Here is a 144,179-nt window from a genome sequence, read left to right as displayed (position 1 = left end):
CATCTTCACTAATGATAGGCCAGAATCTCCACACTGCTTCCCTTAGTATATTGGAAAAATGTGAGTATCTGGTCGCAAAAAACATTTTGTCACCAGACCTATCCTTACCAGTGTCATCATCATCAACAATACTAACCTTCCCAAAACTAATTAATTAATGAGGTTAGATACAGTGCTTTAGATTATTATGACTGTAACTCCACAGGGGTAGTGTATATTATAGGATGTGGATGTGAGAAACCAAATTGGTATATAGGTCAAACAACAAGGAAGGTTAAACTTAGGATTCTTGAGCATCTAGGAGACATAAGACACAAGAGGATAGAAAGTCCGGTAGGAAGACATTTTTGTGAAAAACATAGGGGGGTTCCGGAGGGATTTGTATTTAGCGTACTGGGCAGGCCCAATGTATTTGGAAATGAAGCTATGTTCCGTGAGAAATTGTTATTAATGGAATCTAGGTTCATTTTCAATTTGAAAACCTTGTTTCCTAATGGGATGAATATGGAAGCTTAAAGCCATTCCACATATCTCTCGGAAATAATAAATTTTGAAGACACTAAATTTTGAAGGTAGTCATGTTTATAAAGATTGTATGCAAAATGTAGTAGTGGTCAAATTGGGTTTTAGTGAAGTAGTAATAGAATGTATGAATTGTTTATATTAAGGTATTTATGTATTAATTTATATGATTACATTTGTACAATAAATTCATGAAGTGTTCATACATTTTATACAAGCAAAGGGAAAATGATACCAGATAGATGTTTGTATATAGCAATGAAGGAAGCCTAATTGAAAAATTAGGGGATGGTGCATCAATTATATAATTAAATGCTCTTTAAAAATGGGTGGTGTTTGTTATGCAAATTGTATTCCAGGAGAAGGCGAAGGCCGAGGTACCAGAATTAAAAAACTTTCCAAACGTACAGCAGTTGGTGTTCTCATTCTATATACTAAAACTTTTGGAGTTTCTGAAGGAGTGGAGGTGTTGTTTTTCTTTGTAAACTCGTCATTGGTAAGATCAGATCACAAACTAATCACACTGGACATCCACATCTCGACCTCCCCCCAGTCAAGGAAATCAAGGTAAAAAACGTCTCTAAAGCCAACTTCACACTCCTCAAGACCAAGGTGGGAAGTTTCAAAGCTCCCAATCAGATTGAAAATGATGACCCATCAGCAGAATCCTTTGCAAGTGCATTCTATGAACACCTTCAAGAATGCATGGACCGAGCCATCCCAAGTAAAACCAAGACCAACTCTTCAAAAAAGAGGAAGCCAGTCTGGTGGACCCCGGCCATAAATAAACTTTACAGCAGAAGGAGGAAACTCCTGCAAGATAGAACAAAATCCCAAAATAAGAAGGCATCTCTGATTAACATCAGTAAGAAACTGCACTCCCTCATTAAATCATCCAAGGCCAACTTCGAAAGAAAAATAGCCAATGACTCTAAGGATAACCACAAGGCCTTCTTTAACTATGTCAAGAGTCTAGGGGCAAACTCTCAGATATGCTCAAGCTAGTGTATAATGGCCATAAATACACTGAACCAACCAACATTGCCAACATCCTGGCTGACAAGTAGTTCAGTGCAAACTTCACCCCCCTCCACCAAAGGGGCTAGCACCCATCCAAAAAGAATGTGGCACTCCAGATATCTCAGACACACAAGTAAAGACAGCCCTTGCAAAGGCCTAAAACACAGCATCAATGGCACCAGATGCTATCCCAGGTTGTGTCTTACATGAGCTTCAAAATGAACTAACCCCCCCCCATCTCAAATCACTATTCAAACTCAGCCTCTATACAGGCTATGTACACAAAGAATGGCATACAGCAACAGTCGTACCACTCCACAAAGGTGGTGCCACAACTGACCCTGGGAACTATCGCCCTATAATCTTGACTAGCTTGGTCTGCAAAGCCATGGAATGCATTATCATGGAGCTCATTAACAGGGACATTGGGAACCTCCAGACACTGGACTCCACCCAGTTCGGCTTTGTTAAAGGCAGATCTTGCCTCCTGAACTTGGTTGACTTCTTTGAAACAGTCACCAAAGCCATAGATGAAGGGAAGGTGGTCCACACAGCATATCTGGGCCTCGCTAAGGTGTTCAACACCATCCCACACTCCGGAATCATAGACAAACTCACCAGCTTAAATATCAACCCCTATGTCACGAGATGGGTTGCCAATTGGCTCTCAGACAGATCCCACATGGTAAGAGTGGCAGGCACCATGTCTTACTCTAAACCAGTCACAAGCGGAGTCCCACAGGGCTCAGTCCTGGGACCCCTCCTGTTCGGTATATATTTCTCCGAAGTACAGGCAAAGGTGGAGGGACTGTGGCTAACCAAGTGCGCAGATGACTGTAAATTGGGTGAAATAATTGACTCTCCAGCTGACACACACATCCTGCACAAGGGTCTCACAGAGACAAACACCTGGTGTCAAAGTCACGGCCTCAAGCTAAATGCCAAAAAATGCATAGTAATCCCGTTTGGGAAAAACAAAGTACCTACAAACTACCACATAGATGGGAATCCACTAAGTACAGAAGAAATAATTAGGGACCTGGGTACCCAAGTAGATAGCATGCTCTCCTTTGATAACCACATAGCCAAAACGGTCAGGAAATCCTTCTATGTGGCACACCTGATCACTAAGGGTTTCTCATCCAGATCCAAGGAGGTGATTGTGCCCCTTTACTCCTCACCCATTAGGCCCATAATAAAGTACAATGCCCCATTTGGGATGTACCTCACTAGACACCTGCAACAACTAGAAAGACCACAGAAGTACCTCACTAAGAGGATTAAGGGCCTTAAACAATTACCCTATGAAGCACGACTAAAAAAGCTCCAGCTCTTCTCAGTCACTTACCGTCTGCTCAGAGGTGACCTATGCCTGACCTATAGGGCCATGTCAAACCCTGAACTAATGGACATGCTTCACCTCAAAAACATGAGATCCCTCAGAACCACTCATTCTTGCGACTTGAACCTATGTACAACAATAAACAGGACATGCTGGTGGGATAGATTCTTGTCCCAGCGACTCCCCTCACTCTGGAATAGAATCCCAATCCATATTCGACAGAGCTCCTCTCTGACCCTCTTCAAGAGAAATCTTGATGAGTGGATGGGTAATTGTAAGTTCTACCCTGGGATCACTTCAGGAGCCCTGTTGACAGAGACCCAGGTTACTAATCTAATGGGGAGGCGAAAGCCATCACTCTGTGGCTAGGCTTATAAATGCCCATGGGCAGATAGCCTAGTACTTACCTATGAACCTATGAACCTGTGTACAAGGAAATGTACTCACTTTGGTTTCATACATCATAGAATGAGATTTTTGTAATTTAACGTGTCAAATGCCAAAACAGGCTAGAAGACTTTTGTCTAGCTGTCTAAACCATCAATAACCTTGTTCAGACTATTGGCATTTTACTGACACTCATCTTCATTTAGCTTTCCAAGAAATGCCTGAATATTCTACTGTGGTATTTGCCTTGTAGACAAATGCAAGCATTACGTCATAGTGCACGGCATGTCATGCAGCAAAAATGCAACATAATACAGATGTACAGCATTGTAGATGTCCTCCATTGGCACAATTTACCATCTTATGTGACTGGAAAGCAATCTGTAGGGAGTAAGCATACAAATACTGCATATAAAACATTTTATTAAGGACATTTTCTTTAATGGTGTCATTCATACTTCAGAAGAGCCACTGTAAAGTTGAGCAGACATATCAATAATCAGCACTGAAATTGGTTATGGTGGCTCTTTTTCTATACTCTGATTAAACATAAATCATGTAAATATGAAAAAAAAAACAGAAACACCCCAAACAACTATGATCCCAAAGAAAAGCAGGCTGTAAATCTACTGTCATTTACTTAAAGCATAATCTGATGAGCGCTTTTGTCCACAAACTAAAACACTTAATCAGATAAAAAACAGCTAAGATCCACAGTTTAATAACCCTCCAACTCAGATCACATGACATATAACATTGTAACTTCACAAGTCTTAACGAAGCAAGCCCTAAAAACTCAAACATATGCTAGATTTACTTATAAAAATCTCAGGAGAACTGATCTAAAATAATATGAACACTCATAATAATTTAATTAAAATTTATACTAAATAAAAAAATTAATGAAAAAACAACAGCAAACACTTAACAATAAATTACTAGTAAAAAAAAATATTGTAAAATTAATCTCAGCAATGCTTTCAGTTTCAAAACACAGCTAATAGAGGAATAATCATTCAGTCCTGGCCAGTTGCAGGTGTTCAACAAAGTCTGCCAATATGATTCCCTCTTCTCAAGCATAAGAGTCCATGGACCCCCCCCCCCAGACACACACACACACACACACACACACACACACACACACACACACACACACACACACACACACACATGTCTGGTAATTTTTTCTTCTAAGGACAAAGATGAACATATTCCTTTATTCCTAGAATATATCAACAATACAACTGATTTTTGGACTTTTACCTAGAGAGTATTGCCTACTTGGATGTACTTTTGGAGAAAGATAACTTGAACAACATGTACACTTCCCGTATATTTAGAAACAAAATGAGTATTCTAATTTATTCCTGCACTACACTGGTGCACACCCCCACCCCCAAAAAAGAGCACTAGTAAAGGGACAACTAGTGAGAGCAGCATGTATGATTACTACTAACATCAACAGTATTGTCAAAGTTAAGGAATGGTTTAAAGTGCCCTGTTGTTTTAAAGAGGAATGCAATAAACGTAGGGACATGTTCACAAAAAGAGAGTAGCCAGAGAGCTTATTGCATGATCTGATACAGGAAGTGCAGAATAAAACAACAACAGGGCACTTTAAAGCATTCCTTAACATTAACAATACTGTTGATGTTAGTAGAACAGCACCTACAGTAAAGGCAAGAACATTAATACAACTGAATAAGTTCTGTATTTTCGTTACTATATTTAACAGCAATTGAAAGGTACTTAGATGGATTTTGAACAAAAAATGGTTACTTATGGGGGATGATATACAAGTAAATGAAAAGGCGGGGAAAAACCTATCATTGTTTACACTAAGGGATGTGATGCCCCACCATTAGCCCAGTAATCAAGGAGCCTCATTCCTCACCACTAGCACCAGTGAGGGACGTACACTGAAGGGATGGCAGGTACACACACAGTATTTCCAGATGCAGCTCTCTGCATCAAGTGCAATGTCACTTAAGAGCACACAGAGACTACAGTCAGTCCAGAGTTGGTTTTTCCCTCTTTCTCCAGATCCCAAGTAAGACTCCCCAGTGGAACAGCTATAGAAATGAGATCTCAACTGAGTGGCCAAGCCAAGACCTCCAGCACCCTCTTTGTCTAACCAGTGCTTCATGTCCTTGCCCAAGTAACTGACACACACACTCTTTGAGATTTGATTTACACACACATACACATACCTTGGAAAGGCTCGCACAGGTTTACTAGCTATGCCCCCTTAGCCCAGTCTATAAGGTAGTTATCACTGCCATCAGCTAACTCTTTATCAGCTACTTTAAGGCCCTTAACAAAGGTTGTGCAATCTTACTGTGTAATGTTACTATCAATACAAATGATAGTTTGACCAAGGACAAGGCTATTAGGAGTGGCCTGTACAGTGTCACCAAATAAATATGCAAGTACATCTCAGAGCTTAACTATGTCTAGACAGACCAGCCACAATGAAAGGATTAAATATATTTAATAATAAATAATAAAAGAACAATACTAAACATATATTTGCAATAACATCAGAGTTCGAAATCACAGGAAATATTCAAAACAACTTTGCAGGACAGTCTGAAATAAATATAGAAAAACATCTAACTATGCTTTGCTATTTTCCTGACTGTATCTAAGAGAATTATACTATACCCTACTACACTTAATTAGAGCAGCATGGCAGATGTGTGGTGAATGGATCTTGTCTAGTTGTTGTCAGGTCAAAGACAGAATACAGAATGCATCCTCTCTCTCAGACATTTCTTAAATTAATATCTCAAATATTACTGCTGTGATAGCTTGCAGAATGACATAATTTCTCATCATCTGACTCTATCCCAGGTAAAATCCCTACTGCTGAAAGCTAGCAGTATTCGGCATCTACCTGTGAAAATACATATACAAGGGCTTTTCCTCAGATCTTTGCAGATCCTGGAAGTCATAAAACAATAAAATACTTCCAAGACAATACAGAAAACTCCTCTAGTACAGGCATTATGTCTCCTGTTGCACTGAAACTGAAAGATAACATCTTTTTTATTGCATGGCCATAAAGTAATTTAATTTCAGCTATTTTTCTAAAGTTAACCTCCTGTATCCCAGTTGGCACTGTTAACATATATACATTTAAATAGTTACAGTAGTGGTTACATTTTAAGCAATTTGCAAAAACCTCTTCAACACACACTCCTGTACCAGCAGTTTGATATACACTGGACATACAGTTCTAATAAATTTGTAACACAAGTATCTTATATGATTCATGTTGATATTCACAAATGACATATAATTATTTACAAAATGTCAGATAACTGAGCTGGCAGTATCTCCCTTTGCTGCACTTCTATATAAATTGTGCTAATATTCACAAATTACATATAAATATAATTATTTACATAATTCCAACTAGCTGTGCTGCAGCACCTCCTTTGTCACAAGGGAATTAATTTTAAAAATATGTTTAAGAGCATAAATGGTAATGAAACTTGTAAAGTCATCCCTGATATGAAAAAATGTGACCATTGCAATTTGTGCAAATGCATCAAAATGGGGGATTATTTCAGTATACTTGGTAATAAATTACATTTGTAAGGGAAATATAACTGTGAGACTACAGGCGTAGTTTACATTGCTTTACATCAACTTTGTTCATGTTTCTATATAGGTAAGAGAACGAAGACTAAGAGAATATATATAAGAACACAAATATGACATTAAGAGAAATAAAATGACCAATGCACCTTTTAAACACATCCAGATGTACCCTGAGCATTATTTTAGATTTATGATAGCGGAAAAAGTTACCAGAAATGTGAGGGCCCCCCTCCATGGACCCTTATGGTTGAGAAGAGAGAATCATATTGGCAGACTTGGTTGAACACTTGCAACTGGCCAGGACTGAATAGTCATTCCTCTATTAGCTGTGTTTTGAAATGGAAAGCATTACTGAGATTAATTTTACAACAATATTTTTTATTAGCAATTTATTGTTAAGTGTTTGCTGTTCATTTTTCATCCATTTTTTTATATTTTTTTTATTATTTAGTATAAATTTAAATTAAATTATTATGAGTGCTCATTGTAGATGATTTAGATCAGTTCTACTGATATTTGTCTAAATGAATCTAGTATATGTTTGAGTTTCTAGGGCTTGTCACTTTAAATAACTTGTGAAGTCACAATGTTGTATGTCATGTGATCTGACTTGGAGGGTTAAAACTGTGGATCTTAGCTGTTTTCTTTTTTTATCTGATGAAGTCTTTTAATTTTGAAGAGGAAAGCACTCATCACATTAAACTTTAAGTAAATGACAGTGGATTTATAGCCTGCTTTCCTTGGGACCATAGCTGTTTGGTGTGTTTCTGCAGTTTGTTTTGTATTTTTTTGTGTTTACAAATCTATAAAAATACACAACATTAGCAAATTAGTCCAGGCTACCAGTGGTAGCATAAAGATAACAGTTTTCATCTCTTTCCTTTCAAGATTATGACATAACTTACTGGCTTCTTTCTTTTATCACACATATATTTTTCCAAGTCTTAAACTTCTCTTTTATCTATCTCTCTCTCTCTCTCTCCTTACCTCTTTTTCCCATTTGTTTGCCATCTCATTCATCCTACATCCTCATCTGCTTCGCACCCTCAGTTCTTTTCATCCTCTCTTTCTCATGCACATGCCCTTTTCCCTCTTTCTCCATCTATTTCTTAGACTAGCTGTCTGGGCTTCCCTCATAATTTATTCTAAAATAAAAATACATCATCTTTTATGAGTAGCCACTGGAAAGGGTTGCTTGTACTGTTGAAGTACTGTTGCTTTATTTGTTCAGACAGATCTGCCTAATAGTTTGTTTCTGTCAGTCCTATTGCTTGTGGTCAGACTGTCCACTAATGTAGTTCCAGCCACATGCCTTTAGCATACACAGTTATTTTTTTTATGTTTTATTATCCTCCAGTCAGTTTTGATTACAAAGATGAAAATATGTCTGTGAGTTTTATTTGGTGGTTATTTCATCTTATGCAGTAAGTATTTTCCATGTGTTTATTTGCATAAGCCTGTAATAATGGGTCACTATACAATCCCAGAACTGCTAACATAGACATGTAACAGTAGTAACATTGGGAAGACTACAGATACATCTGTTCATAGGTTCATAGGTGTAGACTAGGCTAATGAACACTAGGGCCCTTATAAGCTTAGACATACAACCCAAATGTGACCCACACATTTGATTTATATTGGGAGAGATTTATTGACTGCCCCTGTCCATCAGAGACATAAGCACCAGTCCAGGGGTGAATGTCTGATTGCTCATTCCATTGGTTCAACTTGCACTTAAATAGAGATGGGGAAGAACTCTGCTTCACATAAAAAGAGAGCCCAATCCAAAGTATGGGAAGTCTCTGAGAAAAGTATCTGTATCTCCAGCATATCCTGTTTGTATCTCATGCAAATTTAGACCTTTTAATCTAGTAGCTCTGATGCTGTTTGTTTTGTGGATGTGCAAAAGGTTCATCAAAATAGGGTCCATGAATGCCTTGTATGCCAGGCAAAAACTGTCTCTCAGAATTTTGTATGATACCGATTAAAGAAACAGAGCTTTGAGGAGATCAGTGTAGGGCATTGTGTTTACTCCATGTAGTCTTTTTGTAAGGAACCTTTAAGGATGTTCCAGTTGCTGCATGTGTCTAGCCAGGTAGATACCAAAGGGGGCATTATTCTCTATGATGCATCTGATGTGGGCCAAGAAAAGTGGTTTGATGACCTTTCTGGACCTAGATGCCATGCCCTTGCTTATAAGTTGAGCAACATAGAAGAATTTTCATACTACCTCGGACACATGTTGGTCGGAGGCTAAGTTACTACCTACATGACTTCCCAGATCCCTCTTTAGTGAATTAACTTTTAGGGGTGTTTTATTGATAACATAATTACCTGGGGTGGCTAACTTCCCAAAATCTATTTGTCTTTTTGGTGGAGGTGACCTCACCAATTCTAACCTCCTGGGTTCTATCAATGAGCCAACTAGATATCCAGAGTGTTATAAACAGGTTTATACCAAGTTCTGTAAGTTTGCTAACAATGCCCAAGTGGATTATTCCATCAAATGCTTTAGCCACATCTAGGTAGGCAGTATGCAGTGTTTTCCCATCATCCATTGACTTAGTGACCTTTTCAAAGAAGTAACCCAGATTCAGTAAATATGACCGTCCTTTGACAAAGGGTAACTGGGAAGGAGCCAGTGTCTGGAGGTCTCCCATGTCCTTGTTGATAACTTCCATGATAAGTCTTTCCATGGCTTTGCAAATAAGACTAGCCAGACTAATGCATCTATAGTTTCCAGGATCTGTTAAAGGTCTTCCATTATGAAAGGGGATGTTTGTCATAGTCCTCCATTCATGTGGCCCAAAGGCTACTTTAAGACTCTAATTAAATAATAACTCCAGGGGTCCTGTTAAGTCATATTTTACAATGCTTAGAAAGCATCCTGGGATGTTACCGGGGCCCACTGAGGACATGTTCTTGTATTTAGAGAATGCAGCCAGTACATGCTCCCTAGTTGAAGGAGTTATGTCTGAGGGTATTTTTTGTTGGATGATTGAGGGTGAGAGGGAGTAAAGATGGAAATGAATTTATCCACTAACAGGTTCAGTGAATGTAGTGCCATTACCCACAAGTTCAGCACATTGTTGTGTGCTGCCATTGAGGTTTTTGACATAGCTGAAGACATCCTTATGGTTATCTTTCACCAAGGAGGCTATCTTAACCTCAAAGTTGGATTTGCTTGACCTAATTAGCCATCTTAGTTGCCATTTAGTTAGATGAGAGAGGTTTTTATCTTTATGGGAATCACCTTTCCTGATTTTTGCCATACTTTTTTTCCTTTGGTTGTATAGCCTGTTTAATTTGGGATGCCTTGAGGGCAGTTTGTTTCTGGGGCTAATCCTTGGCTTACTTCTGGTAGGTACAGCAATCTCTATGCAGCCATTGACATGGTTGTCCAGAGCTTCTGAGAGCCAATCATCCTAGGCTGCTGTGTTCTCTGGGTATGGAGGGGCACTGAATTTTGACACACCCTCACTTAATAAAAGGTAATTTGCTTGGAATAGTTCCTAATTGTTCCTGGTTTTAATGGGATTAAGGACTTGGTTTTGATTTTGAAGGAGATAGCTTTATGATCAGACATTGCCAGGGAGGATGAGACATATGGAAGGATGCAGTGTTCTCCCATATTCGTAAGCACAAGGTCCAGTATGTTGGAGCCTCTAGTGGGCATAGTCAGGATTTGGTCAAGGATGTTTCTATTTACAAAGTCCAGGAATTTCCATGCTTGCAGATTTGAGGCCATGTAGGATTCATAGTCTATAGACAGTTATTAAAGGCTCCCATGAGTAGGGTGTTAAATTGGATAGTAAGTGTGTCCAATAGGTTCAAGTATGCATTTTGAGCTTCTTGTGACATGGAACGGGATTGTGTCTATGATGATCTGCACATGTAGGAATTCCAGCATATCATCTTGTTTGACCATCCTAAACGTATGCCTTGTTACTGATGTATATTGAGATACCTCCTCCTTTAGCCCTTGTCTGTCCAGCTATTGGTCTAAAAGTGTGGAAGGCACTGAAATATTGTACTGCCAGGGTGCTCCCTTCTGCTTTAAACCATATCTCAGTAACTCATAGATGTCTATAGTCTCAAGTGTGAGGAGGGCTTGCAGGGAGTGCAGTTTTTTATTTAGGTTCCTGGTATTCAACAGTAACATCATGAGGGTCATTTGAGTTAATTTTGCTCTATTGGTAGGTTTGTTAATTTGGCATTGCCTAAAAAAGGCAGTACTGGGGTGGATAAAGTTTTAGCCAGTACTCTAAAACCTAGAAGGGAAAGGTGCAGACCACCCTCAGCAAAGCAATGTGGTTTGTTAACTATGTCCTCTCAAGCTGACAAATATTGGATCCCCTTAGAATGACACCAGTTGATGAAATCAATCATTTTTTACTTACATTGTGGCATCATTCTTGATGATGGTAGTATACTGCTCAGTGCTAGGTTCATGCCAGCCTGATAGACATTATGGAGGTTTTAAACTATGTGTCTCTTCATATAGTCCAGGGAGGTACTTCTCAGGTCATTTACACCTACATGGACTATGATGGAATCATACTGGCACTTGTGGCCTAATGACTTGAATGTGTGCGTGATTTGGCAAATCCTGGCAAAAGAAACTAACCATTATCTTCTCCTTGTTCCTGGTTGGAGGGGCATCATTATATCTTATAATGGCATCCCCTATTACTACAATCCTTAGCAGTATGGAATCCCCTATTACTACAATCCTTAGAAGTATGGAATCCCCTATTACTACAATCCTTAGAAGTATGGAATCCCCTATTACTACAATCCTTAGAAGTATGGAATCCCTATTACTACAATCCTTAGAAGTATGGAATCCCCTATTACTGCAATCCTTAGAAGTATGTTTGCTTGCCTTAGGGGCTTAATGTTTGGGGCAGCACTGAGAGTGGCAGTATATGTGGTGTTAGGTGTTGTATTTTCTGAGTGCCTTTGGGCTTGCTGAGGCATAGTTTTAACAACAGATGGTCTAGGCAATCTTTTTTGTTTGGGAACATTGCTTTTAATTGCCTCAGCATATATTAGTCTATGTGTGTGTTGTGTGCTATGTTAGGTGGGTGTTGTGTGAGTGGTTTTGACAACCTAATGTGCACTTGCATGGAAGAGTTTAGCCTCCAGTGTCATTATGTAAGTACATCTCTCGCATACTGTGTCTGCTTCTTTAAGGATTAAGTGGTTGTCAGTAAACATAAGGCAATTGTTATATTATCTCAGGATGCCCATATCAACCAAGATGGCTGCACAGAAGTCAGGAAATTGCATATTCGTACTGCCCAGTGTTTGACTGGTGAGCTACGAGAGAGTGGTATATTGAGGTTAAAAAGCTATTAAGAGCACTTTGTTGGTGCAGACTAATAAGGGTGGTTTACTGGGGCAGATTATACAAAACAACATTAAACTCTACTAACTTTAATGGTTACATAATACTGAAGTCTACTAAATATGTAGGTATTGCCACTAGACACCCAACTAGCTGCTGTAAGGTTGTCGGCACAAGGTATTTGCTCTATATTGCTACTTTACAGGATACAGTTTTATAGACTGTTCTACAGAGAAAATTCACTTTCTAGGTGTTTGTCACTGCACAGGGCACTGCTAACCCACACAAATGTGCAAATCTTATAGCAGCACATAAAAAACAGAAAAATTAGCCATCTGGCCAATAAAATGACTAGTATGAGTTGTTTTGTGTATTTCCCAACTTAGACAGGACAGGTAAATACCGCCTGTCATAAGATGAATAAACTGAGTCCTTCTAATGTAAAAACACAGTAGAAGAGACCCACAAATGCAACAGTACCACAAATCAATACAACAGCTAGTAGAAAATGCATCGCTGAAGGTAATTTTGAGACGGTCTTACAGCAATATCAATGACAGGAAGAGTATTTTTTACAAAGGAAAAATAGAGTGAAACGCTCACATAAAAGCAGGAAACAGTAGCGATCAGTCAAAAAAACATAAGTACCTTTGATTGCTAAATCACACTTACTTAACTTTGCCTGGATGGTACTGGAATGCTGGCTAGGACTTCTACTCTAGGAAAATGAGCAGGAAACATATCTAGTAAAGGAGGTTTACTCTAGAGCAGTACTGGTTTGTTGGGTTGGCACTCAGTATCATGGATGTATGGAAAACAATTGGTGGGGAGAGTGCATAAATAGACTATATAGCATTAATCCAAAAACGAACTGGAAGCCAAGGAATCTGGAGAAGTAAACCAAAAATAAACTTAAAATGTACTAAAAGGTTAAGCGCTTTTATCTAAGCAAAATTTAGACATCTTCAGAACCATTTGAAAACTTTACAAGGAAAGTGATGTCATAAAAAAAGGAAATTAAACCACAACCTCATATATATATATATATATATATATATATATATATATATATATATATATATATATATAGATATACAAAATAACCAACCACTGTTACATTTTATCAAAGCCCACCAACACGTTTAAAGCTACAGTCACCCAAATGATATTAAAATACAGTTGTAGTTAAATAAAAATTAAATATAACTTTTGTAAAATTGATGCTTTGTATTTAAGAACACAAGCAATGGATATTGCCTCATTTAAACTAGGGCTAATGGCTGCATCTAATCTTAACTGCCAAAGCAGATCTTTGTACATGAAGTGATTTTATCAGTCCCCTCCCTGGTTGTCCGGGCTTAATCATTCTAAAATGCATGCTTAGCGGGGGTATTTTGTCATATTTTATTTAATGCTGAATGCAACATTAAGCAGGTGAATGATAAGCAGCATATAAAAGCACTGAAACACAAACTGAAACAAAGACATTTCTCTCAGTATTCAACTTCTGCTGCAGTTTAAGGCACAGGACTATGCAGTAATTTACCAGTAACACTGTTTATGGGAAAAATGCAATAATAAATGACTAAGGCTCACATCTGGCAATGGTACACAGTCCTGACACGTATGCGGCTTAGCAAGGTTTAAAATGCAGTGTTGGTTTTACAAGTAATTCTGCATGTGGGAATAGAAGTGCAGAATAATGCAGAAACAACTGCAAATTAAAATACAAGACTAAGGCCACAGCACAAACTAAAAAATGCAAACAGATCATGTTTTACCTAAAACATGGAAACAAACCAGAAAGGTGCAAAGAAGTATTACCACACAGGTCACTAAATATTTAAGCAGAATTAAAATAATTCTCTTTCCATTTTGATAAAAAAAATCTAGTTACGCACAGTTTCACATCTCTCCAAGTTTTGCATAAAAGTTCCTGGCTGGGGGGAGCTCTGTGCTTTCAACACAGAATGACCAAATTAATTCTGTGTGCAAAGAAGTTGCTGTTTTACACTTCAATAGAGGAAGAGAAGGACTATAGAAGTGGGTGAGAGTCAGAAAGAAAAAGAGAGATAAGTGGTTATTAAGAAAGAGTTAGAGCTATCGCTGGAGGATGATGCTCTAAATTCATGTAATCCAAGATGTAAAATGTGGGAGTCACTACATGATCCGCAATGTCTGTCTGAGTCATCATATTTTTGATAACAGTAGCTCAAATTACCAGTTTTCAAATGATAGCAAAAGTGCACATGTTCTCACAATAAGTGTAGTCAAGCTCAGCATGTTATGGGCTAATTGTAAAACTAATGAAAAGTATTTCCACATGTGGAAAGCTTCATGCCCTATACACCAATTACTATGTTTGTTTGTGTCTTTCGGCTTTTCCCAGTTAGGGGTCGCCACAGCAGAACTCCAGTCCGCTAATGATTGGCAGTAGAGTTTTACATGCTGGCTTGCTGGGCCTAACGCACAACCTTCCACGAAGGAACGCCCGTTCACGCATTTTGATTCCAAAGTTACTGTACCTTGAAGAAAGAGATCACCGACAATCAGTAAAATGCAAGTCCCTCTCTTTCTCCAAGGTTTACTACCCTTGAACCACCCACAATTCACTGTTAAAGCCAATTTTGTTCTATTTACAAGTCAGTAATGAAACACAAGTAAATTTCAACTCTAGCCACCATATTTGAGTAACTGTGACTCAGTCTTGGAACATCTGACCAAGCAATATACATCTGGTGATATATGTCAAGGACAAATTGCTTTATATAAACGAGGGAGTGCTGGAACAATAATAAATCTAGAACACCGTTAGTAAGAATAAAGAAAATCAGAAAAGATGTTTCATTGGATATAATGTATAGGCCACCGAGTACAGGGAGTGCTGGAACAATAATAAATCTAGAACACCGTTAGTAAGAATAAAGAAAATCAGAAAAGACGTTTCATTGGATATAATGTATAGGCCACCAAGTACAGTAATGAATGATAACATAAGATTAATGGGTAGGATTATAAAATGGGAAGAAAAAAGTTGGGTGTGCCTATCAGTGATCTGAATCTGTCAGGCATAGACTGAAAAATACCATCATCTAAACTGGATAAGGAGAATGAATTGCTGGAGGCCTTAGGTCACTGTAGGGTTACCACCTGTCCCTCTTTGCAAGGGACAGTCCCACTGTAGGCAGTTGTGTCCTGCGAAAAATAACCTAAAAAAATGGCAAATGTCCTGAGATTTTAAGACAAAATATATTTCTTAAGTTTTCTAAAATAGTTGTATAGAACAGTTATTTTGTATCTGAAACACATAAATATTATACGAAATAGCATAAGCAGCATAATTGCTATAAAATAAGCTTTTAGTTTGGCAAAAAAGCGAAGTTCTGTCCTTTGCACTGGCCATGGGTATGTTTTGTCCTGCAAAATCTCATGTTTCTACAAAAAATGTCCCACTTTGGGCATTTGAAAAGGTGGCAACCCTAGGTCAGTGAGAATTCATTAAGTATTTCAAGAACCTAAAAAGAGTACTTTTATTTGTAACATGGCCAGTCTTATGCACAGGCAAACTAGGTGGCTGCCTAAAGTACTGCTCATCCAGGATCACCTTTCTGACATGTATTTATTAATTTAGTTTGTCCTAAGAAAAGAAACATACAAGGAAAAAATAAATTAATAAATGGCAGAAAAGCAGCCCTAGCCAAACAGCATCGTGTGTGGGAGCTACTGACTTTCAAAGCTTTACAAAATTATTGAATACCTATACACAACTAGTCGATCGATTTACAAGGCACCCCCAACAGATGTTAAACACTTACTAGAAGGGGGTAGCAACAGCAGCAGGACTGGCCAGGGATATTATGAGGTAGTTTGTTTAAAACTTCTGTCAGGCAGCCAGATATATGGATAGATTGAAAATATTTACAGGACAAACTGAGTACCTGTAGACAGTCCTCACAACTCTCTCTAGTGTTGGACAATATCTCTGATAAGTACTTCATATTTTTGTCCTCTCGCTCATAAATGTTTTGATATTTTTTCTGGGAAATCACTGAGGATTACAGATGATCAGTATTAGCATACATTATCATTTTGTTGTTATTATTCATAAACTGGAAGTTTATGCAAAGTCAGCAGTTCAATAACTTTTAATTATATTTTTAACTGTTCTACATTAAATTGCTGCTTTTTCTGGTAAATAGCTGAGGATTACAATTAGTTAATAATAACAAACATGACTTTGTCAAACTTATTATTATTTGTAAAAGCCATGTTGATAGCAATTCTGTTCTTTTAGCTGCTCAAAACATGCATGCTGATGCAAAACCTGTTGTCATACCTCTGAAATGTCCCTGATTTTGATTCATATTTATGGTCCGTACTTCATAATTGTTTTAATTTTCTAGTAAATCACTGAGAATTACAGTAAGTCAATAATGCCAGACATCTGAGTATAATGCTTCTCGTTCTTCTGAAAATTCATGTTGATGCAAAACCTGTTGTTCTATTAACTTTTTAAATTAAAGAGCAATGTTTGATTTTAATGCATTTGTTAACTCCCTAAGCTCATTGGATACAAGGGTCCCTTTTCAGGAGTCCCCCATTAGCACTGTTTGGTTAACTGATTTGCTCAGAGTCGCACAGGAGGAGAATTAAGGTGGAAGAAATCAAACATTGTCTGAACTGCACACAGAAATGGCCATAACCACTGGCTGAGATTGAGACCTGTCTGTGGATGAAAGTAACTAACTCGCTTGTTGCTTGATCAGGTAATATTGTCACTGATCTGGCTTTGCAAGGGTAGTGTGCATTTGAGTGAAGTAAGATGAAATACTTTATTACTGTGTCCATCCATCGATTCATCTACAACCCCTATTTTCACATTTTTACACATGGAGTCAGGGTGTCACTTCAACAGTGACAATCATCTAGAGCCAAGGTTTACACCATCGGGTGGCTAGCCCTGCCACTGTAGTTCTTCCACACCACACACTCATCTGCACACTCACACCTATGGCCAATTTAGAGTGTCCAATCCACCTACTGCATGTCTTTCGAATGTGAGAGGAAACCAGAACACCCAGAGGAAACCCAAACAAACACAGTTTACAATGCTGGATGTGTGTGGGGTGGAGCTGGAGAGCACCATGGAGCTCTTTACCTATGGGTACCATTTCTCATTAGGTTGGCCCTGGTTTTTACTACAACGTTTAGTACTAAGAGTAGGACTTGGAATGAAGCATGGAACCAAAGAAGGATTGACTCTAATAAAGTGTAGAACTCAATAAAGGAATCCATGAGAGACTGGAAGAGCTTTATGGGTGTAGCAGAATGTTGAGGTTGTAGTAGGGATAGGGTGTGGAAGGGTATGTTGCAGATCATAAGAAAACGGAGGTAAAAGGGAAAGAGGGGGGCCAGGTGGGATAAAGTGAGAATTTGGGGGTATTAAAAGAAAAAGATAGTGTTTATGAGGGATGGAAGAAGAACAAGATGAAGGATTTTTTGGGGAATAATATAAAGAAGAAAGAAAGAGGGTAGGTAAGGAGTTAAGGAATGTGGGAGGGAAATGGAAATGCAACTAGCAAGTGACTTTAACTTTTATAAGAAAAAGCTTCTTCGGGTATGTCAGTCAAAAGAGGAAAACTAAGATGAGTGGGGAATCTGGTTATATGATATGTAAGAGGGAACAATAACTAAGAAGCAGGCAAAAGTACTGAACAATTTCCTCCTTTTAATCATCACACAGGGAATACTAAAGGGTGCCATCCAGCAGAGGTGGTGCCAGAAGGATAGAAGGCTTGTCATTGGGAGATGTCGATGACTAAGATGGGAATCATTCAGAAACTGACACCATTAAGTGAGGATAAACCTTGTGGTCTGAATGTCCTTTTACTGAGGGTCATCAAGAACTAGGTTGCTTGGCTGAGTCTATAGCTCAGCCACTGGTAATCCCACATAATTTGTCCCTAGTATCAGCAGTAACATCCATGGTGTGGAAGATGGCCACTGTAGTGCTTTCTGGGGAGTTGAAGAAGGTTAGCCCATTAGCTTTATTACACGTGAGTTTCATTTCTCTAGTATGTAAGGTGATATAAAAATTATTGAGCATTTGCTTAACAATTTCCTGTCTGGTAGGGCTATAATGTGTTCTAATCTAAGCGATCTTATCATACAAACCAACTTCAGTATGAGTGACTTACTACACAGGAGGACAAGGAAAGACAGGAAGAAGCAGAGGCTGTAATATGTGAACTTAAGTGAGGCGTTTGACAATTCTGCATAGGATATTAGTGGCTAAGTTAAGAAAGTTGGAGTGGAACCATTGATAATAAAATCAATGGGGACTAGGCTGGAGGGGAAGAGATGGAACATTATGTTTGGAGGAGATGCTTCAAAGTAAAAGGAATTGTTTAGAGAGGTGCAATAGGATTAGCATCTAGGGAAGTATCACATAGTATGTCGCACATGTTTGTGGGTACTGACTACAGGATTAATCTTTTTGCAGAGGACAGCAAAACTGGAACAATATGTAGGATGGAGAGGACCACAGGAAGAGGTACAAAAAAGGAATAATCTGGCAGAGGGGGGTTGAAAGTTGGCAAATGCACTTCAGGAAAAATACCTCTGGGTGTGACTATATGTTGGGGATAACGATTGCAGATATAAAGTTAAAGAAAGATCTAGGAGCTTAATTATGGCCAGTATGAAATAACAGGAACACTGTGAGAGTGCAGTAGTAAAATGCAATAGAATTTTGTGTTGAACTACAGAAATGTCTGATTAATGAGATGAGGAATGTGTCCAACCACTTGACAGATATCCTGTGCTTTAACAAGTGCAATTTCAGTGAATGGCTTTTTTGTCATGTCTGATTTTTCTCCCTTTTTTTCATTGCAGTTGGTTGAAACCACAAGCATTTGTATTGTACATGGGTAGGGTGTACTGCAGTGAGAGTTTTCATTTTCCCCACTCATGTCTGACTGCGAAATTGATATGCATAAATAAGGAGGTGTGAGGGACTAAGTTCCCACAAGAGGTAAGGGTACCCTAGCTTTGAATTATAACACTAATGGCAAAGTTTAAAGACCCCTCCCAGTTGTCACCAATGGTGGTATGACAAAAATGTAGGGCTTGTAGAAAATGTTGGTTTATCTAAGAAAAATCCAACATTATGGTGCATGATTATCTCAGGGTAATTTCAACTTTTGGACATTACAACTGAACCACAGCTGGTGTCATTTACTTGGCTATATATGCAGTTTGCAATGTTTCTACATTAACAAAACTAAAATAATGATTCAGCAGCATATTTATAAGTATGTATGCAATACTTTTAAGAAAAATACTAAAATGCTTTATACAAACATTATATTTGCTGTCCTATATTCAAAACGCTATTAAGTGAGAACCTGGCAAAATTTCAAGCCCCTATAAACCCTGAGAACACTTCTGCCTATGCAGAACTGTTCACAGAAACCATGTACAAGCATGTTAATAGCTGTATAGAGGCTACTGTACCCACCACAAAGAAGTACAGAACTAACTCAAAAAATAAGCCACCCTCGTGGAATCACAAAATCAATTGGATGTATAACAGTTGGAAGAAAATCATGGCAAAAATTAGGACGTGCAGCATCCAGCAGGAAAAAGCACTCTCATCAAATTATACAAACATCTCAGAGGACAATTAAAGTCTACCAAAGCCAAATTTTAGGTAAGTTTGGCCTCCCAGGCCAAGGACAGCCATAAAGCATCTTTAGCTCCACAACCTCAAAGGCAATACACAGTTGTGTGCAGAGCTCATTCATTCATCGAGCCACCTATACTGAGCCAGAAGATATAGCAAACCTCCTGGTTGATAAATTCAGCTCCAACATTTCTCCTCTCTCCCCCTCAACCTTCCCTTAGGAAATATCATCAAATATAACTCCTCTTACTATCAGTAGGGAACAGGTCCTTAATGCTCTCTCTAAGACCAAGAACACTACATCAATGGGTCCAGGCAGTATCCCAAGATGCCTTCTAAATAGCATGAAACATGACCTATCAGGGCCTCTGGAATTACTATTTAACTGTAGCCTCCAAACAGGCTTCATGCCTCATGAATGGAGAAAGGCAACAGTCATCCCTATGTAGGATGGAGAGGACCACAGGAAGAGGTACAAAAAATGAATAATCTGGCAGAGGGGGGTTGAAAGTTGGCAAATGCACTTCAGGAAAAATACCTCTGGGTGTGACTATATGTTGGGGATAACGATTGCAGATATAAAGTTAAAGAAAGATCTAGGAGCTTACTTATGGCCAGTATGAAATAACAGGAACACTGTGAGAGTGCAGTAGTAAAATGCAATAGAATTTTGTGTTGAACTACAGAAATGTCTGATTAATGAGATGAGGAATGCGTCCAACCACTTGACAGATATCCTGTGCTTTAACAAGTGCATGTTCAGTGAATGGCTTTTTTGTCATGTCTGATTTTTCTCCCTTTTTTCATTGCAGTTGGTTGAAACCACAAGCATTTGTATTGTACAGGGGTAGGGTGTACTGCAGTGAGAGTTTTCATTTTCCCCACTCATGTCTGACTGTGAAATTGATATGCATAAATAAGGAGGTGTGAGGGACTAAGTTCCCACAAGAGGTAAGGGTACCCTAGCTTTGAATTATAACACTAATGGCAAAGTTTAAAGACCCCTCCCCAATTGTCACCAATGGTGGTATGACAAAAATGTAGGGCTTGTAGAAAATGTTGGTTTATCTAAGAAAAATCCAACATTATGGTGCATGATTATCTCAGGGTAATTCCAACTTTTGGACATTACAACTGAACCACAGCTGGTGTCATTTACCTGGCTATATATGCAGTTTGCAATGTTTCTACATTAACAAAACTAAAAGGATGATTCAGTAGCATATTTATAAGTATGTATGCAATACTTTTAAGAAGAATACTAAAATGCTTTATACAAACATTATATTTGCTGTCCTATATTCAAAACACTATTAACTGAGCACCTGGCAAAATTTCAAGCCCCTATAAACCCTGAGAACACTTCTGCCTATGCAGAACTGTTCACAGAAACCCTGTACAAGCATGTTAATAGCTGTATAGAGGCTACTGTACCCACCAGGAAGAAGTGCAGAACTAACTCAAAAAACAAGCCACCCTCGTGGAATCACAAAATCAATTGGATGTATAACAGTTGGAAGAAAATCATGGCAAAAATTAGGACGTGCAGCATCCAGCAGGAAAAAGCACTCTCATCAAATTATACAAACATCTCAGAGGACAACTAAAGTCTACCAAAGCCAAATTTGAGATAAGTTTGGCCTCCCAGGCCAAGGACAGCCATAAAGCATCTTTAGCTCCACAACCTCAAAGGCAATACACAATTGTGTGCAGAGCTCATTGTAAATCGAGCCACCTATACTGAGCCAGAAGATATAGCAAACCTCCTGGTTGATAAATTCAGCTCCAACATTTCTCCTCTCTCCCCCTCAACCTTCCCTTAGGAAATATAATCAAATATAACTCCCCTTACTATCAGTAGGGAACAGGTCCTTAATGCTCTCTCTAAGACCAAGAACACTACATCAATGGGTCCAGACAGTATCCCAAGATGCCTTCTAAATATCATGAAACATGACCTATCAGGGCCTCAGGAATTACTATTTAACTGTAGCCTCCAAACAGGCTTCATGCCTCATGAATGGAGAAAGGCAACAGTCATCCCTATGCACGCAGGTGGTCCATCTACAGACTCTGGAAACTATAGACCCATAAGTCTCCCTAGTCTTATATGTAAAGCCATGAAAGAATTATGATGGAGATGATCACTAGAGATATAGTAAACCTCCAGGCACTGGACCCAACCCAGTTTGGTTTCATAAAGGGCAGATCATGCCTACTCAACTTGGTGGACTTCTTTGAGAAGGTCATCAAAGCAATGGATGAGAGCAAAATCGCTCACACTGCCTAGCTTGACCTGGCCAGGGTATTTGACACAATACCCCACTCGGGCATTGTTGACAAACTCAAGAGGTTATTTACAACCCTATATGTCACCTGGTGGATATCCAACTGGCTCACAGACAGGACCCAGGAAGTTAGAATTGGGGAGCCCACCTCTACAAAGATGCCAGTCACAAGTGGAGTCCTTCAGGGATCAGTCCTTGGAATGCTCCTTTTTGGCATTTAATTCTCAAAAGTAAAGGCCAATGTCATTGGTCTCTGGCTGACTAAATTTGCAGATGATTGCAAATTAGGAGCTGTCATTGAATCTGACACTGTCACAAATGTTCTCCAGGAGGGATTGACACAGACAAACAACTGATGTTAGAGTCATGGACTAACACTAAATGCCAAGAAATGCATGATAGTATCCTTTGGGAAGTCATCCATCCCTGGTAGCTATCATATTGACAACATACTTCTTAGAGTTGACCCAGTAGTCAGGGACCTTTGGACACACATAGATAGTAATCTAGCCTTTGATCATCATGTGTCTACAGTGATGAGGAAATCATTCTATATTGCGCAACTTATAAACAAAGGTATGGCACTTAAGTCCAAGGAAGTCATTGTTCCACTCTATTTGGTATTCATCAGACCTATCATTGAGTACAATGCCCCCTTTGGTATGTACCTAACCAGGTATATCCAACAACTGGAATGACAACAGAGGTTCCTTACTAAAAGAATGCAGGGCATAAGTAATAAGTCCTATGCAGACCACCTGAAGCCCCTATCCCTGTATTCTGTCTCCTACAGGCTTTTGAGGGGAGATCTATGCTTGGCATACAGGGCATTGTCAGACCCTACTCTGATGGACCTCCTGCATATCCACAAAACAAACAGTACCAGAATTACCCATTCTAAAGACTTAAACCTTGCCCGTGATATAAATAGGACCTGCTAGAAAGATAGGTATGTACCCCTTTGAGTTTTTTATCATTCAGGAAGTTCCCAGAGATACAAGACCGGCAATTGGGACAACACCCTGGAATACAGCATTACTCTGGCAAATTAAGTTAAACTCAGGGTGTATCCAGGCTTAAATGCCATTACCCCACTGTCAGATTAAAATCTGCCCAATTGTAAAGTTAACATATTTCTATACAGGTTTTTAAGTTTTTGAAATTGTTACCTGATGAATTTATTGATGTTTTTGTTTATAAGATTATTGATACCTGACAATCACTAGTTTTCACATGATTTTTCTTTTAGTATACAATTGCTTGTCAGTGATGGTTAGAATCATTCTAAAGACGTCCTATGTGGTTTATGGAGGAAAGCACTAAAATAAACTCATTCATTGTCTCCAGCAGTCAACTGTAGTTGGATTTCTAATTAAAAGTTTTGAGTTATGTTTCATCAAACACTACAAATGGCACGACAAACTGGAGTACTGAATGAAAACAAAACTAAACTGGGAACAGACGGCACTACAACTCTTTAATTAAACTGAAACAAGAGTACAAAAAGTAATCCAAAGAACACTGGCTAACAAGTCAGATAAAGTGCTTTTCATCTAGTTTAGTAACTAGACTTCTTCAGATAATCGTTGCAAACTCAGGTTCTTCTTAAATACTTGCTCTCCCTCCCTTGCTCTTTTAATGGGAACAGAGCTCATTAACTAGTTGTGTTCCTTGTTCTCTATTTTGCCTGGAAGTCTAATACCTGTTTTTGCATTTAAACTGGGACCACTGTGGCTAATGACTGCATTCCAAGATACCCTGCAATTCTGAAAAAGTAATGGAGAAAGGACCTTATAGTAAGGTATCAGCATAAGGGAGAAACTACCTACAAGCAGAATTGCATCACATTATTCATTCATTTTCAAGTAAACTGGAATCAAGTCAGTACTAGAAACCCCAGTGAATCATTGGGTCTGTATAAATCTATGCAATGTGCAGTATAGCATGTGTATGGTACAGGATAACATGGTTGTAATTTCTTTAGGAGACATTATCAGTAGTTGGTCTGTGTGCTACGTAACCTAAGCATTTTCTTAAATACTCTTGTTGAGTACACATAATTTCTAATACCTCTTCATTTATCTTGACAGTGTGTATACTTCACCATGTACACATTACATTATCAGATTAAAATTACTTTTAGCACCAAATGTGGTTTATTTTTTTGACACACTGAGTATGCAACAGGTTAGCAGCTTCATATACTGGGGAGGTAGGTTTGAGGAGAAAAGAAATCTGAAAGAGTAGGTCAACACTACAATCAGAGGTGCTCCAGCCAACTGACACAATGTGTCTTGGGCAGTGTGTGACAGGAGCATGCAAAAGAAGCTGAAAGGTAAGATGAGTAAAAGAGTGGTGTGACCAGTGAACCCTGGTGTGACCAGTGTTCCTATATACTATGGAAACCTGAGCAGTGAAGGCTCAGCAGCTGAAGAAGCCTGAGGTAATGGAAATGAAGTGTCTCAGATTGGTATTAGGAAGCATACTGTGGGACAGATAAAGACATGAGGGCATCAGAGAAAAAGCCAAAGTAGCCTAAATCACAGAGAAAGTCAACGAGAATAGATTACATGAATTCCGTCGATCCTTATTACGATGTTGAAAGATGAAGTAACCAAACACGTCTTTATGACACGTAAATATTGACCTCTGCAAATGCCAAATGGCCACTTCAGCAAATTACTTGGCCGAAGACAAACAAACCAAACTTTCAAACCCTACATAGTGGGGGGCTGTGCCTCCCATATCCCCCTAACTAAATATACCAACTCAAAGATCACACTACAGTGGGGAAAAAGGGCAAATCCCTGATGACGGCAAAGAAATTTTTTTCCCCCTGGGGAAAAAATTCGCTGAAGTGGCCATTCGGCAATTCCATAGGTCGATATTTACGTGTTGATAAAGACGTGTTCGGTTACTTCATCTTTCACCACCATAATATAGACCCAATTCAGTCACATTTTAGTAAAGCAGATTTGGAAGAGACAGTAAGAAGACAGGAGTAGGCAAGAATTTACAGCCAAAAGATGGCTAGACTGCATGAGAAAAGACCTGTGACAGTTGAGCATAAGTGATGAATAAGGTAGGAGAGTGGCTCTAAAATTGAGAGAAGGGCTAAACGTTAATGACCCTTTGTACAATGATGGTGATTTGAGTGTGGAATTTCTGAAGCAGCTTTTCATCAATCTATAAATTCTTCCTATGCTAAGAGACCTGTACTATGCCACAGCCATGTGCATGAGTAAGCCTTATTCATTTATTGATTTTCAGTATTAAAATTAATAAAAAAGATTGTTTTTTATGTTTTCTCATTACTAAAATTGGAACAAGCAATGTTACGGTCTTTATATAAAATAGGTTTTTAAGTCTTTAATCTCACTCTTTCATAAAGTCAAGTTATTTTTTCACACATTTTGATAACAATATGCCTAAACTATCCATCTCCAGACCTGCAAACCCTAATTTCAGCTTAAAAAATCTTCAATACAGCCAGCAGCTCTAAAGCTCCATGGTAACATTTCTAAAAAATGGAAACTCTGTGTTCAATAATTTGAGCTGTATTTCACTGCAAGTAGAACTGCAGAAAAAAAAATCCAGTAGTACAATATTTCTTTGTATTGTAGGCAGGGAAGCAATACAGGTATTTAACACCTTTAACTTTAAGGAAGAGGAAATAAAGAAGGTGTCAGTCCTGAAAGAAAATAAATAAATGAATGTAGGTGTTTGGTGAGTAAAATAGGCATCTCCCATACATAAGGAATTTATTTTTCATGAGAAATCAAGTGTCTCAAGTGTCAAAAGATGCTTAGATGATCAATCTGAAACATAAAGTGAAAGACTGAGGTTGACATAGAAAAGTTACCATGAGGTATACACCTTAACCATTTATTTTTCAGTGACCGCTCTACCATAGTGTTTTAGCACAGATATCTAGACCATCACTGTGGTCTGTTTCTGTCTACATCAACCCCCTCTTCACATTTTCTACATGGGTTTGGGGTGTCATGTCAACTGTTGCCATCTCTTTCTATTCAATTTCATTCTCCTACCTTATTATTTACATGTTTATTTATTGCTGCTTGTTTACAGTGAAGTTCCAACTGGAGGTTATCCCATTTTCATCAGAGGCCAGGAAAGAAAAAAATCCACATTGTAGGCAAGTATATTTAAAGACAAAAAATGACATTTTGTAAAATGCATTGTTTACATGAAAACACAATTATATAAATGCATCTAGAACACATTATACAACATACAGTAGCCTATGAATTTTTCGTGAGGTAGTAGGTTACACAGAAATTACACAGATAGACAGTGGATGTATTAGGTCATGTGCTTATCAGCTGGAAGTACAGAGAAGGGTAGCAAAAGCAGCAAAGGATTTAGCAGGAGGTAGCTCTTACGAGGCACAGTGGTGCAGCGGTTAAAACCACACCTCACAGCAGAGGTTCTCCAGTTGAATTCTCGCTCAGTGTGGAGTCTGCATGTCCTTCCTGCATTCCCGTGGGTTTCCTCCAGGTGGTCTGGTTTCCTCCCACATTCCAAAGATGCATTTCTCTCCAGGCCTCCACTGAAAAAGGGCTCTGCCCACTCATTCTTTTCCGGTAAACAAATGTTAAATAAATACATAAATAAATAAAAAGAGGACAAGTAGTTACACGAAACATTAGGTACATTGAGGTAGGGAAACTATATAGACCAGTAGCAAAGAAAACAGAGGTAATGGTAGCTACATGAGAAATGGACATTTTGTAGGAGAGAAAGAGGGTGGAGTGGCAGTCTGTAGAATAGTAGTGTAAATGACAGTTGTGGGAGGGTATACATTGAGATTTCCTAGTAACAGAGATATAAAGTTACACACCTAAGATGACAGTACAGAAAGGTTAAGTAAAGGGTGTGTAACTTTGAAGGTGAATTGGGTTGAGTATGGGGGGGGTAGTCTTCGGTAGTGCATGAGCACAACCAATCATTTAGCAGTTGTTTCTTTAGTGATGTTTTGAAGACATGCAGTCTGTGTTTGACACTTGCCTGACGGTCGCAGGTCTTCTTTCATACAATCCATCCACCTCTTTGCTGGATGCCCTTGCTTCCTCTTATCTTCTTCCTGCCTTTCCCAAATTGTCTTCACAAGATTTTCTTCTGCTTTTCTACACGTGCTCAAACCACTGTAACAACTGGAGTTAGTGTGACATCAGCTCTGATATCCTCATTTCTTCATCTGTGTCACATTGTGCATCCTACTACCCATCTCAGACACTTTATCTTCCTTATCTCTACCTTCCTCAACTGCTCTGCCTTTACTACCCAGGTTTCTGTACCATACAGCAGTACTGGTTGCACCACTGTCTGGTACACCTTACATTTCAGCTTCATTAGAATTCTTCTGACATACACTACCCCCTGACACTCTATGCCAGGTGGCTGTAGCCCCTCTGATTCTAGCCTTGACCTCCTTGCCTCCTTGTTCAGACTTCCCTTTTCCTCAACCAACCCTCACAGATACCTGAAGTTCTTAATGTGTTCCACTATCTTCCCTTCTTTCTCAATTCTCAGCTTCTTCTTATTTCCCCCTATTTCTTACCATTACAACTGTCTTATCTGTACTCAGTTTCATCCCATGTTCCTTCAGTTTTGCATTCCATTCCCCTATCCTTTGCTGATGTTTTTGCTCAGAATCTGCCTGTAATGCCATGTTGTCTGCATAGGGCAACTTTGTTGATCTGTCCCCTCCAACCTGTTCGCTAATGTAGTTAACACCAGTATGAACAGCAGTGGGCTCAGAGCTGAACTCTGGTGCACACCCACTCTCACTGGGAACCCCTCTGTGAGACCAAACACTGTTCATACTCAAGTCATTGCATCTTTGTACATAGCCTGCACTAATTCTACCACTGTTTCTGGGACTTTGAACCACTCTAGGACTGCCTACATCACCTTTTTTTCAGGGCATTGTCATATGCTTCTTTCAAGTCTAGGAATGCCCAGTTGGGCTCTTTCCTTGTCTCTAGCATCTTTCTAACTGTCTCACTGCAAATATTGGGTCAATTGTGCTACATCCTGAACTGAATCCACACTGCTCATCTTCCATCTTAATTTCTACTACTCTGAGTATTCATTTGCCAATTACCTTCTCCAGAACTTTCATGCAATGTGACACTTGTTTGATACGTCTGTACTGCCCACAGTTGTGAATGTCCTCTTTGCTCTTGAATACTGGCACTAGTATGCTTATTCATCAGTCATCTGGGATATGCCTTTCCCTGCATACTACTATGAGTACCCACAGGAGCCACTTCTGCCCTATCTCACCCAATATCCTTATCATATCTGCTATAATCTCATCTGAGCCTGCTGCTTTCCCTGACTTCATTTTCCTTAGAGCTGTTCATAGGTTCATAGATTAGTACTAGACTAACTTCCTTTGGGAGCCATTTTAATCCTAATCAGTTACCCCATATGAGAATCAAACCCTGCACCTTCTGTCTGTAAGGTAAACACCTTAACCATTATACCAACCTCTCACCCTGTTCTTACTTCTTCTATGGCTGGACCCTCCTCTTCTTTCATCATAGGCTGTGTCTGGGGCATTTCATCTTCTGTGGCATTGTCTTCATTCAGAAGCTGCTGGAAGCACTCCTTCCATCTGTCTTTGATGTCCTGTAGACTGTTAGCAGGTTGTCACTGGCATCCCTTATGAAGGGTGTCTCAGTATCTTCTTTATCTTTCTCTCTTTGCCTTGCAACCTGATAGTTTCTTTGTGCCATCTGCTAAGTCACTGTCCAGAAGTTGGTAGAGTACCTCTGATACCTTGTTCTTTCCTATTGCAGCTCTTCTCTTAGCCACTTTGTTAGCCAACCAGTATTCCTTCCTAGTCTGGTCTGTCTTTTCTATCTTCCACTTTTTCCTGCACCCCTTCTTTCTTTTGATGGACTTCTGCATTCCTTCACGAGCTTTCCTCATGTACCTTATTTTCATACTTGGCTCAGCCACACATCTGTTCTGTAGTCCTCACACATGTTGTTTTTAGGTGATGCCTTTCTTCAACTCCACCTATTTCCTTCTCAAGGTACTAAAGCCCTGAATAATGCCTTGAATTATTGTGCTTTCTCTCGAGTCAATTTCCAGGTCTTCTGTTGACTGTAGAACCTTCTCAGACCTCTGCTTGTAGATGATTGTGGCAACCAGTGGTCTATGCTCTGGGCTGACTGCTTCACTGTGGATGACTTTGCAATTGCTGATTCTACCCCAGTGCCCTTTCATTACTAAGATGAAGTTTACCCAGGGGCAGTTCATGCTATAGGACTGCAGCCCCCCCACCTGTAAAAAAAAAAGAAAAGAAAAATTAAAAAGAGCCCCCCCCCCACCTGTAGAAAGAAAACAGAAAAAAAATCATGAGTCCTGGAACTCCACGCATGCATGCTTGGAGTTCCTGGTACTCAGAACTCCAGACTGATGTGTTAGGCAATCTGGATAGGGAAGACAGGGATCTCCACCCTGCCAGCTCAGAAATCTGTATGGTGATGACCACACAGACCAGAAGGTAACCAGACTGCATTGCCCACAGGCTGGAAGCTCCAGCCTACTCTCGTGACATCTCATGGGGAAACAGGCTGCCACAGGAACTATGGAGGACAAACAGAGTTGCTGGTTCAATCTATTGCTGCTATGGGTAAAGAGAGTGTTATCCCATCTATGGAGGACAAACAGAGTTGCTGCTATGGAGGTAGGGTGTGTGTGTGTGTGTGTGTGTATATGTGTAATGTCCCAGTTGCTACATACTGGTGGCTAGAGAGAACACATGGTGGTGGGTAGAGAATACTCAGGCTTGAACCCTGTACCTTGGGTGCAGGTAGTAAGGGCCTGAATTCCCTAACCACCACCATCTGTAATAAAATTGCAGATTTTTGCATCATATTTGTTCTGTTCTTCATAAAATCTGTGGTTTCTGTGTGTTTGCTGTCGCTGGCAAAGTCAGTGGTGCACTGGTAGCATTGTTGCCTAACAGTTACAGGCTCTTTGGTTTGATTCTTGGTTGGGGTGCTTTCTGTGTGGCGTCTGCGTATCTTACAAAGACATGTGTCTGCAGTGTTTCTCCCTGCTCTGTTGAAAATTGGCTTTTGTTCCAAGTCAAACTTTCCTGGTTAACAAATGTTAAATAAAAATAACAGGCGTTTGAATTTCAGACTTCATATTCTTCAGAAAGTACATAACCTTTTATTCTAGCAATTTTCTGAGTTTATAACATGGATATTTTAAATGTGTCCTTATTTTTGGGACTGTATTCCCCCATTATTGGCTTCATCCAGGTTTTTTGTGCTGAGGTTGAGAGCTATGGTGAGAACTGAATTCAGTGAATATGTTTAGGGGCTGTATTTCCCCATTATTGGCTTTGTTCAGGTGTTTTGTGCTAAGAGGTTGACAGCTATGGTGAGAACTGTATTCACTAAATGGTAGTCATTTAAGTTTCAGACTTCCTCTCTTTTACAAAACAGCTGATTTGGTATAGTGGTATGTTGCTCTGACTGTTTTACACAGGGTTACCCTGAGCTCAAGACTTGGCAGTGAAATATTTGGTGGTAACACAGCATTTTATTGAGCAACTTTCCAACATTATACAAGCAATGTTTAAAATGTGTCCCTGGTTTTTGGGCTTTTGCCCCCCCCCCAATAAATGTTGGCTTTTTCCAGATTTCTTGTGCTTCAAAGTTCAGAGATTCAGCAGAGTGTCAAGTAGATTTTACAAGGAGCTGAGAGCTGCAGGGGAACAAAAGTTTAGCACTGCTTATGGTAAGTCTGCTTTCATTGTTAATAGCACAAGAAGTAGTGTACTTGCTTTTGATGGAGAAGGTTGTGGGTTCTACTCCCACAGTAGTTAAATGCATTACTGTGCTGTGTTGTAGATGCTGCAGATCTTTTTGGCAAAGATACCTAGTAACTATGAACCTGTTATCAGTTTGCCATCCATTCACTACTGCGATATTACTAGCTTATCATTTTTTTAATGCAACATGGGCAATTTATTCCTCAAAGGCAACAACCACTTTATTTGTACATGAACCAATGCCATATAAAGTTGTTTGCTAGCAGCAACTTCTTCATTAGTTCCAGATTTCTTTAATGTGGAATTTAGATGACTTTTACTTCAGCAGTTTTGCATATTTACTGATGCTGGTGGACTGTAGAAGTTTGAGTAGACTTTTATGATGGAAATGTACATTTGAGTAGACTTTTATGATGGAAATGTTCTGAATTGGGCAGTTTTGTTATTATTGGTGCATGCATTTTGTTTCATTGTTTACTGGAAAAATGTTCAAAATAATAAATTTAAAATGCCCTCTAACAACTGTACTGTATTGTACAAGGAATGTAATTTAATACAATCAGGAAGGTGTATCAAAGATCATGTGTATGTTTCGTGTTCAAGGGGCCTATGATTTGAAAACAGCTCAAAGTTAATCTTTATCTGCCACTGGCCAAATGTATTTTCTTTGAATGTGGGTTTTAATGCTGTTTCAATGAATGTGAGTTTCAAGGGCAGAGAAGTTTTAATGCTAAGTCTATTTTCATTGTGAGACTGCATTGCTTTGTTTAGCAGATATCTATTAGGGTCTGTGCTGTAAAATGCAAAATAAAACTTTCAAATGAAATCCAAATCACCACAGAAGTAAAGCAGTATGCACATTACAGTGTTTATGGTAAATGGGGTGAAATAACCAAGGAATGGGACATTGGAATGGCTGCAGGGGGGAGGCTCCATTCAACCATGATTTTCTGAAGGGGGAAGGGTAGCAAAATCAGACAGCCCTGGCTGAACTATACCTCTCAACTGCCCAGATTTTTGCAGAATGAATAGATTTTTGCTTCTTATTTTTGGTTTGTTCCTCATAATATTTGTGGTTTTCTGGCAAATCATTTAGGAATTAAGTCACTAAATAATGACAGACATTGAGTTTCAGACATTATAACCTTCAGAAAAGTGCATGCTAAATGAAGACCTGTTATTCTATCAACTGTCTTAAGTTTATACAAGAGCAATTTTAGTACTGTTTGTATGTTCCCCCAATATATTTATTTGGCCTTATCCAGATTTCCTGCATTAAGAGGTTGAGAGGTACGTGCAAATAAATTGCTTTATAGAATTAGAAATATCCAAACCTCTCAACTGTCCCCAATTTTGACTCAAAATGTTGCTCTCCCCCTAATAACCTCTTCACAAAATGGTAATTTTGGAAGAAAATGTGGAGGGTTTACAATTATCAATAACTGTAATGATCACAGTTATAGATTACTTTTATTTCAGAAATGCATGTAGATGCTCTTATTTTGTCAGCTGCTCAAGTTAACAGTGTTAATATTAAAAAGGTGTTCCTTCTTTGACAGGTTCCCAGCTGTATTGTGTGGCAATTTTATATTTTTGCATCACATTTTTGGTCTGTTTTTCATATTGTGGTTTTCTGCCAAATTAGTGGAAAATCATTAAAGACTGAAGTTAGAAAATAATGGCAGACATTTGAGTTTCAGATTTCATACCCTTCAGAAATTTCATACTAATGCAAGACCTACTACTATTCTATTATCTTTCTAAGTTTATAAGAGCAATATTTACAAATTGTCCTTATTTTTAGGCCTGTTTCCCACTTCTGTGTATGGCTTTGTCCAGATTTCTTGCTCTGAGGTTGGGAGGTATGAGTGTCAGAGCCATCACCATCAGCCAGAGACATTTCAAATTGTGACATACTTGTTGCACTACACTCCCCCATGTAGTGACTCTGGATGTGCCCAAACAAGGCCAGGAGCAATTATGCAGTCAGTGTAAGTGTGCAGAGTATTCCCCCATCCAAGGTAGACACAAGTACGAGAGTGGCTTTTCATCTGTCCTTGATTTTGCAGAATGTTCTGGTTGTCTGTCATATTTTTATACTGCTGATTTATGCTTCTTATTATTCAGAAAATGCATGCTGTCACAGTGCCCTGTTGCTTTGTGTTTAAGTAGCAATGCTTTAATGACCATCGGGTAAGCTTGTCTGAGATTGTAAGATGCAAGTAACCTTTAATAAGCATACTGTTAAATAATTACCAACACTGAAAGCCTTTTTGTTGTTGCCATGCAGAGAATATTTACATAACTAGATAATGTACAAGCCTTAGGTATTGAAATGCATATGACAGTATTTGTAATAAAGGACAGGATTACAGTATTTTCAGAAGCTCATTACATATGTTGGAGATTTGCAGTCATCTTTGCAGGCTCTACCCATAAAGTAAACAAAATGCCACTCTTTCATGTGTGGTCCATAACCTGTGTTGTAATCCTTTAAGCAATTTATCTTGAGCTTGTTTCTTGTTTGCTGTTCATTTTTTACTTTGATCATGTTTTCCCCATGAAACAAGTAGATAGTTGTTGTCAGGCAGCAGGTCTTTTTTGGATAAGAAACATTTTTACAAGTGGGGGTATCACAGAGATTTCTACTTTCAGCATGTTACTTGGTACTTTTATAAAGCTGAATATAAGTTATAATTAGAACTGCACTGCGAGGAGAAGCTTGCTTTTTTATACTTGATTTTAACTAGTATTCCAGTAATGTATTTAAAAAGTAATTTATTTTTTCATGCCTCACAACCTCTTTGTTTCCATCTAGATATTAAGTAAGCTGTCATGTAGCCAATGCATTGAAATATTTATTTCTTCTACACTTTACTTTGTCTTGATTGGACTCTCGTAATGACGGTTTGTCACCCAGGGCAGCGTATTTAATTAAAGTTCCAGTTGTTGTGTTTTTGAGCATAGCTCCACCCATTTCTAGTTAACCACACCTCTCCCCATTGGCCCCACCCATTAATATGTCTCCTGCAGTCCACCTTTAATTTGAAGTCACCTGCCGCCACTGAGTTTACCTGAGTTGCATGCTGGCCACTCTTTTATATGATCTTGTGATGGTCTCTCTTTTTGAACCATGTGTTGGCTACCATCAAGCCATTTACCAACCAGAAGTCTAGAATGATGTCTCTTTCTTTACTCCTGTTGCCCTACCCATGTGAGCCCAGGCAGTCCTCATATCCTCTTTTGTCTGCCCCTATATGTGCATTCAAGTCACCCATTATTAACACCAATTCATTTTTTTTTAACAAGAAACATCTCTATTAAATTATCATATGTAACATAGACAATCTTACATTTATATAAATGAAAATAAATTATAGCGGCATAATCTCAGTTGCAAACATTATACCTTAAAACCATGCCAACACAACTGCAGCTACAAACATTATACATCACTTTAAATATATTCAGTCATTTTCAGTTAATCATTTCATAATTCATGCAGATCCTGCCTTCTTTTAAACATCTTTCCTCGTCTGCATATAATGGTCCCACATTTCCCATTTTTTCCTGCGTAATTTACTACTACCCTTTTCTAAAGATCCCAGTTCTAGTTGCTTTATCTCTGCTACTTCTAGTAAAGTTGGTTTAGACTTTGATTTCTATTTTCTAGTTATTGCTTTTTTGGCAGCCATCATAATTAGACTCAGCGATGTCTAGGCAATTCCATCTCTATATTATAGCTCAAAATAACATTTCTTTAGTCACTCCAATTTGCTCACACAGCGTCTCTGACAGACAAGTCTGCGGTTAATCTTTAAAGTCAGTCAACTCATTACACTCCCAGAAAATATGTTCCCAGTTACCACTTGCTTTCCTATCACATCTCCAACATTTACTGTCTACCTGAGGAAAGCTTCTTTGGAGCCTGCTTGGGGTTTAAAAATATCTATGTAAACACTTGCAGGCAAAGATCCTAAATCTTCTAGAATTTGTTCCATATTTGGGAGACATACAAATATCACCCACCCTCACATTGTTTTTGTGAATTGCTTATCCAACCTATCTTCGTAATTCTTCCTAACCTCTTCTGACTGATTCCTATATCATGGAATATTTTATACGCTCTGCTAATTATTCCTTTCTTAATGACACATTCTGTTCTAGATCCTACTAAGGACTCTGCCAGTGCTTGTCTTTCATTTAGGATGCCCCTATTTCTTCCTCTGCTCCTGTACTCTGATATCAATCCTTGATATGGAAGGCAATCTCTAACCTGCAGTCCAAATAAGTTCTTGGCATCTTCAGATTCTATTACCGTTCCCTCTCTAGTTATTTGCTCCTAATACCTTGGTTCCTTGGCCAGTTTTCTTCAAAATACTCTCTCCCCAACTCGCCTATTTTCTGTATCCCTAATTGCAGTCAACCCTATTGGCAGAATCTCCTTTCTCCATTCCTGTATTGGCTTATTGCTTAGAATACCTTCTGCTACTTTATGGATATAATATTTTGTATGGTTACTGTTGTTCTCCTTGAAAGTCTGCATCCAAAATCCCAGCCTCTCCCTGTTACTTGAACTTCCCCCCTGTTTCTTCATCATCTGTTTCCATTCTGAGTTATAGTTTTCTGCTTGTGCTATGTATAGAAGCCTTAACTGTGTTGCTCTGAAATACCCCTTCAAATCGGGTAATCCTAATCTGCCCTGTTGTATTGGAAGAATAAACTTATCCCACTTGACTCTTGTCATCATCCCATCTCAGAAAAATTTCTTCAGCTCTTTCTTAATTTTAATCCACAACTTCTCCTCTGGTTGATAAAAATCTGCCTGACCTGTATACAAGACTAAAGGGACTAAAAATATTTTAACTGCTTGTATCTTACTATTAAAATCCGGGTCTATGTCAATTCCTCGAACGCTTAAAATGTCGAACGTTACATGGTCGAGACCAAATGTTCGACATTTCAAGTGTTCGAAGATTGACTTTTAATGGTGCCATACAGTGCAGAAAGGGAGAATTTTCCTTTTCTGCACTGAAGTGCGGTCTGGGAGTTGGTATATTTAAGTATGGGGGGTGTGGGGGCACAGCCCCCCATGTGGGGGGTGCAGGGGGGCTTGCCCCCCTGCTTGCACTGTTAATGTGTGTTTTTCTTTTTTTTTTTATTTTATATTCCAACATCAAAATGTCGAACATTTGGTCTTGACCATGTAACGTTCGACATTTTGGATGTTCGAATATTTAACATGGACCCTAATATCCATATAACAGAGCTTCCATTCTCTCAATTTTTGAATTATCTTTAGTTTGGTCTCTTCTCACATATCCTTAGCTACCACATCATTATTATTTTTAATCCATACTCCTAAATACTTCATTTTTTCATGTCCCGATAAGTATGGATATTGCTGAACCACTTCGTATGTGGGTATGTAATTTACTGCTATTGCTTTTGTTTTGACTTCATAATTTTGTATCCTGAAAAGGTTTGAAACTGTTTCCTTATGTTCCACAGCACTGCAATATCCCTTTCTGGTTTGGTCAGGTATAAAGTAATGCCATCTGCAAACAGAGCCAGCTTCCCTTGACTACCATGCCAATTATATCCTTGAATTTCTGAGTCTCTTATTTTCTTTGCCAATGGTTCTAAATATAATTCAAATAACAACTGGGAGAGAGGACACCCCTGCATAGTTCCTCTACTCAAGCAGAGGTTATCTGAGAGGACCCCACCCCCTTTAATTTTCACCTCCAGTCCCTCATATATCCTCCTAATCAACCTTATGATTTTGTTTAAGGGAATGCAAATGCTTCCATTGCTCTGCTCATAAAGTCACAGCTCACCCTGTCAAATGCTTTCTCTGCATCAATACCTACCAATAACAGTGGTGTTTTCTACCATTCTGCTTCCCCCTGGATCATCACTGATCTGTTAATGTTGTCAAATGTTTGCCTACCGTCCACAAAGCCACATTGATCCATATCTATCGATTTTGGCATCACTTTTGCCATTCTTTTAGCCATTATAGACATAAACACTTTATAATCATGGTTTCGTACTGAAATGGACCTGTATGAAGCTGGATGTGATTGATCTTTACCCTCTTTTAGTATTACAGTTACTACCTCTTTCTTCCAGGATGTTGGTACTTCTCCTCCCCTTAAAATACTGTTTCCCTCCTAGTTTCCAAATGTTCACAGGAAATACTATCTATTCCTGGGGACTTTCCTGTAGATCGGTTATGCATCATCATTTTTATCTCATTTCCTACTATCGTAACTGTTAGTAATTGAGCCTCCTCTTCCTCTAGCCTGGTCATATTTAATTCTCTGATAAACATTTCCATTTGTACCTTTTCTTGATTTCCATATTTCTCTGCTTTATACAGACTTTCATAGAATTTTCAAAATATTTCCAATATTTCAACAGGATCCCTTGCTATCTTCCTTGTTATAGGCTCCCTAAGCTTGGTGGCAGCCCATTCTATTTTCTGTTGCCTGAGTCATTGTGCTAAAAGTTTTTGTGCTCTAGGGTTATTATCAAAAAACAGTTGCTTAACAGCTATCTTTCTAAACTTATGCATATTATTGAGGTAATCCCTTATCTACTGTTTAGTATTCTGCAGTTGCTCCTTTTCTTGTTCTGACAGATTCCCTCTGTTTTGCAGTACTTTAACACTTGTCATTCCCTCTAAGCAATTCTTGTTACTTCTTGACCATATCTCCCTTTCTTTTATTTCCATCCTATTTTTAAATTCCACTTAAGTTTTATCCCGCTCCCTAGCTATTTAATTTTATTCCACTTGATAGCTATATTTTCAGAAGAATTTTTATCTTCTTTAATATCTCCTGAATAATTTCCACTGCCCATTCTTTAAATTCCTCTCTTTTCAACAGATTGGTTGGAAAGCACCAGTGTCTAATTTTTATTTCATTACCTTGTGTTTTTATTTTTGTTATTATTAGCGCATGATCTCAAATAGTTATTGGGTACTTACCAAGACCTTCAATTAAATGCACGTTCTTGTGAAATGTATATTCTGTCTAGCCTAGCCCAGTATTTGTATTTTGGAGAATAATATGTACAGTCATTCTGAACTCCTAATACTGAATTCACATCTTCCATGCCAAAAGTTTTCATAAATTTCTTAAAAATCTACCCTTGTTTGATATAGTTTCACGTCTGGGCCCCCCAGACACATATTCAGTGTTGCAAATAAAATTCCAGTCCCCACCTATAAGTAATATTCATTGCTGAAAGCTGATTATTTCTCAGCAGTTTTCGGTGGAATATACTGTAAATACATGCCAGTGTAATCCTTCTCCCTTGCCAGTAGCCCCTTAATACTATAATTCATCCATTATTATCTTTTGTATTTTCTTCTATTACTATTGGTGTACCTCTTGCAGTTAATATAAGTACTCCTGTCTTCCCTTACTCCAGATATTCTGCTGAATAGCCATCCAAACAACCCTTCTTTATCAAATTCACATGTTCATTTCTTTCCAAGTCTGTCTCCTGAAGCATAGCTACTTGCACTCTACATTTTTTAATATAATTCACTACTCTTTCTGTTTTTGCATCTATCTATGAGGCTATTAGCATCTAAATACATTATAGAAAGAATCATGTTCTTGAGGGATTATTCTTCCCACCATTTATATATAAAACATCTTTTTTGTTAAATGTATGGTTCAAGCTTTTGTATTCAATGCATGCACCATTTGGCAGGTTAATCTTTTATATAGTTGTTTTTTGTCATCTCCATTTGAGCCTTTGTCACGTCTTGCAGAATTTTTTTGTTTTATTGGAAACCCTCAAATAAAAATACACACATATACCCAATACCTCCTAAAACCTAATAATTTAATAATACACAAAACTAAGTACATAATAAGAACAAACATTCTTAAATAATAGCCACAACCACAGGCTAGAGACACCCAAAAAGAAAGGTCATTCATGCTAAGACACATGACAGAGTTTGTGCTTTTAATAAACGCTATCTGATTTTTGTCTTATCTTTATAAACACTCAATTGCTTTCAGTAAACATTGTCTCCAAACCATTTTTCTTTATAAGATTGTCTTCTGGTGACATGCAAACCAAACACAAACTCCTAAGGAAATCCTGTTTACCAGAAAAAAAGCCTTATAATATTCAGTATTCTTTTCCATGTATAGGCCTTGAAATAAATGTGTTGCTGGATAAAGCCCAGGGTTAATCCAATCATTCCCTATGCAAGCATGGGAAAAAGCACACTATTTTTTCTTTTGCCATGCTCTCTCAACCAGACCCTTCCTTTCTCCTCTTTTTTTTTCTCACATTGCAGTGCCTACATCTACTATAACCAAACAGGTAAAAAGAGAGAAGAAAGGAGAAAAAGAAAAAAACAAAAGTACCTGTTTATATTAATATCCCTTCTTCTTCTTTCGGCTTTTCCCGGTTAGGGGTTGCCACAGCAGATCATCTGTCCACTCATGGTTGGCAGTGGAGTTTTACTGTGTCGAGTTGCCAGCCCAGCACCCAACCTTCCACAGAAGGCACACACACATGCACACACTCACACCTAGGGCCAATTTAGAGTGTCCAATCCACCTACTGCATGTCTTTGGGATGTGGGAGGAAACCGGAGCACCCGGAGGAAACCCACGCAACCACAGGGAGGACATGCAGACTCCGCACAAAAGGCACCCCAGCCAAGAATTGAACCGGAGAACCTATTTCAGTGAGGCGACAATGCTAACCGCTGCACCACCATGGCTGCCCTATATTAATATCCCTATTACATTAAAAAAGAAGTGAAATGCTTTATTTTGTAGCTTCCTAAGAAAATCATGCAACATTTAAACATTACCATTATGTGAAAAAAAAAGAAATTTGTTTTACTTACAGTTAACTTTCTCCCTCCTCTTTCCCTCTCCAAAGTAGTTCTCCAAAGCTTAATGACATAATGTGGGGCATATGCTTTAGAGTCCCCTACAAATTTAGCAAAGTCCACTAAAATCCAACATTTCCAAATCCTGTTGTTCTGCTATGTTTCACAAATATAAGTACTGCTTTGTAATCCCACATTTGTCTATTTACAAGTTACTGATTTTATTCTCGGAACATTAATAACATGAAGCAGGATATATGCTTTAAAGTTCCCCACAAGTTTAACAAAGTCCAGGGAAGTCCAATATTTTCAGATTTTCCTGTTCTGTCATGCTTCACAAATATAATTATTGCTGGATCATTCCAGAGTTGGCAATTTCCAAGTTACTAGCTTTAATACTGTTCATCTTCATCTCCTAAATCCTGTCTTTGTTTCATTTCTAACATATTACATTTTCTTCTAGTCAATTCTTATTTGTTCTTCCTTCTCTCTGGCAATTAAAACAGTGGAAAATTTTTCACAGGCTCAATGTCCCTGTAGTCCTTATCACCAGGAGAACATGAAATGGAACCTCCTTCTGATTCACAGCTCACCCTTTGTTGTACAAACTTTTGTATTTCCTCCTTAGTACTTCATCAAAAAATGATTTTGCTCCTCCAGGGAAAAACCACTTTGAAGATGGCTGAGTACAGCAGTTTGAATCAAATGCCTGCTTTTCGACATGCCCTAAATAATGGAATATATTTACTACTCTTCTACCTGGTGTACACTGAGTAATCATTCTCCACAAACACTCTACCATCTCCCACTTTTAGCACTTTATCTTTCTGCCACAATTTTGTCAAAATCAGCTCCTTCTGTCAATAAGACTGCATTTTTATTATTAAAGGTCTAGGCTGTTTTTAGTAACCATATTTGGAGCACACACTTCATGTGCCCTTTCAATTAACAGCTCCTGTTGTGGAATACCAGTCCAGTTGCTTATTTGTGCTTTCTTAAAATTAATAGTAGATGCCTTTCTAAACATACTGGAAAATATTAAGATACAAAAAAACACCCTAATACTGGGTGATTTCAACTACCCTGCCATGAATTGGGAAAACTACTCAGGTACCAACTCCTTTTCCCAACGGTTCTTGGAATTCATAAATTCCAATGCCCTGGATCAACTAATCCATTATCCCACCAGAGGAGCCAATATCCTAGACCTGGTCATTACCAACATGGGAGATAGATGCTCCACACCAGTGGTCACCCCCTCATTGGTCAGGTCTGACCATAAGCAAATCACCTTTGACATCCACATCCCACCCCCACCCCCCAGTAAGGAAACCTCCTTAAAAAACTTCTCCAAAACCAACTTCATGCTACTGAAGTCAGAAGTGACAAACTTCACAACACCCATGCAGATGGGATCTGGAAGTTCGACTGCAGAATCCTACATTAAGGCACTGTATGAGCACATCCACTTGTGCATGAATTGTGCCAGCCCAAATAGAACCAAGATGCTCGTCTCCAAAAAAAGGAAGCCAATCTGGTGGTCCCCTGCTATAAACAAACTATACAACAGAAGGAAGAAAGTTTTGCAGAAAAGAGGGAAATCCCAGGATGCAAAAAACTCCCTCACCAGCCTCAGTAAGAAGCTGAGATCTCTCATAAAATCCTCAAAAGCTAGTTATGGAAATAAAATTGCCAAAGATTCCAAAGACATCCACAAGGCATTCTATAGTTATGTCAAGAATCTAAAAGGCAATGTGCAGATCTGCTCTGAGATACAACAGAATGGCATTAAATATACTGATCCCAAGGATATTGCCAATATCCTGGCAGAACGATTTAGTGCCAACTTCACCCCCCTCTCACCCCCTAAAGGGCCCATCTCAATACCAAAAGATTGCCAAATTCCAATAATCACGGCCACACAGGTAGAAACCGCACTCTCCAAAGCTAAGAATACAGCATCCATGGGACCAGATGACATCCCAGGCTGTGTACTACATGAACTACAAAATGAACTGGTACCTCACCTAAGTGTCATGTTTAATCATAGCCTCACCTCAGGCTTCATGCCCACTGAGTGGTGCACAGCTACAGTTATCCCACTCCACAAGGGAGGATCTGCCTTGGATCCCGGGAACTACCGTCCCATCTGTCTGACAAGCCTGATCTGCAAGGGCATGGAACGCATTATCATGGAACTTATAAACAAAGACATTGGCAACCTTCAAACACTGGACCCCACCCAGTTTGGGTTTGTGAAGGGATGATCTTGTCTCCTAAATCTGATTGACTTCTTCGAATCAGTCTCCAGAGCTGTGGACGAGGGTAAGGTGGTCCACACAGCCTATCTGGACCTCGCCAAGGCCTTCGACACCATCCCCCACTCTAGAATCATAGATAAACTTACTAAGCTGGGCATAAATCCCTACATCACTCAATGGCTTACTGACAGAACCCAGACAGTAAAATCAGCCGACCCCAAATCCAGCTTCAGACAAGTGACAAGTGGAGTACCTCAGGGTTCAGTCCTGAGACCACTCTTGTTTGGCATCTACTTCTCTGAAGCACAGACCAACACTAAGGGACTCTGACTAACAAAGTTTGCAGATGACTGCAAACTGGGAGCCATTATTGAATCCCCAAATGATGTGGATATTCTACAAAACGGCCTTACAGAAACAGATGCCTGGTGCCAGAGCCATGGGCTCAAGCATAATGCCAAGAAATGTATAGTTATCCCCTTTGGAAAAAAAACATGTACCCATGAATTACCACATAGGTGGCAAGACGCTAAACATCAAAAGTGTGATGAGAAACTTAGGGACACAGGTGGACAGTGGTCTCACTTTCGATAAACACATCGCCCCAACAGTCAGGAAATCCTTCTATGTGGCACACCTCATCACTAAGGGCTTTTCATCCAGAAAAAAGGAGGTCATTGCCCCACTGTACTCATCCCTCATTAGACCCATTATAGAGTATAATGCCCCATTTGGTATGTACCTCACAAGACATCTGCAACAGCTGGAAAGGCCACAGAAATACCTCACTAAAAGAATCATAGGCCTAAAGCTGACCATCTAAAAAAACTCCTGCTATACTCTGTGGCATATCGTCTACTCAGAGGTGATCTCTGCTTAACATACAAGGCCATGTCAAACCCTGAGCTGTTGGACATGCTCCACTTAAAGAAATCCCAATCCCTCACCTCAGGCTTCATGCCCACTGAGTGGTGCACAGCTACAGTTATCCCACTCCACAAGGGAGGATCTGCCTTGGATCCCGGGAACTACCGTCCCATCTGTCTGACAAGCCTGATCTGCAAGGGCATGGAACGCATTATCATGGAACTTATAAACAAAGACATTGGCAACCTTCAAACACTGGACCCCACCCAGTTTGGGTTTGTGAAGGATGATCTTGTCTCCTAAATCTGATTGACTTCTTCGAATCAGTCTCCAGAGCTGTGGACGAGGGTAAGGTGGTCCACACAGCCTATCTGGACCTCGCCAAGGCCTTCGACACCATCCCCCACTCTAGAATCATAGATAAACTTACTAAGCTGGGCATAAATCCCTACATCACTCAATGGGTTGCCAACTGGCTTACTGACAGAACCCAGACAGTAAAATCAGCCGACCCCAAATCCAGCTTCAGACAAGTGACAAGTGGAGTACCTCAGGGTTCAGTCCTGAGACCACTCTTGTTTGGCATCTACTTCTCTGAAGTACAGACCAACACTAAGGGACTCTTAACAAAGTTTGCAGATGACTGCAAACTGGGAGCCATTATTGAATCCCCAAATGATGTGGATATTCTACAAAACGGCCTTACAGAAACAGATGCCTGGTGCCAGAGCCATGGGCTCAAGCATAATGCCAAGAAATGTATAGTTATCCCCTTTGGAAAAAAAACATGTACCCATGAATTACCACATAGGTGGCAAGACGCTAAACATCGAAAGTGTGATGAGAAACTTAGGGACACAGGTGGACAGTGGTCTCACTTTCGATAAACACATCGCCCAACAGTCAGGAAATCCTTCTATGTGGCACACCTCATCACTAAGGGCTTTTCATCCAGAAAAAAGGAGGTCATTGCCCCACTGTACTCATCCCTCATTAGACCCATTATAGAGTATAATGCCCCATTTGGTATGTACCTCACAAGACATCTGCAACAGCTGGAAAGGCCACAGAAATACCTCACTAAAAGAATCACAGGCCTAAAGCTGACCATCTAAAAAAACTCCTGCTATACTCTGTGGCATATCGTCTACTCAGAGGTGATCTCTGCTTAACATACAAGGCCATGTCAAACCCTGAGCTGTTGGACATGCTCCACTTAAAGAAATCCCAATCCCTCACCTCAGGCTTCATGCCCACTGAGTGGTGCACAGCTACAGTTATCCCACTCCACAAGGGAGGATCTGCCTTGGATCCCGGGAACTACCGTCCCATCTGTCTGACAAGCCTGATCTGCAAGGGCATGGAACGCATTATCATGGAACTTATAAACAAAGACATTGGCAACCTTCAAACACTGGACCCCACCCAGTTTGGGTTTGTGAAGGGATGATCTTGTCTCCTAAATCTGATTGACTTCTTCGAATCAGTCTCCAGAGCTGTGGACGAGGGTAAGGTGGTCCACACAGCCTATCTGGACCTCGCCAAGGCCTTCGACACCATCCCCCACTCTAGAATCATAGATAAACTTACTAAGCTGGGCATAAATCCCTACATCACTCAATGGGTTGCCAACTGGCTTACTGACAGAACCCAGACAGTAAAATCAGCCGACCCCAAATCCAGCTTCAGACAAGTGACAAGTGGAGTACCTCAGGGTTCAGTCCTGAGACCACTCTTGTTTGGCATCTACTTCTCTGAAGTACAGACCAACACTAAGGGACTCTGACTAACAAAGTTTGCAGATGACTGCAAACTGGGAGCCATTATTGAATCCTCAAATGATGTGGATATTCTACAAAACGGCCTTACAGAAACAGATGCCTGGTGCCAGAGCCATGGGCTCAAGCATAATGCCAAGAAATGTATAGTTATCCCCTTTGGAAAAAAAACATGTACCCATGAATTACCACATAGGTGGCAAGACGCTAAACATCGAAAGTGTGATGAGAAACTTAGGGACACAGGTGGACAGTGGTCTCACTTTCGATAAACACATCGCCCCAACAGTCAGGAAATCCTTCTATGTGGCACACCTCATCACTAAGGGCTTTTCATCCAGAAAAAAGGAGGTCATTGCCCCACTGTACTCATCCCTCATTAGACCCATTATAGAGTATAATGCCCCATTTGGTATGTACCTCACAAGACATCTGCAACAGCTGGAAAGGCCACAGAAATACCTCACTAAAAGAATCACAGGCCTAAAGCTGACCATCTAAAAAAACTCCTGCTATACTCTGTGGCATATCGTCTACTCAGAGGTGATCTCTGCTTAACATACAAGGCCATGTCAAACCCTGAGCTGTTGGACATGCTCCACTTAAAGAAATCCCAATCCCTCAGAGCCACACGCTCCAGGGATCTAAACCTTGTCATCACAATGAACAAAACATGCTGGAGGGATAGGTTCCTGACCCAGAGACTCCCCATACTCTGGAATAGACTGCGCATACATATCAAGCAGAGCGCCTCAGTGGCCCTCTTCAAAAGGAACCTTGATGATTGGATGGGAGATAGGAAATTTACCACAGGGATTATGTCAGTCACCCTGCTAGACAGGGGCCCAGAGAAGTAAATATTGTGGGAAGAAATATCCAGGGAATTGTTATGGCTAGGCTTGCATAGGCCTTAGGGCCGATAGTCTAGTACCAACATATGAACCTATGAATACAGCCTGTTCCTTCCAGCTTCTGTGGTACAGCAGAAAAATCTCAGGTTTTCTCTACGTGCTCTGCCCTCTAATTCTTTTATTTTTTGAAACATCCCTTCTTGTATAGTCTCATATTGAGTCAGCCTTTTCTTCGTTTCAACCTCTGAGTTTTGCAGCTCTGTCACCTTATCTGAATATTTGTTTAAAGCTTCTTCCATTTTTTCCAGCTTTTTATTGTTTGTGTTCATATACTCCTTCATAACCAGGTCTGTGTGCAGCTGCTTTATACTCTTCTCTAGGTTACTGGAAGTCATGTCTGCAACTTGCAGTGCTTCTTGCTGAGCCACTGCAGTACGTCTCTCAGTCTGTGCTTCTTTCTCACCTTTTGCAGCTGATTTTCCTACATATACTTTATATTTCTTTTTTCCTGGCATCCAGGCAGTACACTTACTAGCCAGTTACTGAATCTAGGTCCACTGGCCTTCTTTGCTAAGTTTCTGTTTTCAGACTGGGAGAGCCAGAATTAAGCTGTTACACAATGTGCAGCCATCTTGGAATCAACACCAATTCATGCTGTCCTGCTTTATCTAGTACATCTTGCAACTGCTGTCTGAATGCACTCTTTTTCTCACTATAACCCTGCTGTGGAGATAGGCTGAGATTATGGATACTGCCCTAGCATTAGGCTGGAGTCTGATTGCCATGAGTCTGTCACTAATCCTAATGTCATCCCTCACTGTCTTCTAAAGCCTCTACTTCAGCCCAATTCCCACACCATTTCTAGCCTGTCCTCCATCTCATGAGTTGTAGTCTGTGGATCCCAAGCCAAGTAGCTTTCTTGCACTGCCCTTCCATCTTGTCTCTTGGATGCATAGTATGTCCAACCTCCTCCTTACCATCATGTCATCCACTTCTAAGGTTCATCCTATCAATGAACCTACATTGAGTTTAGCAATTCTTAGTTAATGTTTGGCAGGCTGATTGGTATTATACCCCACTTTCATTTAACAGAGCTATCCCAGGTATTCAAGCTAGGCAACTGGACATTGGCCAACCAGTAGCTTATTTACCCATGGCTGCTGGGCTTTATGGCAGCCATACACTGACCACACTAGCATAAACAACCCTTCTACCATTAGCATGGGTCCCTATCATAGGTAGACAGAATCCAAAACTCACTTCTCACCAGCAAATACCCATTCCCATTTTGGCAACATTAGTCGACATGACTGAATCACCTAGAGCCATATTCTACACCAAGTGACTAGCATGGCCACAGCAGCCAGTCTGTGATCCATGATCTCCTATCTTGAGGATACTGCACACCACAGTAGATGCCCAAAGTGGTTGGTCTATAGAACTCTTTCCCCTATAGAGCACCACAACTCCATTCTTTGGTGAGTATGAGATAAACACTCAACATGTTTTTGGGAGGTGGGAGGAGTTCTACAGAGACACAGATAGAACATTCAACTCCACACAGGTACTGGCCAGATGTCAGGATCCAACCTTGTAACTTCTGCATGAGAGGCAAGAACCTTAACCATTATGCCAACTGGATGTCTCTGTGGCCATGCTAAATACTAATGAGGCATTCCATGGGAGAAGCATATGCTAACTAGCCATATGCTGACCCGGGAAATGCTTGTGGTAATGTATTTATTCAGTCAACATAAAATAACATGGCTGCTCACAGCCATTCATTTAAATGAATACATCCAAACGCTCATACCCACTCATTGTGGTAGAGGTAAATGCGAAAAAGTTAAGTGCTCAGGTAGTGTTGGGGTGTGTGTGTGTGTGTGTGTGTGTGTGTGTGTGTGTGTGTGTGTGTGTGTGTGTGTGTGTGTGTGTGTGTGTGTGTGTGTGTGTGTGTGTGTGTGTGTGTTTGTGTGCGTGTGTCTGTGTCTGTCTGTGTGTCTGTGTGCCTGTGACAGCATGTGTGAGTGTGTGTCTGTCTGGGAGGCAAAGTAGAGAGGTTAGTGAGGGGTAGATTATGAAAGTCGGTGTTTGCCTCTGTGTGTGTGTGTGTGTGTGTGTGTGTGTGTGTGTGTGTGTGTGTGTGTGTGTGTGTGTGTGTGTGTGTGTGTATCTCTCTTTCTTTCTTGGTGATTACATGCATGAATGTGAGGAATGTGTTTAGGGGGACTGTCATACCTGTACACCCCACTAGACTAACGAGCAAATCCTGCAACACCACTGAGGGAACACGAGACCCAGGGATGCTCTGCATTTAATGTCCTAAACAGACTAAAAAGAATTCAAACCTTGCATCCTGCTACCCAAAATAGAAACTATTAGTTTTCCTTGCCACCAGGGATTGAAACACTACCTAACTGTTTGCTGAGCAAAATATGTACAGTAAAAGTGGAGAAAAAGGTTTTAAACCCTGGACGTTTGATACAGAAAGCAACAACAGTAATACAATGCACTAACTAATCAATTCATGTAGGTGTGCTTATCTTACATAATAAGAAGTACGAAACATGAATGTCTGGTATGATTCAATGAGTGCCAGAGTCTGTGAGTTAGGGCAATAGCAGGAGTGCATCCATGTGAGAATGCCAGGTGGAGCACTAGATGGCATCAGGGTAAATATTTAAACTATTAATGGGACGCAATTAAAAACTGAATAGAGCAACACCTCCACCATTATTATGCATTTTATGTACACTGAGGGGACTGTCAGTTATTATTTAATGGCAGTAAGGAGCTGTGATTTATGAGGGCAGGGACAAAATTATACAAAAACACATTGTAAATGTTCTGTCAACTGAGGGACAGGTAACAGGTATGTTGCATGTGTGCGTTTGTGTGTATGCATGTGGGAAAGTGAATGGGGATGCCTGTGCCAAAATGCTGTATGTGCCTCCATTGTTAACTGCCACAGCAAAGTGCTGATTAGCACTAATAGTAGCTGACAGTGATTCAGAGTCATGTAAATTAGCTGATAATGAGGTCTTTTCTAATTGCAGCTAACATGTCTTGAATCACAAATTGCTGAACCATGCAAACAGCTGCTTTTTACCACAGCTTACCACCAGTGCTAGAGTTCTTTCTGAATCCTTGTGTAAGTCTGGACACTTGCATGACTCCAAAAGAAATATATCTGAGATCAAAAATACTCAGGCTTTTAAGAGAAGCAGTATTAACATTTAGTAAAGCATTAGATATCTGTGCAACTTTCAAGTGTTCAGCTTAAAGGCATGACTGACGAACTGGAACTGTGCAAAATAAAAACGGAGAATAACAATGAGAACAAAATAAATTCCAAACTGAATAAAAGAAATAAAAATAAAATCGTTGGAGCCTGTATGTTATCCAAGATGGCACTAGGTAATAAATGAGCAGTCAGCAATGTGTCAACAGACATGAGAAAGTGCGTTGTTGAGCCTTTAATTCTATCTTCAGGCTGCCCTTGTGTTGTAACTATTTTGCAAAGATGTGTAAAAGTATAAATAAGTTTGTGCCGCAAGATTTGCATATAGTAAAGACAAATTAGAATAAAGCAAACATGTGCTCCCAGGTAAAATGCATCAATTGAATGCAAAACAGAAAGTAAATAAAAATTATGATTTTGTTCAGAAAAGCTTGTAATTACATCGTCTATTTACATTTATGGCATATATTTGTGCAGAATGCCATATATTGTCAGTAACTATTTTTAAGTCAATGATTTGTATAATACTGTGTTTTAATTCTCATGTAATCTTCTGGTATTTTCCAGACCATAGGATCAGATTGTTCCCGACTGTACATAAAACTGCAGAAAATACAAAATGATTTTAGGACAACAGGCATGTCTATCCTGGAAGGGAAGAGGTGGTCCAAGTCAAGAGGTGCCATGATATCTCTGGGAGGTGGGGTGACAGACAGAAGCAACCCTGTTGTGTGCATCTATCTCACTATAGCACATCACTATAGCCCTCATCCCCAGAGCACTGAAGCATGTGTTACACAGGGAAGTCATAGTCAGCTCCCTGCAGTGATGCTTGTCACACATCCTTTACCCTGGGGAGGATTTAGGCTATAAACAGAAAGCCTCTAATGGCTGCATTATTGCACTTGTGGCTGATTCTCACCCAAGTGGAATGAACTAGCCAGATGAAATATAGAAGAGCTGATAGTTGGCAGGCAAATGGGAAGAAAAAAACTACATAGCAAAAATAAATAGAAGCTGATGCTCCAGGTAGTGTCCTTGGAAAAGCATCCAAATATACGGTGTTATAATCCTTCTGAAAGACTTGGTATGAGCAAAAGAATTCATGCAGTGCATTTAAAGAATGATTTGCAGAGAGAAATAACTAAAAGCAAGAATGTTGTCTACAGAAAGAATCCCAAGTCTGCTGATACTAATGAAGTTCAGAATGAGAATAAGCAAAATAACGTGATCAGTAGTAGAAATACTTGTTTGAGCCACACTAAATATACAAATGTATATAATGTGTCACAACACATCATCAGGGCCTGTACAAAAGAAAGAGGCAGTGACAGCACCAGTAGAGTTAAAAAGAAAGTTCTAAGGCATGATGTAATATAGTTCTGATCACAAGAACAAGACAGAATCTTTAAGATACCGAAAAGTTAGTCACTGAACCTCCTACTGTGGAATTCTATAATGTTTCTCAACCAGTTATATTTCAGATAGATACTACCCAGCAAGAGTTTGAAGAGGCATTGTTACAAAAAGGAAGACTACTATAGAATGGGTGAAGGGTCAACAGCTTTGACGTAGCTATGCTCAAATGTATGGGCACGATTTTTCAGTATTGTTTCATGACTCCATTTACACTAAATCAGATACTGTAGAGACAGATCATAAACCAATACAAAGCATTTTCAAAACCTTTGTTTGCAAAAAAACAGGAAAACTTCAAAGGATGTTGCTGGCATTAAACTAGTATGTGCTCAAATAAAAGTCTATGCACTGAATATGCTTACTAGATCTGTCTTACACGAGAATTAAAAGACCTGTTGAAAAAAGATATGCAAGGGTTATAGATAGATTTACAATTTCCTGTGTGTGTGTGTGTGTGTGTGTGTGTGTGTGTGTGTGTGTGTGTGTGTGTGTGTGTGTGTGTGTGTGTGTGTGTGTGTGTGTGTGTGCACATATGTTTTTGTGTGTGTGTTTGTGTGTATCTGTATATGTATGTGTGTGTTTGTGTGTATATGTGCATGCATGTATGCACAGTGTGTGTGTGTGTGTGTGTGTGTGTGTGTGTGTGTGTGTGTGTGTGTGTGTGTGTGTGTGTGCATGTATGCATGTGCATGTATATGTTTGTTATGTATGTCTGTGTATGTATATGTGTGTATGTGAGTGACACTGCCAGCCCAGCTATCTGAAAATTTGTAAATAATTATCTGTCATTTGTGAATATTGATGTGATTTATACAGAGCTGTATGTTATGTACTGAGTTTCAAGAATGTAACCACAGCATACCCTGCTGTAACATAGAAAATTAACATACATAACTTCAAGAAAATAAGTTGAAATTAAGTGCTTTATGATTGTGCTATAAAAGTTAGTTTCAATGCAGAAGCAAGCACAATGTCTAGAGCTAAAAGTTTTTCTATTGTGTGGAAAGAAAAGTAATTACTAGGTTTAAAATGTAAAGTGTTTTATTGCTTTATGACTTCCTAGCAGCTACACAGTTCTGAGCAAACATCTGGGAGATATGTATTTTTTACACAGGGATGTTAAAATGCTATTAGTTTCTGGTTTTGCCTGGGAACTGAAATCAGGGCATTTTTTTATTTTGTCTTTGACCTAGAAACATCTATCATCATCACATCTGCACTTGCTTGTAAGTAAGACTTAGGGCATAGTATCTCTTTTAGATATAGAAAAGAGAAGGCAAAGATTAGTTTAGATGTTTTCTGTATTTATTTGAGACTGTCCTACAATGTTGTTTTAAAATATTTCCTGCGATTTTGAAATCTGGAGTAACTGTATTTGTTTTTTGGGTATTGTCTTGTTCTTTTATTATTTATTATTACATATATTTAAACCTATATTTGTGGCGGATATTTGTGAGGCATATTTAATGTATTTGGTGACACTGTACAAGCTGCTCCTAAATAGCCTTGCAAGTCTTGGTCAGACTACCATTTGGATTAATAGTAACATTACACTGTAGGATTGGAGACCCTTTGTAAAGGTCTTACAGTAGCTGATAAGTAAGAACTGGCTGGTGGCAGTGATTACTACCTTATAGTCTGGGCAAAGTGGGAGCATAGATATTAAACCTGTGCCAGCCTTCCCCAGGTGTGTGTGTGGTTGTATATAAATCAAATCTCAAAGTGTGTGTGTATGTCAGCTACTTGGGCAGGGACACGAAGCACCAGCTGGACAGAGAGGTGCTGAAAGTCTTAGCTTGGCCACTCGGCTGAGATCTCAACCATATTGCTGTGCCAATGTGGAGTCTTATTGGGTATCAGGAGAAAGAGATAGAAACCATCCCCAGACTGACTATGATCTCTGCATGCTCTTAAGGAAAATTGCACTTTACTGTGTGTGTACTTGTAATCCTCCCATTTTGTACATCCCTCACTGTTGCCAGTGGTGAGGATTGAGGCTCCTTGATTACTGGGCCAGTGCAGGGGCATCAAAATGTATATGTTTATGTGTCTAGGTATGTCTATCTGTGTATATGTATGTGTGTATGTGCATAGTTGGATGCATTTGTGTGCATGTATACGTGTAGATGTGTATGTGTGTGTGTCGGCATATGTCTGTCTATGTATATGGTATGTGTGCATGCATGTGCTTGTGTGTGCCTGTGCATGTGCGCATGTGTGTGTGTGTGTGTGTGTGTGTGTGTGTGTGTGTGTGTGTGTGTGTGTGTGTGTCGGTGGGTGTGTGACTCCAATGAAGCCTTGACATGCATTGTGGGCAATTAGAATATGAATGAAAGCTTGCCATATGTACCCAGCCCTGTTATGGAATGTTATACAAAACATGTGACTTTTACATGGGAATTAAGTACAAGAAAACACTGTAACATATTTTTAGTGGTCAACAATTTTAGAAAAAATAGAGCAAGCAGTTCAATCAGGTGATACCTGAAGTGATATCAGACACCTGAGTACAGTTTACAGTTTCATACCCTTTTGAGACAAGGGGAATTCAAATGTAGTACAGCCAGTCCAGATATCATCAAAGTAATAAGCAAGTAAAAGTTGTGGTCTTAACATTAAAGATCTTGACTAAGATGTGTCAAGTCTGGAAGCTTAGATTACCATCTTTCAGTACTGGAATACAGGAATATGCCTTTACGGTTGTTGATCAGTAGGAAACACTTGGTATCTAATCTGCCGCTAGCATATTCCTTGCTAGTTCTTTGCAAAACAGAAAAATTGTATCGAGTTGATGAATGAAGAGCAGCAGACACAGAAACAGTATTCTGAGAACGAGACAAGAAAACTTTCAGAACTTTAGGAAGGGGAAGGACTGCAGATTCATACACATTTGGTCAAACTGAATAGAACAGTAGCATGCAGGATACAGTCACTTGTAAAGTTGCAGAACAAGAAATAAATTGTATGCAGGGATCCTAGCACAATGCCGATGTGAGTATATAAATAGCTACTACTTCAAATAGCGTCTTTATGAGGGAGCAGCCTTTCACAAACAGATATCAAAGGTTTAGTCGACTGATTAAGAAACCAGTTCAATATAGTGACTGTACCAGATGCAGTTGTACTATGAAAAACTGAAATGTCTGTTTTGGAAATATTTTGAAGTTTCAAGAATCATTGTGCATTTATTGCATATCACATGAGACACAGTATAGGAACAATAGTTGTAATAATCTCAGTTAGATACATACATTTACTTGCATTTATTGCACCTTTCTTTTAAAGTAAGTTAGACGCAGCATGTGTAGGCATAGGCAATATAGTAATGAGGTAGCTGATTCTTTAAGGAAGATTACCAGTAGTCTAGTCTTGTGTCATGTGATCAAGCCATCTAAATAATTCAGTAAAGGTTTTTGCTGAGTGTGTAACATGTCTAATGCATCATAGTTTATTTTATTTATTTATTTATTTATTTATTTATTTATTTATTTGACATTTGATTACCAGGAAAGTCTGACTGGGCATGATGCCATTTTCAGTGGAGGCCCGGGAAGAAAAGTTCCACAATAATAAGACAAAATTACACAATCATCTGGCACAATTACACAGGTATGAAAGCTATGAGACAGAACAGACCCTTACTTTCATAGCTTCCATTAATAGAGAAGAAATCATATCTTAGATACGAATATTACAAGCCTTAATACTTGGATATGTAATTAAAAAGCTGAAATAAATGGGTAGATTCTCTTGTTGCTTGTCACAGAAAAATTTTAACACAGAAAAAGCAGTGACCCTAACATGTTTGATGTGAGAAGTTATGTTAAATCAGTCAGGTAAGCATACAGTAGTGGGATAATGATACAGGGTGACTTCGCTAGTACAGTAGTAATATAGCAGAGGAAGGAATTTCAGTGTTTTGGTTACTGAAGTATTAGAAAAGGTGTAGGAAAGGTTGCATGAGGGGATTGTTAAGCTGTAGGAGGGTACTGCAGTAAATTTAGCAGTATGAAGAAATATTGAGTAAGTATGAGAAAATGATCCATCTTGGCAATATGTATCCACTGTTGTGCACATACGCTACTTGTATGTGCATTGGGAGAGAGACTCTTTGAGTGGAATCAGAAAATAACTAAAAAGCATAATAATAAAGCGGGATTGCAAATGGCAGAAATCTTTGTAGGTCAGCAAGATGTGCTCAGAGGGAAATGCTTAAAATAGGAAACCTGATGAGTCCACACTTTTATTTATAAGAAAGGAAACAAATGAATCATCTCCCTCCTTTTCCACAGCTTCAACCATCTTATTCAATATACCCAATATGTGTCTTGTTACTTTAATATTAACTATTATTATCTATAAGTCAATCATTCTTGTTATTGTTTCCTATAGCAGCTATGTTTATTCTATTTGTATGGTTTTATCAGTACATCATTGTCTTTAATTTTATGTATCGGCTTTAGTAATTTGATTGTATTACTTATTCATCTTACATATTACTATGCCTGTGGCTGTCTTAATATTCCCTAGAATTTATTAACAACCGTGTAGGCTTTGCATGAAGCCCACATAATTTAAGAGCATTAGATCGATGAGCAGCAGCACTCATTGAAAACGTGTGCTGTTCATCGTGCTTACACATTTATAAGCACCTTTCCTTGATCAGCAGCAGTGTAAGCAAACCTATTATGGAAGCATGCATGGCAAGTTTATATGAAGTAATTGCAAGTTGATTACAAGAATTAAGATGTAAGGGACATTGAATAGAGAGAATGTACACATAATGCAATGGTAGTACTGAAGATATAAGATGGCAGGGTAAAAGCAGAAAACGTACGGAGAAAATGCAGTCAAACATGTTTACGTCACAAAGAAACATTTTAAACATAAATCCTTCCATATTGATGTAATAATAATTAATCCTGTTCAGAAATCTTTACCCATGCACATCACTAAAACGGACATGCTAACAAAGGATGTGAGGGGCATAAAGCAACACTGTAGCAAAGGAAGTACATGTGATATTAATATTAATAACATGCAGAGTTGAGATAACAGTTAGCAAGGGCAGTGGACACATTAGAGGCTATTCGCATAGACTTGGTTATTGAAACATGTATATAGTGTATGTGTGATAGCCAACAGTACTGCTGTAATCCCCAGTTCATCATGTATAAACAAGAAGAAATGAGCCCTACAGCTGTTGTGTCATGCACATCAGAAAGAGACATGTTTTGCCATTTGTTGTCATTTGGCAACGACAGAGAGGGAGTATATTACCTTCAAACACGTATTAGACAAGCATGTGTTGTACACCTATGTTCACCCTAAACAGCAATATTACAACACTCAAAATACACAAGTGACAAATGACAACATAGATTTGATAACACTTCAGTAGTTCAAATTCTCTGTCTGTAAATGGAGCACATCTTCTACATGATTATACTGGACACAAGAAATTACAGTGAGAACTGCCATAACTGCATATAAACAACACAAATACACAAGAAAGTGCCGTAGTACAGGCCCAATCACACTTTATGATGATCTTGCATTATGCCATACAATAAGAAATGTTGTGCAAGTTCTTCATGTCCTGTAAAGCTGTGTGTAGAGAGGAATTACAGTAATACATAAATGTTTTGACAAAGATGTGCAAGTCAGAGCATTATTATTTGAAAAATAACCAATTCCTGTGAGCAATCAATGACATATTCAACATTTGCATCTTGCCAGACTCAAACATGTCAGGAAAAATGTCAGAAATTTGTGTATCATACTCTGACTCCACAGCAATAGGCATACTGTGTGCATCGTGATGAACACACTTGAAGAGCTTGCAACACATTCTTATTGTAATAGGTATGGATCTCCTACCTTGGTGATACCTTAATAATGTGTTCCTCAGACTATGCCATAAATACTTTCTTTGCATAAACTACTCCTGTGTGACACACCTGACAGATAGATGTTACCTTATTCAAACCCCTGCCTATCATACTGCAGACTCTGCAGAACTGTGTATTCACCATGTCTGCCACATGACATAGCAAAGGAGCTTATCATAAATAATTTCAGTTAATGTGTGAAGTAAGTAAGAACATTTGATGATCATTTTTACAGTAATATTATGTCAGAACAATGATAAAGAGATAAATATGTTAATGTTCACACAACTGTGAGCAGAACAATATCAAGGTTTCTTGGCCAAGGAAGCTGTTTCTGTTGTGTTGTATACCCACTGTCCTAGAACTGAACCACAGTCTGTGTAGATATGCTATACAAGTCATTAATGCATGCATGTGCCTCAGGAACACTTACACACTGACAGTTGCAAAACAACTGTTTCACTGCCAGGAAATTACAAAATGAGTTTTGTTTATTTTTTTCTCCAAAATAAAAATTGAGAATAATAACTTCATGCAGGGTTGTTTGTGCAATACATTCATGTAATGATGCCCTGTGCTGGAAGTGAACAACTAGCTATGCGAGTCCACCAGCTCACAACATGTGTATGAATCACGTGACATGTACCGCAGTAGAAGTTAACACATCTGTGAGACTCTACCTGTGTGAAGTCATTACCATTACATCATATGATTGTGTTGCAATCAATTTGTATGAGATAAAAGTGATGGGGAGGCTTCTCCTGCTGTAATTGTACACATTATAACTGTGGTGGATGTCATTTATGAATAGCATGCTTGTTTGCTTGTATGCTCAAAGCTGCAGTAAGTTAGGCCTTCTGCCCTTACTCTACTGTTTTCCAAATACCTGCTGAGAGACTACAAAATATAACTGCTTATTTCAACTGTTTTCTGCACTTTCTGGTTAACTAAAACAATATTTGCTGCATATCTGTTTAGACTTTGCAACTGTATTTTACTGCATTTTTTTAGATTGTCTGCTAATTGAATAACTCTTACAACTGTAATTACTGTTCATTTGCTTGTTTTGCTTATTTTATTTGTTTGCTGCACATGAAATACACTAGCACAGACTAGGTTCTGGCTTTTGGTGAATCTAGTACTGTTTGTAGCCTTTTTGTAAAACAGTTAATCTTTTCTCTAAAGAGGTCACCCTGTGCCCTCCTGGGAGGAAGGTACAGTTTGGACTAATCTAGCAAGAGTTACTGTTGCAGGGCTCTGTTTATGGAGTTTTGATTGGATAATTTGAACTTTGGCTGTTTCCTGTTTTTCTGCTTTAGCAAGCCTCTGTTTGAACCAGTTTGTGCTTGTTTGACTGTGCAGGATTGTTGGTTACAGACGCCTGCTCTCTAGCCTCACAAATATTACCTAAACCAAAGCTCTTCATGCCTAAACCTACTAATACCTGCCCCTGCTGTATTTCCTCTTCAACTGTTATAGCCAGACCAAGATTATTCCTAGGACCATGAACGGTCAGTGTCCCTTCTTTTCTCCTACCAGCCTGGTTGACATTAATCTAATGAGGCAGTGTAGCAACTGTCTCATGTACTCTGACACCCCCTACTTCTAAATCATTCCTGTACCATTTGTGGGAGATGCACTTATATTATGAATCTGGAATCACAGCTCTCTCATGCAATAGATAGCAATACAGAGTGGGTTGTCAGCAGACCTACCACAAAGCCTACTCATGACACACAACATACACACAGACCAACATATGCAGAGGTACTCCCAAAAAATCTACCTAAACACCAGAGACCTCCAAAACACATACATACTAGACCAACCATAACACCCAAAACACATAATACACATAATGACAGAAACACAAGTGTCTCACCATCAAAGTCCATAAGGGAATGCACATCCACTCCAAATATCTTAGTCATACGACACTCTATAGTGAGATACACAGATGTCTCTCTCACCAGGCTGAACAAGGAGAAAGTCTTGATCAGCTGTCTTAATGGTGACAGGATTCATCAGATCACACAGGCACTTAAGTCTCTCAACAACAAGTGCCATTATGATTCGGTCATAGTACATGTTATGAATAACTTGAAATGTACCTCCCTGGAAAACATAAGGATATACATGATTGAGCTCTCTGAGTATGTGTCACAGGCAGGTATGTCCCTAGCCTTGAGCAGCATATTACCCTTACCTAGGATGATACCACAATATAAACAGAAAATCATTGACTTCAATAGTTGGCTTAGTTTCTGGTGTCATTCTAAGGGGATTCAGTTTCTGTCAGCCTGGGATGACACGATCGGTAGACCTTGATGCTTTGCCAGAGATGGTCTTCATCTGTCATCCCTGGGATTTCAACTACTGGCAAAGGCTCTTGACACCCCCATAGTGCCTTTTTTAGGCAATGTCACAAGGACAAAATTCCCAGTGTAAAAATTTCATCAAAAAACAGCCTCAGGGTTATGCTGCTAAAATCTAGGAGTGTTAGCATGAAACTACACTCACTGGAAGCAGTCCTCACTTTACAGGATGCTGACATCTGTGCAGTCATGGAGACTTGGTTCAAGGCAGTGGTGAGCATTCCAGCCATACCAGGTTACACCTCCTACCACACGTTCAGACCATGAAAGCAAGACATGAAAACTAAAGGAGACGGTGTATCAAAATTCATTAAAGATAAATATACCTCCAGATTGGTTAAATAGTATGATTCCCTGGAGACACTACAGGTGCAACTAACTGTTGGTAGGACACTATTCAAGTCATTGCCAGCTACAGGACCCCCTCCATGAATCAAGACACCCACTCTGTCTACATGGATCTACTGGAATCCATCAAGATACATCCAAACACCATGGTTCTGGGTGATTTTAATTACCCATCCATTGACTGGGTAAATTACTCATGCTCAAACTCACTTGTCCAAAGATTCCTTGAGTTCATTTATTCCCAACACCCTGAACAAGCTGGTGGACACCCCAACTAGGGACACTAACATCTGGGATCTGATGCTTACCAATATGGGGGACTGCTGTAGCACCCCTACTGTGACCACAAATCAGTCTCATTCGAAGTAACTCTCACAATGGACTCCCTCCTAGCAACAACTAAACTAAACACCTTCTCCAAAGCAGATTATATCCTTCTAAGGAATGGTATAAATAGCTTCACTGCACCCCCCTCAGATGGAACTGCAAACTATGCCGAGTCCTACACCATTGTCTTTTACAAACACCTGTATAACTGCATTGACATGGCCGTAGGACCAAAACATGTTCTTCAAGGAAGAGCAAACCTGACTGGGGGACAGCTGCCATTAACAGCTATATAATAATAATATTAAGAAATTGTTGTCCAAACGTAAGAGGGAGCAAGCCCTAAACTGGAAAACTCCCACCTCAGCTTAAACAAGCAAATAAGACTTTTTGTGAAGTCCTCCCAAAGCAAACTACAAATCCAAATTAGCGTCCTTAACTAAGGACAACCATAAGGTGTTCTTTAGTTACATCCATAGCCTAAAAGGTAAGACCCAGATTTGTGCCAAACTGGTAGTTAATGATACCACATAAACTGAGATCATGACATTCCTTCCACCTGTCCCCCACCTTGCATCTCTAGAGAGCAGGTCATAAATTCTCTCTCTAGTAACAAAAACACAGCATCCATGTGACCTGATAACATCCCAGGCTGTGTCCTATATGGGCTCCAACAAGAATTAGCAATACCATTGGGTACTATTTTCAGTCATAGTCTAAGCACCGGCTCCATCCCAGCTGAATGGAAAACTGCCACCGTTATCCCCTTGCACAAGGATGGTGCTTCCATTGACCCTGGGAACTACAGACCTATTAGCCTGACTAGCCTTATCTGCAAGGCCATGGAGCAAATCATCATGGACCTTATCAACAAAGATATAGGTAATCTCCAAACACTTGACCCTACTCAGTTTGGATTTGTCAAAGGGAGATCATGCGTGCTAAAACTGGTGGACTTCTTCGAGACAGTCACCAGAGCCCTGGACGAGGAGAAAAAGCCTACCTGGACTTGACCAAGGCTTTTGACACTACTACCCACTTAGGCATTATTGACAAACTCACCCATCTAGGTATTAACCCTTACATCATTAGGTGGGTTGCTAACTGGCTCACTGATAGAACCCATACAGTCAAAATAGGGGAATCCACCTCCAACAGCAGGCCCATAACCAGTGATGTTCCAAAGGGATCACTCTTGGGAGCACTACCGCTTGGAATCTATTTCTCCAAAGTACAAGCAAAAACTAAAGGTCTGTAACTGACAAAGTTTGCTGATGAATGCAAAATTGGAGTGCTCATAAAATCCCCAAACGATGTCAACATCCTACAAGAGGGTCTTATGCAAACAAATGATGGGTGCCAAAGTCACATCCTTAAACTCAATGCAAAAAAAAAGTATTATCATCCCTTTTAGTAAGAGCGATGTTCCTGCTAACTACCACATCAATAGCAACACCCTAAGTATGCACTCAGTGGTGAGAGACCTGGGTACTTGGTTATTTGAAGCCGTGATGTCATGTTATTGCTGCAATGAATATGTGTGCCTGTACTTTCTTTAAAATACCATTCCTATATGTCTACTTCTCACAAACATTGCCTACTGTTAGATATACCCAAGCACATGTGATGGGTAATGCAGTTGTCACTGCAATGTTAGAATGGCAATCATGCACAATGTGTGGATAATCACATGTTTGAACACATACCTTACTAGGGTAGCAGCATACAGAACATTGTCTCATTTCCTCATACCACAAAAAAGCCTTACTAGTTCTGTTACAAAAGCCAAATCTCATCCAGTGGCATCATCATTATCCATTAAAGCATTTCGGTGTAAAAAAATGAGCAGAAATTCTTGTAATAGGGATTCCCAGCCAAACATGTACACAGCAAATAGCTGGGTGACAACTTTTGTTACTTACATACACAGACAAACTGATACAACTGAATCTAAGTTGCAATGGGTTAGATTTGAGCCGACTACCTAAGATCACAAGGTACAGAACACTGCTGCATTGCACACACTCCATGACAAGTTGTTTTACAGTTGTGGCAGTGCACATTTGAGTGGATGTCACCACCATTGTTTAATATGGTGATGTTCTCCTAAAAAGGAAAGAAGGTGGTTGAAGAGCACAGTAAAAATACAGAGCTACACACGCTATATATATTACAATACTTCTCTACACAACACGACAAACACTCAGTCACAGTAGTCAATCATTACTGGATTCAAACCTCCTACACATTTAGTTATGCAGTCTAGAGAGTACAGGGTAAGTCATAATACAGCTGTGATTTAGTTCATTTTGAAAGCATGATGTAACCACTGTGTTTCCAAAACTGGGTATTGCCTGGTGGTAATAGAAATGTATAGGGAAGCCCTCTGCCAGTGAAAATACATCTCCTAAGTGGGACTTCACATAAGTGGTGTTGTCATGGAGCCAATTGTACATGACAGTATATAGTCACACTAGTTAACCAATGGTGGATTTGAAACCCTGACCTATCTAGTCACACAACTAAAAGACCACAGTATTAACCACAAGCACCACTGGAGAAGTCTCACTTTTGTAATGAGAGAATGCACTTATGAAAAGATGACCTCATCAACGTGTTTCAGAGAACATGTCTGTGGTAAAAGTGGTTTGGGGAGTCCTCTCCCAGGTTAAATTCTTTCCCTGAGTAGAGGTTGATATAGCACATCTGTTAAGGAATCTATATGCACCTGACACTGAAGCCACACACACAGGTTTACCAGTGTGAGAGATGAACCTCCTACCTACCTATTTACACAGTCTAGAGAACACAGTATTACAAGTGCCATAAAATAAGTCTGATTCATAAGGGGAAAGAGTGCAGTTGTGACAGGATTACATCATCAGTGTGTCGCAGAGATGTTTGTGTTGAAATTGGGATAAAGTGCAGAGGGAGATATGTCCAAAGCTAAATTATTCACCTAAGTGGAAGTGGAAATTGCACATCCCTTGTTGAGGCTTTGATTATCTGTTACTAGACCCACACATACAAGTTCACTACTGTCAGATTTGAACCACCTATTTAAATAGCTATACAATCTAGAGAACACAATATGAGTTGCAAGCACAGGATGAGAAGTCTGACTTTAATGTAAAAATGCAAATTTGTAAGTATTATAATTTCTCAGTTTGGAACATATGTTTTGGGACAAATCCAAGTGTCTAGACAGGCCAGTGTAACAGCACTGTACTTGTTTAATGTAATTACATACTTTTCTGTAACATCTGTCTACTGTCATTTCATGCACCTTGTGTTACTGTTAGTGACATATACCTGTTTCACAATAGCAAGGTGTCAATAACAATTATAATTGTAAAGCAGTGGATTGTCAAGCAAGTATTTATGACAGTTCATACCTGGATGCAAGTTGTCTTGACTCATGCTTGTACAATGTGCATTGACAATACAAGCCAACACTTCCTAAATATGGCAGTGCACTTCTAAATAACAGTTATGGGTTATGACTGAAAAGTTTAAACATCATTGTAACAAAGTTGCAAGTGTAACCATTGGAGTGCAAACATATATTAAGAGACTGAATTAATTGAGTCAAGATCACTGTGAAAACCAAATACTTTTGTTTTCAAAATTCCATTAACACATACAGAAGTTGTACAATCTTCTCACAGAATTGTTTTGTTTATTTTTTGTTTTAATTTTCTCCATGATGCTCAGAATTGGCAAGGTCATTGTTGTGGCTGATAGCAAAGTATTAGTGCATGCAAAATAATATCCTGAGGTGTTGAACTTAGAATGGGAATTAGCTGTTGTCTATTGTGCTCCATGCCAACCTCCACACAAATATTCAGCATACATATGCAATCATGTCTGAATCTGATAGGATACAGAATAGATATATATTATGGTCATGTTTCAGATGCCATGACGTACACATTTGTCATGACAGATGCAGTTCTTCAATCCTTATATGTATAATACAGGTGTATTATGAAACAAATAATGAACAAAGCATGTTATTGCCGGTGGAAACATGGCTATGCTTATTTGATGACAGAGAAATGGTGGGAAGAGGGAGACATTTGTTACAGGGTTACTCATGCAGACATACTGAGAGATTAGTTTATAGTTCATTTCCGCAAATCTTTATGTCATGTTACGCTTCAGTTTGTCATCATAATTATTCAGGCAAGATCTACAAGACAGTGTTCCCAATAGCGAGCACATTAATACAGAAACAGGATAACAGTGTGTTAACAAAATATGTAGCCAACACTTACACCCATAGGATTCATACAAAACATTCAAGAACACTTTGGCATATATCGGGATTCGAACCTTGACAGTATTCCAAGGAATTTTGGAGAGCAGAGTGTTATCTAACCACACCAGATATGAACTCCTACTTAACAGAGATTGATGCTAATAACAGACTGTAGCAAGAAGAACGTATGTATTAGTCTTTATTAAACTCAAGACAGTTGTAAAATCCCATAACATGTACATTGCGTCTAGTAGCATAATAAATATGAAACAATAAAAAAGTGATGATATACAAGTGGTAACAGACAGAGACAGACAAAGAATGTCATTTTTTCTGGGCCACTTTTAACATCTTTCTGGTGTGTGACTGTTATGTTTTTCATGATAAATAAACTATCATGCTATGTACAATCAAGTGTTTCCAATAGGGAACAAGCAGAGGTAGAAAATTAGACAAATGACTGAGACATAAGCAGGGTGATGGTGGGTTACTAAGATAGGTAGACACAGTTACACACATAGTAGTAATATAAATAAAAAAATTAAATATGACTTTCACGGTTACCTATTACAACAGCGAAACTGCAGTTGCGTGAATACGGAAACGTCGACACATATTGAGCGAACCGCGAAAACACCGAACGTCCTGAAGCGTGAAATTTGAAATGTCAAATCGTCATAGTTGGCCCTTCTCCGGTATAGCTCCTTAAGGTAAGTGTGGGTGCGGGTTAAGGTAAGTGCATACATAGTAATATATGCAAGCTTTAGTTTAGGATTAGAAGTAGGGTTTTGTTAAGTGTATGTATGTGGATTATTTATTTTGTTTGGATAGGCAGTATGTAGCGGGCGGTGGGGTTGGCCAACTATGCCGTCTCAACATTTTGAATTTTGCAGTTCAGGACATTCTGTGTTTTCGCGGTTCACTTAATATGCGTCATTTCCATATTCACGTATGTGAGGTTTCGCGGTCATAATATAGACCCGACTTTCACATATTTCTGGATTCAAACCCTTGACTCAATTCAAAACATGTTTTATAGACGTGTGAATTATGTCAACAAACCACACAGGAAATGTTACTTACCAACCTTACTTTTGCTAATTTGAAAGGACAGTCACAAAGCAATGAGGCAAGGCAAAATGTAGGCATCCTTTCATCACAGATATGACAATTTTAACATTACTTAAAGTGTACATTACAACCACCAGCATAATTAATGAATAAGGTGTACATTACAACTGGCAGCCTAATTAATGAGAATTTTAACATTACATAAGGTGTACATTACAACCGGCAGCCTAATTAATGACAATTTTAACATTACATATGGTTTACATTACTACCAGCAGCCTAATTAATGAGAATTTTAACATTACATAATGTGTACATTGCAACCAGCAGCATAATTAATGATGCTTTTAACATTACATAAGGTGTACATTACAATCAGCAGCATAATTAATGACAATTTTAAGATCACATAAGGTGTACATTACAACCAGCAGCATAATTAATGACAATTTTAACATTACATAAGGTGTACATTACAACCAGCAGCATAATTAATGAGAAGTTTAACATTATATAAGGTGTACATTATAACCAGCAGCTTAATTAATGACAATTTTAACATTATGTAAGGTGTACATTACAACCAGCAGCATAATTAATGATGATTTTTAACATTACATAAGGTGTGCATTACAACTAGCAGCATAATTAATGACAATTTTAACATTACATAAGGTGTACATTACAACCGACAGCATAATTAATGACGATTTTAATATTACATAAGGTGTACATTACAACCAGCAGCATAATTAATGACGATTTTAACATTACATAAGCTGTACATTACAACCAGCAGCATAATTAATGACACATTTAACATTATGTAAGGTGTACTTTACAACCGGCAGCAGAGTAAATAATCCAATGATGAACAGAGATGTGTTATGTTCGGTGCCATGTTTCATGATTTACACATTTGTCATGAAGCCAAGAATTTTTGGGCAGCAGACTTCCTCACAATATTTGCAACTGGAACATCAAACTGATGACACAGAAGGGAGAATAGACTTACACATGGTGAGAGGAAGGCAGGGAGGAAGTAAATTATGACAAATAGGGTAACAGTGACTCAAAGCAATATGTAGGAAACAGCTACACATAAAACAGTCTTATAAAAACAATAATAGTTTGACATATGTGTCTATTACAACCCTTGAAACTATGCCAAAATCAGTCTCTAGAACTGAGTATTATCTAAGCATGCAACAAAGGAACTCCTCTTTCACAAAGTTTAAATCACACAACTTACTGAAGTAGAAGGGATGAAGACTAAGAGTTTTGTTTATGTTCCTCTAAGTTTTGCCTCATTATTACTCTGTCATGCTCCATACAATAACGTGTTTGCTACAAGGAACAAGAAGGGGCAGGAGAGTAGCAAAATATAAGACATAAGCAGGATAAGGAGGGTTTATTATTATTTTATTTTATTTAGTTAATATTTTGTTTACCAGGAAAGTCCAACTTGGAGCAAGCCAGTTTTAGCAGAAACCTGGGAAAAAATGCACCAGATGCATGTCTTTATAACTAAGTCTCACTGTTGGTGATGCTTTCACAAATACATGTTGCTGTAATATTAAAATGCTATATTAATGAAATGTAACTGGAGATAAATACAGACATTTGCAGTTTAAACATATGACAGGAATATAACATGACATGAAATAATAATTTGACATACAGCTGTAATCAAACCCTTGACACTATGCAAAGACATCAGTCTACAGAGAGATGAACTATCTCAACAATCACATATGAGCTTCTAGTTCATTTCATTTGTCAGCCTAAAACTGTTACAGTAAGTGTTTTAAAGCAGTGCCTTTACTCTGACTTTTATCTGTATTGCTATAGTGCAGTTGATTTACACACGTTTACACAAAGTGAATGCTGTTAGTGAAACTGAAATTAAAATCTTCAGGTTTTGCTATAGGATGTTAAACTCTATTTACCAACACTCTGCATCGGTGCCCGATTTCAACCTATGTGCAAACGGTGCAGACAAAAATATAGGGGAGAGACAAAAAATGGCGTGTCACATTACTTTTTTATTTCAATACATAAACCAGTTTGAGAAATAAATATGTACTCCTTTGCCACATCCATATAAGATGGAAAGGCATTAATGTGTCATAATAATCATTAACAATAGTATGATATGACAAATAGAATCATATATGTGACTCTGCCATATCAGACATATGCCTTCAAAGTTAATAACTGCATATGCAAATACTGAATTGTTAATTTCATGCAGTACTGCTGTTAATATTGTATAAGTACTATCTTGCAAAACAATGTCTGTTTTTTTGTTGTTGAACAAATGCCTCCTGCAATAACCAAGAGTTATTGCAGGAGGCATTTGTTTTTATATATATATATATATATATATATATATATATATATATATATATATATATATATATATATATATATACATATGTATATATATATATATATATATATATATATATATATATATATATGTGTGTGTGTGTGTGTTTGTCATATATGTATATACATATATATATATAGAAAGCCAGTCAGTGGGGTGGGATAGAACATATACTGAAGGAGAGACAGAAGGAGGTGGGATGGAGGGTGTGAGAGAAGGCAGCTGGACAGTAAATGTTTATATGAGATGTATCTTATTCTGAAGCAGTAAAGGGAGTTGTTTTCTGTTTCTTGTGTCATTTGCTTTGTGATGCTTATCCTCCCTGTTATATCTCTTTCTTATATGTAGGCACATCTGGTTCTCTTTTTGCATGACCACCTGCATATGGTATGCATATCTTTTGTATTCTTATTAATGCGCATAAGCTAAATGTATAACTGAATAATCGTCATTTTCATTGCATTAGCATCTCTTAATTTTAATATACTTTTCATATAACATAAGTTTGATCATTTTTTTATTCTGTTTCTCTCTTTGCTGTGTTGATTACTTGTTATCATGGGTGATCCTGCTAGTGGCATTGTGGAACTCCTACTCCCTGATGTCAGAGTATCAGTGGCCTCTGATGATGATGGCAGTAATGAAGAGGCACAGTCTGAGGATGCAGAGGGTTAGTCTGACACTGAGCTTTTGCCTCCAATATCTCCTGCCCCTATTCCAGAGACAGTCAGTATGTCTACATGTACCCATGGCACGGAGATCTCAGACATGGGGCAGGGCAGGTTGAGGTTGACACATGTACCCATGGCACAGAGCTATCAGACATGGGGCAGGGCAGGTTGAGGTTGACACACTTGATCAGGATAGTGTGGTTACTACAGCTGCAGAACTGGTTGATTCTCCCCATAGCCATTGTGAGGGCAAGGTGCCACACAAATGGGTTGGTAGAAGTGTTCAGAGGAGGCCTGCTGTCCACCCTCCTACTCATGTTGCTGTGTCACTAGGTGCCACACAACATATGTGTAAGGCTGTCACAACGGCACAGGCATATTCTGACAATCAGACTACTAAATGTTATGCATTCTGATGTGTGTGACTGCCTCAGCTATGAGGGTGACTCCTTGGACAGGATGAATGACACACTGGATTGGGCAGTATCTGTAATGGAATGTCTGCTGAGGTGGGTCAGCATCCACATGACCAGATAGCCACTGCATCATCTGGTGTTATTCAATGTAGTCGTGCAAGATCCCACTCTCATAGTGGTACTGCTTCCACTGCACCATCAGTGATTGCAATGTCCACACCCAGTCATCTTTGGCCATGTGATCATGGTCCAGAATGTAGTTGTGATGACAGCTTATCCAGCAGACATCACTCATGGTCAGGTAGCACCCCAAATACTAACCAGGGCAATGGAACTAGCAGCATAACGCCTGACAGAGCTGTTTTTGTCATCGGGGCAATGACGTTGAACTGACCAGTTTACCCTGTATGGCTCACAACTATAAGAGATGCCAGGGCATAGTGCTAGCGCAGTGCTTGATTGTATTCATGCAGACACACACCCATTCAACAAATACCACCACAGACACACACACACACACACACACACACACACACACACACACACACACACACACACAGACAAACACACACAATCTACCTATCTAGGCAGTACTGTTCACTGCTATACATTTCTTGCTACTGACAGTGAAAATTAGATATTTAAGAAAAAAATTGTTTTATTTGTACAAACTCACTTCTTTGATATCAGGCTTGCCATCCTGTACCCTCCCCCACCCACCCACCCTGTGCAACTGATGATGGCTGCACCCTGCCTTTTGCACATTTCTTTGTGAATTTGGATTGCATATATGCCTATTGCACAGATTGGTAGTTAATGCTTACTTACTCATAAGGTTCTTTCATTGTAAATGTATTGCAGAAGAAATGTTTTTATCCATTGCTCATAATCAGTTGTGAATGATTGCTTGTGTACTTATTGATCTTCATTGTATTTCTGTTGGTATTCTTAGTAATGCAGTCAAAGTAGATAGTTAAGTATTGTTTACTGGTATACTTATCCAAATGATGTTACCATTGACCTGCTCACTGGTTTATATAGAGTGGTCACCTGAAATGCTTGATGCAAAGTACTGGGCAAAATCCATAGCTGTATATTACAAACATCAGTCATAAACTATTACTGACTTTACTGTACACCTTGCTTCACCTTAGGGTCATATAAGAATATGCATATGGCAATAATCAGTTATATAACTATTTCCCCACACAGGTTCAGATTTACCTTTTAATATTGCAGCTACAAGATGTATCCTTGAGGGTTGTGTCCGTGCAATGCTAATAGAACACAAACATTACATGGTATAGTAACGGTTGTGCAGTTTTTGCAGGCATCAGTTTTAATAGTTTATGTGGTAAGATTCCTAGGTTTTCATTAAGGTTGTCAGTGTGTGTGTGTGTGTGTGTGTGTGTGTGTGTGTGTGTGTGTGTGTGTGTGTGTGTGTGTGTGTGTGTGTGTGTGTGTGTGTGTGTGTGTGTGTGTGTGTTTGTGCGTGCATGCATCCGTGTGTGTGTGTGTGTGTGTGTGTGTGTGTGTGTGTGCGCGCGCGCGCATGCATGTGTGTGTGTGTGTGTGTGTGTGTGTGTGTGTGTGTGTGTGTGTGTGTGTGTGTGTGTGTGTGTGTGTGTGTGTGTGTGTGTGTGTGTGTGCGTGTGTGTGTGTGCTATCCTTTGCCTCTTAGCTAGAGCCATGGCATACTATGCACTCCTATATCCGCCAGCAGCATCTGCAGCTGGTGATTCTCCCTCAGACTCCTTATCTGTATCTGCTGGAGCTGCTGACCCTGCCTGTGGTCCAAGGAACTATGGTCCTGCTCCTAGTAGACCTTGATGAAGGTGTTTCCTGTGCATTATCTTGTGCAACATGGAATAGGCTATCATTATTTCAGAACATGTGACTGGGTCATACTGCAGGGCACCTCCTGTTGTGTCCAGATTCCAGAATCTCGATTTAAGAAAGAGAAGTATACATTCTATGATATTCCTAGCTTCAGAGTGGGCATCACTGTAAACTTGCTCACTAGATGGTGTGAGTTTCTCATGGATATCATGAGCCAAGGTTCCAGTGCATAATCTGCATCCACACTAGATGCCCTTATGGAAAGTCAACCCTAGCAAGCCTTGTGTACAGCTCATAGGTGTGCCACGTCAGTTGTTACCTGCATAGACATTGCAGATTATCACCAGGCATTACAGACAACCTGACACATTATACAGTAATATCCTTTCCTGTTAATGTACCTTGTTCCCTTTTTACCAGGTGGGGCATTTATTTCTATGTGTGTGCAATCTATGTCCCCAAAAGTTCATAGAAGTGTGCTATTACATAAAGTTCCTGCACTGTTCTTGTTATCTCCCCTGGGGTACATGGTAAACATGTTATAGCTTTGCATTTAGAAACTGATGCAATATTCTAGAAGATGAGGCCTGTAGCACCTCTACTATACCCCCTGTGGGTCTCTGGAAAGTACCTGTAGTTAGTATATGAAAAGCTACGCATACCTTTGTTTCCACTGGGGTGAGTTCCCTGGGGCCTCAGGTGAGGACGGCAGAGGCTGCATATTTTCTCCAGTGTTTCCCTGTCCACCCAATATCACTCTACTATTTTATGGTAAGTCAAACATGGTCTAAACACCCTTCTTCTTGGCTGATGTCTGGGAGCAGTACCTTGAATTAAAGCCTGTTGCACATACAGGTTAATGATGGCAGCAGCAACCCCTAACATTTTTCTCGTAAGTGTAATTGTGGCTGCAATCCAAACAGTTTTGGAATTCAGGGCAAATGGCCACAATAAGTAAACACCATTGCTTTATATGTTCCTGAATAGCTCCACCATGTTGGATTGGTTAGTTAACATGTAATACAGCTACTGATGATTTCATTAGCATATTCTGCCATTTTCCCTTGTTTTTAGGTCCTACACTAAGTGTAGAGCCATTTAATGAATACAAAATAGAGTGCAATCATGTGAGAGTTGTACCATGATGGGTAAATGACAGCTGCACTTAGTATAGGTGTTCATGAGTCCGTCCCATTGTCTTTTCTGCAGAGACCCTGGAGGAAACCCTTCAGCAAACAGGTATTATTGTCCAGTTGAATTTTCCTGGTAAACAAATGTCAAATAAATAAATAAATATATATACATCTTTAAAGACTGTATTTCATTAACATCTGTACTGCAGATGACAAACCTACAATTTATTCAATAAAATAACAAGTTTATACTTTTTTGATATTGTATCTTCTTTCTGATACTCAGTTTTCTACATGCCTACACCTTCAGAAAGGTGACTTCAGACAGAGTAATAAAACCCTGACTGTGAGATTTAGATTACTAAGGATCGACTAGTAACCTGAGAAATGGAAAGGCCAGCAGCAGAGGGTAGACCTGAACAACCATTGAGTAATCACCCATCCTGAAGGGAGGGATGCAGTCTGGACTGCTGCAGTGCTAACATCTGCTGGAAGGATGGTGTACAGCATCAGCATATGTACCAAGGAAGTACACTTGGCTCTACCAAGGCATGTTCACATAGCATTCCTAAAGCATGTGTGTGGAAGCATGACACTTGCACTTGAAGACACAGCAGGATCTTGCTTAGGTGAGTGTATGCAGCAGCTGCCAGAATGGAGTTTGGCACACCCCAAAAATACCAGCCAGTGTCTATTATAGCCCATCAGAACTTGTCACCCCCTGCAGCCACCACCACCACTACCAGATTGCCTGGATATAACTTGACTAAATGCATTCATCTGGAAAGAGGAAAACCTCCACGAGTTAATGCGGGGTATTCCCACCAGGCTTTATGGGGGCGATGAATAGTCATACTGTGAGGAAGGGCTTGATAGTCATAGCTGGGTGGGCCAAAAATGTTTTAAAAATTAAATGAGCTTATTTGCAACATTTATATTAAATCTTTACAAGTATAGGTTTTCTGTGGCTCCAGTCAGCACACACAGAAATATTGCAGTCCATGTACTGCTACAGATGTTGAGTTTTGAACGTGCTACAGATATATGCTTTTTGTTTCCATATTTCACCTCCAACAATGTCACAAGACCTAGGTTTCAACTTTAAGCAAATCAAAGGGAGACATCTTTAACAATAAAATAAAACACAAAAACAACTGCTTTCTAAACACACAAATTACAAAGTATATGGTAAGGGAGGGGGAGGATTACCAGCTCTATGAAGTTTTTACTTCAGTCTGGTTGAAAACAAATCTAAAATTCTTTAAATTTTTGTCATATCACCCCTATGTTGCAGTCATGAGGAATAAAATTGATCCCCCTGCAAAAGACTTACAAGATATGGTGTGGCATGAAAAAGAAATGTGAACTCCTGAAAGTCTGATGCATAAAATATCGGGTTGTCAGCCTAGTGACTTGGGGTTTTTGTACTTTGATATGTGAACGGTTAATGGAATCTGAATATTGACAGCAGCACATGAAGGCTGCCAGTGAAGGATGGGATGAAGTGGGCAAGCAGTCTGCTCAGTAGCATGGTTATAGAACTAACCAAAGCAACATTGCCCTCTGGTGGAGGCAAGGGCAAATTCCTGCTCCACTTCTTACACTTCGGCACTAACTCCATTAGCTTTGGTAGCAGTATTTTTATTTTTTGTTTGCTTGATTATTTTTCATGTCACTGGTCCAGCACATTTTAATATGTAAACTACACCAGAAAAATCAGTAAAGAACTATGATTCTTGTAGGTAATTGTAACATACAAAAAAATAACAACACCTGCAAAGGCAAAAAAAAAAAAAAAAACAGAAATCAGTGGCACATGAAATGACATTATTGTATTTCAAAAGTGCAGAGCTGTTTTATCTAGTGCAGTGTGAGCCATGCATTTCAAAAATTTCGATAAGTGGGTGCATGGATCACTGGGTACAAATACCTAGATTAACCTGGAGCTTTAGTCTTGACTAATATGAAAGATAGGAGAGTCAAAGCCATGCTTACAAGGTACAGCACACATCTACAGCAAAGCCAGGCAGCTTATTTAAATTACATTTCAGACTGGCATAAAGTGCTTTAAATGCCCTTCATGTCAGTCATCTTTTAATTGTGGTCATGTATATTTTTCTTCCATTAGGGGCTGCCACAGTGAAACAACAGTCCACAGAACAATTGGCAGTGGAGTTTTATGGTGTCAAGTTGCCAGCCCGGCACTCAACCTTCCACAGAAGGCACACACTCACACCTAGGGCCAATTTAGAGTGTCCAATCCACCTGTAGCATGTCTTTGGAATGTGGGAGGAAACCAGAGCACCAGGAGAAAACCCACACAGCCGCAGAGAGGACATACAGACTCTGCACAGAAGGTACCCCAGCCAAGAATTGAACCGGAGAACCTTTTGCTGTGAAGCAGCAACACTAAGCACTGCACTACAGTGGCCACCCACAATTATTGCCTAAAACATGTTCTAACAAACAGTATAAAGTATTAATTAGTTTGTTACAAAAATCAGTGGCATGGGAAAGGAAACTCCGAACCATCTCAGCCAAAACTACTTCTGGTACAACAGTGTACACCACAGTGAGATCAGCTGTAACATTCACTGTGTTAATCACATTCAACGTCTCTAAAATACTCCATGAATTCCTAACATAAGAATATGTTATTTGAACAACTTTATTTCACCATTTGTGTAAGTAAAAGAAACACATTTAGTTTTCTAGCCTTTGCAGACTATCTGTCTGAGAGGAGAACATCCCTACTTTAAGGCATTCTACTCATAAAAAGTTGTAGGTTTGCATATTTAATGCAGCAAATTTAAAAGTATTACATTATTTTGCTAGTAAGCAATATTATGTCCCTTTTTGTGACTAAAACATAAAATTGTGAATCCTTGAAACAAATCAAGCATTTTTTTACAATAAGCTTTGTTATTCATGGTTACTATGCTTTACTTTTGTCATCCTTAATGAACCACTGACAGGCACAAATCCATGGTCATGGATTAGCAGATATATTCTGAAATAAACATTTTATTTTTCCTTTGCTGACACTGCTTTTGGAATTGAATAAAGCAAATATATATTTTTTTTACTAGATAAAACAAAATTCAATGTCGGCTTGTCTGCATATGCAGTTTACTTAACAGGCAAGCAGGTAGGTAAGATGGGTTAAAATGTATGTATCTGCTGTCAAATTCTGTTTGTGTGAGACTGCATTGTAGTTAACCATCACATAAAACAAACGTTTAGCTTTGGGTTTGTGTATGTTCTAATGCCAGTTTATAAGAATATTACTGCAGAGCTTGAAGACAACATTATGCATAAGCAGCTCACTTTGACTGCAGCATGTTAGATGTCAAAATGAGCAGTAGTTTTATATTGGCACTTTCTATATATTTTTTAATTAATATGTAAGAAAAATAATAATTAGTCTAGAACAACAGGCATCAGTAGATAAACTGTTTCTAATTTTATTTTCTTGTCTCTGTCTGGTGTTAATAAAAAAACATATTTCCAGAAGCAGACATATCCGGCTGAACAAAAGCCATATAGTAAGTAACCAGAAGCTGATAGTTAATTGCTTTATGGTATGACACTAGGCAGCTTTATCTTTCTGCTAATTTGGAGCTATTGTAAACATTAAGAACAAAAAAACACAGAGCCTGAGAAATGGGAAGTGGGTCTTGGCTGTTAATAATATTATCGGTACACTACAGTATGCTGAAAGACATTTGTTTTCCTAAACCTGTTACTGTAGTATTCGGTTGGTGTGTGGGCAGTCATTCTATTAACTGCAAAATGTAGGACTGTGGCTGAAACTAAAGGGTAAACATTTGATTATATCACACAAGATATAAACATTTTTTGTGCCGAATTATAGCTCACTGTGTGAATCACTGATTGTACTGGCTTTTTAGAGCAGTTGAAGTCATGGCACGTGAATTTTTAAACTGTAGTATGCAATACAAGCTAAGGCAAATTAGGAAAGCATTGTGTCATATGACCCAGGCAGTGCAGTGCAAAGAGAGCAATGTGCATAACAAGGCATAAATGAAATGAGCATAAGGAAGCATAGAAGAAAACTTGGCACCAATACCCAGACATGGACTTTTGGTCAATGAAGGGTGCACAGAGTGATGTGTACATAACACAGATGTAGGCATGGTGTGTTGGAAGTATTACAGAAGCAAGTACAGCCCCAGGCATACTGAGACAACAGTAGCAAGGCACGACCTCCAACAGACACTGATAACAGGAATGTCTTCAAGTATACCTAAGAAAGGATCGATGTACTCCAAAATATGTCACTGTGGGATGCAAAAATAAAGAATCCATATAGTAACGGTACCCACAGATTTGAGCCACACACTGGAACATTCAAAGAAAATCCAGATCTTGTCTGGTGTCCCCCATTGTGAACACGTGTGACTTAAACCTTGCCTGTGATATAAATAGGACCTGCCGGATAGATAGGTATGTATCTCAGCGACTACCCCGTCTATGGAACAGGCTCCCCATCCATGTTAAGCATGCATCCATTCAAGTCCAACTTGGACAATTGAATGGGAATCCGTAAATTCAAGCCTGGTTTGGCACTAATGTCTCTAATGGACACAGATAACCTGTAAATGGTTCATCTCCCAGGCCCATGCTTACTGTTATCAAGAGTATCAGAACTTGTCAGATACTTGGGATGCATGGCTAGGCTTAAAAATGCCCTTGTAGTCATTAGCCTAGTAAACACCTATGAACCTATAAACACCTATGAACCTATGTGCAAATGGGATGCTTCCCTGATATGTCTGGGAAGAGTCTGATCAGTGTTACAAGGCACTAACAACTTATTAAAGCACAATGCAACACCAACAAGTCACAATGCTAAGCAAGCCTAGGAGAGGCATCAACATAGCTGACAACTCCCATATGCCCCATATGGCACATATAGTGGTGGGCAGGCACCAACACAAAATTTTGAATTATCATACAGACACAATAGCACCAAAAATTGCATGGATGTCACAAATATGAAAGCAGAAGAGCGTGCAAGGATGCCCACCAATGATCTAATGCATCTGTTCAGGGTAACACCAACAGAAATTAGAGCAGAAACCACCATAATACAAGAAAGACACTACCATCCATCTAGTGAGAAACTCAGCAAGCTAAAGAAAAAGCACATGCCTCTAGCACATGATATACATAAATGGGCTACATGCCAAGTGGCAGAATCGTAAAACATACATGGCACAACAAAAAGATAGATGCACAACACTGATTATTATTATTATTTTTTGTTTGTTTGTTTATACATTTCTTAACTAGGTAAGCCCACATAGTAGACAAATGGAGGTGAAAGGAATCAAATCATGTACCTGTGACTAAAGGAAGCAGGTCATTAGTAACTCAGAGCCTTAATCTTCTGTGTTAAGTGCCAGCTAGACTGCCAGTCGGTGGAAGTAAATTCACATTGCACTCTAAAATTAAGTAAAGTGAAAAACAATCAATGTACATTATAGACTGTCTAGCAGTTAGCACAGAGCGTTAAGGCTATGAGCTGTGGTTCTTGTGTTACTATGGGGTCTGATTCCCTCAGTCCTCATTTATCTATTGTGTGACCTTCGCTTTATCGCTAGGGGCTAACCTCACAAATTGGAGGAAGTGCTCATCTGCCAAAAAAGGTCGTCCATTTATTAAGATTACTGAGTACTGTGTCTCTATTTCAACAAATATAAGGGCTGAGATATAATTTTAGGACAGAGATAGGATGAAAACAGATATCCAGACCACAGCACCATTCAACTAACAGGACAAATTAAACCTAGGACCACCAAAAAATACCACAGAAGACTGTCTACCCTTCGAGAGACCCCACACCACATCAGGACTGACCACAATAGTGTGTGGCCTTCAGCAAGTCACTTAACCAGACATTGCTCCTGTTTCACCCCTGATAAGGAACTGTGTGTCCAGTGGGCTTATCTGGGTAATAAAATATTATTATTGTGATTATTATTATGATTAGTATTATTATTATGATTATTATTATGATTAGTATTATTATTATGATTATTATTATGATTAGTATTATTGTTAGACAACTTATGTACCTGGGAGAAAAACAGCACCTAAAGGGATGAGTTCCTAGGCACTGATAATCCCTTCTCTACACTCTAGGCATCAATAATACAACTAGCCATCTTCTAGGACTACATCTCCCCTCACACACACACACACACACACACACACACACACACACACACACACACACACACACACACACACACACACACACACACACACACACCCTGTAGGATCCAGTGCACCTCTTCTAGTACAGACCACTGTGGAACAGGCAGTGGTGGCAGTGGCAGAGGCACAGCAGGTGGGCAGACAACTGCAATAGTGGGACACATTTCTTCCCCCTCTCCACCAGGAATCTGCATAAGTGGCCATGCTCGTGGTACAGGTTACTGAAAAGACCTGTCTATGAGGTCCTGGAAGGTCCTGGAAGGAGATTTCATTGCCAGAAAGGTAGATAAGTTTAAACCAATAAAATGACTGGACCCACCTAGCAATATAGTTCCCTACATGAAAAGGGGACCCTGTGGCTGAACCCTTACACTGTAGATAAGATACACTGTAAACTATAATTTTCTGACATACTGAAGAGATATCCTCTATATCAGCTGGAATAGTCTACATTAGTTGCCCCTTTGCACCTGGGAGAGTATCTATCTAGCCCAAAGTATGACAGACAGCTTCCCCCTACAGTGTCCAGCTGACAAAGTCCTCAGTCTTATAAGGCTACTGCTACACTTGCATATCATTCCCCTGAAGAGGACTTATGGCTTCTCCTCTGCCTTGACACCTTCCTGCTGCTGGACCCCACCCTTTTAAAGTATAAGTAATGATAAACAGCATCCCATCAGGACCTAGAAATATCTGTACCTAATGTATATTGGAATAGCAGTAACAAGTAATGCAGCAAAACCCTTCCGTATCACAGGTCAGCATAAAACAGGCATAAATGCAATGCACTGGGCAATACAAGCTGAGAATTCATAACAGATATACGCTACATGGTATTATGCAGCATGGTTAGCACTATGTGATCTGGATCTGTCACATATAGATCCATAGATGTACCTCAACGCATCCTGCACGCCACACGTAAACAAGGTAATCCCAACCCATGGTGGAAAGACATACAGTGGGATACAGATGTATAACACGGTGCCATACATGCTGCCAGAGACACACCTGATACAGTGATGTGAAATATGGCATCAAGCAACGACTAAGTATAAGATGCAGGGCATAGAGTACTGAGTGTCCCCAAAACATAAGTGTAGCTAGTAGTATGCAAGGAAACAGGGAAGAATTACTGCATAAGCACAGTTGTATGACATCTGTAATATGCTGGAATTGTAGGAAGATATCTGTCCTAGATTTCATTCCAGACATTCGTGTTAGAAATTCACTGCAGTGCTACAGAATGTTACTTCCAGGTATAGTCCATACCCTTTACCACAAAAACATCTTAGGGGTGCTACCAGCAGACCTGTCACAACATAACACAACAGAGGAGTGTTATAAAGTGGGCACAACATAAGTACTGGAGGCACCGCAGCTGTTGCCTGGTGTTACTTGCAGTGTGCCATGTATATATACAGGTAAGTCAGTGCCCCACAACAGCATGTGGACCAGTGGCAGCATAGCCATCATTAAAATGAACTAACAGGAGTTAACACCTGCTGTTTAGAAAATAGATGAAACTAAATGCTAAGGAATGTAATATTATCCCCTTCAGGAAACAGCTAATCAAAACAGCCTACAGTACTGATGACATCACATTATCAAGGAGACAGTGATTAGACATCTGGGTACCTGGACAGATGGTTTCCAATCTTTTGATCACCACATGGCTGCTACAGTCAGGAAATCCTTCCATATTTCACAACTAATTGCCTAAAGTATCTCTTTCAAATCAAAGAAAGTTATCCTATCCTTATAGCCTGCTCTAGTCAGACCCATTATTCAAAAAATAACCTACCCTGTGGCATGTATCACACTAGACACACCAAAAAATTGATAAATGGAGGTTCCTAACCAAAATGATTACTGCTTTCAAAAATTTTAGTTACCATGATAATCTAATAGCAATGTCCCTGTATGCTGTATTTTACAGACTCCTGAGGGGGTATCTCTGACCCTTTTACAGTGCCCTTAAAGATCCAGCTATCCTTGTACTCCCTTTTCTCTTTAAGTCAAATAGTATAACCAGCACTAGAACCAGAGAACTAAACCTACAAAGGTAAATAAATAAAACAAAATGGAGGGGCAGATTTATCACTCAGCATACCCCACTGGTCTGGAATAACCTCCGTAGGTCAATCAATGCAATTTCTTGTCATCCTTCAGATGTTACTTGAATGTGTGGGTGGGTACCCTTAAATTTGCATTAGGACTTACAGGCCTTACCTTCCTTGAAAAAGGTTGTAGAGCCTGAGGGTGGTTATTGGCAAGGTGCACATGGCTTCTGATCCATTTGTCACATATATCCTACAACTGCATGATCCTATGAACATTGTTTAACAACATTTATTAACTAGTTGCCCCACCTTTGGAACAAATTGCCCTTACATGTTAAGTAGAGTGGCATTCTTACCTCCTTCAAGACTAATTTAAAAATTGCACGGATTCTTACAAGTTCATCAGCATACCTCTTAACCTCTTTCAGCAGGAAATCTGGACAAAGTCATAAATAATGGGGGGGACAAAGGCCCAAAATAGGGACATTTTTTTAAATATAATGTAGAAAGTTGATAAAATAACAGGTTTTGCAATAGTATAAATTTTCTGAGGGGTATGAAGACTGAATCTCAAATGTATGTCATTATTTTCTGACTTCACTCCTCAATGATTTGCCAGAAAACACAGTTTTATTGAGAAACAGACCAAAAGTAAGAGGCAAAATCTGGACATTCTGTGAAAATCTGTACAGTTCAGAGGCATATTCATCAGCAGTTTGACATATTTTGCCCTCCTGCAAGTGGAGGGCATATATGGGTGGTATTTAGCAAGGCACATATGGTCTTCAAACTTACTCGCCTTATAGTTCCATTGTCATACTTGTAATGTGCCACTTATACATATGGGGCAGCTGACCCCTCGCAACTCCATCTGTACTATCAGTGAGATCATGCCTTGTCATATCTAGTTTCATATCATGGATACAGACTGAGCAAAGCAGTTATACACTAAAGTACTACCTGTACCACTTGTATAGCAGTCCTCTTCACCAAACATATATCAGATAGGTGGATAGCAGTCAACATACATTATGGATAAAGATAAATGCACAGCAGTTCAGTATGCCTAGACACCATCTGTTATTATCATCCATGAAGCACACCAGGGGGATATAGTGATAGAGGATCATGCATATAGCTGCATGCACATAGTATTCAATACCATTAATGTATTCATTGTGTTGTCTGTAAGGGCTCTGATCCCTCTGTTATCCTGCATAAACACTCTCCTTTATGACATCAGCATCTTCAATACTACAGGAAGGTGAGAAGGACAATGATATAATGTGTCGGTGCAGTACCTACAGCTATTGTGCGCAATATTTACTGAACAAAGGAACGTATTCCACTTGCCCACCTTCTCCTATTGGCATAGTCCAGCTGGGACACACCATTTTTGCAGTCCTGACCTACTGTGCCTCACAAGTTGTGTAATGCCAAGTCTCAGACTCTGGACACATGACCTCTCTAGAGGTTAATCCTCCCATAATTGCTCATGGTTGTAATAGACATCAATAAAGAATTAATGTGTTTTTCCCACATCTCACATTACTGCCTCCAGTCTTCTACATTTCCTTGCATTGTCTCTTACTGATCTAGCATTATTTGCAACTTCTGTTCAGTATGCAGTTGTTGACCCATGTAATAACATTGTACCTACACATTGTCTATATGCTTTGAAAATGGTACAGGGGAACTATTGCCTGCACAACTTGTCAGACATGTATGTCAAAAAAAACATGTAGTTCCACACTGAAGAATCTAGGTCCATAAATGTGCAGCATTTAAGCCACAGGATTTTTGGCATATACATCCTTTATACGTTTCCTAAGGTCACATGCAACATGTATGTTGAGGAATCATTAAACTGATTTAAACAAGAAGATTGTGTTACAAATGTATTAGAACTGTATGTCATACGTATATCAAATGGGTCTATATTAAATAACCGAACGCTTATGTTAGCAAATCTAACATGATCAACCCACATTAAGTGAATGAGCAGTTCAGCGAAAGCTGTAAACAACGAACATCAAATGATCGAACTGTTATGGTTGGCCAACACCGATGCACCCAGTGTGTAGAGGAAAACCTATAAATGCCGTAAACCCCGAAGTCCCGAAACACCCACACATATCAACTACACTCTAAAGTGTGAAACACACATGATGGGAAACATAATTAACACAACTTAATAAATTGTGCAAAGTAATTTACAATGAAACCCCAAAGAAAACCCTACGTAACTGGAATGGTTTTGAACTACACCTTCAAAAGCATGGCAACAGAACGTAAAAAGTCATCCTGAGTGTATGAAGGTTTATTTTGAAGTACAGTCTGCAACCACTCTATTGTTCTCCTTTTCTTCTGTGAAGGTGGTACTGCAGATAACAACCTAAGTTCCCCTTGTTCTGCTCCCGTACTAAAACAGATAGAACACACGGTATGTCACAAATCCGCCTGCCTAACAGACAGCAAACCCTCCTACGCCATCCCTGTATGTGGTTTTGTGTACATGGTAAACATAACTTATTTAAATCAGACACGTTCCAAAATTGAACTAAAAACATGGGGGTAATCTGTGTATCCTCAATTATGTTTATTTGTATAGTGTTTGTTTTGCAGCTAGTGTGAATTTAACCTAGAAACTGTTTATATATGCATTAGAGATTGACTTTGTTCATATATGCTGTCTTGGACAGTTCACCACAATACTCTTTACGTAACTACATTTCTATTTGCTATGCATGCCTGGGCCAACTAAAGGGTTTTGAATATTTAGATTTCAGCATTACTACTGTTCGATGTTATGCCAGTTCGCTTAATGTGGGTCGATCATGTTAGATTCACCAACCTAAGCATTCGGTTAGTTAATATAGACCCTATCAAACTGACTTGTACAGATGTTTGTGTTGAAAATGTATTTGTGAAGTGCTTGTGTTTGAAATGTATCCACAATGTTCCCTACTGGAGAGAACAGAAGTCTACATGCACTATTATAATTGTTTAAATGTATGTTTTAATGGAGGAAAGTGGAAGCTTAACCTCAGTCCAGCAAACTTTAAAAATATATCTGAAATTAAACCACTTTATGGGCTAGGCCATAAAGATGCTATCTCACAGGTTTCAATACAGCCAGAGACACAAAGTCTGTACTAGGAAGCTTTCTGCATTGTCTTTGGGGTGAACTAATTACTACTATGGAAGCATGGAGGTATGAATTGTTTTATGACTTCCAGAACCTGCCATAGATCTGAACAAAAGACCTTGTGTGTGTAGTTTTATAGGTAGGTCCTTAATCCTGCCAGCTTCCAGCAATGGGGCTTTGCATGGGAACTAGAAGTCAGATGACCAGAAGAGATGTCATTCTGCAAGCTATCCTAGAAGTAATATTTTAGATATTATTTTGAGATGTCTCTCAGTGAGACAGAGCATTCTGTATTCTGTCTTGGGCCTGACAACAAAAATGATCATTCACCACATCATCTGACTTGCTATATTAAGTAAGTAGAGAATAGTACAATTCTCTAAGATTCAGTCAGGAATATAGTGAAGCTTAGTTTAGATAATGTTTTTCTCTATTTGTCAGAGCCTGTTCTTCACTGTTATTTTTAAGCAGTTCATGTGATTGTGAACTCTGATGTCACTGTGAATATATACTTAGCATTTTCTTGTTCTTTTATTATTTATTATTAAAAATATTTAAACCTTTCATTGTGGCTGATCTTTGTAGACATATTTAAGTTTTGAGAGTATTTGCATATTTATTTGGTGACACTATGTGGGCCACTCCTAATAGCCTTGCTGTACCATTTGCATTGATATTAATTTCACTCAGTATATTGGGTACCCTTATAAGGGCCTTAAGGTAGCTGGCAGGAGTGTCTGGTGGTGGTGCTAACTACCTTATAGAATGAGCAGAAGAGGGCATAGCTAGTAAACCTGTGCCAGCCTTTCCCAGGTGTGTGTGTGTGTGTGTGTGTGTGTGTGTGTGTGTGTGTGTGTGTGTGTGTGTGTGTGTGTGTGTGTGTGTGTGTGTGTGTGTGTGTGTGTGTGTGTGTGTGTGTGTGTGTGTGTGTGTAAATCAAATCTTCAACAGTGTGTGTGTCAGCTACTTGGGCAGGGACACAAAGCACTGGTTGGACAGAGAGGGTGCTGGAGGTCCTGGCTTGATACTTAGCTGAGATCTCAACTCTATAACTGTGCCAGTGAGAAGTCTTATTGGGGATCTGCAGAAAGAGAGAGAAACCAGCCCCAGACTAACTGCATTCCCCATGTGCTCTTAAGGGAAATTGTGCTTAACTGTGCTTGATTCAGAGAGCTGTATCTGGAGATAATGTGTGTGTGCCTGTTATCCTTCGAGTGAACATTCCCCACAGGTGCCTTTGGTAAGGATTGAGGCTCTTTGATTACTGGTCCAGAGGAGGCTCATCACATATTGGTTGGCAGTGGTGGGATCACCACATCACATATTGGTAACAGTGGTATGGATATTAAACTTCTTTAGCCTGTAAACAGTTGTCACTAAAGAAGGTGTTTGCACTCTCAAGCAGCCACATGGTGAAAATTCAGTCTCATATCACAATTGTTTAATGTATTTACTTTTATTTGCTTAGTTAGTCAGGAAGAGCAGGCAAGGATGTTGACAGAGGATTATGGCAAGCTAACAGGGAGCCACTTGGCTCAGATGTGCCAAGCCAAAGGACTGAGGCATGCCAACCTGACTAAAGGAGAAATGACTGCAGCCTTAATCACAGCTGCATCACAGACCAGCAACCAGTTAGACAACCAGACTGGCACTGGGGATGAATAGCTCTCAGAAACAGGACAGTTCAACTTTTCCTCAGAGGACTTCAAAATCCATCTGGAGTTAAAAATACTTGAACTTGAGTCCAAATGTTTGGAATTAGAATCAGCAGAGACACTACAGTATTTGGAGGTCGAAGCAGAATCAGAAGAGAGACTGCAGTGTTTGGAGACTGAAGAAAACAAGAAACTATGGTGTTTGGAAGCTAAAGAAAATGAGAGGCAGAGGCAACATGAAAAGGAAATGCTGACTCTTCACCAGGGTCATGGAGGTAATGTGGAAGGGAGTAACTGTACCCCAGAAGCAATAAAGGGCAGTAAACCTCTTCCTCAGTACCAAGAAGGTGATAATTTTGATAGTTTTATTTATATATTTGAAAGCATATGCAAACAGTATAATGTTGACTTGAGGGCTCTGGGTCCAGTTCCTGATTACTTTACTCCATGGTAGAGCTGTAACTGCTGTTTCTAAATTGCCTGATATTGATTGTTTAGACTATAAAAAAGTAAAGAAATGTTTATTAGAATGTTTTAAGTTAACACCTGAAGCTTATAGAAAAGGTTTTGTGACCATAGACGTAAGGCAGATGAAAGTGTTTGTGATTATATTGCTGAGTTAAACACTTATTTTCATAGGTGGGTGAGTGGGTGTCAGGTCACTACTTTTCAAGGGCTAGCAGACCTTTTGGTGAGGGAACAAGCCCTTAGCACTTTGCCTGAGGACATGAGAATCTGCTTGGCAAATAGGAATGCAACATCACAGATGAGCTGGGGAAAAAGGGGGATCCCTATGTAGCAAGCAGGGCATCACTGCACAGGAAAGGGATACCCAGTGCTAGACACGGATATAATGGAACCCATGTTGGGCAGCCTATGCCACCCCACCAGAGTCCACCAGTAAAATGAGATGCCACTAGTTCAGGCAAAAGGATCAGGGGTTAAATGTTTAAATGTGACCAGTGTGGACATGCATCATATAGATGTCCACTGAAGCAAGATAGGGACTGAAAGGTAAGGGAGCCAACATGTGGGAATAACAGAATGCCAGTGGTAAGTTGTCTGGAGACAACAAGGGTACCAAACTACCACAACAGGTTATATCCTATCTTAGTAGATGGGAAACAGGCCAATGCTAAGAGAGACACAGCCTCTGACCTAACCACTCTGAAGCCTGCAATGGTTAAAGAGGAGCACTACTTGTCTTGGCAGTCTACTCCAGCCAGAGATTTAGGAGAGAACCCATTCCAAATACCTTTGGCTAGGGTTCACCTTGACTGTAAGGGTGGAAAAGGAAGCAAGCAAGCAGGTGTGTTTGAGGATATCCCTGCAGATGTCCTGATAGGGAATGATTTTGATAATGCAGTATCTTGTGTGCATGCAGTTACATGCCATCAGGCTTGAAGACAGGCATGTGGGTCTGGTAGCCTGGGGGGACAGTGACAGACCGCACACTTGAAGCCAGGACTGGTGAGGTGGCTACTTCAGGGAGGGAGTTACCCTGTAGCAGTGAGACTGAAGATGAGCCACAGCTGCTGGTGGATACTGATGCTCCCTTGGACAGAGTGACTGCAAGGGCAGAGGTGAGTGGTAGTACCCAGGCTGACAGTGAGGCACTGTATTCAGAAGATACCAGACTTCCTGTGGAAGGGGAGCTGGGAAGGGTTACAAAGAGTGAGTTGAGACAGGCTCAGCTCTCAGACCCTATGTTACAAGGCTTGATGGAGGTAGCTAGGGAGGTACCTGATTCTCAAGGAAAGGGGATTCTGTATACTGGAACAAAGGGTTACTGTATATAGAATGGACACCTGAGGAAGGGCTAGAGGGTTAGTCAATATAGCAGTTGGTAGTGCCCAGAACCTACCATCTAGCACTTCTAGCTTTAGCCCATGACATTCCCTTTGCAAGTCATATGGGCATAAAGTGTACCAAGAGATGTATTATGCAGAACTTTTATTGGCCTGGGATTGGAAGGGATGTGACAGGGTACTGCAGGACCTGTGAGCAGTGCCAAAAAGTAGGCAAGGCAGGAGACAAGGTCAAAGCTCCATTGGTGACTTTGCCTGTGATTTAGGAACCATTTCAGAGGTTAGCTATAGATATTGTGGGGCTGCTGATTACCCCAGGATCCACAGGGAAGAAGTATATCATAGTCATACTAGATTATGCTACCAGATACCCTGAGGCAGTGGCTCTGTCCTTCATTGAGGCAAAGAAGGGTGCAAATGTTTTGCTAGAGATTTTCCACAGGGTAGGTCTCCCAAGAAAAATACTGACTGACAGAGATGCCAATTTCATGTCAGGCCTCCTGGCTTGTCTGAAGAAGTACTGTGGGGTGAAGCACCTAAAGACCACCCTCTACCATCCTAAGACTAATGGTCTTGTGGAGAGGTTAAACTCTACACTAAAGATCATGCTACAGGCATTTGCAGACCAGTTTAAGAGAGACTGGGCAAATATTTGCTCCCTCAGCTGTTTGCATACAGAGAGGTACCCCAGGAATCCACAGGTTTTTCACTCTTTGAGTTGCTGTATGGGCATCGGGTGAGGGGACCTCAAGATTTGATTCGCGATGAGAGGGAGGGTGAGTGTGAATCCCACAAGGAGTCTGTTGTGGCATATGTCCTAAACCTCAGGACAAAGCTCAGGGAATTCATGGGCTTGGCACAGGAGAATCTGACAGAAGCCCAACAGGGGGGGTCTATGGCTACATCAAGCCTGCTAGCAACTCTCCTACTACTCCATTCCTTTAGTATCTAAAAAAGAAAAAGGTACTGTTAGACTGCACTAAAAACTGTATACTGTGAAACTTGTTGCTGTAGTATGCTATTCTGTTGGTGTTTGCTAAAAGCTGTATACTGTGAAACTGGTTGTTATAGTATGCTATTCTGTTGGTGTTTGCTATTCAAATGTATGCATTGTTTAAATTATTGTTCTTTTGTTCGTAATGTTTGCTATTCAAATGTATGTATTGTAAATCACTGTGGAGCTTTTCTCCCCGGGCCTCCACTGTGGACCTTCCTGGTAAACAAATGCAAATAAATAAATAAATAAAAGGTCTGGTATGACAGGAATGCTTAAGCCAGAGAGTATGCTGTGGGGCAGCATGTTATGGTTCTCATTCCTGACAGACACAATAAGCTGCAGGCAGCTTGGGATTGACCCTACAAAGGTGTAAGAAAGGTCAGTGCTGTTAACTACATGGTATAACTGCTAGGCAGGAGGCAGGGGCACAAATTGTACCATGTTAACACCATGAAACTTTGCTATGATAGGAAGGCTCTGGTGCTAAGTATTTGCAGTAGAAGGCAGGAGGAGTCTGAGGGGGATATATGGCTACATTGAGCCAGCCAGAAAAATGCCAATATTAAAGTGGTACTACACTATTCAGGTAGTCTGTAGCTTTACTCAATGAAGACACTGAGACAATTATTCTGTTACGACATTCATTTACTGCAGACAAGGTTTACATCTAGCTTACCAATGAAAGGTATATACATCAAAAGGTACTTCAGCTTAGAATAATCAAAGTCTCTGATACAAAAGAAAAAGTCCCAATCTTTATAGCGTCTTTTCTGTCTGCATCAGCAGTTTTGTGAATTTCCCATAATAATAAGTTTTTCCCCTCAAGCTGGTCTGCTGACAGTTTGTTTTCCATATCTTAAACATTCTGTTCCTGAAGAATAACTCCTTTCGTCCTTGGCCTATCTTGCTTATCATATTGACAAGACACAGCTGCATACAAGAGTTTGTCTTGACCTGCTTGTAGATAATAAATTTCACAAGCTGCATAGTTTATAAGAGATAACATATTTTACTTCTGATTCTTTTTAACAATGAATGCCACACTATATGTTTTTGCCAAGTTAGTTAACTGTGTGCACTGTCCACACTGAAATGCAGAACATTTTTTTTTTCAGAAAAAATCCACCGAAGTCCATTTTAACCTGTTCTTTACTCTCCCAATTCCCTCTTTTTATTTAAAAAGTGGAAAATGACTGTTCATTTTCAACTTCAGTTGTACACACTGAAACCTTTCCCATTTTATCTAGGTTAACCATCATGATTAGTTGAATTTTAGAAGTTTTTCGCAAATGACAACTTAAGTAGCAATTCCAGATAGTTAGTATGACTATAATGCCAAACACTACTAATACAGGATGTATCAACCAACTTAACAGTTTTTTTCCTGATTTTGACCAACCAGTAAAGATATCCCACCAATTGTGAGCAGTGTCTTTTTTGGTCTTTTCAGCCAAACTAAGTAATTTATCTTTTGCAATGATGCTTAATGCCTCATAATACAGAATACATTTATTTCTTTTTTCCAAATACTCTCTGAGAATTTTAGTATTGTTCATTATGTTTTTTAAATTATCCAAGGATACAGATATATTGGGAAGCTGTATTAAGTCATAATTCCAGTTCTTGGAAATATTCACTTCTATAGGTTCAGTAAACACATAGCTCTTATTATTCCATTTAAGGAAATCAACATGTGATAAACATCCTACAAAAGGTAATTTTAAATTATGACTTACATCTTGATTTGTAACCAGACAAATATACTGAGGAGCCACTTCTATAAACATTTTAAAAGAAGAAGGCATGATAGTCCATTTACACAAATTAACAGAATGCTGCAATAAGCATGGTCCATAGACAGGCGAATGCTGTCCACAAATTAGTCCATTTTGAGTCTGTGCACAATACTCAATTTTATGTGTTTTTCCTCTCATATCTATATAATTACCTTCAAATTGTGGCAACCAATACTCATACCCTTCTGGTATGAGAAATATCATAGGCAACACAGTCAATTGACACATAATAGTGGTATCAGTAACATTATAATGTATAAACTTTCCTGTACAGTGTTGTGGAATACAATATGTTACTTCAGTAAATAGCTTAATCCAATCTGTATCAGGTATCCATTTGTTAAACAATTGTCACCAAACATTTTCATTTTGTAACATAAGTTCAGTTTGTACTCTATTTTTCTAAATTTCCACATACAAAGATTGCATAGTGCATTTTGTCCAATTTACAAAAATTGTCATGTTACCATCGAATTTTAAATGATATAGCTGCATAGCATCATAGTGGTCTAAACATTGCTGCTGATAATTTATATTGTGCAGGTGTGTCTTCCATATTTCTGGATTCCAAGATGTTTGTAAATGCACAATCTGAGAGATATCTTCCCCCACTACTTTTAAACGATTAGTAAGAATTTCAACGTCAGCTGCATTAATAACTCCAATGCCTGTGCCTAGGCCTCCTAGCAGAGTATCATACCAAACTCTTTTATATCAGCACCTGCCTGTGTCTGGGAATGTGATGTTAAAATGTACTACAGCCTTTTGATACTGTTTGCTTACCTTTTTACAGGTAGAAGGGATTTTAACCAAATGGTCTGTATGAACTGAGGTAGGTTTACCTGTTAATATAGATAGAACATATGCCCAATGTATGCTGCCTGTAATGACTGTGGTATTAGTACATATTACAGAAACTCCAGTAGTAAAATTTAGTTGTACTTTGTATTATTGGGAGGAATATTAATTCCCTGTATGGTATGAACACCACATTTCTTCACATAAGTGAAGACTAGATGTTGTGTTGATGGTGGATATTTTTTTGAATTTTCTCCTTTTCCCAAATAAAATATAGGAAATTGACAACATTTAATATAAACTCTGGAATCAAATTCAAGGGTTACCTTAGGACTATTTGGTCGAATGTAATAATGACCCATAACCACAGACCAAAAGGTAACGTTACTGGGAACTATTATATGCCCAAAGATACAATTAGCATTAGATGGACAAGTGAAGTTGTCCTGCTGTGTTTGCCCACAAAAAAGATTTATCTTTAAGCATTCATGCCAACCTAGCTGTACAGTATTATTGTCATTGTTTATTTTCCAAACTTGCATTTCTCCTGTTTGACACCCTACCCCAAGGACTCCAATGAGTACAGTCAGTACAATAACAAACAGAATCTTCATTATGTACAATAATATAACCTTTCCACATAAGTGGTATTAATCTGAAAATTTCTTTTGATAGATGCTTTTTCAACTGTTTCAGACTTGGCATTTACTGTGAGTCTGCAAAAAAAAAACACAAAACATGAAGTCAGTTAATAGTTAATCTCTATGAACAAGAATTATATTGTTCTTTTTCTTTCCTTTAACTTTGTACACTAGAGGTCCTAACTGAGCAATTATTTCAAAAGGTCCTTGCCAATTACTGTCCCATGGACCATCCGTCTGGAACGTCTTGATTAATACCTGTGTCCCAGAGGGAAGGTTTTCTTCTGGCATAACAGGATCCTTTGACCATAATTTGAATGTTTGCATTTCTGATCGGCTTTGACACAATTCAGAAATATCTTTTAACCATTGTTGATGCTGTCCAATTTCTAATAATGCTCTGTTTGTACTAACAATAGGATCGAATGGCAATTGTACAGGCATTTTTCTGCCTGTCATGACTTCAAAAGGTGAGATCCCTGTTTTACTGAGTGGAGTTGCTCTGACACCCAGCAGGATTCCAGGCAAATGTTTTACCCAATTTATGCCTTTTTTCAAGCAGGCTTTCTTATGGCGTTCCTTAAGAGTCCTGTTCATTCTTTCAACTATCCCATTAGACTGGGGATGGTAAGGAACATGAAATTGTTGCTGGATACCAAGCAAACCACACAAAGCTTTTATCAGTTTACTGACAAATTGTGGCACGTTATCAGATTCGATAACTCCTGGTCATCCCCAATGACAAAAAATGTTTTTCCATAAGGCTTCTGCTGTAGCTTTAGCCATCATTGTTTTTGTAGGAATTACTTTTACCCATTTTGAAAAAACATCAACTACCACTAGAAGATACCTGTACCCACCTTTAGCTGGGGGTAATGGACCTGCAAAGTCAATTTGGATGGCATACCAAGGTCCAGCCGCTGGAGTTACCCTTAGTAACTGTTTTTTTAATTGAGTATTAACCTGCAAACATATTAAGCATTCAGCATGCACTAAATCTCAGATTTTCTTTAAGTGTGGATGCCAGTACTTGTTCTTTACAAATAGCCATAACTTTTGTGTACCCAAATGTCCCAATACCTGATGATTAAATTTCACTAATTGTCGTGCCTGTTGGTACAGTATATAAGGAAGTCTAGAACCGTCTTCAAAACATTTTGCATAATATTGCCCTGGACTTTCTCCTACAAGAGTACATTTTTCTAACGCTTCCTGCAGCCCAAACTTAGTTTGGATCTGCAGCAAGTCATGCTGCAAATTCTGAGCTGAAAATATCTGCATGGCATGTACTGCAGTGGTTTTATCTGGTACACTAGAAAGGTGTTCTGTAGGATACAATTGCATTCCTTTTTTTGCTGCCTTTTTTGCCATTTGATCAGCATAGTTATTTAACTGAAAAATTTTATTTGTAGCTTTTTGATGAGCTTTTACTTTTAAGATACTGTAGCAACCCACAAGGGACTGACTATGAACCAAATTCCAAACAGTCTGCAACACAGAAGCATGCTTTAGTGGTTTGCCCATATTATCAACAAATCCTCTCCTTGCCCATGTAGACATATGCAGCCACAGAGAATTAACTACACATGCACTGTCTGAAAAAATATTGACAGGTGGAAAATGCTGTAACACATAAAGAACTGTTTCCAGTTCTGCTTGCTGAGCAGACATATGTCCCGGTAACTGAATCAGAGTCATCTGTCCCATAGAAGGGCTTTCTGGTTCTACAGCAAATCCAGTCCGATATTGTCCATTGTCCCAAAATCAAGCAACATCAACAAAGATGGATGGCCTGTCTTCCTGAAATTCAGGAGACAGAATGGGTTTTTCTGGATTTGAAATGTGCCTAATACATTCATGTCATTTTCCTTAATATCCCATGAAGTTAGATAAGTAATACCTATCTCCTGCCTTTATTGTAACTTGCTTGACACTAAATAATGCCAACCATTTTGCAAACACTGCTTGACTAACGTCATCAATCAGTTTATTTAGCTGAGTCTCATTTACCAAAGCCTGTATGGCATAATGCGGTGTCTGTACTATAATGTCTTTGGAAAAAGCTCTTAGGTATTCAGTTTGTTATAAACCCCAGTAAATGGCCAAAAGTTGCTGAATACACGAGTGATATCCCCTCTCAACATGTGTCATCTTCCTACTGAAAAATGTAATGGGGCGTAAAGTCTTTTCTATTCTAGAATCAGAGCTCTGATGCCACTCCAGTAAAAGCACAACAGAGAGTGTGTTGGGTCCAGCTGCTGCCTGTAACACAAAGGGACGTGTTAAACTTGGAGCTACTAATTCTGTAGCCTTGGCCAATGCTGCCTTTAAATCACAAAAAGATGTATTTTCCTTTGGTCCCCACTCCAGAAAGGGTCATTCTTTCTGGCTAGAAAGCATGTCATACAAAGAAACTGCCATGCTGGCATAATCCTCTATGAATTCCCGATTATAATTCATTATACCTAGAAATTTGTGCAAATCTGGAATTGTAACCAGTTTATCCAGTTGCAAAATTCCCTGCACCCTCTCTGAATAAGGACTACGCCTGAAAGGATGTAAAATAGTACCTAGAAATTTTACTTCAGATGACATGAATTGTACCTTTTCACTTTTAACTTTAAACCTTGCCTCCTGCAGTGTTTGAAGAACCTGTGCCACTTTAGCTAAATGCTGTTCTTTTATTTCAGACTGTACTAGTATGTCACCAATGTAATGCAGAACAGAATCATCAGATTTTAGACCTTGTAGTATTCGTCCAACTATTTGGTGAAATATAACTGGACTGTTTTGAAACCCCTGCGATAACCACATCATGACATACTGTTCATTTTGAAATGTGAAAGCAAACCACTGACTTTGTGGTTTTATTCTTGATCCTATCTCTGGGACCCCTGGAATCAGATGAGCCCAGGGAGTCGTGAATTGGTTCACTTTTTGTAAATCAATAACCAATTGATAAGTGCCATCTTTCTTTTTAACTGGCCATATGGGTGAATTTGTAGGGCTATTCCCCTTTTGAATTATTGCCACATCAACCCATCATTGTATGCAATTTTGCATGTATGTCTCTTCTTCCTTTGGGATCAGATACTGTTTTTGAAACAGTGGAATAAAATCTTCGTCACTACCTACAGAAACTGCTTACAGTAGCTTCCCACAGCCTGTGGGCCCTAGAGACCACAACATAGGGAACTTTTGTTTTATCTTTAACCATACTTCATTTTCAGTAGGGCTAACATTACGGCCCTTTTCAGAACTGTTTGATACATGTATTGCCTTAATCATACACAACATGGGACCTTGTCCTTGCCATATAGTGCCATTAGGAATGTCTATGACGATTCCCATTTTGAATAATATATCCATTCCCAAAATTGTGGACGTGCAAGAATTATGCATCAAGAATACCCCTTTCACTGGTTCCCCCTTGATGGGAGAATTGTACTTGTACAGGTTTACTACCTATGACTAGACATCCAGAGCCATTAAAACCTAAAATACATGTACATTTAGACAAGTCAGGAGGCAAATGCCTACCTGTCACTGAGACAGCTGCTCCTGTATCTAGAAGAACATCTTCCCACAGGTTCCCCTCTACCCAAATGTTGATAAGTGGTCATCTAGCTTTCCCTTTCTTGAAGTTAGTCAAGAAAGAGACTTCGGTAGGGGGGAGTCACACCCCTATAGTAGAGCTACATCCCACCCCGAATCATCAGTTGTATTGGACTGCAAAAGACATAATTGCAGTGTTTCCTTGACCACTTCACAGTCAACATAAGAAGATCGATTGAGTTCATGATGCAAGGTTATTTGCTGCTGATAATTAGGATTTACTGGACCCTCAGGAACAAAGCCAGAAGGAACAGTTGTATCCTGTGTGCTAACAATATTACCTTATACATTGACACTAGGTGTCACACCATCCCTTTGTTGTACTGGAAATACTGACTGTTGAGTGTTTGTGGTATATAGGGGTTGTTGCTGTAGTCCCCTATTACCCTCTGTCACATATTGTTGTGAAGTGTAGTGCTGTGTTTGTACTTCTGGCTGCATTACCTGTTGCTGTCATGGTACACGTGGCTTATCAACATTTTTCACGGTAAGAAACTTATCCTTTGCCTCTTGTTCCTGGCGCAATCTGCGATAATATTTACAATCATTTTTAGTATGACCTACCTGTTTACAAGAATAACAAACAGGCTGTCTCTTTGGCGGACCCTCTATAGATTGAGTAACTTGAGAAGCTAACTGAGTGGCTGGGGGAGCTGATGCTGCCCGTTGTTGCCCCTGTATAACTTGCGCTTCACATGATTATCCTGCTACCTGCTGTGGGACTTGCTGTCCCTGATTAATCCATCTCCCAAACCCCTCCCCCTTACTTCACTAACAATGGGTGCAGAATGGGGAGTGTAAATCTTTTGCTTATGAATAGCATTATCTTTACACATAATACATGCTCACAGCAATTTATCTACTAACTCTGTGAGTGTATTTGAAGATTCCTCATAAATAAGTTTGATATCCCCTGGGACACCTTCCAAATGGTCCAAAAAGAAGCGCATAACAGCTTTTTGAAAACTGACATATTTCATATATTTTTCATCACTGCCATTAACTAGCATATATGCCAGCTGATAATGTTTGGCTTGTTCTTCCAAAGAATCACAGACTGTCATTTGAAACTGATCTAAAAGTGTTGGTGTAGTGTATCATTCCATACAGTGCCTACAGTTTTAAGAACCTAAGCTTCAAATGTAATCATGTTATTAAAAATACCTATCTGCTCATCCCACTTAGGGAGAGTTTCTAACATCCTGGACTGATGATAAACTTCAGCAGAAAAAACTGCTGAGGCTATGATAGGACTGGTAACAGCAGTTTCTAGTGTTTTAGACTGATATTTTTCTAACAGGGCTTGTAATCTTAAAAGATCTTGATTAGCTAAGTCTGCTGCTCTAGTAACCTCAGATTCCTATGACTCTAAGTGAGCTCGTAATGTGTTTATCTCCTCCCTTGCAAGAGTTACGTCATGCTGTGTGTCAACCAGTTGCTTGTCATATTTTTCTCGCAAATGGACTATTTTATTCATTAACCCTTCTATCATACCAGTAGCTTTACTGCCTTGTTCAATAACAGTTTGTGTAAAGGTCTTAACTTCAGTCTGTGAGACTTTCAAAAACTGAGAAAATTATTTTGTACATTCAGCAGGGTCAGCATGCAGTTTACTAGACACATTCCATTTATCACAGTAAGTCTGAAAATGACCCGTGAGGTCAAGATCTTGCTGGTTGCTAACTTTAGCAATCTAATCTTTAAACTCCTGCAAATCAGACTGTAAAGTATAAACTTTGACATCTGCATCACCCTCTAACAAATATTTTGCAACAGGATATATAGAAACAGGAACCATTGTCTGTACTTCAGTCATTACTTTATCCTGGTTGTGTTCCAGGTTTTGTACAATACGTTTATGACAAGGCATGCAAAAAGCAGCATTTAAATCATTGCAAATAGCACATTTTGTACATTCTGTGGCACTCTTGCCTTACGTACATACCAATCAAAGGTAGCAATCAATTTGCATAATGCTGGATTGTCAGTTTTCCCTAATAAAGGCTTACAGGTGCTAACATGCTGATCATACCATGTATTTAAATAATTCCACACATCTACATATGATTCAGACACATCAACAGTAAAAGACTTAGTGTACTTATTGGCATTTTCATGAATTGCATTAATTGTCAAAAGAAAAACAGAAGAAAATATTTACCACAAATGTTCAGGACAAGGTGGCCAGTCTTGACACGGAGATCAGTTGTGGGAGAATTCTTTGCTGTCTTTCACTAGATGCTGGTGAGACGAATTTTCGGCAGTGGAAAATTTGGACCCCGTATATCACCAACTGTCTGAAGGAGAATTACTGTATTCCCCTGTACTGCACTGCAGTGTTTGTCCTCCAGTCAATGGTCAGAGTTTTAGGAAGAGATGAATCAATTCTAAGAAGGTCTGCACTAGAATGTCATACTGTGAGAGGCACCTCTTCAGGTCAACACCCGGTTGTTTGTACTGGACTGGTCTCGCCACTGTTAAAGTGGCACTACACTATTCAGGTAGTCTGTACCTTTACTCAGTGAAGATACTGATACAGTTCTGCTGTTACAACATTCATTTACTGCACACAAGGTTTACATCTAGCTTAACAATGAAAGGTATATACATCCAAATGTACTTCAGCTTAGAATAATCAAAGTCTCTGATACAAAAGAAAAAGTCCCAATCTTTATAGTGTCTTTTCTGCCTGCATCAGCAGTTTTGAGAATTTGCCAGAATAATAAGTCTTTCCTCTCAAGCTGGTCTGCTGACAGTTTGTTTTCCATATCTTAAACATTCCTTTCTTTAAAAATAACTCATTTCATCCTTGGCCTATCTTGCATATCATATTGACGAGACACAGCTGCATACAAGAGTTTGTCTTGACCTGCGTGTAGATAATAAATTCACAAGCTGCATAGTTTATAAGAAATAAAATATTTTACTTCTGATTCTTATTAACAATGAATGCCAAGCTATATGTTTTTGCCAAGTTAGTTAACTGCGTGCACTGTACACACTGAAATGCAGAACATTTATTTTACATTTTCAGAAAAAATCCACTGAAGTCCATTTTAACCTGTTCTTTACTCTCGCAGCCAAGTTACTAAGGTAAAGCCTAGAGTTGCAGGCATATGATATGACAGTGCAGCACCACAGTGAGGTTAGCAATGTCAATGCAGATGGGTTCTCAAGACAGGATATGGAGTAAAGTGTTCACAGATAAGCTCATTTGTCTCATGCAACATTCCTCAAGGGGCACTTGAAAAACTAGATTGAGTCTTCGAAGGGGGGATGTGATGATAGGAGGTACTGCCAGCACAGCTCACTGTAATTTTGTAAAGAATTATATGCCATTTGTGAATACCAAACTGATTTATACAAGATGCTTGTGTTACAAATGCATTAAAACTGCATGTCATGTGTATATCAAACTGATTTGTATAGATGTTTGTGTTGAAAAGGTATTTGTAAAGTGCTTGTTTTGAAATATATCCACAGTGTGCCCTACTGGAGAGAACAGAACTGCACATGCACTATTGTAATTGTTTAGATATATAGAAATGCACATGCACTATTGTAATTGTTTAAATATATATGTTTTAACAGATGAAACTGGAAGGTTAACCTCAGTCCAGCAAACTTTAAAATATATCTGAAACTAAATCACTTTACAGGCTAGGCTATAAAGATGCTATCTCACAGGTTTCAATGCAGCCAGAGACACAACGTCTGTACTAGGAAGCATTCTGTATTGTCTTTTAGGTGAACTAATTACTACTTTGGAAGCATGGAGGTATGAAATTGTTTTATGACTTCCAGCACCTGCCATAGATCTGAGCAAAAGCCCTTGTGTGCGTATTTCTACAGGTAGGTCCTTAATCCTGCCAGCTTACAGCAATGGGACTTTGCATGGGAGCTAGAAGTCAGATAACCAAAAGTGATGTCATTCTGCAAGTTATTCTAAAAGTAATATTTTAGATATTATTTTGAAAAGTCTCTCAGTGAGGCAGAGCATTCTGTATTCTGTCTTGGGCCTGACAACAAGAAGGACTATTCACCACAACATCTGCCTTGCTCTATTAAATAAGAAGGGAATAGTATAATTCTCTTAGATTCAGTCAGGAATATAGTGAAGCTTAGTTTAGATATTGTTTTTCTTTATTTGTCTGAGCCTATCCTTCAATGTTATTTTAAGTAGTTCCTGTGATTTTGAAATCTAATGTCAATGTGAATATATACTTAGTATTTTCTTATTCTTTGATTATTTATTATAAAATATATTTAAACATTTTGTTGTGGCTGATCTTTGTAGAGATATTTAAGTTTTGAGAGTATTTGCATATTTATTTGGTGATGCTGTGTGAGCCACTCTCACTAGCCTTGCTCTTGGTCAAACTACCATTTGTATTAATATTAATTTCACTCAGTATATTGGGTACCCTTGTAAGGTCTTAAGGTATTTAGTAGGAGTGTCTGGTGGCAACTACCTTATAGTCTGAACAGAAGAGGGCATAGCTAGTAAACCTATACCAGCCTTCCCCACGTGTGTGAGTGTGCGTATGTGTGTGTGTGTGTGTGTGTGTGTGTGTGTGTGTGTGTGTGTGTGTGTGTGTGTGTGTGTGTAAATCAAATCTCCAATAGTGTGTGTGTCACCTACTTGAGCAGGGACATGAGGTTAAGGAGCACTGGTTGGACAGTGAGGTCTTGGCTTGGACACTCAGCTGAGATCTCAACTCTATAGCTGTGCCAGTGTGGAGTCTTACTGAGGATCTGGAAAGAGAGAGAGAGAGAAACCAGCCCCAGAGTGACTATGTTCCTCATGTGCTCTTAAGGGAAATTATGTTTAATTGTGTTTGATGTAAAGAGCTGCAGCTGGAAATACTGTGTGTGTACCTGTTATTCTTCCAGTGAACATTCCCACAGGTGCCAGTGGTGAGGATTGAGGCTCCTTGATTACTGATCCAGAGGAGGGTTGTCACACTACACATTACAAATACCCTTTCTGTCTGCATCATAAGCATCTGAACGTATCATATGGCATACAGCATCTGAACATGCCACATGGTATGCAACATCATGCATGTCAGGAAATGCTGAAGGATCTGCCCAGCTGCAGACTGTGAGGTACTGTGCTGTCTCCTGCTCCAACGGTATGTGCCACTTGCCAGGATTCCCACTGGTTTGCTCATCATTTTCCTAAGGAGTATAAAGTGCCCCCATGAACCATGCACTTCCATGTCCCTAGGCATAAAATCAATGGTTCTGGCATATATCCTGTCGTGGTCTGGCTGTTTTCAACTACTTGTTCCTATGTATAGCAGTCATGGCCAGTTCCAGTATTATAGTCTTCAGCACACAGATTTTGCTATAGGCAGCTGTTGTACCACTAAATTCTAAATTCTAAATTCTATATGTTGCAGTGGCTGTGTTTCAGTTAATATATAATGGAGGGAGTCTGATAACACTAATGTAGAACTAAGACACATACTGTATATGCAAGAGGTACTCTAGAGCCATTAAACATGTATTACCTGGTATATCTTTTCAACATTACAGATTATGCTTTAATTTAATTCTCAGGATAGTCATAGTTCAATTTATCCATACATACCTGCCTACCTACGTCATCATTACTGACTAGATCATAGTATAAGTGTCACAAAGCCTTTGTTGCAATACATGGGATATAGCTGCAGATGTAGGAAGATGGGTGTGTAAGTCTAATGAGCAGATCTAAAGAATGCATATTTGGGAGCCATAAGTACATCCTCCCATTGTTTCTTGGTGAATTCCTTATCCAATCTCTTTTCCCAAAACTTTCTAACTTCCTCTAATTGATTTCTACAGTTATCATGCAATATTTTTTATGCATCACTTATTATCCTTTTTTCAGCATCTTCTGTTCTAGATTCTACAAAACAAAACTATACCAGTGCTGGTCTTTCACTTAGGATCCCCTATTCCTTTCTATCTGCCTATACTCTGATATCAGTCCTTGATAGGGAATGCAATTTCTAGCCTGCAGTCCAAATTTATTCTTGGCCTCTTCCGAGTCTATTACTTTTCCCTCTCTAATAATTTGCTCCCAATACCTTGGCTCCTTTGTTACTTTTCTCCAGTAAATTCAAGTCTTCTCCTGCCTTTTCTCTGTACCCCAAAATGCAGTCATCCCTAACAGCAGAATCTCCTTTCTACATTCCCATGTTGAAGCATGTCAGTCTTTATTTGCCTTCAAAGCATTAGCATTGAACAATCTATTCCAGTGACACTGTATGAAGTAGTTTTATATACACCATGAAAGGTCTATGTAGGTCATTGTGTCTTAATACTCTTTTGTCTGTCTGGACTGCTCTCTCACCTTACGATTTGACTGCAGACAGTGAGGAGTTGATATAGTATGAGTGAAATAGTGAACAGTCACAGATTTTTGGAATTCACTGGACATAAACTGCATGCCATTATTTATGCAGTCTAGTGGCATACCGTACCTGGACAGCATAGTCTTATTTGCTGGCTTGTCGTAGTTGGTGCATGAATTATTCTGATGTCGCAAGAATAATAATCAAAAACAAAGTAGTTTGTGCCTTCAGGCTCACATAAATTAGTAGCTATTTTGGCAAAGACCTTTCTGACAATGACATTGTCATAAGAGGTCCACACCTTTCCAATTTTATACATAATGTAAAATTAACACTTTGTCATTAAGTTGACAATATTTTGACCATCACACAGATATTTTGTCTAATTCCTTGCATTTGTTGAGGCCTTCAGGATCCTCACGTATTTGACATAGCAGTTCTACTCATTGATTTAGAAGTACCATGATTCTACCTTGCTTTGATAATTGCTCTAACAATAAAGTACTTGTGTATATACTGTTCAGTTTGAGACCAAGGATTTGGCTATGAGTGATGCACATACTGGATAACAGCTTACAGTTCAGGATTACTTTGAGTTGCTTTTTTAAGCTTTTCTAATCTTTTTTGTAGTTACAGACCTTGTCATTAGGATGCTTTGAACATACACTAAGATATCAGTTTCTGTTTCTGATAATGGTTGGACATGCATTGGATTTTTGGTCAGTATATCAGCAACAATGCATTGTTTGCTGGCACAGATATTGCTTTAGCAGTGAGCCTTCTTAAACATATCAACAGTTTCTGGCAGCTTGGTGACACTTCGTCAGAATCATATAAATTGATTAATTGAGCTAGTAATTTATGGTCAGTCTGGAGCTGCAAACTTTCGAGCCCTAATAGGCATCTGGAGAATTTCCCACATGCTTGCACACTTGCAAAACATTCTTTTTAAATTGGAGAATATCCTGTTCTACATCTGTTAACATTCTGGAGCAGCAGGCAACTGCACAATATTTGGCAATGAGCTTAAGCAATGATCAGTACGCCAAGTGTTGGCTCTGGCATACCCCTCTTGCAGGATATGAGTGTGCACTGAAGAATATAGCAATAACCCACGCCTGGGTGTGGGTAATGCTAAATTTACCCACGGTTGGCGTGGTTTGGTCCCGAGGGACCAAACAAAGCCAACCGTGGGTAAATTTAGCATTACTCACACCCAGGCGTGGGTTATTGCTATTATACCATGACATTATTTAAGAAAAGAAACTATTACTTTTCTTAAATAATGGCATAGTATAATGCCTGTTTACTGCCCTTCCGCAGATGTCTGGCATCCGCGGCAGTTCTGATGTACATCAGAGCTGTGGGCAAAAGCAACGGAGAAAGCAAGATCTCCGTTGCTTTTTATGTCTCGCTATGTTAAATGAGTTTAACATAGCGAGACAGTTTTAAAATAAGCAACGGACATCTCCGTTGCTTATTTTAAAACTGTCTCGCTATGTTAAACTCATTTAACATAGCGAGACACTAAAAAAAGCAACGGAGATCTTGCTTTCTCCATTGCTTTTTAAAACACTGTCTCGCTATGTTAAATGGGTTTAACATGGCGAGACAGCTTTAAAATAAGCAATGGAGATCTCCGTTGCTTATTTTAAAGCTGTCTCGCTATGTTAAACCCATTTAACATAGCGAGACAGTGTTTTAAAAAAATGAGTTATACTAATGGAAAAAAGTCCGGGCGACCGGACCTTTTTCCATTAGTATAACTCGATTTACAACGGGCACGCTGGCCAATCAGCGTGCACGTTTTGGGGGGGGTCATGGTATAATTAATAATAACACACAGTTTTCAGTCTTTAGCAAACTTGGTTAGCCATAGACTTTTGACTTAAATGTTCATCCTGGAGAAGTAGCATTTGAGGAGGGGCTAGGACAGAGACTTAAGAGACTCCACTGTTAAAGTGCCTTTTAGATGAGAAGGTACCACCAACTCTTATTGAGAGTCTTTGATTGGAGAACCAGTAGCAGTTTGAGCAGAATAGCCTTAATTGCATCCATTACATTTTCAAAGAAATTAACCAGATTAAAGATGATAGCATCTACTTTTTACAAAGTAAACTTAACTGTTTAAGAAGAAACAGCTTTCAAATTAGGGCAGGATTACTGTGAAATGCCTTTACCCAAAGAATTAGAAATGTGGATAGTGAGAGCTTACAGTCACTTAAGAGCAAATTAGATGACGGGATTGAGAACTGGGTATATGAATTTACACTTTAGATAACAAACTCTTAGAAGGCCTCAGATGAGGCACTGACTTTGATTTCTATACCCACTCTAGAAGGGAATAGAGACCTAGGACATAGAAATAGGAGAAGCAGAGGCAGAGCTGACATTTGTATGGATGAGCTCAAAGTATGTTTTCAGAGAGCAAAATGGAATATTTGATCTAGGGATTAGTACATATAAAACTAAGAAACTGCTGGGCATATTTATCATTTACTGTGTAAGATTTCAAGTTAATGGATAAGTAGTTACAGTCACGCAGGATAAGTGCACCAAGCTAGGATAAGAGATTATTAAACAAAAAAATTCAGGTTATCAAAGTCATCAGAAGACACTGAGGGGAACTATCATTTGCAGTAATGTGGTAACTGACTTTATTTTGTGTTATTAAGTTGTGCAGGAGTACCAAATCAGTGTCATGAGGCATTTAGCATGAGATGATGAGGAACAGACAAATATGGATGCTCCTTTGATGCTCTCAGATGGCCTAAACAAATGATAAGCACAGTACAGTAGTATGAAGGGAGTGCTCTCAGTATATTGAAACCAATTTTTTTTAATTATACATATATGGACATGTTTAAGTGGCAAGAAGGTCTCAAGATTGGGAATTTTTTTTTTTGTTCAAATACATGTAAATGACAGGCATGCTGGGGTTAAATCCTACCTTAGGGGAGCAAGGAACAAACCTCTAAGCAATAACATTTTAAAGGCATTATAATGAGTTTTGGCTTTTATTGCATTCATGTTGCAATCGCACTTTATTTTCTGAAGCTGCCGACTTGCAGTTTAGAGTCTCAGACTTCTTATACAAAGTTATTACATCACTGGATAAAAAAAATAACCCTCTAATGACATAGCTCTAATCCTAACTCCAGTGGCTGAATCAACTTAAAAAGCAGTGAATATGCATTAATAGAAAATAAGACCCATTTGATCCATATACTTTGTACAATTGTCCATGTACTAGATAAGCAAAACATCTTATTTAATCAACAACTTATGTCCTTAACTACACACAGTTATGCAATCCAGAATTAGTGAATTTTGGCCATATATTACTGTATTCCATCATAATATTAATCCAGTATGCTTTTTGTGATTGGAGACATGCGCAAATTTAACAAAAAAGTCCTAAATACTTTCTTTATAAATTTGTAGTGGGTCCAATGGTCCTGTCAAAAGTCCACCGCATTTACTTTGGTGTGCCTTGACTCTGCAGCTGTATTTATTGTGAACCACACTGAGAGCTGTCACTAGATGCATGCCATTATACCAAATGACTATTTTAATGATGACTCTTTTCCGCCAACTCCTGCATAGTGATGGGAAAAATTGGGCTGATAGGCCAAGAAAGGGTCTGATGATCATCAGGCAATGGGGTGAAAAACTGAAAAAAAATGGCATTACTGATTATTACAGTCTTTTTTTTATTTTTCCCCTCTTTTGCCTTTTTGAGCATCTCTCTCTCTCTCTCTATATATATATATATATTTTTTTTTTTTTCATTCTTTATTAAGTTACATGTAATTAAATCTATTTTACTACCTTTTTTGTATGAGATTAAGAAAGTCATATTAAATGCTGTATCTCTATCCTCTGCCAATTTAAATGAAACATGTATCACTTATAATCCATGTTCCAATTGTGAGCAAATGTAGAATATCATATCAAAACACCAAAAATACTTCCTCCATGGTTTCTGACAACATTCTTGGACATTTTATAGTGCCAAGCATGTCCTCAATGATCCTGTCCTCAAATTGTTTATCCTGAGCTAGTCACCAGATTTTATTTCTGAATTATGGTTCAGCACAGTGGCGATGCCCCTCCGCAAGAGTGGTCCCACCATAGACCCTGGTAATTATAGATGCATCTGCCTTATGAGTCTGATCTGCAAAGCTATGAACTGTATAATAATTGATCACATCAACAATGGTATCAAAAATCTCATTAGGCTAGGCCTCCATCAGATTATCTTCATCAAAGAGAGACCCTGCCTATTTATTTATTTATTTATTTATTTATTTATTTCACATTTGTTAACCGGGTTAGTCCAAATGAGTTTGCAAACAAACCCATTTTCAGTGGAAACCTGAGGGGAAAAGCCCCAGCAAACAAAAGTAAAAATAAAATTACAATATACAAATATTAAATAACAATCACAATACAAAAATCATTGTAAAAAAGAAAAGGTTAATAACTATTTATATTGCATTGATAGTAAGCAACCCATTTTCAGTGGAGACCCAAAGGGAAAGAGCCCCAGCAAACATAAGCAAAGATAAACATACAGGACAAAAATTATTAAAAACAACACTGCTGTTATTGTTGTTGTTGTTTTCTTTCAACTTTTCCCAGTTAGTGGACACCACAGTGGAACTCCAGTCCGCTAATGATTGGTAGTCGATTTTTTATGGTGCTGAGGTCCCAGCCCGACACCCAACCTTCAACGAAGGCACACCCATTCACGCATGTCTTTCTAACCCCACTCGACCACGGGGAGGACATGCAGACTCCACACAGAAGGCACTCTAGCTGAGAATCGAATGGGAGAACCTCTTGCTGTGAAGCGACAATGCTACCGCTGCACCACTGCGGCAATACTGCAAATACGAAATTAATTATAAACAGAAAAACAAAAGAAAAAAAAATGATGAACATTAAGGGTTATATTGACAGTAGTGGACTAAAATTTACTACAAATGAGAGTAAAAACAAAAAGATAATAGCTGTTCAAAAGAAGGACAATGTATAGACACTGATAGGAAATGGGGGGGAGATAGTGTGGAGAATGGGAGGGGGGGCTATAGTAGGGCTATAGTAGCAGAGCTGAGAGTTTAGGAGATTAGTGTAAGCAGAAGTTATTAACAAAGAAAGAAGTTAGGAGATGCAACAGGTTATACAGTGGGAGAGACTAAGACTACGTGTGGTCAATACAAAAGCATAATTTCAAGTTTAGTAGGTGGCATTTAAGCTCCTTTTTAAAACAGGGAAAGGAAAGGTTGGATCTAATATGGAGAGGGAGTTTGTTCCAATTTAGTGATACAGAGTGTTTGTAAAGTAGTTTGCCAATATTCCTTTTGGGTTTATAAACTGAGAGAAGATGCTGATCAGCACTCCGGAGATGCCAGGTTGGAGAGTAGGGAGGCGAGAGAAGGGCAGGCAGCGAGGTTGTTAAGTATGGAAAAGGTAGTGTGGAGTTGTGATTGTTGGAGAAGGTGCAGAAATTCCAGCCACTGAAGTTTGCTTAGTGAGAAGCAGTGATGAGAAGAGAGTGGTTGGTTTAGAATAAATCTGGCAATTTTGTTGTATGTTTGTTCCAGTTTCTGCCTTTAAAATTAAATCTGGTTAACTTCTTTTAAGGGGTCACACAGGCTGTTGATAGTGGTCCTGCTGTTCACAGAGGGTATCTTGACATAGCCTAAGCATCTGACACCATACCCCATGCAGGCATCTTAAGTAACCTAAATGATTTAAATATAGATTCTTTCAAAATAAGATGGGTAGCAAATTGAGTAAAAGATGGAACTCACATTGGTCATGTGATAGGTGCCTCATCTGAAAGTATGAATGCAACACTCAGAGTCCCCAGGGCTCTCTACAGGGACCCCTCTTCTTTTGCACTTACTTCTCAGATCTCCAAACTGAATAAAAACTGGATGGTATTGTCAAGACCCCCTCTGACACTCGTACCTTTGGAAAACAACTTACCCTAGTTAATACCTGGTATACTGAAAACTGGATCAAATTAAACACAAAAAAATGTGTAGAATCATTTAATTTGGCAAACAACCCCTATCTTCAACATACAGTATAGACAGTACTCCAATACTAAATGCAAATATAGTCAGGGACCTGGGTACCTAGGTTGATATTCTCTCTCCTTCAGTCATCATGTGATAATTGTAGTCAGAAAATCTTTCTGCATAACACAAACATTAGCCATGGGTGTGTAATCACAATCTTAAGATGTTATTGTTTCCTTATATTTAGCACTGATTAAACCTATGTTCCCTTCAGGATGTACCTCACTTGACATATCAAATAAGTATAGAAGCTTCATTGGTTCCTAACTCAGATGATTTCAAGCTTAAAGTCCCTGAGATACTAAAAGAATCTAGAAACTCTGTCCTTTTAACAGTATCTTACAGACTTTTGAGAGGTGATTTGTGCATCATCTGCAGCATCATTAGAGACCCAATTGTCCTTGATCTCATATACTTCCCATTTTTAATACCTCTGTAAACACTGGAACTGAGTACCAACATCTTCACCAGCATATAAATAGAACATGATGGAGAGAGAGAGATTCATTATGTCTCTCCCATCTCTGGAGTAAGCTTTCCCCCTGTAGAATAAGCAATGTGAAACGTTATCATCCTTCAGTCTGAAACTAGATGACTGGATTGGTACCATCAGATTTACCCAGAACTAATTGTCCTACTTCTTCTTCAGAGTACAGCCTGAAGGTGGGCATTGGCAAGGCCTTGATGGTTGTAAGACTAAATTGCCTTGAAACTCCTATTCATGCTATGAATACAAGTCTGTATTATTTTAAGAGTACCCAGTCTTAGATAAGTCAGATCACTGATTATGCACTAGTTAGTAAAGAATACATTGAATCCCAAGATGTGAACCATATCAGCCTTAGTCACACCCTAAGCAGACAACACAGTTTCAGGCTGGTACAGTGATACAGTTTTGGCTTTGGAAGTGCTCTTTCAGGATTCAAGTCCCACTTACAGGTAATTTTGTACCTGAACAGGCATACACAACAACTGGAGCATCCAGAGAGGTTCTTGTAAAAAGAATACATAGCCTAAACAACATGTCCTGCACAGACAGCCTCAAAGTCTCATCCCTGTGCTCAGTTTCCTACAGATTGCTGAGAAGTGAACTGTGCTTGGCCTACAAAGCATCCTGCTCTGATGGACCGGTTGTACATCAGCAACAAATAGCATCAGAAATATTTGATCTAGGGACCTAAACTTTGTCTGCAACAAAAGTAGGACATGTTGGAGGGACAGGCATGTGTCTCAGAGACCACTCCTTTTCCAGAATAGACTTTCCATCCATATGAACAGAGTTCTTCCCTAAACCAGTTCACATGTAAGTTGGACCAGAGGCTGGGGAATTGCAAACATATCCCTGGTCTAGCACCTTATGTCTCTAGTAGACACAGGCAGCCTATAAATGGTTGACCACCCATGCCCAAGCCTACATATACCCCTTAAAATATCCCTAGGGTATCAAACCTTGTCAGATACATTTTGAAAGCATGGTTAGGCTTAAAAAGGCTGCCTGAAGTTGTTAGCTTAGTTCATAGGTTCATAGGTAGGTACTAGGCTATCGACCCAAGGGTCTAAGTAAGCCTAGCCAACAAGGTTCCCTGGCTTACGCCACCCAAGAAAGTTAATTTCCTGTGTCCCTGTCGAGCAGAGCCACAGACATGATCCCCGGAGTGTATTTCCTATTTCCCATCCACTCATCAAGTTTTTCTTGAAGAGTGCTAATGAGGAACTTTGCTCTACATAGATGGGTAGCTTATTCCAGAGTATAGGAAGTCTCTGGGACAGGAATCTATCCTTCCAGCATGTCCCGTTTATTGTGGTGACAAGGTTTAGGTCCCTAGAGCATGTAGCTCGGAGGGATTGGGATTTCTTTAGGTGTAGCATGTCCAACAGCTCTGGGTTTAACATAGCTTTATATGTTAGGCAGAGATCACCTCGGAGTAGGCAATATGCTACAGAGTAAAGCTGGAGTTTTTTGAGACGGTCAGTGTAGGGCATCTGTTTGAGGCCAGTAATCCTCTTTGTGAGGTACTTCTGTGGCCTTTCTAGCTGCTGATGTGGCAGTAATGCCCTATGAACATGTAAACCTACGATCAGCATTGTGGGAACTGGTCTCATGGGGGCTATTTGTCTAAGACCCCTCCAGTTTTACACACTTGCTCACTCAGTGGTGCTCCTTTCTTTCACTATAAGGTTATCCATCTCTAGCTGGATGAGGACATCCAGTTGCATTCTACATGGAGCTACTTGAATGATTCTAAAGATCTGTTCAATACCCCACCAAGCCACGGTACTATGAAGACACCTAACCTTTCTATCTGCTTCAGACAGAACATTAAAAGTTCTGTACTGTTCCTCTCTAAGAAACTCTCTTCCCCTCTTGCATTTAAATAGAAAGTACTGGCTATCTTGTCAAAGCCTAACCCTGTAAAAACAAACTTGGTTTAGGGAAAGTTGGGGTGGGTGGAGTGGAGAGAAACACAAACATGACACAGCAACCTAGTAAACTCCTCTGCATCATTATGTCTGTGCTTTAAAGCTCATATCTAAAGGCACAAAACAATTTGTTTTTTCACTCCAAGAATTTTTCTTTGTAAAAAGAAAAGTTCGTTTTGCAGCTTTTGGAAAAATAATAGTTTTAAAGATTTCTTCCAAACTAGAAGACTAAACATATAGAGCTATGTTTAAGCCATTAATATTAATAAGTAGGCAGGAGGTGCTTACATCATCTTGGGTTACAGCTCTAATTATGCTAGATTAGCATGGTAAGTAATTGTGTATTACATAACCAATACACAATTACTTATAGTAGGTATGTATTTGTATAGTAGTTATGTAATTGGCAAACAGTTAAATTAACAGTTTGTTAAAAACGTAAACATTATTTTTTTCCAAACTGCTAATTTGACAGCTTGGTAATTACATAACCAATACATAATTACTTACCTGTACTAATCCATCAAAATTAGAGCTGGAACACAGAGTGACGTCAACACCTCCCACCCAGCCATTAATATTGATGCTGCAAACACAGCTCTGTTCATCTATTCTTCCGCTTTTGGAAGAAATCTTTAAAAATCTCTGTACTTTTGTAAAGGCTGCAAAACAAACTTTTAATTTTTACACAGAAATGTGTTTGCATGCATAAAGATGAATGCAAACATTTTTTGTGTGACAAGAAAAGTTTGTTTCATGTCTTTAGATATGATCTTTAATTCCCTTTATAAGAATATAACAAAATGATTCAGTTCTTGAAGTCCCACTTCTGGCAGTAATAAGGTTCCAGTCAGCATATAGCATACTTTCTCATATAATATATATTTAGAAAACAAAACAGAACCACATTAAATCTGCAATGTTTTCACCTGTTGGAAAAGAAACATGGCAGGTTAAAAATGAGACAGCACAGAAAATCAAGAACAGAAAATCAGAAGAGAGTGAACAATGAGAAAAGTATTTACAAGTTCCAGCAGTTCTAGTTGCTTTTACTCAACAGCTTGGGAAACTTGCCTGACTTACCATCTCCATCTTCACTTGTCTCTTATCATGTGGCGCCACGCTGCTGCTGCTCTCTGTAAATACACAGAGCCCTTGGAAACTGCCTTCTCCTCCACCATAAAAATGGGAAAGATGTCAATTGCCACACATTTACAAATACCAAACAGCTTTCTCCTTGCTGTAGGTTACTTTTTGAGCAACTATACACTAGGGTGTGAAAGTCAATTAGTAGAGATTCATATATATCAGATAATGATCATTCATGTATCTCCTTCTACGGTCACAATCCAGTCAGAGTAACATGTAAATGTATAAAAATAGGGGGAGGGGCATGCGCAACAGCACTGTGGACCTACTATCCTTATAATATGCACTGTTAGCAAGAGTCTCCTTCCAGTACCTTCAGTGGCTAAACTAAGAAGCATCTTTATACAATAAAAAGAGATTTGCTTTTCTTTACATAAAACTAATCTTTGCTGACATAATCCTTTTCCTGAATTTAGATCAGTAATGTGGTAAGGAGCATTCTCCTATAATCATGTAGCTGTCACCCAACCCCTACCCCCTTTTAACTGTGCCCATCAGCCTGCCAAACTCTGATTACATCAGCCCGGTCAGTTATCAAGTGAGTAATAGTTAAAACAGAAAAGTGAATATACACGCCGTCCCCTCGTTATCATAAAGCTTCAAAATTACACAAACTACAAAATAGCATGTGAATTATTTTTGCTAAGCTAACAAGTAGAGACTTTTCATGAATCATAACTGCAGAATTAAAATTCATTTAATGCTTAAACACATTTTAGTCTAGTGACCATGGAAGAATGTAATTTACCAACAGCTGGACTGAACTTTTTTTTTCATAAGAAATGCACTACAGAAAGGATCACTGTTTTAGTTTAAAACGCCTATATTAGGTTTCATGGAATGTGTCAATTCAGAAGCACTTGATAATACATCATGGGGGTGGACAATATGTCTTTGTAACTCAAGTTTCCATGAGATAAAGGCTCACCAGCTGTGGTGTCATGCCTCTGTGCCTCCCTGGACAGATATAGCAGTTTGATACAAACCTCTTTGCTTCCAAGAGCATTTTTAATCACCTTATCTGCAGCACAAAGAATGCAAGAAAACTGCTTTATAAAATCAAATACATTTCTGTTCCATTCTATTAAGATAATAAGAGGTGAAATGCCCAGGAGAGCACATTTCTTTATCATTCATATGGTCAGCATAAAATAAAAACTGAGGGCTGTAAGAATATCTCATACAGATGCCAACTGGTAATTACTAACTAAATAGGCTCATTGTTTTTCAAGTACTTTCCAGGAAATACTTGTCACACAGCGTGTCTATTCTCACAAGGAAAAATGCAGTCATGCAATCAACAGGATTATAGTTCTAAGAAAAAATAAACACTCTTGAAAAGTGCAGTGATACATATATTATTTCTCTTGACTTCATTACCAGGTTCAGTTGGTAGTTACTTTTCATCACAAATCTGCATGACTCCCAGGATGCCATGATATGAGGACAATTTTTTTTTGTCTTTATAAAATCTTTTGCCAAATATTTTCCCCTTGGTACCTGCACTCAAGGCAGTTGCTTTGTTGTATTTGTATTGTTTTACTTCCAGCTTAAAAAAATATTTTAAGATCTTCCCCTGACATTTATGGGTAGCATGTATTTCAGCATCATTTATGCACAAGTCAGAAATATTTACCTGGGTACAGTGATGAATTAAAAGATTCCGTACTTGCATTGTTTTATGATTCAGCCTAGTAATATCAAAAAGCTTTTGAGAACTCTGTATTACTTTTGCAGCTCAGCTCAGGACTGGTCTTTGCTTTATACAGGAAATCTATGTAATTCCCTGAACAGCTGCACATTATGCTGGGGAAAAAGCTGTATATAATCTTTCAAAAGGCCTATAGCGATATCATGGAATCTAAGGGAGCAGTAATATAAAACTTCCCGCAACCTATTTAAGCAGTAACACAGTACAGAATGCATATTGTGAGAATAGAACCACAAGCCAGGAGTAATACATAAATGTACATATAAGCCATAAGAGCAATTTAAGAATGACCTAGAAACATCATTTAGAAAAAGTCAAATGGTGCAATCAAGACCACTATGATTTTATTTCTGCAAACCAGTGATGGCTCTTCCTACTGCCAACATAAGAGCTTTAGGGTCTTCTGCTATTTTCTTTTTAATTAATAATATAAGGGAGTGAAATATTTTTGCACCTACAGAGTCTCTGCTGACATAAACTATGACAACACTTACAATTTGGGAAGAAAACAGCACCACAAAATATAAAGCAAGTCCCAAGTCTCAGCCACCAAGGCATAACACTCAAAAAACAAATGTTCTTGTCATTGGAGACTCAAGAGTGAGACACACGGATGTCCCACTAACCAGGTTGGGCAAAGAGAAAGTCATGGTCAGCTGCCTGTCTGGTTCCAGGATTCATCAGATCACACATGCACAGGTCTCTCAGCAACAAGTATCATTATGACGCTGTCATACTTCATGTTGGAGTGAATGACTTGAGATGTACCTCACTGGACTATATGAAGGGAAACATGGTTGAGTTGTCTGAGTATGTGTCCCAGGCAGGTATGTCCTAGCCTTGAATAGCATAGTACCCTTACTTAGAATGATGCCACAGTATAAACAAAAAATGATTGATTTCAATAACTGGCTTAGTTTTTGGTGTCATTCAAAGGGGAACAAGTTCCTGTCACCCTGGGAAGCCATGGTCGGCAAACCTCACTGCTTTGCCAGAGATGGTTGGCACCTGGAACCTTTAGGCTTTCAGCTGCTAGCAAAGGCTCTTGCCTCCCCCATAGTGTCTTTTTTAGGCAAGATCTCAAAGACAACATTAAAAACCTGAAACTAACCAATCACAACAAAATATGGGTCATGCTGCTAAATGCTAGGCGCTTAAACCAAAAACTTCACTCCCTGGAAGCACTTTTGTGATGACCCTCCAATGGACCAGTAATCATGGAGCCTCAATCCTCACCACTGGCAACAGTGGGGGACGTTCACTGAGAGGATACCAAGTACACACGCAGTATTTCCAGATGCAGCTTTCTGCATCAAGTGCAATTTTCCTTAAGAGTACACAGAGACCACAGTCAGTTGGGGCTTTCTCCTTCTTTCTCCAGATCACTCCAAATGACTCCCCACTGTCACAGCTATAGAGTTGAAATATCAGCTGAGTGACCAAGCCAAGACCTCCAGCACCCTGTTTGTCCAGCCAGTGTTTTGTGTCCCTGCCCAAGTAGCTGACACACACACATACACTTTTTGAGGTTTGATTTACAAACACACACACACACACACACACACACACACACACACACACACACACACACACACACACCTTGGAAAAGCTGGCACAGGTTTATTAGCTATGCCCCCTTCTGCTCAGAATATATGGCGGTTTTCACTGCCACCAGTCACTCCTGCCAACTACCTTAACAAAGGGTGTCCATTCGTATTGTGTTATATTAATACTAATAGAAATGGTAGTTTGACCAAGAGCAAGGCTTTTAGGAAAGGCCCACACAGTGTCACCAAATAAATATGCAAGTACTCTCAAAACTTAAATACCTCTACACAGATCATCACAATGAGAGGTTTAAATATATTTAATAATTAATAAAAGAACAAGACAATACTAAATATATATTCACAATGACATCAGAGTTCAAAACCACAGGAAATATTTAAAATAACATAGCAGTACAGGCTCACACAAATAAAGAAAAATAAAATCTAAAGTAAGCTTCACTATATTTCTGACTGTATCTAAGAGACTTATACTGTTGCCTAGAAACTTAACTTCATTAGAGCAAGGCAGATGTGGTGAATGGTTCTTATTGTTGTCAAGTCCAAGACAGAATGCAGACTAACAGACTTCTCAAAATAATATCTAAAATATTACTGCTGGGATAGCTTGCAGAATGACATCATTTCTGGTCATCTGACTTCTAGCTCTCATGCAAATCCCCATTGGTGAAGCTGGCAGTATCTAGCATCTACCTGCAAAAATACTCATACAAGGGCTTTTGCTCAGATCTTTAGCAAATTCTGGAAGTCATAAAACAATTGCATTCCTTCATGGTTCTAAAGTAGCAATTAGTTCACCCTAAAGACAATACAGAAAGCTTCCTAGTACAGACTTTGTGTCTCTAGCTGCATTGAAACATCTTCATGGCATAGCCTGTAAAGTAATTTAACTTCAGATATTTTTCTAAAGTTTGCTGGACTGAGGTTAACCTCCTGTATTCCAGTTTCCACTGTTAAAATATATACATTTAAACAGTTACATGTACATTTCTGTTCTCTTCCTCTAGGGCACACTGTGGATATATTTTAAATACAGCACTTTGCAAATACCTTTCAACACAAACTTCTGTATAAAGCAGTTTGATATACACATGACATACAGTTCTAATACATTTGTAATACAAGCATCTTGTATAGATTAGGTTGATATTCACAAATGACATATAATTATTTACAAAATTCCAGCTGCACTGGCAGTACCTTCTTTTGTCACAACTTCTATCACTAGAAGATTTAGATGTTTGTGCAGTCACAGAAACCTGGTTCAATGCTTCAAAGAGTATCCTAGCCTTGCAAGGCTACAATACCTTCAATACCTTTAGACCACAAAATGAACCGTGAAAACCAAAGGAGGCAGTGTTTCAATCTATATTAGAGATAAATTCACTTCCCATCTAGTTAGACTGGACAACTCCATGGATTTACTGCAGGTCCAGGTTATGGTGGTTAAGACTCCCATTCAAGTCATAGCCAGTTATAGATCCCCTCCATGGCTCACAACACCCACAAAGCCTACTTGACTGAAATGGAGACAATCCAAATTCTACCAGACACACTGGTTATGGGGGATTTCAGTTATTCCACCATCAACTGGGAAACCTATGCTAGCCCTAAGTTGCTAGCTGAAAAGTTCCTTGACTTTGTTAATTAAAATGCCCTGGAACAAATTGTCCATACCCCAACAAAAGGGTAGATCTGGTCCTCACCAACATGTCAAACAGATGCACTGCCTCAATGGTCAGAACCTCATTAGTTAAAACTGACCACAAATCAGTCACCTTCAAGCTGACACTAACACCAGAACCCATAAAGGGTGAAATCAGATGAAAAAACGTCACCAAGGCAAACTATACCCTCCAAGGTGAAGGTTTAAATGCATTCCAAGCCCCACCCCAAGCTGGAAGTGGTAACTGTGCCGAATGTTACACTAAAGCCCTGTACCATCATTTGCATAAGTGTATAAACTCGGCTGTACCAGAAAGAATCAAAGCCAGATCCCCAAGTAAAAACAAGCTGCCATGGTGGACATCCAGCATTAACAAACTTTTCAATAAATGCAAAAAAAGTTGTTGTCCAAGGAAACAAAGGCAAGGCTCAAACAATAGAAAAGCACCCTCTTCAGCTTCAACAGGCAAATAATTCAACTTGTCAAATCCTCCAAGGGCTCCTTTGAGAGAAAGTTAGCAAGTACAGCCAAGGATAACCATAAGGCTTTTTACAGCTACATATGTAGCCTAAAAGGTAGGACCCAAACATGTGCAGAACTAGTGGCCAATGGTATCACATACATTGACCCCACAGAGATAGCAAACTTGCTAGCGGATAGGGTTGGTGAAAATTTCACTCCCTTATCCTATCGTAACTTATCACAAACCTTCCTCCAAACTTCCCCACACCCTACCTGCTGGTCCTCAAAGCCTTGTTCTTGGCAAAAAGCACAGCCACTATGGGACCAGACAACATCCCAGGCTGTCTTCTAAACAGGCGAAAACATAACCTAGCATCACCACTAAGTACCCTTTTCAATTATAACCTAACCACAGGCTTTGTTCCTGTGGAATGGAGAACAGCAACAGTTATTCCCCTCCACAAAGGTGGCCTAGCAACAGACTCAGGGAATTACAAACCCATAAGCCTGACCAGCCTATTCTGTAAGGCTATGAAACGTATTTTTATGGAGCTAATAAATAAAGACATAGGTGACCTCCAAACCCTGGATTCTACCCATTTCAGCTTCATCACGGAAGATCCTGCCTGTTAAATCTGGTGGATTTCTTTGAAAATGTGACAAAGGCCATTGACAAAGGCAAATCTGTGCACACAGCATACCTCAACTTGGCAAAGGCTTTCGACACAATCCCACATTCAGGCATTACTGATAAACTTAGCAAACTGAATGTAAACCCCTTTGTTGTAAGATGGGTTGCCAACTGGCTCACAAACCGGACACACACTATCAAAATGGATGACTCCACATCAACCAGCAGACCTATTACCAGTGGGGTGCCACAGGGTCAGTGCTGGGCTGCCTACTGTTTGGTATACACTTCTCAGAAGTTCAGGTCAAAACTAAAGGTTGTGGCTGACCAAGTTTGTAGATGACTACAAACTAGGTGCAATCGTTAAGTCCCGAAATTATGTCAGTAAACTACAGGAGGGTCTCACACAGACCAAAAACTGGTGTATTAGTCATGGTTTCAAACTGAATGTGAAGAAATGTATCATCATTTCCTTTGTCACAAAGAATGTCACTTCACACTATCAAATCAACAACACCCTAAGCACCCACAAAGTAGTAAGGGACCTGGGATCACAAGTTGACTTCGACCTTAACTTCGACCACCATCTGGCTACAGTAGTAAGGAACACCTTCTACGTAGCACACTTGATTAGTAAAGGCATCACCTTGACAGCAAAAGAGGTTATAACCCTTCTATACTCTGCACTTATCCAGCCCATAATTGAGTATAACGCCTCATTCGTCATGTACCATACAAAGCACCTGCAGCAATTGGAGAGACCTCAGAAGTTTCTAACAAAGAAGATCAAGTGGCTCCAGCATGTGCCTTACACAAAACAACTGAAGTCACTGTCACTATACTCCGTATTGTATAGACTTCTTAGGGGAGACTTATGCCTGGCCTAGAGGGCAATCCAAGACTCAAACCTAATGAACTTGCTGTATATCCATAAATCAAATGGGACTAGGGCTACCTGTTCAAGGGACCTAAATATGGACAGTGACTTAAATATAACATGCTGTAGGGACAGATTTATCTCTCAGCAATTGCCACATCTTTGGAACAGGCTACCAGTTCATGTGAAACAGAGGCTCTCTATGACACTGTTCAAGAGGACCCTAGTCAAGTGGATTGGGCAATGTAAATTCTTACCCGCGATAGTGCCCACAACACTACTTGGACATGGGCAGTTATCATTAAATGTAATCTTGGGTATTGACTAGCATCTCTATGGTATTACATTAGGATGAAACAGCTAGGCTTAAAATGACCTCCAGGTTGATTGCCTAGTAATTTCTGGGTCAATGAAGGCTGTCTTCCATATAAATCCACCACTACCAAAGAGCTTCCAATCCAACTGTTCCTTTTATTATACACAAGAACACAGATTTAGCGCTTTCATCTCCAAACCTGGAGACCTCATCAGAATCAATTTCAAAACCACATTTCCTGTTCTTATATACTCAAGACAATTAATTCACAAATTAAAAAATTAAAAAATTAATTAATCAATGAAACAATAAACAATGAAGTGGCTGGCAGTTTAGGCAATCAGTGAATATCTTTAGACAGGGTGAAAACATTTCAAACTCATACGTAATTGTTGCAACACATATTTAGGTATATATATTTATATACACACACATCAAATAATTAAATATATCATAGAATATTATAAAAAATATGTATAAATAAGTATTAAGTAAATGTCATTTAAAATCAATATATTTGGTATATTATATAAATAAATAAATAAATAACATAATATATAGTATTAAAATAGTTTATTAAAATAATTTGATGTTAAAATAGTCAGTAGGGTGGTTCAATTGGTTTAAGTATTGTAGCAATCTTACAGATGAAGAAAATATGTTATTGAAGGAGCTTGGTAATAACCGAGATATCCGGGTAATGAAACCAGACAAGGGAGGTGGTGTGGTTCTTATGGATAATTGGGACTACGAAAAAAGAATGTTGGAAATATTAAATAATGACAAGTGTTATAATATGGTGTCTAAAAATGAAATCAATATTGCATACTGCAAAATAGACTACATTATAGAGGACAATTTTCTTCAGGGGCTATTAGATATGGACTTGTGGAATTTTTTGATGGTCAAGAAACCAGTTATTCCAGCTATTTTTTGTATACCTAAAACCCACAAAAAAATATTCAAAACCCCCCCATGAGACCTATAGTCTCATCACAAGGTTCCAAAACTCAACCACTAGCCATTTATATAGACACTAAACTCAAAATGTACCACAAAAAATACCCTCATATTTTGGTAGATTCTTGGGATTTTTTGCAAAAGATTAGCAATGACCCATATAGTGTGGATATAAAATTTATTACAATTGACGTTAAAGATTTATTTTCAGTTATACCACACGATACAGGGATGGATTGGTTTGAAAATATGCTCATTGAAATGAACATATTGACATCAAGTGAGTTTAAGCTAGTGCTAGAATGTATGGAATTGGTACTTAAGAACAACTTTATTTATTTCAGGGGAGATTACTACCATCAAATGGAAGGGGTAGCTATGGGGGCAGCATGTGCCCCCGTGTATGCAAATATAGTAATGCTATACTGGGAAAAACTACATGTATTTGAAACTGAATTTTTTGGGTATATCAAAGGTTATTACCGGTTTCTGGACGATATATTTATTTTATGGGAAGGTCCAGACGAAGTAATAAAATAATTTATTTCCCATATTAGTGGAAGTACAAATTTTCTAAAATTTACTTACCATATTAATTCACAGAAAGTTCATTATTTAGATATTTTGTTATACAAAGATTATGATACCAACATCTACAGATCTACTATATATAGGAAAGATAATTTTTCAAACACTTATTTGCACTTTAATAGTGATCACCCTGTGCATCTTAAGAGAAACATAATAAAGGGACAGATGATTAGGATGGCCCGTATGACCTCAGACAGAGAAGAGTTTCTTGATGAAATTGATAAAATACAACAAATGTTTCATGACAGAGACTACCCTGTGGAAATTACACAACCCATTAAGGAATATGTAATAAAAGGATGGGGTAATAAATATGTACCATTATTAAATCAGACAAATGATAGAAATATGGAAAGAATTGAAAAAGTATTGGATAATAATGGGTTTTCATATCTAACCCTTACATATTATCAAAATATAGGGTGGTTACACAAATGTATTAATGAAACATGGAATTTGTTTAAAACACTGGCTATTAGGACCACCATTTTTGAAAATAAATTAACCTATAGTTATAGGAGAGGGTACAATATAAAAATATTTTAGAAAGAAAGGAGAATACAATCCAAAATGAACCAGTCTCTAAGAGAGTTGGTACTTTTAGATGTGGAAGATGTGCCCAGTGTCCATTTATAGCCAGAGAAAAACATATAATATTACCCAGTGTTAATATTACATTGAAAGCTAATAAATACTATAGTTGTTACACTAAGGGTCTGGTATATTTGGTTTACTGTAAATTTTGTGGGGGGTTCTATATTGGTAAAATAGAACGACATTTAAGAAAAAGGATATACGAACACTTGAGAGATATTAATCGTAAAAACGAAAATAATGCCTTATATAGACACTCCCTTATATGTGAGAAGGCTGATTTTAAATTTTGGGTGGTCGAGGTTGTTGATCACTTGGATAGAGGGGGTGACTGGGAGACAAAATTGTTATATAGGGAGATGATATGGCAACTCAGGCTAGATGCCTGTAGTGGTAAGGGCTTCAATGACCACATCTCCATAACACCAGCCCTCAAATTATTAGCCAATGACCCCAAGAAACATACTTAAACCAATTGAACCACCCTACTGACTATTTTAACATCAAATTATTTTAATAAACTATTTTAATACTATATATTATGTTATTTATTTATTTATTTATATAATATACCAAATATATTGATTTTAAATGACATTTACTTAATACTTATTTATACATATTTTTTATAATATTCTATGATATATTTAATTATTTGATGTGTGTGTATATAAATATATATATATATACCTAAATATGTGTTGCAACAATTATGTATGAGTTTGAAATGTTTTCACCCTGTCTAAAGATATTCACTGATTGCCTAAACTGCCAGCCACTTCATTGTTTATTGTTTCATTGATTAATTAATTTTTTAATTTTTTTTAATTTTTTAATTTTTTAATTTGTGAATTAATTGTCTTGAGTATATAAGAACAGGAAATGTGCTTTTGAAATTGATTCTGATGAGGTCTCCAGGTTTGGAGATGAAAGCGCTAAATCTGTGTTCTTGTGTATAATAAAAGGAACAGTTGGATTGGAAGCTCTTTGGTAGTGGTGGATTTATATGGAAGACAGCCTTCACTGACCTAGGTTACTGAGCATTTACATTTGTTGCTTGCGAGTGTATGGTGCCTAGTAATTTCCTATGATCTTATGATCCTATACTGCACTAACGTAAACATATGCTAGAAAGGGTCAGCTATGAGCACCCAGGTCATAGTGACTGGAATACCACTGTCTCACAACTAGGGATTCCGAGTGACTTGTAGCTCACATGATCATCTGCTCATGCTCAAACCCAACTACATGTTTGGACAAGATGTGGCAGCAGGTGTGGATAGAGAATAGAACTGCTGCACCTCACCCGAACACAGTGACTGAGTTTGGGCAAGGTTAGTATGGCATCTGTGGGGAGGTAGTGGGAGGAGGTGGGAGTGCAGGTTAGGGTTAGGGAAAAAGGTAGTGAGAGATCCAGTTTCCAAACCAAGGGCATTCTTATCCCCCCCCCCAAAATAATTACTACAAGCGAACCAAATGGTGAGAATGCTGGTTATGTTGTCAATCTGTCCGGGTATGTATTTTCAAGCAGTGAACTTTCTATGTTGAACTGGTGATCATAAGTTTGTTCCCACTGTTGTTGCCAAGCTATTCTTCTTCTTCTTTTGGCTTTTTGCAGTTAGGGATCACCACAGCAGATCACCTGTCTGCTCATGATCACAGTGGAGTTTTACGGTGTCGAGTTGCCAGCCCGGCACCCAACCTTCCACAGAAGGCACACACATGCACACACTCACACCTAGGGCCAATTTAGAGTGTCCAATCCACCTACAGCATGTCTTTGGGATGTGGGAGGAAACCGGAGCACCTGGAGGAAACCCACGCGACCACAGGGAAGCCATGCAGACTCCGCACAGAAGGCAACCCATCCGAAGATCGAACCGGAGAACCTCTTGCTGTGAGGCAGCAATGCTAACCACTGCACCACCGTGGCCGCCCGTTGTTCCCAAGCTATATGAAGTGAAAAAAATACATTTTTGGACTGGTTAGGAAATTCCAATTGTAATGCATGTTTAATACTGTAAATAGTATTAAACAAAATGAATGTATTAATGCCAGTGATTCTAGCAAGGAAGAGAATTATTGTTCTTGTGCTTGTGATGATGAATACAATGCATACAGCTTATTTGATACTAGCTGTGTTAAAACACGCAGCAGTCATGTTCCAGGTTTTTTGATGCTGATATTAGTTATTTTCATAAATCAGTATATTTTTTACTGAAACTGAATTAAATATGTTTTTAAATCAAAAACAGAATATTGTTTACAATTTAACTAGAGAAGAGTGGTCAGCATTATTAAATATGACTAAAAATGAACAGCTGTTTTTTTCAGTCTGCTGACAAGGGAAACAAACTAGTTGTGATGCATGCATCTCAGTATTTGAAGATGTGCCATGAACATTTGGATGACAATTCAGTTTATTCAAAGGTAGATACAAGTCATTATTTGGGAGCCTTAGTTGAATTCAAATCTTTACTTAATAAAGGTGTCAGGTTAGGTTACTTAACTGTTGATGATGTTCAGAAGAAGCTAACTATGAACAGTCATAGTATTGCCACATTCTACTGTTTACCTAAAATTCACAAAAATATACAGGCCCCTCCGGGGCGCCCTATTGTTTCAGGTAGAAATTATTTTACTTATAATCTGGGACAATTGCTGCATTTCCTGTTGCTACCCAAGGTAGTTTTATCACCTGCTTATGTTAAAGATATTTTTGATTTTTTTAAGCAAGTTAAGGACAGTACAATGAACTAATAAGATGTATTGGGTGACTCTAGATGTGAAAACTTTATATACTAACATTAAACATTGCCATGGCCTTGAGGCAATTAGATTCTTCATTGGGGAGTCACCCACTACAGAATATATTGTAGATTTAGTACATTTTTGTTTGAAGAATAACTACTTGAGTTTGATAGCCAAGTTTATCATCAGAAATATGGAACAGCTATGGGGGCGGCTTTTGCCCCCTCATATGCTAATTTAATCATGGGCTTGTTTGAAGTTGAATATGTTTATAGGAAAATATTTTTTATCAATATGTTAAGTGTTATTTTAAATTTATTGATGATTTAATTTTTTTATGTGAAGGAGGGGAACAGGAAGCACAGAATTTTTTGGATGAATTACAAGTAAACAGATTTAATTTTACATTTGATGGCATCCAAATAGGGAAGAAGGTGTCCTTTTTGGATGCCGATTTGTTACTTAAGGAAGATGGAATACTAATTACAAAAGTACATAGGAAATTTCAGCAGGACGTATATTATTTGAAAGCAACAAGTTGTCATCCTGGGCATACAATTGATGCCTTACCTTATGGTGAATGCATACATCTTTACAGACTATGCAGCGATGAACAAGATTTTTTAAGGGAGATAGGTTATACTTTTGAGATGTTCAGAAAGCGTGGTTATGGTGAAGATATAATTGTTAAGGCATGGTCTAGATTTAATAAAGAGTATATAGGAAGCAACAATAGAAAATGGAAGGGAGTTCCCAAATTAAATAATATTGAATCTGGTTGTGAAATTTATTTTGTAACCACATATAGTGAATTTAGCAATAGGTTTTATGAGATAGTACAAACACCGTGGCTGGAAGTTCATGGATGCCTAATAAACTTGTTGCTTCATATAGAGTGGGTAGGAATATTAAAAGCTTTTTAGTGAAATCTAACACAGAGACACAGTATAGAAGAAGATAAAACATATGTGAATTTAAGATACAGTATACTTTCTAAGCTTGAAAAATTTATATACATATATAACTATTGCTGTAAGTGACACTAGGTTTATTATAGTTTAGCTTTCTCAGTTGTTATATATACATATACATATACGTGTGTGTGTGTGTGTGTGTGTGTGTGTGTGTGTGTGTGTGTGTGTGTGTGTGTGTGTGTATATATATATATATATATATATATATATATAAAGAGAGAGAGAGGGACAGAGACAGAGAAAGATATCTTTGTGCGGTGGAGTAAGTGGTTATTTTATTCATTTATTTATTTATTTTACATTTGTTTACTGGGAAAAATCCGACTGGGCAGGAAGCACATTTTCAGCGGATACCCTGGGAGAAAAGTGCCACTACATAACATGTAATAACACATATAATACATATGGCAGTGGTGCAAAACAATATAAAATCGATATTACCTAACAATTTAGAAAGCTAAACTATAATAAACCTAGTGGCACTTACAGCAATAGGTGTTTACTAATAGCAAAGTATGGTAAAATACGGCTCAATATGTCAACATAAAAAAGTTGAAACTTATATATTATATATCCTTGTTTCCTTTCTAAGAAGAGGCATATTTTAATAAATGATCCAATTTTGTAGTACTTCAGAAGTAGGTAAGGACAAATACCTGAGCTAGTATAAGAGGGAGAGGTATGCAGTAGGAACAGGTAGGGTATAGGTACTGGCCAAGGTAAAAGGGATGGAGAAAAAAGGGTAAAAAGAGAAGGAATGGTAACAGTGGTTTTGGAATTGAGGAAGAAGGTATAGAGTGGGCATGTATTAACATTTACAATACAGTAAAAAAATAAAATGCATATGTACTTAAGGTTAAGTATACAAGTTTATATGTGAGTGTATGTATATATATATATATATATATATATATATATATATATATATATATATATATATATATATATGGGTCCTCTTTTAAATCCCGAAATACCAAAATCTCAAGTTTTGAGATATCAGACTCAAAACATTGAGATTTCAGTATCTCAAAATTTAAAAGTGGAAAGAAAAAAAAACAAATTAATGAAAATAAAGTGTTTGCAGGGGGGGCAAGCCCCCCTAAACCCCCCACACCCTCCTACTTAAATATAACAACTCTGAGTTTGTGCTAAAGTGACAAGAACTGTAAGTGCAGCAGGAGCATTACCGTTCTCTTCACTGTAGTGCAATCTCAGAGTTGGTATATTTAAGTAGGGGGGTGGGGGGGTGCCCCCCTGCAAAAACTTTATTTTAGCTGTGTTAATGTTTTTTTTTTCCACTTTTAAATTTCGAGATACCGAAATCTCGATGTTTTGGGTTCGATATCTCAAAACTTGAGATTTTGGTATTTCAGGATTTAAAAGTGGACCATTTATTTCTCAGATGTTAAAGCAAACATGGGAGGGCTGTGGCTGACAAAGTTCGCAGATGACTGCAAACTAGGTGCCATAGTCGATACACCAGCAGATACACACATCCTACAAAAAGGCCTCACTGAAACGGACAACTGGTGCCGTAGTCACGGCCTTAAACTAAATGCCAAAAAATGTATAGTTATCCCTTTTGGAAAAAACAAAGTACCCACAAATTATCACATAGACAGCAACCCACTGAGTATGGAAAAAGTAATCAGAGACCTAGGGACCTAAGTAGACAGCAATCTCTCATTTGACACCCACGTTGCCAAAGTGGTTAGAAAAACATTCTACCTTGCACACCTCATCATGAAGGGTTTCACATCCAGATCCAAGGATGTCATTGTACCCCTATATTCCTCCCTCATCAGACCCATGATTGAGTACAATGCCCCATTTGGTATGTACCTCACCCGGCGCTTGCAACAGCTGGAGAGACCACAAAAGTACCTCACCAAAAGGATCAAGGGTCTCCAACATATGTCTTAATCTGCCAGACTAAAGAAACTTCAGCTCTATTCAGTAGCATACCGCCTGCTCAGAGGTGATCTCTGCCTGACATACAAGGCCATGTCCAATCAGGATCTGATGGACATGCTCCACCTCAAAAAATCCAAATCCATCAGGACCACGAGAGCTAAAGACTTAAACCTCGGCACAAGTATGAATAGGACATGCTGGAGGGATAGATTCATAACCCAGAGGCTTCCCATGCTTTGGAACAGGATCCCAGTTCGTATTAGGCAGAGCCCTCACTGAATCTCTTCAAGAGAAATCTTGATGAGTGGATGGGAGATCGTAAGTTTACCCCAGGGTCACATCTGTGTCACTGCTAGACAGAGGCACAGTAAACTAATTCTATTATATAAGGGGACCTTCACTGTGTCACTACTAGACAGAGGCACAGTATTCTAGATTTTATCTGTACATTTTTGTACCATTTCATGGGGTGGCAAAAGCCACATCACTATGGCTAGGCTTACAAATGCCCCAGGGCAGATAGCCTAGTACTATACTATGAAACTATGAAACTATACTATATATATATATATATATATATATATATATATATATATATATATATATATACACACACACACACACATGAGTCTAGGACTATTCACTGAAAGCACATTTCACTGAAACTCAAATGACTGTGCTCAAATCACTGAAAGCTCAATTCATTGAAAACAGAATTCACTGAAACACATTTCAGTGAAAGTTATATATATCCTTTTCCCCACTGTAGTGAGACCCTGGAGTTAGTATATATAGTAAGGAGGGGCACCACCCCCTACATTGGGGGTGTGGGAGGGTAGCCCCCCACATTGTTTGGATATATATTATGTTCAGAAAAGAGTAATTTATTAGAATTGCAAGTATCCATGTATATAGTTCAAAATATTTAAAATAGGTGGGGGACTATGCCCCCCACACCCTCCAATGTTATGCTAGGAGAAAGAATAAGGAACAGCAATTCCATTAAAACAGTAATGAACCAATATGTAGCTGGGGAACTTTCTTTACCAAAGACTCTAGAGCAGGAAACCTTGACTGTATCATCCGAATTTACAGCTAGATATCATAGATGAACAATATAGGTTCTGCAAGACAAAAAAAAAAGACTGTAATTGAATAGGTGGCAGATCTGTGCAAACAGATAAAACATTATTGTTTCTAAAAGGGACACTTAAGACAATGACAAACAGATGAGTGAGTCATATACATGATAAACATACATGTAAAATTTATTGTCAAAATTAGATTTAAATTAAGATAAAGCATTAAAAACTGCAGTATTCATAAAAAATGCTGCAAAAGATGACAAAGAATTGTAACATCTGGTTGTAAGTACAGTAAACATAATTGCTTTACCTTATCATAGCCCTCTGTGCCTTCGTTCTGGTAAGGTTGCATATTATACCCCTGACCTTTAGTCCAAGGAAATGTTTTGAAGGGAATTAACCAATCACCATATTGCCCAAATATGAAAATGGTAAACTGACATGTAAAACACTTAAGAACATAGAAAAACACTTAACAAGCATAAAGTTAAGAAGCTCAAATGTAACAAGCACAATACTGTTAAGATAACATAAATACATATGAATATTCAAGAAGTAACTATTTGGCAGGCATAAAGTAAGCAGCTCAAGCTATATATCTGAATGTAAATCTATATTTGATGTTGAATGTAAGATGACAGATATTCTGCAACTGAAAGTACATAATCTGGGGACATTCATGTCATTCTGTCTGAGTTCTGACTAAGTGTGAAGATAGAAATGCAAGTTCGGTCAGAAGTATTTCTTGAAAGAAAATATGGTAGTATATCTGAGTATTACAATATAGCTATGTTTATATCTGAAATGTGATATAGCTATCACATTTCATAAAACTGATATTTTATCTCTAGGAGGATAAAATGTTTCACTCATGTCATTTTCAAACAAATCTGCTGTTTAAAACTATCAGCCAGATTCAATAAAGCCCACGAGGTTTGTTTACACCATGTGCACATCGCGCCTGTTGTTTTAGATTCAATAAGTGGCTCTACACAGTGTGTAGAGCCACGCACAGCCATGCAAACAAGGTAAACACCATGGCATGCAAATCACAGCATAAGCAGCTGAATTGTATGCTAATCAACCAATCCAAGATGTAGGAGCTATTCAACAAGCAATAAAGCAACCGTGTAGACTCAGAGCTGGTTTTTCTGCAAATTCCAAAACCTGTCTGAATACAATCACGGAAAGAAGCCTACACAGAAACAATGTTAGTGGCTGCTGTTGCTTTAATTCACATGTATGTGCAACAGGCTGAAGTCTATGCTGCTGCTGCTGCTAAGTGACCAAGGCCAAAAAGGGGACACATTTATCACAATCTGCATGATGTGGATATTGTACAGTGCTACAGGGTAGACAGAGACACACTACAGTAACTCTGCAAACTCTGTCATCCTCAAATCAGAGCCAGGGAAAACTGAGGGGAACCCATCCCAGTGGAGACAGCTTAGAATTATAGCTATAGATACCTTTTAGAGAACAACAGGGGGCATGCTGGGGGTGTCACATGCATCAGCATCCAGGATCCTCCAATTCTTGAATGCTGTGCTCCAACATGCTAGTGACCACATATCTCTTCCCCGTACTTCTGAGGATAGGCCAGAAATATGTAGGAGTTCTACCCTATAGCACTCTACACTGAAATAGTGAGTGCCATAAATTGCACACATGTAGACATTAAGGCACCACCTAGGGAAGAGAGAAGGCTCTACATTAATAGAAAGGGCTTCCACTGCTTTCACTCTATTAGCTGCCAAGTCATGTGTAATGCCAAAGGAATAATCTTGAACATGTGTGCTGGCAATCCAGGCAATTACTATGACTCACATTTCTGGCACACCTTCCAACTGTATCAGATGTTCGCTAGGGGGGATATCCCACAGTGTCATTCACTGGGGTATACAGGTTAAGCACTGGAACCATGGCTGATGACACCCATCAGAAATGCACACACATCTGCTGACGAACACCATAATGAGGAACATGCTCAAACCAGAAATATCATAGACCATGTGTTTCGGCTGCTGAAGTCACAGTTCTAGTAGATATAGCTGGGGGAGCCTTGCAGTACAATCCATGTACATGTACTGAAATATTCACAGTATGTGTCATGCTACACAACATCATCCTGACAAAACAGCTTCAGCAGGATCAACAAGGGGAAAGGACACACATCCCACCACCAATGGCAAGGTCACCACAGTCACATGCAGGTGAGGAGTCAAAGGGGGGAAGCAACAGCCGCTGTGGGTGTAGGCAGACATAGGCATGCTCAATATGTCCTTGCGTCAGCTAAGGGACAATACATAGCAAAATTGCTCACCAACTAAAGGCCTAAAACCTTCCTCCTACTCACATACATATAGTAACATTGATGACAGGCAATGCTCATAACCTTTATCACCCCATGACTTGGCTGTGTACTGCTTGAGTCAGGCAAAGTCAGCACTGAACTAAAACTGTTGCAACTGCTGGATATACAAGGTAAGTGATGAACCTGGAGTGTATTGTATAATAATATGAATGACTGGCATATCCTTGCATGTTGTTACTTGATAGTGTAAGCAAGTAAATGGTGAGACATTTGTACATAAATGACTTTAACATGTGACAGCAGAGACCTGTGTGACTTATATGTGTCCATTATTAAGTAGTAGGTCTCAGGCACCAAAGATTCACATAGTCATACCTCTTAAAAGTGGTGATGGTCACTGCATGTCCTCAGTATAGCACCACATGTTTGTAATGGAAACTCAGTAAAGAGAGAAGTTAGAAAGTAATGATACATGTTTCAGTTTCAGACTTCACAACCTTCACAAGATCATTAACAATAAAGCTGGAAAAATGTTTATGCTATCAACTGTCTAACTTTCTAAGACCAATATAAGTCAAAGGTTCAATTACCAGTTCAACATCACAAATGCAGATATACTAAGCACTAAGTCAGCTATGCACCCTGAGCATCAGATTCAGACACAAAAGCTTATGTATCCCTGACTCCAAAAGATAGAAAACAGGGATATGGTACAGTTAACATCACTTGCTCAGAGTGTTGTGTGTGTGGGGGGTCAGGAAGCCTAGGCTGATAAAAAGGTTGATGAGCATATGTGAGTAAAAAGAGAAGCAGGCAGACGTTCAGATAAAGTAACAAATTGCCAGTGAAACAAAATGAGTTTTAAGCTTCATGGCTGAACCATGTAACAGTTGTGTGTGTGTGTCTGTATGCATCCTCCAGGTGAAATTGGTGTGTGAGCATCCGCATGAACACAGCCAAGCTCTGTGCTAGCGCTACATCTTGGTATGTTGGACGAGTGTGTGCTGTACATATTAGATGTGACAGTTCATTGTTGTCATACCCGACCATGACATTGCTCTGCCAGGAATTGCACTGGCACGTCCATGCCCACTGTTAGATGAACTGCTGCTACCTGAACATGACTGATGTCTGTTGGATGAGCTCCTCTCACAAGGATGCCCAGGACCATGACCCCATGGCCTGCCACATCTAGGTGTGGACAGCCCAAGTACTGTCACTATGGGAGCGTGATCAGGCATGGCCACATTGGCTAACAGCAAATGATGTGGCTGACCTATGTCCATAAGGATGCCGTCTCCCCCTCAGCAGATGTTCCATCACAGACCTCACCCATTCTAACGTGTCATTCATCCGATCCATTGAATCGGCATCATGGTGGAGGCAGTCACACATGTCAGCTTGTGCCACATCTACAACCCTAAGCATTTCTCTGGAGTATCTATGGAAATGTGCCTATGCCTCCATGATGGCCCTAAACATACATTGAGTGGCATGGGAAGAGACACCTGGATCAGGTGTCGGATGGACATCAGCCATCTTCCAAGCACTTCTAACAACCTTCCTGCATGGCAACTCTCCCACACTTTGGCTATGACTAGAGTCAACAGGCACTGAAGCCACAGTAAGTACACTTCCCTGATCAATTGTTTCACCCTACACCTGTCCAATATCTGGGAGCTCACTGGAATGGGTAGGCATAGGCCTACTGGTTGTGTCTGATGGAATTTCAGGGGGATGGCTGTATGTCAACCTCAGTGTCAGATTCAACCTCTGCATCCCCCAACTATGTCTCTGGCCACCATCATTATCAGAGTCTGCTGATACTCTGACATCAGGTGGTAGAAGTCCCACACTTCCACTGTCAGGACCACCTGTGATAATAAGCAACAAACACAGGAAAAAATGAATACCTACACTACTATAGTACAATATACGCTAGCAAAATAACCGTGGTGTCATTATTAGTCAGTGCATCAATGCATACAATAGTTCTCACATCAACATCACACACTAAAATATTTCTTTGAACTGCTCATCAACACTGGTTTACTATATGCATGCTCCCTATACCAGATGGTCCTAGAAGAAGTTAAGCAAAAGGTAAGGACAACATCATCACAACTAACAGTAACACAGAGGCTAAAACATTTTGCCTTTTATATGTCCATTAACTATACGTTCAACAAGAACTTGGATGACAAGCCCAACCTAAGTCCCATGGGTAATCAAACAGAATGTGTTGGTAACTGTAGCAATCTTTAACCTCCCCAACCAATTTCTTGCTAAACAGAACTAACATATTGATGTAAATATTTTACTATACAACAATTGAGATACAAAAGTCTACCTAGAAGTTTCTCCTGGGACATACTTGCTGTGCCCAAAACAGTAGCACAAATGACACGGACATGCTGTTCTGCCCTTTCCTAGGAGCTGTCTGCATCCCTGACAGTGGAGAGAAACTCTTCATTTGTTGTTAGTGATGGCCCTTTAGCAGGCCCTCCTCGTTACCCATCCAGTCACGATCCACTGGCTGCTACTCTCCTCTGTGCAGATAAGATCATGTCAGTGGTCCTATGGCACACCTGATCATAAGTCCTGTTGTGTACCCTTACTACATTGACATCTGCAACTATCAGCTGCCAAATTTGCATTCTGCCTGACATATCTCCATGTCCCCTCTCAAGCAAAAAGGCTGCATGTCACATAAAAGCTTCCACAATGATCTGATTTTCAGGGTCACTGAAGGGTGGCTTTCAAGGATTGAGATGCCTGGGTGGCATAGTCCTAGGTGTCCTAAAACACAACAGAAGGATACTACACATAAGTATCACATAACTACAAAATAACTGTTCCCAGATAAAACAGAAAAGGTACCATTTCAGTATTACCCACTGGAGAAACATAAAACAGTCTAGAAATTTGAAATATAAACAACAGGGTGGATACCAGAAAATGAAATGTAGCAATAGTAACATATCCTTGATTGTGCTATGACAGAAATGCACCTCTGCTGCCCCACCCCCAAAAGAACAGGCAAATGATACAATTTGTTAACAAACCATCACTGAATTGCTATCAAATGAAATGTCCCTGAAACATGTCTACAGATTTTACCGAGAATATTCCATTTTAAGGTATTGCCAATCATGTATACCTGTAAAATGCCCTGGCAAACATGCCCATGCCATCAGTACACTTCTAACTAATGCATACAGATAAAAGTATAGCATTTGTTAATCAAAATTTATATATACATATATGGTTTACCATCAAAAGGGCGATCAGACAACGTCTGAATTGGAAACACTGAACGCCCTAGTTCAACATTTGAAAATCAAAAAAAAAATGTTGAACTCACAATAGTGAATGTACACTAGCATTCGCTGTTGTGGATTAAACATTTTGAATGCAAATTGCACTATAGTGCAGATCAGGAAATGTACCCTTTCCCTCAGAGTGGTGCAATCTCGGAGTTTGCATATATAAGTAGCAGGGGGTGTGGGGGTGCGACCGGAAGTGTAGTATTTTTGGTAAAGTCAACATTCCGGAGATGTCGACTTTCCTGAAATGTCTCATTCCGTCATGTTTATGTTCGTAGATTTGATTTCTGACATTTTGGGGCAAAAATATGAATACGCACACGTTGTAGGTGCAAGATTTTGATGGTAAACCTGCACACACACACATATATATATATATATATATATATATATATATATATTATATATGTATACATACATATGTATATGTGTGTGTGTGTGTGTGTGTGTGTGTGTGTGTGTGTGTGTGTGTGTGTGTGTGTGTATATATATATATATATATATATATATATATATATATATATATGTGTGTGTGTGTGTGTGTATATATATATATATATATATATATATATATATATATATATATATAAATATAAACAGATTTTTCTGAATGACATTTCGGCATATGCAGTATATAGCTGAAAAATGCAAGCATACTGTCTCAAGTTCAGTAATCTTCTGTGCATATATATCCCAAAGTAATTGCCTCTTTTCTGTGTTCTCCACATAAACAAGTCTCATCACCTTCAGGATCCCTAGCTACACAGTTGCCTTTTCATGGTGTAGAGTCAGGGCTGCCAGCACGGTAAAGATGCAAATGAGGTGTGAATCCCAAATACTTTGCCCTGTGTAAGAGATGTAAACATAGTGCAGGTTTGTTGCTAATGGATTTCAACTGTGGACTTACAAAGTATATAAAAGTCATTTTATCAAGGTTGTAAATGTAAGTACATAGCACACAGTTCACAGGTTCTGTTCATTAACATCCAGCCTCCCCTTCATTGCTTGACACCTGTATATTATTGCCATGTAATATTCTCACACATTTTAAGGACAAGGATATAGAATGCCTTACAGACTGCATGTCTCAGATTACCGGTCAGATAAGACAGGAATGTGCAATAATCACAGAGAGGTAAGATAGAGCTACATTTATGCAAGCAATAGTCATAAATGGTTGTGTGATCACTCAGTGCACTGCATCTGAAATTAATACATGTACAAATAACTGTTATATGGTTTGTTATTACTGTGGATGATATTGCAGTTGGCTGTATGCACAATAATTACAGTTCCCTGCTGCAAAGTTGTTTGTGTGGCAAAGAGGGATAAGGCATCCTTACTGTCTCCTGAAGGTTCAATGGAGTGAGACTTCAAATCTAGACCTATGTTGAAATATGTCATGTGTACTAGCAACCATATTGTAGTGTTAATTTCACAGATTGCTTTTTCATTTCAACTATTTTTCCCCTTTTTTTTTCATTTTAACTATTTTTCCCTTTCATTTTTTTAAATGGCAGTGTTTGTGCAGTGTGCAGCTTAATGCGAAGAAGGGAGACGAAGAAAAAATAATGTCAGGTTTGGCTGTGCTTATCTCATTTGCACAATGCTTAGCAATGCGCAGACTGGACTAGTGGACCACACATGAAGCAGTCAAAACACCGGCAGACAGGGTGCCTGTAAAAGTGCAAAGGTAAAAAACAATATATTGTTGCACTTTTTGCTTTCCAATGTGCAACTGCATTTATGGAAATGTCATGTAACTAGTCCTATGGCAGCTAGTGTAAGTGTAGGGCTGAAGTACAGATGGTCCTGTGTTCTAGTACAAGGTATGCAACCTATTTTTACTGTTGAGACAGTGACGTTTATAGCAATGAACTGAAAAATAAACAAGTGTTATTCCAACATTCTGTGGCAATAGGCCTAAGTGTAGGACTGCCATACATATGGTCCTGAATCCTAATATAGGATATTCCATACCTTTTTACTCTTGTTCCACTTCCCATTACATTCGCTCTCATAACACTCCAGATAGTGGAGCCAATATTAATTATACGTATGAAGGATAAGACACCCTTATTGTGTTTTCAGATGTATGACTGAGGGTATACTCTCTACTATATTTCTGTAAGTATAATTATTCTATCTTGACCTGCATGGCCTTCACAATTACATAACACACATGCACAACTGGATCTATATACAAGAACCTTGTCAAGCCACACACATACATGTGTATCACCTCAGACTGTCATCTGTATTTATGAATGATTCTTGACTATGTCTGAGCAGCACTTCTTATGTGGCATAGATGGAAAATCAATGCTGTAGAAGAAAATGTTTTGTCTATTATGCCTAGGCTTGAATCCCACACTGTAAAATTAATTTTATCAGTGTATAAATGCAAAAGCAAATGTGTCAAGTCATGACAGTTATGCCCGTAGTGCATGTCTGCAAACTTAACTCACCTAACAGTTACCACCCAATTTCCAATATATATTTCCAAGCAAAATCACCAGACACCCCCTCAAACTAACGTATAGTGTAAAATTAACCTTCCAGTTTTAAGTATTTATGTTCTTCCTGCTTGACACTGCTGCACTCCCCCTAACATCACACAAACCTTGTTGGCATTGTTGCTAGGGTTTGCGCACTACCAGTAAATGTAATAACTGGAACTGGCAAGAAAGTATCATTTTTGAATGCTCTCAGTTGGGTGTTAGACACACCTGGAGTTAGTGGTGAAGCTGTCAAATTTAGAGAGCAGAAGTGAGCTGTCCAGAATATTCATTGGACTCCTGGTAAAGTGCCACAGCTAAAGGCTACTGCAGGGGAACTATTCTGGCTCCCAGTACAAGTCTGAGGCATGGAGTAGTTTAGCTCAGGCTGTATCAATTGCTGCTAGCATCCTGCACACTAGAGAATAGTGTAAGCATCATTTTAATGACATATGTAGGTACAAAAGGGATATCCTCTGCCATTACTTGAATGAATTTGAAATCACGGATATCCCACAGCTGTGCAAGTATGATAATATGAGAGAATTTGTAAAACTTAGATAGCTAAATGTAGGCAAGACTGGTATGCATAATGCTCTTCTGTTCTTTTTGCACATATTATCTGTTTTTGCTGTTGAACAAATGGATAGCTATGGTTCTTAACTACCTCCCGCCTTCCTGCACATTCTTGTATTGTTTGTTCTTTACCCTGCTGCTCCCCATTTCATCATTTTCCTATCTACTCCTTTTTAACACCTATAATCTGGTCAAAAAATAGAAAAGGCAATGGATCCCTTTACTTTTTGGCCTCTGTGTTTATGTGGAGGTTGACATCATGCACCAATGCCAAGTGACGGTGAATGGGTCTGTAATGCTGCAGTTACCTGCATGCAATGCCATTTAATCCCACTATGCCAACCCACAGTAATATACGCTGAATGTACTATACAGAATAAAGTCATTGCATTATCACTATTTATGTAAAAGTATTAGATACACCTGTATTTGTACCCAGTATCATCTGATCTGAGCTCAAAAAGAAACATGTTAATGAATTTATACCTACTGCCACAGTGTCAGCTAAGCAGCAGGTGTGTTTCATACACTCTATAATACTGACTCTCAGAATTTAAGCAATGCAGCTCATACTTGTGCACTGCTTAACTACACTCAAACAGAGACAAATTAATGGAAATGTGTATCTCACATGCGCAAACACTTTGCCAACCTTTGCACAAACCCACTGCTTGCCTCTGTGCTATGCCAAGACAAATATAATGGGTCTATATTATGTGATCAAAGAATCTCTTCTTTGAACACATAATAATCAACACATATACAGCGAATGCTGTAAAATGCGATCGGCCACGTCATCAAATTTTTTCCTCAATAAAAAATTCACGTGGCCGTAAAATAAAATACAAACTTTAAAACACTAATTAAGTGGTGGGCTTTACCCCCCACAACCCCTGATATGGGGGGCTGTGCCCCCACACCCCCCTAGCTAAATATACCAACTCCGAGATCGCTCTACATTGAAGAAAAAGGCAATTCCTGATAACGGCCAACTGAATATTTTCCTGAGGAAAAAGTTCGATGATGTGGCCATTTGCGGATTACAGCATTCGCTGTATATGTGTCAATTATGTGTTCGAAGAAGAGATTCTTCGATCACATAATATAGACCCAAATTTAACATGTATTAGTGCTGTTTACTGTCCATTTTATTCTTTATGCCCTGAAACTACATGTGGAAACTTAACCTGAATAATATGTCACATATGTATAATGGAGCCATGTGTTGCCTCCCACCATGCACTGCAACCGTGGTGTCTCCAATACCTTTTCACAAATATATCAACTATACTACATGCATTAATATCAAATGTGTGATATAGAATGCACATCAATCTGGTAACATGCAGAACTATAACTATTTTCACAGCTGAACGTGCTTACACATCCATCAAATGATCCTGGGAATTATTGACCCATAAGCCTAACAAGCCTTATCTGCAAGGCTATGGAAAGATTCATCAAGGACCTTATCCATAGGGACATAGGTGACCTTTAACACTCTTGACATGACCCATATTGGTTTTGTCAAGGGTAGATCTTGCTTATTAAACCTAGTGGACTTCTTTGATAATGTCCCCAAAAACACTGGATGAGGGAAAACAGGACATACTGGCTATCTTGATATAGCTAAGGCCTTGGACACACAATCCCCTATTCAGGTATCATTGAGAGACTCTCCCATCTGGGAATTAACCCATACATTACTAGATGGGTAGCCCAACTAGCTCACTGACAGAACACACACTGTCAAACTTGGGGAGTCCCCTCCACCAGTAGGCCAGTTACCAGTGAAGTACTACAATGATCTGTGCTTGGTTCTCTACTGTTTGAAAATTATTTCTCTGATGTCCAGGTGAAGGTAGATGGCCTGTGGTTTATTAGGTTTACAGATGACTGTCAACTGGTGCAATCATTTAGAGTCCCCCTCAACGATGTTACCATATTACAGAAAGGTTTGACACAGACAAATAATTGGTTCCAAACTCTCAGTCTGAGACTTAACACAAGAAAATGCCTCATTGTCCCCTTTGGCAATAAAGTAGCCCTGCTAATTATGTTATACAGAGCACCCTTCTAAGCTCTAACTCCCTGGTGTGAGACTTGAGAACATATAGCAATCTAAACTTCAATCACTATGTGTCTATAGTGGTAAGACATAAATTATACATTGCCCACTTCATAACTAAGAGGATTTCATCCAAGACCAGTGAGGTCATAGCTCCACTGTACTCAACCTCTATCAGACCACTCATTGAGTACAGTGCTCCCTTCTCTATGTACCTCATCAGACACCTACAGAAACTGGAGAGACCACAGACTTTTCTGACCAAGAGAATCCAAGGCCTCCATAACATTATATATATGGAAAGACTGAAAGCCCTGTCACTGTAGTCAGTATCATATAGGCTGCTGAGAGTCAACCTGTGCCTGGCCTACAGAGCAGTCTGGGACCCTGCCCTAATGTAAATGCTGGACATCCACAAATCAAATGGGACAAGAATAACGTGCTCCATGGATCTCATCCTAGCCTGTGATATAAACAGAAAATGCTGGAGAGACAAATATATCTCCCAATGATTAGTCCTTCTCTGTATTAGCCTCCCACTGCATCTGAAGCAGTGCCCCTCAATAACCCTATTCAACTGCAAATTTGACAACTGGATGGGTGATTATAAATTCACCCCAGGGGTGGCACCTTTTCCCCTCATGGACAGGGCCATTTGCTGCTGATCACAAAATCACTCTGCTAACAACAAACATCCAACTATGCTCAATAAGGGTACTTGGGTTTTTACATGGCTAGGCTTGTAAAGGCCCTATGGCCATTAGTGTAATAACCTTCTAGGAACCTATGAAGCTACATACCTAAACAGGCCTACATACCTATGCAGGCCTCCCATTATCTTCTCTCCTACATCTAGTGCCGATGTCATGCACAATAAGTTGTCCTGAAGCCTTGTAAAAATCAGACTTGTGCCATGGTGCTTGGAAAAGTACTGAGTTCTGTAGTCTGTGTAATTAGATAGGAACTGGTTCTGTTCTTACTGCAGTCAACTGTGTGTGTGTGTGTGTCTAGCAAGAAGACAAGATGTGTGTATCCTACAGTTACTGCTCCAATGTCATGGATAGACAGCATTTTGATACTTGCACATGCCTACACATCAATTTCATGAAGGCCTCCTGACATCTTCTCTCCAACATGCCCTTCTGATGTCTTATACTATAAGTTGACCTGTAAAAATCAGATTTGTGTCATAGTGCTTGTGTAAAGTACTGAGTTATGTGGTCTGTATACTTAGTTAGGGGTTCTGTTCTCACTGCAGTCAACCATGTGTGTGTCTAGCCAAAGAGCAGAAGTGTGTATGCTACTGTTACCACTCCAGTCCCATGGATCGATGGTATTTTGATACTTGCACATGCCTATATATCCATTTCATGCATGCCTCCTGACATCTTCTCTCCAGCATGCCCTGCTGATGTCATACACTATAAGTTGACCTGCAGTGTTGTAAAAGTCAGACTTGTGCTATGGTGCCTGCATAAAGTACTGAGTTCTGTAGTGTGTGTACTTAGATAGGTAGGGATTCTATTCTCACTGCTGTCAACTGGGGGGGTGTGTCTGTGTGCACCTGGTTCACATTACAGAGAGCCTTTTACACCAGCATGTGAGACACTGTTATTGTCATATTCTCCTCACCAGACACTGCTGATCTCATCAGCTATATATGATTTGTGTATGTGCACTATTCCCACTAGGACAGGGTCAGTGATTGTCATGGAGGCCAGGCAGAAGTAACCTTATCCTATACAATACAGATTACAGTGACATGAATTCAGTTTATCCACATACATCATGGCATGGTTTCTAGGCATTGTGTTTTCTTGGTGAATAACCCCTGTCTCCTCTCCAGCTGCTGCATGTGTCTGGTGAGGTTCATGCAAAAGAGAGTATTATACTCTCTTTTAATTTCTCAAAGTCTTTTGGGTTGCTAATATGATGACAAGAATGGAGCCCATTCCTAAGTAAACGTATGATTAAAAATCATGAAATTAGTATTGTTTCAGTCTTTGATGTCAGCCAGAAGTGTTCTTCGCAGCACCCACAATGTACCTAGTAATGACTCTTTCTGCAATTTGTATGGGGTTACATGTATTGGTAGCATATCTAAATATGGTTGTAGATTCTTTTTTATAAGACCCCATTGCTGCTACTACTATTGGATCTGTCTGTTTATCTTTCTTCCATATTGCTCTCATTTCTGCCTGCAAATCCTGATATTTTATGACTTTGTGTCTCTCTGTACACAAGACACTGTAGTCAGTGGATGTGGAAATTTCAATGATCTTTGTTCCTAGATGTCAACACTGATTTCAAGATTAATTACTTTATATTAGTGTTCTGACAAGGTTTGAGTACTGTGCTGTAATATAATCCTGAGATCGGAATATGATGGTGTGATTTATGATATGCACAAGACAGGCTTTTAATACCACTGTGGGCACTTGGTGGTCAAAGTTCAGAATGCTATGTATGTGCATTCCCAGTGCTTCCATCACTGGGTTTCAGCATAACGGGACTGTTGTCATTGTTGTAATTAGCAGGAAATTCCACTTTTCAGAAGGACAAAATAAAGACACATTTTTACATTTATTTGTAGACCATGTGGCTTTGTCACCAATTATTTGTCTGTGTTAGCCCCTCCTGTAGTAGGTTATCATTATCGGTGGATTCAATGATTGCGCCCAGTATGATGCAAGAATCAGCAAACATGGTACGCCAAAGGCCATATTCTTTAACCCAAGCTGTCAAGAAATAGATTCCCAAACAATAAAGGGCCAAGCACAGATCCCTGGGGTACGCCAATGGTGGCAGGTCTAGTGGTACAGGTTGATTCACCAACTTTCACAGTATGTGTTCTTTCAGTGAGCCATTTGGTTACCCATCTAGTGATGTAAGGTTTAATCCCCAGCTGGGAAAGTTTCTCAATGATACCTGCATGGGGGATTGGTTTCAAGTCCTAGGCCAGTTAAGGATAGCCAGTATACACTGTTTTCCCTTCATCCAGGCCTATCACATAGAATTAATGGGATGCAACAACATCACAGATTGCCTATCACATGACTCATCACATACATCTTCCTGATACTGTTGAATACACACTTCAATACACCCTCCACACACACCATGTTCCTGTATAAGGGTGTACATCAACATGCATCGGTCTGAGTTGGGGGGGACAGCACCCAATACATGCATGTATAGACACATCCTGAGTCTCCTCATCTGTGAAGTAGACCAACATATCATCATGGACCTTTTCTAAATGGACACTAGTGATAATCCAGCTGTGTGCAACAGACCTGTGTGAGTTTTTAATGCTACATCATGTCTGTTATACCCGTTAGATGTTGTCAAAGAGGTCGAGGGCATGCATGACGACAATGCTATCATCCTTTTGAACTTGACAAGCCCAAGGCATTTGACACAAATCCACACTGAGGTATTCACTCAGCACTGTCAGATGTGGCCGTATACACCTATATCACCAAGTGGGTAGGCCACTGTATCACATACATGGCATCTAAAGATGTTGAGATGTGTGAAATGACCTATATCTAAGGTCCAGTGATCAGGTCCATACATCAAGGCTGTCTGCTAGGCCCTTTCCTGTCCATTATTTAAGTGTCAGACATCACAGATGACATACACATCTTGTGTTCAAACAGCTGTATGAAGGACTGCAGATTGCTGGCTGTCATTGACTCCAACTGTGATATTAGTATAATACAGACAGTATCAATACACACCAAAGATTGCTGCCACAGCCATGATAACACCTGCAATGACACACAAATATGGGGGATTTGTTACATCTGGAAAATAAACACACAACACAAGTATAATATAGACATCACAACCTAAAATCAGACCAATAGGTATGCGATCTGTTTCCTGGAGTAGATTGTAAGTGGAATGTCCACCAGCATGTGGTCACAGTGCTGACTATTCCCTTGTATGTAACACAACTACTGAGTATGTGAAGGATATCCACATCATTGGCCATAATACCTCCATAGCTCTAAGCCTTCATCCCACTAACAACTGAGTACAGTGCACCCTTTCTCATGTACCTCCCTACACATCTTCCCATGATGTGAAACTGAAGTGTACCATCTTTATCACATGTAGCTGCCACACATCTTATTGGCCATACCTAGGTATTCTTTTTGTGGCATAAACATTACAGTCTGATGGTGCAGAACCCCCATCAAGTTGTTACACCAGATGCATGTATAATACCTGTTCTGCTGATACACACAGTACATAAATAGTTGTTTGACAACATTAATGACATGGGTAATATTTGTGATAATGTGGATTGTGCCATACGTATATGGCATGCACAACAGTCAATTAGCTTCTATTGCTCATAATGTCACATAAAGGTAGCAGTGTCCCTCCTAACACCTCCAGCAGATGTTACAATGCCAGGACAGTGTGTGTGAGTACCTTGATAGAGTGTGGACATGTCATAATAGTTGTACAAGTGTGTTTGTGCAGAATCATCTCTGATCACTCTAAATCACATATGTTATGTCAGAGACATGGGATTACTGGTGATATTATTCTGACATTGTCCAGGATTGTGCTTGCTTCTTTTAATGTTGTCCGTGTGCCTTTACTTGTGTCCCACTTGCTGGAGACCTCTTCTAAGATTACATTTATATTCAGGCAAATCAGTTTGCACAGCTTCACAAAATGCACCCTACCCCAGTTATATATAACATCCCTGAGAGATGTCCTCTGCATTGTTCATGTAAGGATGATTATCTCACACATACATCTTCCCCATTGTCATGTCACACTGTGTGACAGTCACATAATACACATTTTCACTGTGCACTCCCTATTGTACCATATTGATATGTGATTGGTGTTGGTGCTACAACCATCTTCCATTGACATGCCATCATCTGCTGTATATTAGGTTGTTTCACCTGTCCTCTTTCTCTGTGTTCATACCTAAAATTCATCTGTGTGCCCCTGTTCAATGCACACACTTCCCCTGAGTGTTTAATTTACATGGCAGTCCATGTACACTTACAGATCATTTAAACAACTTCAGTACAGAATGCCAGGAATGGGATTTCACAATACTCTGCACTCTATACACTGCCCTGTACCGTGTTTGGACCATATACATAACTATCATACCTCTCAACTGTCCAGAATTTCACAGTAATGTCCAGATTTTTGCCTTGTATATTTTTGGTGTGTTCCTTATCAAATGTGTAGTTTGCTGCCATATCACTGGGATGATTTCAGGACACAATAATTACATACATTTGAGTTTCAGACTTCAAGTCCTTCAGAAAATGTATACTAACACAAATCAATTGTTATCCTAGCACATTTCTAAAGAGCAAATATGTCAAATATGCCTTATTTCTGGCTTATTGACCACCCATTATGTTGGGCTTTGTCAAGATTGAGAGCTATCTGTGAAGCAGTGGTGATCATTGTGGCATTCCGTGCAAAACTGCAGACCTTCTTTGATCTGACTTAAACAGGATTGCTATGCATGTTGGCTTACATGGTTGGCCAGCAACACTGTTGCCAGCCCACAAACGACTCTTATTTATGTTTAAACGTGGTGTGCGGCATGAATATACAATGAGCGCTGCTGCTAATTGCTCATCACTGTGCACACATGTAAACTCTGTGTAAGCTTCGTACAAAGTTTACTTGGAATTTATTGAATCCTAGGGTTTCTATTGACAAATTAACAACCAAAGGATTAATCAAGATTTTGAAAACATTTCAATGTAAAACATCAAGCATAATTATTATTATTAGGCAGGGAGTGTTTTAGCAGGTTGAAATAAGTTTTGGTTAATGGTTTCCAAAAGGGCAGCACTTAAAGACTGGTCCAAGTTCATATTCATTCACAACAAAATATTACTTTCAAGAAAGGAAAATGTCATGAAAGGTACTGATTGGTGCAAGTGAGCTTAAGGCTGCAAACAGTAAACTGAGAAAACATATTCAAAATGGAGGTGCACGCAATTGTCATAACAGCTAAAGGATGAAGAATAGCTGTGGAACCTTAACAAATCTCTTAATGTTCCACATGTAAACTGATGGGAAAACACATACAAGCTTTCCCAGTGACACATACAAGCTTTCCCAGTGACCATAGCTACAGAAAAACAGACATCTCATCCTGAAAAACTGACACTGTTCTGTCTCAAGAGCTTCCAAATGTCACACCAAAGCCCATCCATACTGAAAACCCTAGACAGTGACACACAGACTATAATATCCATGTGAGAGTAACAAACAAGTTAAAATGGATTTCAGTGGATTTTATTCTGAAAATGTAAAATAAATATTCTGCATTTCAGATTGTAGAGTGCACTTGGCAAAAACATATAGCTTGGCATTCATTGTTATTAGGAGTCAGAAGTAAAATATTTTATCTTTTATAAACTATGCAGTTTGTGAACTTCCCTATCTACAAGAAGGTCAAGATGAACTCTTGTATGCAGCTGTGTCTCGTCAACAGGCCATACAAGATAATAGCAAGGCCGAGGATATATCAGTCAGGAACAGAATGTTTCAAATATGGGAAACAAACTGTCAACAGACCAGCTTCAAAAGAAAGACTTATTATTCTGGCAAACTCTCTGAACTACTAATGCAGGCAGAAAAGACACTATAAAGATTTGGACTTTTTCTTTTGTTTGAGAGACTTTGATTTTCCTGTCCTTACAGATATGATGCTATAAGCTGAAGTAGGGCTTTGTTATTTGTGTATATCTTTCATTGTTAAACTAGATGTCTACCTCATATGCAGAGTAAATGTCGTAACAGCTGAACTGACTCCTTGTTTTAATTGAGTAAAGGTACAGACTACCTGAATAGTGTAGTGCAACTTTAAATTTTACAGTGGCAAGACCAGACCAGTCAAAACAACCAGAGAGGTGACATGCAGAGGTGCCTCTCACAGTGCGATATTCCTGCACAGACTTTTTTTTTTTGGAGTCGACTCTTCTTTCCTAAAACTTTGTCCATTGACTGGAGGACAAACACTGCAGTGCAGTACAGGGCAGTACAGTAATTCTTCTTCAGACAGTTGGTGAAATACGGAGAGCAGGTCATACTGTCAGACTTTGCTTCACCAGTATCTAGTGAAAGACAGCAAAAAATTCTCCCACAACTGATCTTAAAGTCAAGACTGTCCACCTTGTCCTGAACATTTGTGGTAAATATTTTCTTCTGTTTTTCTTTTAACAATGAATGCAATTCATGAAAATGCCAAGAAGTGCACTAAGTATTTTACTGTTGATGTAGCTGAATCATATGTACATGTGTGGAATTATTTCAATACATAGTATAATCAGCATGTTAGCACCTGTAAGTCTTTACTACGTAAGGCACAAGTGTCACAGAATATACAGAAATGTTTTATTTAAATGTTGCTTTTTGCATGCCTTGTAATAAATGTATTGTACGTATTGTACAAAACCTGGAACACAACCAGGAAAAAGT

Source organism: Protopterus annectens, chromosome 10.part0, assembly GCF_019279795.1.
Source record: "Protopterus annectens isolate FY-2018-M chromosome 10.part0, PAN1.0, whole genome shotgun sequence".
In the NCBI taxonomy this organism is placed as follows: Eukaryota; Metazoa; Chordata; order Ceratodontiformes; family Protopteridae; genus Protopterus; species Protopterus annectens.
The sequence above is the reverse complement of the archived record's forward strand: the minus strand, read 5'-3'. Positions refer to the sequence as shown.